We start from the raw sequence: 144,179 nt of genomic DNA, 5'->3' as shown, positions 1-144,179 counted from the left end.
ATGTTTTTAAAAAGAGCCAGAGAAAGTCATGGAGAGATTTTTGCTCTTCCTTAACCTCCAACACACCCAAGAAGAAAGTGTGGAGGGTTTTAAAAAGAATTAAGGGCAAAAACATATGCACAACCTTTCATCATCTTAAACTTTCAGACGCTCTGGTCACAGAGAAGAAAGCAGTTGCCAATTTGCTTGCCTCCACAATTGAACAGAACTCGAGATCTGCTAACAGATCTGCTCGGTTTCTTAAAACCAAAAACCTGTCAGAAAAAACACCCTGTAACTTCTCTTCCGACAACACAGAGAATTACAACCTTCCTTTCACAATGAATGAACTTAAATCTGCCCTTCAGACCTGTACGGATTCCTGTCCAGGAATGGACGAGGTCCATTATAAACTCTTAAAGCACCTTCCCAAAACCTGTCTGGACACCCTGCTCAAAGTTTATAACCACATCTGGATCACAGGCTTTTTTCCATCCTCCTGGCGGAAAGCCCTCATAATCCTGCTGCCGAAACCGGGAAAAGACCCCTTGAACCCCTCCAACTACCGCCCAATAGCACTGACCAGCTGCATCTGCAAACTGATGGAGAAGATGGTCAACGGTAGACTGATGTGGAAACTAGAGACCGACGGCCTTCTGGCGAAAGAACAGTGCGGTTTCCACAAGCATCGCTCTACCGTTGACCATCTGGTTCGTCTGTAAACCACTGTAAGAAATGCCTTTGTAAACAAACAGCATGTGGTGGCCATATTTTTTGACTTGGAGAAAGCTTACGATACCACCTGGAAATTTGGAATCCTCTTGGACCTGCACGAGCTCGGCTTCCGAGGACACCTGCCCCAGTTCATCCACAATTTTTTACAAGACAGAGAGTTCCAGGTGAGAGTCGGCACCACCCTGTCTGACATTCACGAGCAGGAGCTGGGTGTCCCGCAAGGGAGCATTCTGTCGCCGGCTCTCTTCAGCATCAAAATTAATGACATCGTTCAATCCGTTCAGAAGGGATCGGACAGCTCGCTGTTCGTAGACGATTTCGCCTTGTGTGCAACTGGCAGCACGTATGCCAGCATCCAGCAATGGCTTCAGCTCTGCGTCAGCAAAATCCGGCGTTGGGCAGAGGAGAATGGCTTCACATTTTCGTCCTCCAAAACTGAATGTATTCATTTCATAATTTTCGCCAGTTCTATCCGGACCCTGAAATCCGTCTGGGAAAATCCACCATCCCGGCGGTCAAGGAAGCCAAAATTTTAGGGGTCGTCTTTGATCAGAAGCTGAACTTCCTCAGCCATATCAAACAGCTGAAAATATCTTGTCAAAAAGCCCTGAACATCATTCGAGTTGTGGCACACACAGACTGGGGTGCTGATCAGAGAACTCTCTTGCACCTCTACAGAGCCTTGGTCCGGTCCAAACTGGATTACGGAAGTGTAGTATACGGCTCGACCAGACCGTCTTACCTGAAACTGTTGGACCCTATACACCATCAAGGGCTCCGTCTCAGCTTAGGTGCTTTCTGCACCACCCCTGTGGACAGCCTGTACGCAGAGGCGGGGGAACCGCCTCTCTCCAACCGCAGACTGAAGCTGACCCAAAACTATTATTTGAAATTGTTTTCTGAACCTACAAACCCTGCTTACGACGCTGTATTCAACAACCCTTTCGATAAGAAATTTAAAGACAACCCAAACTGCATACCTCCTCTCGGACTCCGCATTCAGCCGCACTTAGAAAATGCCGATCTGGATGTCGGTGGCATCTCAGATTTCTCTAAGTTCCCTGACAGCCCTCCGTGGACCTTTAGAACACCTGAGGTCCGATTCGATCTGGCCTCGTACCGTAAAGACTCCACCAGTTCTCTGGCCTACAGAACTTACTTTTCGGAACTCTGCCACAAATTCCCCACTTTTCAAAGTATCTTCACTGACGGTTCCAAGTCAGAGGACGGAGTCGCTGCATCTGCGTTCTGTCCCGACTTCCCTGACTGGCCCTCAACGGAACACATCCTGTCTGACAGCTCAGTGTACACTGCGGAACTGACCGCACTGGTTCTGGCGGTAAAAATGGTTCTCTCTTCGAAACAAAAAAGATTCATGACTCCTTGTCAGCCCTGGAGGCGATTGCCTGCAGGAATATCACTCATCCCAAACTGCTGGAATTTTATGAAGCTTTTACTCTCGCAACGAAGAAAGGATACGAGGTTGTGTTGGCCTGGGTTCCCGGACATGTTGGCATTCGTGGTAACGAAAGGGCGGACCTGCTGGCCAGGAACGCTGTAAAGAAAGAATTATCCAGATCCTTTGTACCATACACAGACATGAAGCGGAAGGTGAACACTTACGTTAAGGATCTTTGGCAAGAGGAGTGAAACACCCAGACGGACAACATGCTCTTCCAGATCCGTCCAGACCTAAAAGAGACCCTCCCTTCTGGGGTGAGGAACAGAAAGGAGGAGTCTGTGCTGTGCAGACTGCATACGGGGCACACTTTTTTTTTAACTCATTCTTACTTGTTGAAGAGGGAAGAGGCCCCTCGATGCATTCCCTGTGATGAGCCTCTCACCGTGAAACACGTGCTCCTTGACTGTTGGGATCTGCATGACGTTAGACGCAGACATTACACGGCGGTTTCTTTGAAGACTTTGTTTCGCGATGTCCCTTCGTGGGCGCTGATGGACTTCTTAAAAGAAGTGAACATTTTAAACCAGATTTGAAGGTTTTAAACTATGGAAGTTTTTTTTTTTAACTTTGGAGTGGAAAGTTTGAAGTGGTGACTCGTTTTAATTGGTTGTTTTTGTTTTTTTTTATCCTTGTAGTAGTTATTGACGCGGCGATAGCTTTGAGATGGCCTTAGTGGTTGGCGAGGCTCTAAGCACCATAATTTCATTTCATTTCATTTCTTCCTTGCTGATTCTGCTTTACTGAGGGCACTGTGCTTTGCTTTCAGGTCCTTCCAAAGTTTCTGTAGGCCTTGCTTCTCAAATTCTGAAGCAGTCTTCATCCTTTTCTTGAGCTTTATTTTTGCATTTCGGATGTTGTCCATTTCACGCTGTTGCCTGGATTTTTTTTAAGGTGTTCTTGTCTTTGGTTCTTTCACTTCATAGGTTTCCCGACAGGTTGTGTACACGATATCTCCGTAGGTGGCTAACTTGTGCTCCAAGGTGCTCTTTCCTATCAGCGCATCAAGTTTTCGGACTATTTTCTGGTCCAGCTCTTCCCATCCTGATTTTGCACTTGCAGGTGGCAAGTTTAGTTTCTGGTGTTTGGCTTCAAAATCTTGCACAATTGATTGATCTGAATTATCAGCGTGGATGTCCTTGGCACTGTGGTTTGAGTCCTGGCCTTGTTTTTCCAACGTCTTATCTGTTGGTGCAGTGTGCTGCTGAGTACAACCCTTTTGTTACTGTGGATCTTGCTGCCATGCTCAGTGGAGAATTTCCGCCCACAGCCACATGGGAATTCCATTGGTTCTGAAATCGTTGTCTGTTTACCATTTCCAGTCGTTATTCGGTTGGCGCCGATGGATTCATCATTCTCTGCCCCTTTCGGTGAATCCTGGGCCGAACCAATGGCAGCATAGCTGAGGCCAAGCTGCCGTCATATCAATGCTCCTGTGCCGTGCACACTGACAGTACAGCAGACGTGTGTGTGTGCGCGCGTGCGCACGTGTGTGTGTGTTTCTTGTGTGTGTGCGCGCCAGTTTTATGACTTCCCTTATCTCACAGTTTTTTTTATCATGGTGGCGTCAAAGCTGCCTGTGTATGTGTGTGTGTGCGTGTGTGTGTGTGTGACCACGTAACAGGCCTGTTCATGACCTCCCTTATTTCATTCTTTGATCATGGTGGTGTCAAAGCTGCCCCACCTCTCTAAGTGTATGTGTGTGTGTGTGTGTGTGTGTGTGTGTGTGTGCGCATTGTCTCTCTGCATCTTCACAAGCCACTGTTTCAATCGTTCGGGCTGTTTATTGGGAAATCTCAAAGTAGTAGGCAATGAGGAAGAAAAAAAATCAGCTCAAATTGTAAGTGCTTCCCTACATTTGTTTGTACATAGAGCACAGTCAGACAAATACGCACAGGAACACAGTCATGGCATTCATGAAGACACAGGCTCACCCCCGAAAACGGAGTATGGCTGCCTATATGGTAGAGTAAAAACGGTCATATACGTTAAAGCCCACTCATGTACTACATACAAGTGAACGTGGGAGTTGCAGCCCACAAACGAAGAAGACAGACAGACATGCACAATAACACAGACACACATATGCGCGTGCAAATGAGCATGTTTAGTGTAAATATGTTTTTCTTGCAGTGCACAATGTATTTTAGTTTATAGGATATGCGATCTCTTTTTTTCTTTTCTAATCACTTTTAAAAACTTTTCCCTCGTCTCAGACTTATATTTGTATATTTATGTGAACAGAAAAGTGCACCCATGAGGGGGGTTGGTGGATGAGACTGCAGGGGCGGATGCCGGCTCGTGGCTTTGTCGCTTTTCCTGGCCTGTCTGCGTTGCTCTGCTGCAGCGATTCTGTTGGCCTCACAGGATTTGGCGCCTTTGTGGACAGCTGAACGCCACTTTGGTCTGTCCATTGCATTCAGCTCTCATGTGTCGTGGCTGATGTTGAAGGCCTTCAGAGAAGCTTTCAGAGTGTCTTTGAAGCACTTCTTTTGGCCTCCATGGGAGCGCTTGCCATGTTGGAGTTCGCCGTACAGTAGTTTCTTGGGGAGCCGGTGGTCTGGCATGCGAACTACATGGCCTGCCCAGCGCAGCTGGGCCTGCATCAAGATGGTGTAGATGCTGGGCAAGTTTGCACGAGTGAGCACCTCTGTGTCAGGGATCTTCTCTTGCCACTTTATGCCGAGAAGTCTTCTGAGGCTGGTGGTGTGGAAGTGGTTTAGCTTTTTGGCGTGGCGTTTGTAGACCGTCCATGATTCACATCCATTGAGCAGTGTGGTGAGAACTATGGCCTTGTATACTTTGAGCTTTGTCTCCAGGGTGATGCCTCTCCTGTTCCAAACGTTCTTATGGAGTCTGCCGAAGGCAGTGCTGGCTTTGGCGAGTCTGGCATTCACCTCATCGTCGATGACAACTGTGCGAGAGAGTGTACTGCCCAGGTATGTGAACTTGTCCACCGCGTTCAGTCGTTGCCCGTTGATGAAGATGTTTGGTTCAACGTAAGGCTTTCCTGGAGCTGGCTGGTGCATCACCTCAGTCTTCTTTGTGCTGATTGTCAGGCCAAAGTTGTCACAGGCAGCAGAGAACTTGTCGACGCTGTGTTGCATGTCAGCTTCGGAGGCAGCGTTGAGAGTGCAGTCATCAGCAAACAGGAAGTCATTGACGGTGTCTGTCCTCACTTGGTTTTTGCTTGAAGCCTCCTGAGGTTGAAGAGTGAGCCATCTGTGTGGAATCTGATGCCAATGCCTACGTCAGCGTCTCTGAAGGCATCTGTCAGCATGGCTGAAAACATGAGACTGAACAGGGCGGGGGCAAGAACACACCCTTGCTTGACTCTGTTGGAGACAGGGAATAGTTCTGAAGTCTCTCCGTTGTCTTGGACTCGGGCCATCATCCCATCGTGTAGTTGCCGTATGATGGTGATGAACTTTCTGGGACATCCATACTTCGCCATGATTCTCCAAAGGCCATCTCTGCTAACAGTATCGAAGTAAAGGTCGGCGTTCTGTTCCTGACACTTCTCCTGGAGCTGCCTGGCAGCAAACACCATGTCGATAGTCCCGCGTTCTTTCAGGAAGCCACACTGGCTCTCTGGTAGGAGACCTTGCTCAAGGTGCGCTATGAGACGGTTGAGTAGCACTCTGGCCAGTCTTGCCTGCGACGGACAGCAGGGATATTCCACGATGGTTGTCACAGGCCTGACGATTTCCTTTGCGCTTGTACAGGTGCGAAACCAATATAGTATACATCTCGCGGCAGAGTTTATAAACAAAGAGTATCTTCCAAGTTCGCCGTATACCTTATCATTAGGAGTGAAATGAGGGATGTTTAGTAGTAATCTGCAAGCTTGCAAATGGATCCTTTCTATGGATTCTCGTGGTTTGAAACCCTATAGCTCCGAGCCATACAAAAGCGAGAGAACGACCTGAGCATCAGAGAGCTTGAAAAACAGTTTAGGAGAATAATGTCTAAGTTTTCTTAAAGTTTTCAAAATTACGAAGGTAGCTTTCTTTGCACGAATAACATGTTCAAATCCAGTAGCAACTTCAAAACTAAGTTTAGCTGAAAATAGGACACCTAAATATTTGTAAGAGTTAACTATTTCTAATCAATCTTGACCAATGTTCTTTCTTTCCTAAGTATCCACCTTTACGAAAAACTATAACTTTACTTTTATTTAGGTTCACTTTCAAGCGTAATCTTTGTGCACACTCATGTAGAACATTCAGCTGATTTTGTAAACCTGAAATGGTGGAAGACATAAGAGCAATATCATCAGGAAATAGTAAAATAAAGATTTCAATATCGTTTGGTTGGAACTGTATTCCATGCTTACCCCGCGTTAACATTTCATGTGCAAGCTCATTAATAAAGAGCGAGAATAGAGTTGGGTTTAATGAGCATCCTTGTTTCAGACCTTGCATGCACTTAAAATATTTGGTGCACGAATTACCACATCTAACACAAAATTGTATCGTAGTATACATACTCCTCAAAATATTGAACATTCTACCTTTAACCCCATTTCTAAGCAGTACACCGAACAATAGGCTATGCTGTACTCTGTCGATGGCTTTACTGAAATCTATAAATGCTGGATAGAATTTCTTATTTCTTGACAGATGTTTATCGATGCAGGCATGCAGAGTGAAAATGTGGTCAGTGGTAGAATATGATTTTTCTAAATCCTGCTTGTGCTTCTGGAATAATCAAGAAACGAGTCGATTATTTAAAATGCTTGTGAAAACTTTACTTAAGTTATTGATCAGAGAAATACCCCAATGATGATTAGTATCATTAGCATCCCCATTTTTAAATATAGGGATAGTGATAGATTTCGTCCATTCCTCTGGAAAATTACTATCTCTAAAAAGTTTGTTGAAGTATACCTGTTAGACAGACTCCAAAGAATTCAGAATAACGCTGCCAGACTCATTTGCAGAGCTTCTAAATTTGACCATGTTTCTCCTCTCCTTCAGTCTCTCCACTGGTTGCCTGTTTCTGATCGAATAGACTATAAGCTATCCACTCTGACCTTTTCTGCAGTCAACGGATCTGGCCCCAAATATCTTTCTGAACTCATCCATATCTATACCCCGTCTCGCCAGCTCCGTTCTTCCTCTGATACTCGACTTCTCAGGATACCTCACGTCAGAAGTAAGACCTATGGACACAGATCGTTTTCTTTTCAATCGCCAAAGACGTGGAACAAGCTCCCTGATAACCTCCGTCATTCTGATTCCCTCGCATCTTTTAAATCTCGTCTCAAAACTCACCTTTTCCCTCAGCAATAAGTTCAATTGTGGCAGGTCCACAACTACATGCATGTATATGAATGTGTATTGTGTGTGCGTGTGTATATGTAAGTTTGTGCCTACCTATGTGTGCGTATGTGTTAGGGTAGCTGTTAGATACACATGTATGTTAAAATGTATGTATGCAGTGTGTGTGTGTGTGTGTGCGTGCGTGCGTGTGTGTGTGTGTGTGTGGTCACATTTTGGTGTGTGTATGTAACATAGATATAATGTTTTATGTTATCAAAAGCGTTTTTGTAAAGCACCTAGAGCAGATTTCTGGATAGTGTGCTATATAAGTATCCATTATTATTATTATTATTATGTAACTAGGAAAGGGAGTATTGGGTCTACTGAAGCTTTCAAGCCAGCAGCTTTGCCATTTTTAAGACTTTGAATGGCTTGCTTCATTTCTTCTGCTGTGATGTCTGAATCCAGAATATGATCGAATACCATATCCGAGACGTTAAGTGCAGGTTGGTCCTGATTCTCATCATAGCCAGAATTCAGCAGATGGTCAAAGTGGACCAGCTACTCGTCCTGAGAAATGTTAGCTAAGTGGGCTCTACTGCGATACTTACTGATCTCTGACCAGAAAGCCTGAGAATCGTTTGCAACACTCATCAGAGAATCGATGCGCCCTGGATTAAAGTTACGCCTTTTCACGCCCTTTTGATTGTTATATTTCCTTCTTAGCTGTAAATAGGTGTTTAGCTCATTTATGTCCCCAGATCTTTTAAAAATTGTCAACACTGATATAACTGATCTTTTGTTTTCCTGGCATTCTTTATCAAACCATATTTTTCTTTTGACAATGCTTCTAGCAGGACGTTTTGTGCGTACACAAGCACTAGCATTCATCAGACGGCTCGTAAGTTCCTGAAGAGCTGTGTTGATATTTATATCAATCAAAGAGGATGCATAATCTATGTTATGAAAAAACAAATTGCTATTAGATATTTTTGTACATTCTCTCATCCTTTCCTTTCTCCAGACAATTCTTTCTGTTTCATAATGTAGCGAACATGGCACTGGTGATTCCCCTTTGATTTCAAATAAAACTGGCATATGTTCTGAATCAACTCTGCTGCAAACTGAAAAACTTGCAATACTGTCAATGAAATGGCTGGAAACAAGGCAGTAATCGATAACGCTACATCCATGTGCTGATATAAAAGTGTAGTCAGGACTAAAGTTACTAAGTTTATAACTGTTCATGATACATAAATCATTGCATCCACAGAAATTTAACATAGTTTCACCGAAAATATTCAAGGTGTCATCTTTTGTCAGCCTTGACTCTTTGAAAAAAGGAGTTAAATGGATGGGTCTGGAAGTCAGATTGGTGTGTGACCACGTTACATGGACATTGGCTGTCCTTGCATTTAAGTCCCCACTACATATCAAATGTGCCTGTGGGTAACGACTGATTAAGTCCAGAATACGATGATCAAGGGCATCTATATGGCAAGTAAAATTTGATGTTTTATAGTGTACTGAACCAGATGATGGGATATAAACAAATACCATAAGCAGATCTTTGTCCCACTGTAGCAATTATTTAGAAATTTTAATGCAAACCACATGCTCGGTATTGGTGTTATGAATTTGCTCAGGTCTTTATGGACAAGCAGCAGTAACCCAACGCTTCTACGACACATATATGAGTGTCACTGCTGCTGTTCTTAACATAGTGTGATTACTGAAAACACCCTCCAAACCAAACATACCATCTATATAAGTTTCAATTAGGCACGCAATGTCAAACATTTGTACAAAGATAGGAAAATCAGAGTCAGCAAGTTTGCTTGCAAGTCCATCAATATTCCACGTCATACAAGACAGGTTCTGAAGAGAACGCGCAACGGGCCGGTCGAATCCCTATTTGTCTGAATTTGTGGGTGGTGCGAGACACACACACACACACACACACACACAGAGGGAGGGAGAATCTGAGACAGAGACAGAGAGAGAGAGAGAGAATCTGAGAGACAGAGAGTGAGAGAGAATCTGAGGCAGAGAGAGACAGAGAGAGAAAGAATCTGAGAGACAGAGAGAGACAGAGAGAGAGAGAGAGAATCATTGAAACTGAAGACATTGTTTTTCAGAATGTGATCAATTACTCTCGGGATCACTCCAATCGATGGGCAGTCTGGTGCAAGATCGGCAGAAAAAGTGTCTGACAATGACACAGAGACTTCATCGTGAGGAATGTTACTGTAGAGCCCGACAACATCTGTTGTGACGATCAGTGCTTCAGGTGGCAGTGGTTGGTACTTCTCCCTCCAGTTCTCCACTGTTTGAAAAAAATGGGTGGTATCTTTCAGATAGGATGGAAGGCTTTGTACCAATGGTTGCAACCAAAAGTCCACTAATTTAGACAGCTTCTCAGTGGGTCCTCCACACCCTGACACGATGGGCCTCCCTGGTGTTTTCTCTTTACATTTGTGGACCTTTGGCAAGTGATAGAAAATGCTCGTTCTCATTTCATCTTTAATGAGTAGGGCCCATCTATAATGAGCCCCCTGTTGTGGAGCTCCTCCACTCGCGTGCAATGGACGCTGTAGGATCATGAGAGAGGCGTTGGTAGTTGTCTGTGTTGTTCAGTTGTCTGAGTGCTTCTGCTTCGTAGTCACTGCAGTCTTGCACTACTGTAGTCCCTCCTTTGTCTGCTTTAGAGATTCTGATCTGACGATTCTGCACCATGTCTCGAAGCTCAGACAATGCATGTCGACAGTTCCTGTTCAAATTATGTTTCACCACTCAGGGAGCAATGTGTCCTGCTACTGTGGAAGTGATGGTATCACAATAGGCATCTAAGCCCTTATCACGTCCCTCCGGTGGGCACCACATTTTCTTCTTGTAGAATTTGAATGCCTTGGGGATTTGTGCAGGTACGTCATCACGATGGAAGAACTCTCTGAGACGTAACCTTCTCTCCCCTTCTTTTATGTCCCAGAGCAATTCTGCTTCATTGACAGAAGTTGGTGTGGGGCAAAACTTAGAACCCAGAGACAGCACATAACTTTGTTCTGCAGAGAGTTGTACTGATGATAAATTTATCACCTGGTGGGGTTCAGGCTCTAACACAGTGTTACACCTTCCAACTCTGGTAACAATCCTACAATGAAAACTGTGCGTTTTGAACTATGTTAACCATCATACAATGAAAATTGTGTGTTTCCAACTCTGTTATCCATCATAAAATTAAAAATGCGTGTTTTTAACTCTGTTAACCATCCTGCAATGACAACTGTGTGTTTCCAATTCTGTTAACCATCCTACCATGAAAACTGTGCATTTCCAACTATGATAACCACAATACGATAAAAACTGCGTGTTTCCAACTCTGTTAATCAGCAAATAATCAAACTTGTGTGTTTCCATCGCTATAAATCACCATACAATGAAAACAGTGTGTTTCCAATACTGTTAACCACCATACACTGAAAACTACGTGTTTTCATTGTAGAATGGTTAACAGAGTTGGAAACACACAGTTTTCTTTGTAGGATGGTTAACAGAGTTGTAAACACAGTTTTCATTTTAGGATAGATAACAAAGTTGGAAAGACGCAGTTTTCATTGTAAGGTGCTTAACAGAATTGGAAACGCAGAGTTTTCATTGTAGGATGGATAACAGTTGGAAACACAGTTTTCAATGTAGGATGAGTAACAGATTTGGAAACACGTAGTTTTCACTGTAGGATGGTTTTCAGAGTTTGAACACACAGTTTTCATTGTATGGTGGTCAACAGTGTTGTGAATACACAGTTTTCATTGTATGGTGGTTACGAGAGTTAGAAATACAGTTTTCATTGCATGGTGGTTAACAGATTTGGTAACACACGATTTTCATTGCATGGTGGTTAACAGTTGGAAAGACGCAGTTTTCATTGTATGGTGCTTAAACCCTGAACATGAGCACAATCAAAGTGTCCTACAATGTCCATATAGCGATTGAAAGCATTGGTCACTCGCGTAATTGTGCGAATTGCTGTCATTTGATCCACATTTTCCTGAAGCGTAAAATCGTGTCAGGCAAATTTGCAAAACGGGGGTGAGCGATTCTCTCGGTCCTTCATACTTCGATGTTGTTTCCTGCTTTCTCGCGCTTACCAAAAAATACATGCCTTGGAAATCGAAAATTCGTGTAGATTTGTGAGTTGTTTAACATTTTTATTGGATATGCATGGTCCGTTGGTACGCGTTCTCTTCGGATTGCGCGCATGTTTTGTCGTTTCAACACGAACACGCCATCTTGTTTAGCCGGATAGTTGGCAACTAAAGGATTTCGACCACCTCCGAAGGTGGTGTAAATTTAGGAGCCAACTTCGATCGAAGCAACCCGAAGTAAGGTTTCATGCATTCGTTACTTTGAGATTTAGTTGTCAACTTTCGTTTAGTTGGCAACTATGCGTTTAGTACGGTTTCATGCATAAGACCCCTGACCACTACGTAAAAATCTTCAGACTGCGTTGTTTTGTCACAGTTTGTTTTTGTTTTTATTAACTGCAAACTAACCACTGCTGACCACTGACCACCACTGACCACCACTGACCGTTGACCATTGCTGACCACTGCTGATCACTGACATCCACTACTCAGTGACCACCACTTACCACTACTGACCACTACAGTCCACTGACTACTACTGCCCGCTGACCGTTGCTGACCGCTACCTACTGCTGGCCACCACTGACTGCTGACTACTGCTGATCACCGCTAACCACTGACCATAACTGACCACTACTGACCATTGCTGGCCACCATATACTGACCACTAACCATTATTGACCACGGACAACTATTGACCACTCATGACCACTGACTAATGCTGACCACCACTGAACACTGCTGGGCACCACTGACCACTACTGACAGCTGAGCACCACTTACCACTAGCACTACTGATCACTTACAACCACTAACCACTGACCGACCAGAACCAACCACTGACCACTATATACTGACCACTTATAACCATTGACCACTGACCACCGCTGCCCAGCACTGACACTGCTGACCACCACTGACCACTTACTTCTGCTAACCACTGACACCACTGTCCACTACTAACCACCGTTGCCCAGCACTGACCACTGCTGACAGCTGACTAGCATTGACTACTGCTGACCACCGCTGACCACAATCACGGAGCACCATTGACCACCACTTACCACCGCTGAGAACCACTGACCACTATATACGGACCACTACTGACCACCATTGACCACCATGAACCATGACGGACAACTTCTGACCACTGCTGACCACCACTGACCACTTCAGATCACTGACCACTGTTGACGACCACTGACCACTACATACCACTGACTATCACTGAGCATGACTGACCACTACTGACCGCTGACCGCCACAGACCACCAATGTCCACCACTGACTGGTGACCACCGCCTATCACTATGGGCCACTACTGACCACCGCTGACCACTGACCATTGACTACTGCTGACCACTGCTGACAAGCACCCAAAAGTGTATGTATGATAAAACAAACATATGTTTTGGGGAACATAGACATGGGGGGATACAGACCTGAGGGAACATAGACCTGGAGAAATATAGACCTGGGGGAACATAGACCTACCAAAACCGTTTTTGGGAAACATAGACCTGGGGGAATATAGACTGGGAGAACAAAGATCTGGGGGAACAAAGACCCAGAAAACGTAGATTAAGGGGAACATAGACCCGTGGGAACATAGACCTGGGGGAATATAGTCCTGTAAGAATTTGTAGCTGGCTGAAGGAAAATTTTGGGAACACACACCTGGGGGAACAGAGAGCTGACCCCCCGAATTATCTGCAAAATAAACCGCCAAACCATCATTTCATGGAGATGGAGTGTGTGTGTGTGTGTGTGTGTGTGTGTGTGTGTGTGTGTAAATCAGAATCAGAATCAGATTCATATTCATTTGTCATGAAAACCGTGAATGAAAGGTTTATAGACACAACAATAAAGGGAGTTTGTGTGTGTGTGTGTGTGTGTGTGTGTGTGTGTGTGTGTGTGTGTGTGTTCTTTGTCTCTTTTCTTGCTATTTGATTTTTTTAGATACCTTTCTTCAATACACCCTTTTTCTTTCTGTTTCTCTTCTTAGTTTCTTCTTTCTTCCATGTTTATTGCCTATGAGATTATAGTTTAAAGTTTTATTCATCCTTTCACTCCAATTACTTATAGAGGACTGCTATCAAATGATACTTCTACGCCCCAAAGAAGACATTTAAATACTCAACACTATAACTTAATAAGAAAACGCGAATATGTTTCAAACAATAATTAGCATGTGAATAAACCACTTGTGGAAATCTTATAAACGTACCTATTACTAACAAATTTTATCTGCCTCCAAGTGAACAACAACAACAAAAACAAACAAAAAACCAAAAAAAACAAGAAAAAAAAGGACAGAAAAAGAGAGAGATGAAAACCGACTTCGGAGACAAATATTTATCATGCACACGCTTGTTTCGGAAGTCCTCATACTTTGTGCATTCCATTATAAAATAGAACTCATACCCAATCGCAGCCATTTTACAAACCTTGCATAACCGCATCTCTCGTGGTCCTCTAAAAAAAACGGCCCAGAGGATATAAACTGGCCTAGGCCAAACTGTACCCCGGGTAAGTTTATACGGGGGCACATTCTGGCCTAGGCCAGTTTATACGGGGGTAAACTCTGGACAGGATAAGATCTGGCCTGTTACACTGGTGTCGACGGGGAAAAAAGACTGCAGGCAAGTATACCAAAGAATTAATAACATCATCGGTAGGAAACGCAGGCAGAAATAAATCACTCCACAAAGTCACGCAGTTGTGTGTGTGTGTGTGTGTGTGTTGGTACTTTGAACATCAGAATTTGACGGTGTTTCATGCACTACATAAAAAGTGACATCGGGATTGTTTTCTTTTCCTTCTACACACGCAACGAGTTTTTGCAGCATACGTGTTTAGCCCGGCCGTTGAGTGACGTAGTTCACGGCTCCAAAACAATACACAACACCATTCATCTGAAGGCTTACACCAACTTGACGTTTTATAAACCCTGTTATCCTTTTAGATTCGGGAGCCGGCGATTAACAGGCTGTCACTCTCTGCCGGGCAGGGGAAGACAGCTCGGAACTGAGCGTTCAAAATGTTGGTGTCGACTTATCGGGGTAAAAGCTAAATGGGGACCAAAAGTTTGTTTGTTTGTTGTTTTTTTGTTTTGTTTTGTTTTGTTTTTTGTTTTGCTGCCCCATCATCTGCACCATTTCAGTGGCATTACTCCCACGCCGCTCCTTTAGATTCCCCCATACACGGCCACACCCGGGTTCGTCCGTCACAGTTCCAGCGTCAGCAGTCCGCAGGGAGTTTGATCCATGTTACGTCACCAGAAGGCCACACACCAGAGGAGACCCTGCACTGCTGCTGAGTCACTTCGGTGGTGTTCAGTGGTGCCTGTTCTGATTCAACGTACTTAGGACACCACCTACTAAGCCCCCTATTAACGACAATAATGGCTTAGTCGCGGAGCGTCCCTCCCACCAGCAAAAGTTTAGTCGACGGATGCGATGTGTCCACTTACAGGGGGTCGAGTTAAGCGGGGGGAAATTACTCAGTGAAATAAAGAAGGCTACTGACTGGGCCAGAAGAAAGTGTCGACTTCAGTAGCCGATGAGTCAGCCTAAGTGGTGTCGAGTTAAGCGGGGACAACTGTACAGATCACAGACTGTCACTAAGTCATAACGTTAGTACAAGGGATTAGATGCGATGTGGTCCACGCACACCATTGCAAGACAAACGTATTATGTACATGTACACAGTTATCAGTCAAACCACAGTCATAAACAACACATTAAAATGCAGATCGACTTCTTCATGACTGACCACAAGGCGCGTTAAGACGCAAGATACCCAGCAGAAACAGGACAAAACGTACTTCACTGAGTAAGAATTCATCGGTCTTATGCCCAATGCAGTGAGGTCTCAGTAGATATTCATCGACTTGTGCCCATATCAGTCATCAGTCATGCACACACGCTGCCTCTCTCGCACTGGTTTCCCAAGCGTTTGTTGTTGTTTTTTAATAAAATGAAAACCCAACGTCTTCTTTTATTATTATCATCATTTATATAGATTCACTTAGGTCATTTTTATTATCAATAATAATAATAATAACGAAGTGCTCATCTATAGCGCTGCTCCATCAGAGAGAGGCTAACGGCGCTTCCCAAATCAAATTTACTGAACATCAGTTAACAAGAAAGAAACGATTCTCAATAAGATTCAAATAACAATCACTCATGGCGCTCTAGAAATTACGTGACATGTTACAAAAGATGGGAAGCAACAACCATCAAGAAAAAGAAGAAACAGTCACAATCCTGGCATAATAAACAGCGCGCACACACATACACACACACGCTCGCATGCACACGCGCACACACAGCACCTCCACTCACACATACACACACAACAATGGAAAAAGTAGTATACCTACATCCTTCATAGAACAGCATATTAGACTAAACAGTCATTGAAATGCAAGACAAAAAAAGATAAGCTTTCAACTGGGACTTGTAGGGAGTCCAGGAAGGGGCCTTTCGCAGGTCTGCATGCTGTGAGTTCCACTTGGGATGAGGCACTGAATTATCGTTGACCGAAGGTTTTCAGATCAGTGTTCGGCACACGAAGTGACCGCGGGGAGACTGAGAAGTTGTGAGTGAAGAAGAGAGATACTGAGGAGTGTACCATCAAAAAAGCGGTACGCAGGCGTGGCAGTTTTGAACTGAATACGGAATTTAAATGGAAGCCAATGCAGCTCTTTGAAAAAAGGTGTCACGCTTAGATTTCCGCGCAATAAGTTCAGCTGTACTGTTCTTAACTTTTTGCAGATGACGGATCTGATCAGCTGGAAGACCTACCAGTATATACGGTACTGAATTGCAGTAATCCGACAGACGTGAGGTAACAGTAAGTGGAGCAGAGCCAAATCGTCTAACCGTGGCAGTCTTCAAAAGATATGAACGAATACTAGCAATTTTTCGATTTACCAGAAAAGCTGCATGGCGGAAGGAGCTAATACATTGCTATATGGACATTGTTTCGTCAAGATTTACACTGACATAAGTACTTGACAACAGGTTTGAAAAGGCTGTACCCCCCGCCCCCATCTCCTCACCCCCCGCCGCCAATGTTTGCAAACTCACTGTCCACTTTACAACTGAGGTGTGATGCTGAGCCCACTGGCATGATCTGTCTTGTCTGCGTTCAGTTTCAACTCCAGTGTTACTGCTCATCCAGGCCAGCCCGTGATCAATACAATTTTGAATATAAAATTATTCTATCTATTCATCAGTAACTTGATGAATTTGATGACCTTTCCATTAGTTTATGTAGGTAGGTCCGGGCAAATTTTCAGATTCATTGTAGAAGACTTATATTTGCAAGAATGAAAGAATGCAATAAAATAAGGAGCCACACCAAATTTCAAAGCAATATCTCAAATAGGTTTTAAGATATAGAGTTTTGAATTTTCAAAAAAACCCGCGATTTCAGCCAATCTCACAGAATGACATTTTAGAACCCGTGTAGAATTGCCACTAATGCATTCTCATAGTCAAAACTCTTCACAAATGATTTATATAGTAAACAGGAGACCTCAGACTTTTTTTTAGTTGGCTGTTATTGGCTGAATGCCAGTGTCATACATTCTGAGGAAAATGCTCATTTTCTGCATGTCCGATCCTGCAGTTTTGATGGTAGCGTTACTAAAATGACTGGAACTCAAAAACTATTGCATCTACATAAACATTTAAGATATTTTCTAGCTTAGGAAAGACTGTAGACTTACAAGACAGGAAATGTTAATAATAGATCTTGATAAATGAAAGCTTTTGATAAGATTATATGAAAAATTAGGCTTTATTCAAGACGATCAGGGATAATGTGCTCCACTAACGTTAAAATGATTCTCCTTTTAGATATTTTTCAGGATTTGTGTGTGTGTGTGTGTGTGTGTGTGTGTGTGTGTGTGTGTGTGTGTGTGTGTGTGTGTGTGTGTGTTTGTTTCAAAATCAATATGTATGCATCACTTGCGCTGTTTTCTTGTTTATACATTATTATTAAATATTAATCAGCACAGCTGATCGTACCAGTTCTCAAGTACAGACATCCAGCTGAACTAATGCATGCTCCGTATCAGTGCTGAAGTATGAAAAGGTTGAAAGGAAACAACAGTCATACAATACAGCATCAAATGTACCCCTGGTAGTGTTATTTGGATTATTTTTTCTTCTGTGTGTGTGTGTGTGTGTGTGTGTGTGTGTGTCTGGTCTGTGTGTGATGTTTTATCTCTCTCTGATATATATATATATATATATATATATATATATATATATATATATATATACGCACACACACAGAGATCACTCTCTCTCTCTCTCTCCACATTAATTCTCAACAGCTCATCCGTTTCCAGTATGAACTAAAATGACGATTGGGGAGTGAGTTTTTATACTTTCTGGATTTGTTGGTGGTATTTTTGACTGTGTACTTGTGACCAAGCGCGCTATTCACGCACAAGCCAGAGCAGACGACGTTTTCCCTACTAACCCTTGCACAGAATATGTGACGTCACTCTGCTTACATCATTTTGTCCTGGCCAGACCACAGCTCGCCCAATGTCGCGTCGCAGTACGTCATTGGCTGAGAAGAAACTTGTGTTTCTGTTCCACAGTATTTAATTAATAACTCTTTTGTCAGATCAGTAAACTACTAGTATTATATACTGGCAGAATCGTCTTAATTCCATCTTTAAATCTATTCCATTTATGTTCGGCTACGTGAAACTGATTTAACGCAGTTTGTAATTTTCAGCGACGAGCTCGTTAAAACTGACCCTGTTCAGGTGACTTAAATTAAGATTATAAATTCACCTTAAATAATCAACACTTCATTTTACACTCATTATAAAGTAGGCGTTGAGCTCTTTCTTTTGCAACTTATCCGATGCAAATCGGTTCAGTAATCATCTAGAACTCTGTCACTGAACACCTTGTAACAAGCACAGTTCTCATCAGATTTCTTCAGATTAGTGACGATCTGGTTTGCAGCCCACGTGATTGTCTTTGTAGTTCGCCTAATTTGTATAAATTGGCCGAGCGGGTGATGAGTGGAAATCAACTCCAACCGAACAAACTTGACCTTAAGGGTGTAGACGCCAATAGGTCGTTAAACTCCAATAGTAGGCGATGAGTGGACACTTCCACACCCGAGCCAGCCGCAGCCAGCACCTGCTCTCTTTGTCTCTTGCTGTGTCGCGGGCAGTGGTCAGTGTCGTTCCAACAGCAACATCTCGCTACGTATGGCTGTAAGTACTATTGTGTAGAAGGGGTCGGCCCGCTATTGCGCGGCCCGCTATTGCGCGGGCCCGATATTGCGGGGGCCCGCTATTGCGCGGGCCCGCTATTGCGGGCAAGGACTTACCTCTTTTGCGTCTGCCCTCGATCAAACGTGCTACCATGTTGAATGAAAAAGTGCAAGTACAACATAAAGTAGATTTTCCAAGAGAAAGTGCAAGTACAACAAAGTAAATTTTCCAAGAAATCATACCCCCCCCTACCCCCCACGGAACGGCTGGTAGGCCCAGAGAGCTTACAGTGAGACGTGTGCAAGTTATGCAAGTTCAAACCCCGCTGCCGCCCTAAATCAAACTGCCCTTTTGCTTCCCACCGAACTCGGACCCACGGGATTTTTAATTGGCAGGCGAACGTCTAACTCATCCTGCCACCTTCCTCCTTGCATCACCTTGGCAACTTTTCCGCTTCTTCGTTCGCGCAATAGCGGGCCCCCGCAATATCGGGCCCGCGCAATAGCGGGCCCCCGCAATATCGGGCCCGCGCAATAGCGGGCCCGCCCCGTGTAGAATGTGTTGACTTGTGAAAGGTATTCGACACAGTACTTGTGTTCATATAAGTATGTTCAGTTGTTGCTTTGTTCAGTTAATTCTTTGTTTAGTTATTGCTTTGACATGTTACTCACAGCTCGGCTATGATTGATCTAGAAATTGCCATGTCGTCATATGCTCGGAGCAGTGTTCCATTTGATTCTTAACGTCAGTCAGTGACGTCTCTCGACACAGATAGTTTGTTCCAGAATGTTCTAGTGAGTGCGTAAAGTTCATTCACCACTTAATGGTTAAGCCATGATGGTGCTTCACTTACTATCTGGTCTATCAGTTTGCCAGTATTATATCTAAGCCACTGATTCTCTATCTTGTTTGTTATTCAGGTATTATCTTTCACACTAATATCAGTTGTACTGCTACAGTGTGCTCAGTACTCTAAGATGTGTGTAGTATTCTGCTGTTGTGATTACAAGATAGTGTTGGATAAATTGTTTCAATCACTTTAACTGAGCTATTCAAATGTATTAGGAATGTCATTTGATGTCAGCGTTTGGTCTTCACACATTTGCATTATGTTGTTGCGTATCCCAAACCCGAGTGAATAGTCTTTCCATGTGATATGTATACATGCGCTTTATTATTCACTTGTGCCGACATGTTGTGCTTATGACATTTGTTTGTGTCATTCCAGGCACTGTCTTCTCTTAGACTAGTTCTCTTCTAGTCTTCTTCTCTTTTTGTCTTCTTCTTTTAGTTGTCTTCTCCTAGTTGTCTTCTTCTTAGTTCTCCTAGATATCTTCTTCTCTTAGGTCTTCTCTTTTTATGTAAATAAAACAATAGAAAACCCATTTGTGACTGGCCTCTATATGTCCCTGGCCTGTGCGTGGGATCTTGTCTATCCTTTCATTCAATCAATCAATTAGTTAAGTCTTTTGTGCCGTACCCTATTAGAACCACTCGGAGCACGGCTACATACTATTTACGATTGTGTGCCATGACTTGTGTGCGCGCGTGCGCGTGTGCTTGTGTGTATTGTGTGGGGGGTGGGGGTGGATGTATAGTTTTCAATGATGTTTGGTATCTTGTGTGGGGGATGGGGGTGGGGGAGTTGGGTTGGATGTATAGTTTTCAATGATGTTTGGTTTCTTGTGTGAGGGATGGGGGTGGGGGTGTGGGGGATGGGGTGGATGTACAGTTTTCCATGATGTTTGGTATCTTGTGTACAATTTTTCCTTTTTGCTATCTACATATGTATTCTATTTGTAAACGCCTAAGGCTTATTTTCAAGATTAGGCGTAAATGCTAATATATATATATATATATATATATATATATATATATATATATATATATATATATATCTGTGTGTGTGTGTGTGTGTGTGTGTGAAATAAAACAGAAGTAAGAAAATACAGTAAGTATGTTGTGCGATCACAAAACTGAACAAGAACCCCCGGGGGATGAGGGGGAGGGGGAAGGGTTGCAGGGAGGTGTATTCTAGAGGGCGACATGGGTCGGTCGGTGTTTGTTCAAAAGTGGAGGTGCTGAACACAAATGATATATTCTGGCAGTTGAATATCTTCATCGGTCTTTTTTTCTTTCTTTTTTTCTCCTTTCCTTCTCCCTTGTTTTTTTAAACTGTGGATTTTCCCCCCATTTACTAATGTATAGTGTGTGTGTGTGTGTGTGTGTGTGTGTGTGTGTGTGTTGTGGGTTCAAGAGTCAAATGTTCTTTGGTTAAGTTCCCTCTCAAAAATCGATACTAAAGATATGAATTAGTTTTCTTAAAAATACTGATACACATTTTTTTTCCAATCAGAGTCATGTAGTTAATATAATCTGACGTTTCCTTTCGCATACTGAGGTTCCTTCACTCCAAACAGAATGTCGGTAACTGACAATTTTAACGTAACATTTGTTTCCAGTTTAATTTTCTGCTGAATATAGTTCCATAGGTTTCGGACCAAAGGGCACTCACAGAAAAAGTGCTCAATATTGTTTTCTTTAACTTGCATTTTATTTAAGAGAATATATGTGGGGTATATATTGTGTAGTATTTTCCAGTGAAGTACTCTTAATCTGGTTTCTGTTTTAGTTTTTACAGCTCTTGACCAGGCAGATTTAGCCAGATTATAATTAAATTTTCTGATCCAAAAGTTACAAGCTGTTGGAGTAATCGTTTGCTTATTTTTGTTTAACATTTCGTTTATAGTCTTTGGCTTTGACTTATATAAACGTGCGCAGCAGTTTTTTGCTTTGTTTTCCTTTTCCGCCCTCTGTATCCACTGAATCCAGTGTTTGGGAATGAGTTAACTACGGCATTATATTAAAAAAAAAATGGTGCCAGCCATGTTTTTACCTATTAGGTTATGTATTTCAGTCAATGACAAAAGTCGTTTTTCATCATGATGTATTAATCTCAAAATTGTTCAAAACCGTTTTTGTGCCCGGCAATTTTCAAAGTACAGAATTTTGTTTTTGTAAGTAATAAGAGTATTGTTGAACAGCAACTGGTGCTGAAAATTATTACAGTTTACTTCATTTTGTGTCATTACGGTTTTGTTGACCTCCTTCCAGAACTCATTATCGATTTTTTCTGGACCAGTTAAATTTTTTGTCCTACAATTCATATGGAACACTTTATCACGGTTTGCTATCTTGCCCAAGTGCCAGTACCGTATCAGTGTCCAGTTTTGTTGTTCTGTTGACATGAGACAGTCTTCCTGAACATTGTAAATATAAACAAATTTTGTAATTGAATCAAGTTAATCATTTTGAGGCCACCATCCTCGTAATCGGTCTCTAGCACTTTTCGTTTTACTTTTTCGAAAGCTCTCTTATTGCTGTGCTTTTTCTGCCATAAATATTTGAACAGAGCTGTATTTATTTTGTTCAGTACATTGTGTGGAAGGCCGATGGACTGCATTATATAACTGATTTGACTGATTAAAAAGGCTTTTAGTACAACTATTTTACCTTGAATGCTAAGGTCTCGTTTGCTCCAATGTTTTATTAAAGTATTTATTCGCGCGGTTTTGGTCGTCCTGCAGTTATCTTCAGTATTCTTGGCCATGATTTTGTTTCTTTCAAAATAAATGCCAAGGATTTTCATTCGCTCTACGGTCTACCTCTGTGAATGGAAGGTTTTGTTTTTGTTGTTTGCCTATAGTCTTAAAGCTTTTATTTTTTCAACATTCAGTATTAGGCCAGAGAACTGTTCAAACGTATTCAATATTTCTACTGACTGACCTGATCACGTCTCTGAGAACTTCTCACTGAAAAATTCGTCTGCTATTTTGACAGAGTTCTTGGCTGGCTTTCATTGTCAGAAAGAAAATTGTTTCACAACAGAAAACATGATATTTACTAAAATTATAGTGAAACCTATAATTAAAATGCTTACAAAAATAACTGAGTAATGTAAAGCCGTTGGTTTCCATTTTTTTTCTATCCCCCCCCCACCCCCCTATTTGAATCAAAACCTCATATTTAAATCAAAACCTCAAGACAAGTGACAAGACTTCCACGATGCCGGGCATTGAAACCTCAGATCTAAACTTAAAATAGATCTAGTTGATCAGTGGCATAAAAAATACGGTCTCCACTTTTTCGTTAAACGGACGATGCTCCTTGAAAGCTTTCAGGTCACTCTGAAAAGCATTTTAAATATTTTTTCAGTGGTGGGTTTGACGAGAAGATTTATTTTGTCTGGAAGCGCAGCGTCAATAAAAATAGGTAAATTTTGGGCCACCTTTTTTGTCACGTGTAATTGGAGTAAAATATATCGACTGGAAACTTAGCCCACATAAAGTAGAGAACGTGATCTTTTAGGCTATTTGATTGGTCTCTTAAGTCGATTGGTTGTAAGGAACAATGTCCGTAATCTATTTTTGTCACCAACCCTCTCAGACCAGAAGCAGACGTCGGCGGCAAACTTGTTTACTGCGCGGCTGCGGCCGGGTTTGAAGAGCGAAGGATACTTCAGTTCGGGCGATCACTGAGTTTCACTCACACTGTCTTGCACACAAAAAAAGAAACAATTAACAGGAACAAACAAAGGCGGTTTTATTTTTGATATATCTTTCAACTCGATGTACTGATGCAGTATTGCGCTTGCTAGGAAGAAGTGAAACATTTTATAAAAATACGATCCGTCAGCCATAGTTACCGACAGCAGTTACATAGCGGCCGGACCTACCTAGTTTATGCATCCCTTTGCCCCCAAGTGCGTTGGGTAATGCTGCTGGTCTGACATCTTCTTAGCAGACGTGGGGTAGCGTATATGGATTTGTCCGAACGCTGTGATGTCTCATTGAGTAACTGAACTGAACACACACACACATTCTTACGTATATATCGCAGCTCCCAACACACGCACACACCCACAGCCACAGTCACCACCCACCACCCTCCTACACACACACACCCTCCTACACACACCCACGGACGTACGTCCGTGACACACACCTGGCAGCAAACGGCATTGGCTCCCTTGGCAAAAACACCTTTCAATTCTTAACATGGCGGCGGCAGTGCGGACGCGAAGCTCCTACGCTCCGGTGCCTGCAGAAGACACGGGCTCTGACAGACTTTTACGAGTCGAATCAACGGTTTCTGTTACTAAACCACGTCGTGGGTTGAGTGTTTGGATGATCGTATTGTTGCTGATTGGTTTGTGTGTGATTTTTCTATTGGGATTCTGTTTGGGATTTTACGTGCGCGAGAGCCAGACTGAAGACACTGTGAGTGACATACTGGCGAACTGCGGGGGACGACAAAATGAAAGAAACGCCGTCAAACTCACAGAGATTCACGACGATATTATGTATCGAATCCGGGGGGAATACATTCGGCAATTTATGCAGTAAGTGTTGCTGTTTTTTTTTTTTTTTCCCCCAATATCACTATTTCATATAATATGCATGATCTGCGAAACAAACACAAACTGTAGGACACTTGTAACACCAACTGTGACAAAGTAACACAGAGATCATAAACGGACCGAGGTGTCGTGTGACTTGCTCTTTGAGGCACATACATACAGTGTAAAGCGTGCATAGTGACAGTGCAAAACGCCTTCAGCACATTGTCACCCAGATCACTTCAGTCATTCATCTTATGATTATGCTCGTCAGGGACAACAAGCACCAGCCGACAGAAAGTTTTCTGTTTCTCTGTTACCATTGACCGCAAGATTTACTATTCTTGTTCACCTGGCTCTTATAATAATATACATAGAAAGGGAGGCGAAAAACAAATAAATGATAAACTATTACAATTCTCTTTTGTTTAACACTCATATAAAGTTTAGAAAGATAAACCCAGAACCAAATGCAATGTGACATGATAAAAGCTTTAAACATTTTATCATTGCATTAGTTGGTGTTTATGACATTGCAAAATTTCAGAAATGTATGTATGTGACACTGTCAGTGTGTGTACATACACCACATAGTGACATACTTATTATGTGTAATTAAATGTGTGTGAAATGTTCCAAAGGATTATATGTGAAGTGTTGTTTGACCTTATTTCTCTGTAGAGATTTGGAGTGCATATTGAGCAAATGTACAGTATCTGTTTCCTCTCAAAAAAAGGAAAATCTTTGATTCAGAGTTGCTACTTTTTTAATGTTATTAATTGAAAAAAATGATAATTTATTCTCCTTAACATTCAAATAGAAGTTGATATTGTTAAAAAAAAATCACAAATTGAATTATAAACTGTGGAGTGAGTCATGAATATAACATGTTCTGAAGTCAGAAAGAGAGAGAGAGAGAGAGAGAGAGAGAGAGAGAGAAAGAAAATGAAATAAAACAAATTTTATAACAATTTAAGCATCACTACTTGTTTGTTTCATCCAGCCTAGCCCATGGGCAACAACAAACATACAAAAAACAATAAACAAGCAAAAACACAACAACAAAAATAAGAAAAAAATACATGAAAATAGTCATCCACAGGGCTATGGAGAGGGAGACAGAAATGGGAGGAAAGAGAGCATACTGAATGATCATCAGTACATCTTTGGATATAGTTCCAGTATCAAATTTGAAAGATTCATAAGAAGATAATGAAAATTCGCTTTAATTTTTTTTTCTAAAGTACAGTTCACTTTTAAAATTTTTGGTAATATGATCCCATAAACAACCCCCCGAGAGAGAGAGAGAGAGAGAGAGAGAGAGGGTTGAAATTTGAATAGAAAAAAAAAATTATCTTTAGTGTTTTAGCAGCATTTTTCATTTTTGTTTCTCTGCTAGCTCTCTCTCTTTCTTCTCTGTGTGTGACTGTGAGTGAGTGTATGTATATTATATATAATATATATAATAAATATTATATATAATATATAAATTATACATACATGTGCATGCGCGCATGTGTGTGTGTCTGTGTGTGTGTGCATTCAAAAATGTACATTATTTTTTAAAATAACATTTACAGCCTTATAACTTATGAGATTTGTTTTATAAACATATTATGTACATGAAATTGAAAATTTTAACTTGGTTCTCTCAATGCCAAAAGCACACACACTATAAACTATTTAAATATAATCTGTACAATGTATACGGGTATAGGATATGTTAAATGGGGTAAGGGACAAGTTTAGAACTGTTCTGTTATGTAATCACAGGTCATAATTTAAACTTTAGAAACAATGCTACTTAGTAGAAGAATGTCTATTTTGAAATGTTCTTAGGGTTTATTATCATAGGACAGCTGTCAAGAACTGTGCACTTAACACCAACACATTAACACTAATAACAGGAATCAACATTTTCATGAGTTGCTTGACGATTCTATAGAGATGGGGGAAGATTCACTTCAGATCTCAGTGGTTGAGAGAATTGGGCATGTTTAAAACTTACAAAATTTAGTTCACACATTAAGAAAAACCAAACCAACCAATAACAAAAAACAAACAAACAACAGCAAAAACTCAACCCTGTAAAGGGGTCTGTATCCAGTTTTTTTTGTTTGCATCTGTGATTACTCAGACATGGTTTGACTTCATTGGCACTCACAACACATAAGGTCTCAGTGTTTGGGATAACTAAGGCAAACTAACTGAAGGCCATGAAATGACAAATTCTGAACAGTGAAGCAGAAATAGTCCAGGAAGTCCAGTTCATTGTTCAAACTTAGTATTGAGGGTTGTTCTTTGGGATTAGGCAAATCTGCTTACACTGCGTTGGTCACCAGTTCTTGGGGCTACTGGTTTGATAGATTTGAATCTTTATCCTCTGTTAATGGAGCACAAGTGTCTACATCTCACTGATTTTACCACACAATATTATAATGCAGTTCTTTATAAATTTATGCATTGAAATTTTGAATTTGAAATTTCTAGAACTAGTAGAAGCTGTAGAACTTCCAAGTTCTTAGCAGTTTACAAAATCCAGCGACTCAACAATAACAATAAATTTGATAATAATGATACAAAGTATATGAAATGTTCCATTTCTGTTTTGGAAATCTTCTGAGTTCAGACAACTTAGAAAACAATTTGCCAGTTAAAGATCAGAATAAACCTCAGCATACAGAAGCACCATAAACACACACGGTTTGAGTTTAACTTGTTGAATTTATACTAAACTAATTCAATTAAGTCAGTTACATCATGTGAAAAGTTCAACTGGCATTTGACACACACACACACACACACACACACACACACACACACACACACACACACACACATATATATAAACTGAAAACAGCATATAGTACACCAGTGTTTATATATATATATGTATATTTTATATATTCCGAAAAAAAAGAGAGAGAAATGAAAAGTATCATATGATCACCTGTTTGTATTCAAAGAAGTAAGAATCTTAATAAAAAGATTAAAGTTTTTGCTTTTGCGAGCAGGCAATCAGCCACAATGCCTGCACTGACACAGACAGTCAGACAGACACACAGACACACACACATGTACATAGTATACACACACACACACACACACACACACGTGTGCATGCACACACACACACACAACACACACACACACACACACACACACACACACAGGGGTAAATTTTATGTGTCACAAAATGAACAGGTGAGAGAGAAAAAATAAGTGACGAAGTTGAATTTAAAACATTGATTTTATCTGAGAGAGACACAGAGAGAGAGACTTGGCATTGAAGTAAACCCATTCTATAATCCCAAAGTGATTTTACCAGGTAAAACTCTGAACACATTAAGTGTACTGTAGTATACCCACTGGAGACTTTCAGTATTTAAACCAAGCAGTTGCTGTGTATACTCATGAGCAAAACATTTTCATTCAGCCCTCACTTGATGGCCAGTGGTCAGATGGTCAAAACGTGTGCCTAACAAAGGGCTTGGATCAGATCAAAGAGGTTGGTAAGCACTGACCACAGTGGTGACCCAAACAAAAACCACCTTTCACACTCAGGTGATAAAGAATAACATCAGTTGTCCACTGGTTTAAGTTAAATGCCAGTGCTAGGGAGCGCTGTTTCCCTTCTGCAAAGTTGTTGTTTACAAGTAGACTGTACATGTATGCATCACACATACATGTGCAGATGATGTAACATTGTTTTAGACTGAACACACATATAAATGAAATATAATAATGATATGTTACAATATGTATACAAATTACAATGTACATGTATACATGTATACTGCACAAGTTTTGTATCATTTTAAAATGAAGATGAATTAGATGTGTATGTGTTGAGTGTCTAGATGACTTAGACTAGCTGTGAAAAGTTCTTTGCACTTTGTTTTTATGCAGTTTTGAAGATTTTTTATGCAACTGCAGCAGAAAATCTGTAGCTCTAGCTAGCTGTCCCTGTCTTCCTCTGTGTCTCTCTCATAAAATGGGCATGATAAACTATCACTGAGTGTCCTTATTCAGTCTGACTCTGAGTGGAATTGTTTCAAACTCTGGCTATACCTTGTGTATTAAACATATATATATATATTTGTTGAAAATCGGAAGGGTTCGTATTTCATCAAAGTGAAAACTTGTAGATCTTTGCATGTACCTGTACGTATGTTAGAATTAGATCCTCTTCTATTTTTACTTGAAACTTGCAGTGGATCTATATGTAACTTACAGTTTAGTGTCATATAATATATACAATATATGATATATATATATATATGTGTGTGTGTGTGTGTGTGTGTGTGTGTGGGTATTATCTCTGTATACTCTCTCTGAGAGTGGAGTGATGGCCTTGAGGTAACGCGTCCGCCTAGGAAGCAAGAGAATCTGAGCACACTGGTTCGAATCATGGCTCAGCCGCCGATATTTTCTCCCCTTCCACTAGACCTTGAGTGGTGGTCTGGACGCTAGTCATTCGGATGAGACGATAAATTGAGGTCCTGTGTGCAGCATGCACTTACTTAGTGCACATAAAAGAACCCACAGCAATAAAAGGGTTGTTCATGGCAAAATTCTGTAGAAAAATCCACTTCGATAGGAAAAACAAATAAAACTGCATGCAGGAAAATTTTTTTAAAAAAAGGGTGGCGCTGTAGTGTAGCGACGCACTCTCCCTGGGGAGAGCAGCCTGAATTTCACACAGAGAAATCTGTTGTGATAAAAGGAAATACAAATGCAAATATATATATATATATATATATATATATATATTATATGTTATATGATATAATAATTATATATGTATAAAAAAATTATACAGTAAATTCCAGCACCAGACATATATATATATATATATGTATCATGTATACATGTGATATATATATATATATATATATATATATATATAGTGTTTAGTGTCAAACTAATGCAAACAGTTAGGTAAATTTTGTAGCCGAGTACCAAAATGCCAGGACCATTGTCTGCTCAGCCAATCAGTCAAATCAAGCCCTAGTCATTCCTTTGGCAAGCAGTTGATTCAATAAACTGATAAATCTGCCAGGGTTTAGAGCTATCTCAGTATCTGTCTCACCAGTCTCCACAAACTTTTCACAAGTTTGAATTTAAGCATTATTTGTTGCATGCTTGCTTTCATGTTGCTTTCTTCTATGTTATTTGTTTCACTCAGTACTGATGTATTTTACATTGCCTCAGTCCTGATGTTTGATTAAATCTTTAAAAAAAAATTGAATCTTTATTATTCTTACTCCTTGTTGGTGACATTGTTTTCCTCAAGTTTTTGTTTTGGGGAACGAAGTGTGAAAATATATGACATGCTTGACCTGGTCATTTTCCCTCACACTCCAACCTATGATGGCTGAATCCAAGAGACCTTGTTGGTTTCACCTTGTGATACTGACCCAAACCCAGAGTATCTAGGTTCTCCCATTTACAACCTGGACAATAATTTTAATGTGTCTTGACTGACTTGAGACGATTCATGGTGGGAGGGCTCAGCCTTAAAAAACAACAACAACAACAAAAAAAACAACAGAAAAGGGATGGAAGAGAAACAAGGTTAAGTGTCTTCCCAGTTGGAGGGTGGTTTAGGGTGTTAAGCTTGAACAGAACATACAAAGTCTGTCTGAGCTGAACAGGGAGTCCTTTGCTTGATTCAGTGTTCAAATGAGTTTTTGATGTTACAATATATTATATATAATATATATACATGTATATTTATTGTAATTTGATATGTATTGTATTTGTGTGGTATATTATAAAGGGGTTACAAAAGAACTACTGAATTACTGAATAGAAACTGAAAAGATAGAAAAGATTCGCACACAGGCCAGAAACATAGATATGTATATATTGAGGCCAGTCACAAAGGGTTTTTCTGTTGAGAAGACAGTGCAGTAGAATGTGAGGCAGGTGACTGTGTGTCTGATAAATGAGCATGTGGACGCAAGAACAACACCGGTGAATCTGAGCGGTGGGATGCCTAACATCTTTCATTTCAAATTCGAATTTGAATAGTGTATGCCATGAGAGTTCCTCCACATGTCAGTGGTTGGACACCGTCTCTGCAGTGAAACTGTCATCCGTTTTGTATAGATCTCTGAAGTTCCTGATCTATTCTCATTTACCTATTTCCCAACATTTCGCATAAAGTGTATGAGGAAGCTTGCACCATTCTTTAGGAAGATGACTGATCATGGTGTACGAAATACCATCATAACCTACAGCTACTTTTTGTTATTTCCAAATGATGCAATTGCATCTTCAACTTCTTTAGAAGTGAGTGGAGCATTTATAAATATGTCATTATTAGGAGCTGGTTTCTTATATTGTTCATTTGATTCACTGTTAATTCTAATAGCCAGCTGTTCGGGTGTTAATCCATCATCATTGCATGTTTTGGCAAACATATCTGCAAAAGTTTCTGCTTTTTCTAAAGAGGTGGGGAAACATTTCCAATTAACTTTTATAGGATATTCTTGAAAAGATATCCCATTTTTCATATCCTTAATTTTCTTCCATACCGTCCTTGTATTTTTGTAATCTGAAACTTCTTGAATACAATAATTAGACCAATATTGTCTTTTGACTTGAGCAACAACTCTGTTGCAATGATTTTTGGCTTTCCTCATTTCTTCATGGGATTGCTCCACCCTGTCCTTTAGTCTTTGCTTGTCAATCTCCGTGTTCTTATCATTTTTTAATTCCTTACTATGCTTTAACCATTGTTTAAAAGTCTTCTATTTAAGTTCAACAGCCTGTGCACTCGCTTGACTCCACCAGATATTACCACTATGCTTTCTTTTTCTGGCGGGTGTTCTTTTTGGAAATGATAATTCAGCTGCTTCGATGATTGTTTTAGTAAATCTTTCATAAAATATATCATATCAACATCTAAATCCTCAATTTTATCCAAGTTTTGGCTTGAAAGAAAGGATTGATATTTTTTCCCCAATCAGCCTGTTCATAGTAGAACTTTGGTATTGCATCATTGCTTACATCGTTAGATTTAGATTCTTTATGAAGTTTAAGAATAATTGGTAAATGATCACTGCCTAGTGCATCATCTTCTACAACCCAGGTACTAACTGTTGCTAAGTCTGACGTAACAAGTGTCAAATCAATTGATCTAGCCTTGTGGCTTGATACATCAGGAAATCTTGTTATACTGCCATCATTTAAAAGATATAGAGAGGACTCTACTAGATTTTCAATGAGATGAGAATTAGTGATCGACTGACAATTTTTTTCCCAAAAGGGAGCATGGGCGTTAAAGTCTCCACCAACAACCCATTGTTCATTTTCTTTTACTAAATTCAGAAGCCAGTTTGTGTTTGAATCAGAAGGACCATTTTAAAAATAAACAGAAAGGAAATTTATGACGAAATCATTTATCTTAATTTTGGCACCTGTAGCTGAAACATCAATAATATCTTTGGGGACAGGGGAGGCAATGAACTCATTAAGACCACACGGGACATACAGTGCCGTGGTAACCCTTTCAGAACGGTCTGTGTGATACAAAGGAGGAAAATAGTATCCTTTTAAAGAAGGTAATTTACCTTTAGTTACATTTAAGGACTGTAAAAGTAAAACTTGATGGTTATTTTAACCAAGATATTCACGTAAATAATCTAGATTGGAAGCAATGGATCTGCAATTCCACATTTATTATTTTTCTTATTTGTTTTCACCATAAATCACATTTTGATTTGAATACAAAAGGTCATTAGCTTTTGCTTACAAACTAAACAGTTAATATGTTAGGATATGGTTGCCACGCTGACCACCAGCTGCCTGCACTGATGCAGTCTACCTCCAGCTGACTGCTCCAACGATGTTGATGAATTGTTGTCATGCCTACCACCAGTTGACGATGTTGACTGCCTGCCGACTGAACTGACGATGTTGGCGGGTGGTCGCCCCGTAGACCACCAGACGACTGCAACAATGTTGGCAGGTGGTCGCCACGTAGACCACCAGACGACTGAAACGACAATATGGACAGGTGGTCGCCACGTTGACCACCAGACGACTGCAACGACAATGTGGATGGGTGGTTGCCACGTTGACCACCAGACGACCGCAACGACAACGTTGGTTGGTGGTCACCACATTGACCACCAGCTGACCGCAACGATGATGTGGACGGGTGGTCGCCACGTTGACCACCAGACGACTGCAATGACGATGTGGATGGGTGGTCGCAACGTTGACCAACAGATGACCGAAATGACGATGTTGACTGGTGGTCGCCACGTTGACCACCAGCCGACCGCAATGACGATGTGGATGGGTGGTCGCCATGTTGACCACCAGATGACCAAAACTATATGGACGGGTTGTCGCCACGTTGACCACCAGCTGACCGCAACGATGATGTGGACGGGTGGTCGCCACGTTGATCACAAGACAACCGTAAAATGTTGTGTCAGAAGCAGCTCTGACCGCTATTGACATACGGACAGGAGGTATTTTTCCCTGCTCCGAATACTTTCCTTAAAAAAAATGCAAAGCCTAGATAGCAAAGCCATAAAGTTGGCCCTATGTGTTCCGTTTCATACGAACACATTACAGTCATATAGAGATGCAAGAATACTACCTCTTAATGAATTAAGAAAGCTAGCATCGGCAAAATATGTAATTAGAGCAAATGCTACAGAAAATTCTGTCAAAACTGAGATTAATATATGGTCTGACAGACTTTTTTCGAAACAAGCGAAACAGAACAGAAATCTAGAAACTATTTCTACATACGTGTCAGATACTATTAATCAATCAAATGTTGATACACAAAATGTTGCTGATTATGAGCACATCACCAGTTCCATTATGGGAATTAACAAGAACAGCTTTATTAAAAGAAAATGAACATTCAACATTGTGACATTAAGAAAGATGAAAATCCCAATATACTAGCTTCTTGAGTCAAATCACACTAGTCTGAAACATACCCCCACCACTTAAAATATATACAGACGGTTCTGTTCTCGAAAATCAGTTTGCTGGTTCTGGATATGCAATTCCTGCTTTGAAAATTGAAAAGTCATATATTGGAAAGGGCTTCTCAATTTTTACAGATGAATTAATTGCCGTCCATATGGCATTAACATATCTAATTGATCTGCCCCTAAACTTGATTAATGTTTTATTTTGTGTCGATTCAGAATCAGTTCTGCAATCTATCAAATCAGGTTGTACGAACATTAATTATAACATCATTTTTTAAATAAGATTTTTGATTCACTGTATTCAGATGAGAGGAAGTAATATTGAAATGTGCTGGATTCCCTCACACTGTGGGCTTTTTTCTAATGAACGTGCAGATGATCTTGCAAAGCTTGGAGCTAAAAATGCTTTAAATGCAATTGAACTTCCTCATCGCTTATCATCATCTGAAATGTGTAATATTGTTGAAAGAAATATGCAAAATTCCTTTCTGTCTTTAGAAGTTAACACTTCTGCCTTATTAAATGCTAAAAGAACTGGCAGGGCTGTTAAGTGCATGGCATTTAGGTTATTCCTAAGGGACGTTTAACGGTAGAGCACGTTTTAACCCGCTGTTTAGTAATGAAACCTTTTTTGCCTCCAGAAATTACGGAACACTTGTTACCAGTTTCAAATGTTAACATTTTTTGGAAAAATTTATATATTTCAAACTATTCTTTATTAAATTTAGCTAGTTATGTGTTAAATAGTCCAGTTGGTTGTTTATTGTAGGTCCCCATATGAACCTCTTTTCAAATAATAATCTACAGAAGTAGTGCATACAATATTTGAATATTGATTTTTTTTTCCTAATCCTGCTTCCCCCGTCCTGCCTCTCACACACACCCTCCCAATATTATATTTTTTCTTTCTCCAATCACTGACACTCACCCTCTCCATTTTAGATTTTGTACTCTCTCTTCCACATTCTGTTCTCTCTCTATCTCTTCCACATTCTGTTCTCTCTCTATCTCTTCCACATTCTGTTCTCTCTCTCTCTCTTCCTTTCTTAGTCCCCTCCCCCTTGTCGATGTCGATTTCTAATTAATAATAACAATTATGATAAAATGATAATAATCCAAATAATAATAATAATAATAATAATAATTTATTTTCAGTCTAACATCATCATTTTAGAGGAACAGACTATAAATAAATAAACGAACGAAGCATTCACTGTCTATCATGACCTGTGTTCCATGACCCCTAAGGCGGTCTTGAGTTGTAACCAACTCCTTTCCAGCAGCTCCTGCGTCGTCTCTGGTGCCAGGTGTATTGGCTTCTGCTTTTCTCCTGGAGTTGAGGAGAGGGTGGACTTGCTACATCACTACATGGGCAACAGCTTGTCCTCCATATCAATCTTCCCAGGCCTGCACCTGGAGAGGTCACTCCAGCTTCACAATGTCAGCATCGACACAACACAGAGAGCAGCAGTTACTGGTTATAAGCCTTGGCTTGTTTGGTGTAAAGCCGGGCGCCAGGGGTTGTTCTTGTCAGTGGGTGGAATTCTTGGATTCCATTGGGTAGTCATCACCTGCCTCAAGCTGTGCATCTCCCAGCCAATAAGGTGCTACCCCACCACAACCTGTTTGCTTCATTTGGTGCTTGGAGCTTAGAGGAATCAACAGGCAGGTTGTAAAAAAAAAAAGAAAAAGAAAAAAAAAGTGGGTAGGGGTAGAAGGAGAAGAAGGAAGGGGTAGTATAACATGCAGAGGATAGGTGCACAATCCGCTCTCTCCTCGTACCACAGCAGGGTCTTTTAGTAAGATGAATTGAGGTGTTTATTTCTCTAACTTAACAGCACACCTGGAACACATACAGTACCAAACCCCAGGTCAAAACATTACCAAAACATATGCTACACATCATTGCCATGAAAGGCTAGAATAACATGCAAACATCAATATGTTGTTGGACCGATTCAGACACACACACAAAAGTATAACCTTTCACCACATACCCAGATGTATACACTCTCCTCAAAGAAATCCATGTAGAATACAGAAGCTTCATTTACTTTAGCTTATCCTCAACCAACAGTTAGTGACATAAAATACTCTACCAAATATATGACTGACTAATACAAACTGTGCACCAAACAGGTCACTGACTAAAATAAAAACTCTCAGTCTTAATAGCCACAGTTAAACCACCGTACAATAATAACTGTTTACAAATTACCGAACATATCTTCCCTCTGCCTCTACAAAGTATCTCACTGGTAATCATAGCACCAAGTAAACTGTCTCTGGTAAATATTTAGCAAACTATGTGCACCAACATAGGACTGACTCTCAGTGGTCTCAAATCTTTTAAACACATTACAGTTATGTGTTGTCCCACTGGCATTTAACACATGACTACAGCACATGGGAATCACAACTACCAACTAGTCAAACATGTCTCCCATAACAGTTTGCTGTATCATCCCAATGCATACACACACACGGAATATCCTCCACACACAGTAAGCCGGTATATTTGTTTGCCTTGGATACAACCGTCACCACCTAACATACAAGTAGGAAGGTAACATCTCTAACTCCATGAGTAGCTTAACAAAACGTTCTATTCTACACACAGATACCCTCCCGAAACCTGGAGGGGGTCAGGCTGGTGTTCTCTTGACCCCCTCCCGGGAGGGTCACTACCTTGCCGTGGTCGGGAGGCTTAGTGGCCAGTGATCGAGCGAGCTATGTCGGCGGGGGCATCAGTGCTTCTTGGGGTTTGCTGCTCTGGTCCTAGGTCTTAATTGACAGCCTACATAGCCATCGTGGCTGTTCGGGCTGAATAAGTGGTGGTTTTTGTACTGATGCCCCTGATAGGGCTTCCCATGCCGAACAGGTCGTGAGTGAGGCCCAAACTAAAAGTGACCCACTGTCCCTTTCGCTATTCTCTATTCTTCTTTTTACCGCCTCTTTTCTGTCCTCAGCTCCCCATCAAGCCTTCTTTTCCACATTCTTTTTTCTCTGCGGCCTTCTTCAGGCCCGCCGTGTTTGCCGTGCGGCGCGACCTGTGATGGAGGGGAATGAGATCCTGGGGATTGAGAGAGCACGCTGCTCTCAACACATCCCTTTGGCTCGGACCTCTCCTAAGACAGGCGGCACACATTGGCTCATGTGTGTCAATCGGCTACCCCTTCGTGGGGCTGGGTCAAGACTGGCAGTTTAGAGGCTAACGAAGATAACCCCCATAGTGCTTTGTTCTCTGTCCCTGGGAGCTGGGCATGATCGGGGGGGAACACGTTGGAGCTAGGCTGTTGGTCGTATATCCCTCCCGAAAACTGGAAGGGGTCAAGCTGGTGTTCCCTTGACCCTGGCCCCTAAGTTGGACCCCATGGTGGGTGGGTAAGGGAGGGATGAATATACAATTATTTAAACATGAATTCCAAACAACTACACCCCCCTAAACTCGGAAAAAGAAGAAGACAAGGAACAGACGATTCGGACTCAGATTCAGAGGTCGTTGAGACCTCTGGATTTTGGCCGTCGTGGCTTGTGATGGAGGGCGCTGATGACGACAAGCCCTTGTCGGCTCTCAGCCCCTTCGCTGTCCAGAAGGGTTTCCAGTGTCTGGCGGGATCGCTGAAATCCATCAAGAGGCTGAGGAGCGGAGCGTTTTTGGTGGAGACAGAGTCTAAAAGGCAGACACAGCTTCTGCTCAAGGCGACCACTTTTGTGGATAGGGCGGTGAGGGTTTCCCCTCACAAAGGTCTCAACTGCTCAAAGGGGGTCATCAGATGCCCGGAGTTGAGAGGAGTATCTGAAGCTGAGATCAAGAGCGAGCTGGCCTCTCAGGGAGTGAATGTGAAAGGACTGAGGAAAAATGAATTTTTTTCTGTGTTGAAGCCAGTGTTAATTCAACAAAGTCAAAGGGACAATAATGTGATGGTTAATTCAGGACCGTTTTCAGAGACCGATCAATGGTCCAACACCATCACATAGCAGTCATACGATATAATTATAGTCTATTTCCTGGGCAACTGATTGAAAATTATACCACCACCTGATAGCGTTTGAACTTGTGGATGATCTAGATTCATTCTGTTTCATCCGACAAGTACGCAACCATTGAAACTGTCTTGCGACTCTTGTTTCAGAGGTGTTCATCAATGACCATTCTCACCTTCAGTTTTCTTGTTGTGGCCATATTAACAGCTTAAATTCCACACAAATTCAGTTTTATCATACCGCATTTTTGCCAGGGGTAAAATTGTAAGAGCCAACACAACTGAAAGAATATCGTGTAACCGGCCTAGACTGCATTTCAACATAATTTATCATTGGTACTGAACCAGACCGGAAACCAAGGTTGACCGGGTTTCTTTGTGCTTTCTGAGTATCAGTTTCTGAGTAAGATGTCACATTGTGCTGTTATAGCAGTACTCGAGTTGATCAGAATGCTTACCCCTTAAACCGTGTCAGTCTTTGTTGGTTAACTTTACTGAAAACTTGTCAGAGGCAAGGAATGAGCTGGCTATTCACCATACGTAATGTATATTTCAAAATTTTGGCAATGACACCCAGTCGGTGATTGAATATTAAAATAAGATAAAATGTTGCCAAATTATGTCCACACTTTCGTACACTAGTACATAAAGCGGATCATTTTCTATGTTTGATCTTCTTGTGGACATTTGCAATAAGCAAAACTTCCATGCTTAGCAAAAGAAGTTCCTGTTTGAACAAAAAATGATAATAATGACAGATCTTTTGTTGGGTCGAATATCAGATCAAAGTGCCAAGTTTAGAGAATACAAAAAATATAAATATAACAGTAAATGCATTATACAAGGGTATCACTAACGCGTGCGATCGTGCGGCATGCACGTGGTTGACAAACTCCAACGCTGTCGCTGTTACATTTTGAAGCACCAGTGTGTGTGTGTGTGTGTGTGTGTGTGTGTTCGTTCTTTAGTTTGAGTTCTTTAATGTCTTTTCACTGAAAGTGATATTAGACGAGGGTAGGAAAAAAATCGAGGGGGGAAAAGAAATTACTGTGTATGCATGGAGTAAGTGAAAGTGTGTGTGCGTGTGTGCGCCCGTGTGTGCGTCTGTGCGTGTATTTGTGTGTGTGTGTGTGTGTTACATATTTATAGAAAATGATTGATTTAAGTGTTCTTTAAAAATATTAAAAAAGAAAAAAAGAAAGACAAGCATAACAATATAACATCTTTCTAATGAAAAACGCGCGCGCGTTCATGTGTGTGTGTGTGTGTGTGTGTAATCATAATCTGTATGTATGATGTTTCTTTTTGTTGTATTTTAATGAAAGCCACAATAGAAATAAAGTGTTGTTATTATCATTCATCATCATCATCATTATTCTACACTTCCAGAAGGTTGCATTCTTAACAAAAATGAATGTGCTGTTTGTCTTTAACAAAGTCTGTGTGTACGAAGTGTAGTCTAGCAAAATCACTGGACTAAATTTCAGCTGTTTTAGTCTGTGTTTAGAGGAATTTGCACTTCGTCAAACTCTTCCGCCACGAATACCAACTTTTGATGGATTGTCTCGGACAACACATTTAGTTTGGATGTTTCCGTTTACACCCACCCCATGAATATGACCGTAGGAAATCATGTGTCCATGCTGACAAAGGGCTACTGTTGACCAACAGGTCAGTTTACATCCATCATGGTTGTTGGGGATTGTAGAGGGCAGCTATAGACCTTATCATGTCACAGTTAACAGTGGGGTCATACTTCTGTGTGTGTGTGTGTGTGTGTGTGTGTGTACAACTACATATGATTTTGAGAGTGCTATGGCTGCTGGTCTTTGCTTTGAGCTACTCAACAATATGAATAGGTAACCCAGTGTCAAATGTCAGTTAACTTGCCCACTCATTGACTCGGGAAAGCAACCCGACCTGTTTTTAGCTGCTGTTTACCATCCTTTATTGTTACTTTCTTCTTCTTCTGAGAGCAGCAAATTGAATGGCCTTCGTGTATGGTGTGTGTGTGTGTGTGTGTGTGTGTGTGTGTGTGGTTGCACACAATCTATGTAAAGAAAAGAAGTAAAACAGAGAAAGAAGAAACCAATGATAAACAAAGAGAAAAACCCTTTGGTGTGCAGAAATTTCAGTGGGGGTCAGCAGGACCCGGTGACGGGCAGTGTGGAGGAGCGGAGACTGGCTCAGAGTGTTCGGCAACTGCTGCAGGACTTCACGCTGGACGACCTGCATGTGGAGGAGTATGACGTGGCCGTCACCTTCTGCGACCCCTCCCACCCTAACCTGCTGCAGGTGAGCCGTGATATGTGCAGCACTTGTGAAGCCAGCAGCTGAAGAATCATCTGTTGAGTTGGGTTACAAAGCTGATGAGGTTGTCTAAATGTCCATGTGTCAAGTTGTGGGTCATTGCTACTTCATGCTTAAAAAATGATAAAAAAAGAGAAGAAACAAACAAGCACCATTCAAAACGCCACAACAAACAAAACAACACACCTTCCTATTCACATAATAATTACTGCTTCTCTTTACATCCAGTCCTCTGTGAAAAAAACAACAAAAAAAAACAAACAAACTCAATACCAGCAAACAAACAAAAACAAAAACAAAAAAATCAGAAAAAATACATGAAAATAGTCATCCACAGGTCAAATCCCATACACAGGAATCAGAGAGAGAGATAGAGAGAGATGGGAGGAGAGAGAGCTTTATGAATGATCATCAGTATGATATATCTTTGGATAGTGGTTTAAAATCTGAAAGATTCATAAGAGATAAATGAAAGTTCACTTTAAATTTCTTTAAATTCAGTTCCCTTTTTGAATTTTTGGGAATATGATTCCATAACCAACCCCCAAAATTATGTAAGACTAGACAGGCGCAATAGCCAAGTGGTTAAAGCATTGGACTTTCAATCTGAGGGTCCTGGGTTCGAATCTCGTAACGGCGCCTGGTGGGTAAAGGGTGGAGATTTTTCCGATCTTGCAGGTCAACATATGTGCAGACCTGCTAGTGCCTGAGCCCCTTTTGTGTGTATACACAAGCAAAGATCAAATATATGTTTGTTAAAGATCTTGTAATCCTTGCCAGCGTTCGATGGGTTATGGAAGCAAGAACATTCCCAGCATGCATACCACCGAAAACAGAGTATGGCTGCCTAAGTGGCGGGGTATAAAGGGTGATACATTTAAAAGCCCATTAGTGCACATATGAGTGAACATGGGAGTTGCAGCCTATGAAGGTAGAAGAAGAAGAAGAATGTAAGACTTGATTTTCATAAATGGTTGTGAAGGGGAGATTAATTTTATGGGAGTGTTGATAAGACACAGGGTGTGTTTGTGTTTGCTTTTGTATGTGTCAGAGAGAGAGAGAGAGCGATTGTGTGTGTGGTGTGATGGGGGTGTGTGGGTGTGTGCGCACATGTGCACATACTAGTAGGCCTCCTTCGGTCATGGCTGACCATGGATAGAGTATATCCGACCTATTGTCTAATTGGGCTCTCTACTTGGACCAAGCAGCGTCGCCTGTGACTGTAGAGACCGATGCAAAAGAGACAGTCTCTGTCGCAGCGATCACATGTGTAAGCTGATGCTGGTCTGTCGGCTGCCGTCCCTTTTGTGCGAGCTCGCTTTTCTGCTGCAGCAGCTGACAGTTTGTCCTAACCAATCCGTAGCTGATATTTGAGAGTGCTTCTCCATCCGTTGTGGTCATCTGCAAGGCCCTCCCAGGACTCAGTGTTGATCTCAAGTGCTTTCATGTCACGTTTGCAAACGTCTTTGTATCTCAGCTGTGGGCGGCCGATGCTTCTCTGCCCCGTGGCGAGCTCTCCATAAAGGATGTCTTTAAGGATGCGACCATCTTCCATGCGGCGAACGTGGCCCAGCCAGCGCAGCTGACGCTGTCTCAGCATGGTATACATGGTCAGGAGGCCAGCGTGAGTCAGGACTTCGGTGTTTGTCAGCTTGTCTTGCCAGGAGATGCCGAGTATGCTTCTCAGGTGGAAGGTATTGAGCCTTTTCTCCTGACGAGCTTGTGTGGTCCACGCCTGACTGCCATACAGCAAGGTGCGGAGGACGCAGGCGTTGTATACAGCCATCCTTGTCTTCGTGGTCAGCTTGGGATTTGTCCACACTCTTTGTGTGAGATGGGCTAGCGTTGTGGCTGCCTTCCTGATCCTCTTGTCGATCTCGGTGTCAAGGGAGAGGTTGTCGGTGATGGTGGACCCAAGGCAAGTGGGTTGATGGATGGCCTCAAGCTTGTAGTCATCAATGGTGATGGCTGGTGGAGATGGCGTGTCTTGGCCTAGGACATTTGTCTTCTTGAGACTGATGGTCAGACCAAAATCTTTACAGGCCTGGGAGAAGCGGTCCATTAGTGACTGCAAGTCCTGCTGGGTGTGGGTCACAACTGCGACATCGTCAGCAAAGAGCATGTCTCTGATGAGGGCTTTGCGGACTTTTGTCCTTGCTCTGAGGCGGGCGAGATTGAAGAGCCTGCCATCTGATCTGGTCCGCAGGTAGATCCCTTCTTGCGCTGTGCTGAACGCATGTCTCATGAGAAGAGCAAAGAAGATTCCAAATAGGGTGGGGGCGAGGGCACAGCCTTTTTTGTCACCGCTGCGTATGTCAAAGGGTTTGGAGAGGTTACCATTAAACTGCACCATCCCTTTCATGTTGAGTGGAAGGACTCAATCAAGCTGTGCAGTTTTGGGGGGCAGCCAATCTTTCAAAGAGCCCTGAAAAGGCCATCTCTGCTGACTAGGTCAAAGGCCTTGGTGAAGTCAATGAATGCGACATACAGGGGCATCCTCTGCTCTCTGCACTTCTCCTGGATTTGGCAAAGGGAGAAGATCATGTCTACCGTTGATCTCTCTGCTTGAAAACCGCACTGTGATTCCGGGTAAACGTGTTTGGCCAGTTTCTGCAGGCGAATTAGGAGGACCCGAGCTTAGGCTTAGTGAGATGCCTCTCAGTTGTTGCAGTCAATTATCATTTTATTAGTATTACTAATATTATAACTACTACCTTTTTCTATATTATAATTATTTATTTATTTATTTATTTATTTATGCAAGCTTATCTATTATTTATTCCCCCGTTTTTATTTTTATTATTATTTTTTTTTTCTGAAGGCCTGACTAAGCGCGTTGGGTTACGCTGCTGGTCAGGCATCTGCTTGGCAGATGTGGTGTAGCGTATATGGTTTTGTCCGAACGCAGTGACGCCTCCTTGAGCTACTGAAACTGAAACTGAAACTGCAGTCACTCCTTTCACCCTTGTTTTTGTAGAGGGTGATAATCTTGGCGTCCCTCATGTCCTGCGGTACAGCTCCCTCATTCCAGCACTGACAGAGGACTGTATGCAGAGGATGCAGAAGAGTAGTCTTGCAGTGTTTAATGAGGTCTGGGGGAATTCCGTCACTGCTAGGTGCCTTGCCTGATGTCAGGCTGTTAATGGCCTTGCTGAGTTTGTCCTCAGTTGGCTCTGCGTCAAGTTCTTCCATGACCGGCATGCACTTGATGGCATCGAGGGCTGAGTTGGACACCATGTTTTCTGTGGAGTAGAGGTCGGAGTAGTGTTCTGCCCATCTCTCCATCTGCTGGCTAGGATCGTTGATTACTTCTCCAGTGGAGGATTTGAGGGGGGCAGTCTTGCTCTGTGTTGGTCCCAGTGCCTTCTTGATACCGTCATACATCCCTAGGATGTTGCCTCTTTCAGCAGCATTCTGTATCTCTTCGCTGAGCTCTGTCCAGCACTCATTTGCACATCGCCTGGCGTTAAACTGAACCTTACTCCTGGCGGCCCTGAGGATTTGCAGGTTCTTCTCACTGGGTGACCGTTTGTACTCGGTGAGTGCAGCGCGCTTGGCCTCAATACTGGGAGTCATCTCTGATGATTTGGCCTCAAACCAAAGGTGGCCATAGCAATGCGGTGCATGGTGTCTCATAGCGTTTCCCATCTTTCTGTGGCAGAGTCTCTGGGCTGCAATGCATCAGATTCTCTCTCAAAGGCCATTGCGAACAGTTCTACAAGGTCTGGCTGAGATATCTTGCTGACTTCAGTGCGAGAGTTCCCTTGTTTCTTTGAGCAGTGGAACTTCTTTGGTTGCAGTCTGATCTTGCAGCATACCAGAGAGTGGTCCGTGTCGCAGTCTGCGCTGTGGTAAGGGCGAGTGTGGAGAAGGTTTTTGATGGCAGCTCGTTTTACTAGGATCAGATCCAGTTGGTGCCAATGTTTTGAGCAAGGGTGCCTCCAGGAGACTTTGTGTTGGGGCTTCGTCTTGAAGAAGGAGTTGGCGATGCACAGTTCATGGCAGGTACAAAACTCAAGAAGTCACTGTCCATTCTCATTCATTTTCCTCACTCCAAAGGAACTGAGACAGGAGGTCCACGAATCGTTGTCTGCACCCACTCTGGCATTGAAGTCGCCCAGGAGAACAAGTTGTTCTGTCCTGGGAATGTTCCTTATGGTTGATGCAAGATTTTCGTAGAACTCATCCTTGGTGTCTGGAGAGGTGGACAGTGTTGGAGCATATGTGCTGACGAGAGTGACATAGCCTTCGGAGGTGTTGAGGCGGAGAGTCAATAGTCGTTCTGAACCGCCGCAACCTGGTTCGATCATGTTCAGCATAAGTGTCCTCTCCAGGTTTTAGGTGCAAGGTGTTTGTCGATGGATGGACGGATATAAGCCTGGGCAATGTAATTTGGAAGACAGGCTGTTGCCCATGCAGCTTGTCCCCCCTCTCCACCTCACTGATAGATCCAAAGGAACAGCAAGGCTGTTACGTTTTGGTGCCAACATGGCCGCAGGAGCTGCCGGAAAGTGACAAAGTTTGCCATCCAACCACCTTAGGGGCCCAACACTGGATTTTTTGTCAGGGTTTACTCCCTTAGCTAGGTGGCCGCAGGTAGCTCTCCAGAGCTGGTGCCCTTTGATGGGTCATTTAATTCCACCAGGGTGTCTAGCCACTCTCCTCACCATCCTCCTGAGAGAACTGGTGGGGGTGCTGGTTTAGTCGCCAGCAATTCGACCCTGTGACAGGTAGTACTAGGGTCCAGGTTACCAGTAGCAGATATATCTGTCTGACCTGACCTGTGCACATATGTATTTCATATTTAAATAATGAATTCAATTCTTTGAGAGTGAGCACTCATGTGTTTGTGTATGCGTGCGCATGTGTGTGTGTGTATGTGTGTGTGTGTGACCTGTTGCTTTCATGCCGCATTTTCACAGAACGTAACTCATGTATATATATATATATATCTGAATAGAGTTTTCACTTTTATGACGTGATTACGGTTAGAAATACAAATGACCCAAATCACAGAGAGACACCACATACAAAAATGGATTTTTGACATTCCGCATGTTCCGAGTTACCAAAGAAGACATTCATAATGTACCTCAGTGTCTGAGACCACAAAATGATTCATTGTACCTCAAACAGGCAAACATACTCAGTGTTCCTTGGAACAGGATAGTTGTAGTAGAAATAGCTATGGGGGAGTGCAAAGTGCGTGTGAATGTCAAAACTGTATGTGAATGTGACTCGGAGTCATTGGAATTCGTTTTAGGTTTTCTTTAAGAAATGTTATGCCGAAAATAAGAATACAAAAGTTGAGACGTTATTGTCATTTCTTCTCTGTTGAGGAAATATGCTGTAACATTTTGATTCTCAGATTTTCACAGAATCTGCACATCCTCTTGAAAACAACAACAAGAGTATTGTTGAAGTTATTATGAAACCTTTGGACTGGGACGGATGAACCCGCAGTAATGTGATCACCACTGACAGGGAAAGAGCTGTGTACCGTGTTTTTTCACAACACAGATACTTGTTCAAGTTGTTGAACATTTAGACTCTGTCTGCCTGTTTGTTTCAGTCTGTCTGTCTAGTGTCTTTCTCTTTGTTTTGCTACCTCTCTCACTCCCACTGTCTCACTGTTTCTGTTTCTGTCTCTCTCTGTATCTCTTGTGAATGGATGTATAAAATATGTTGAGAAAAGAATGTTCGCTTTCCAGTCTGAATAGCACATGGTTTTTGTACCTCTTCAATGATCAATTTTCATTATTATTAGTCGAGTAATTGTGATCATGTTTGGATGAATAGTTATGATCTAAAAGTGACTGTGTCTTATAGTTTTAAGTTTAAAGGTACATACATGTACTCAAACGAAAGACAAATTTCAGTAAGTTTAAATTGTGTGTGTGTGCATGTACGTGCATGCACGCGCGCGCGCGCGCGCGCGTGTGTGTGTGCGCGCGCGAGTAAACCATGTTTCCTTATTGTTATATATTGTGTATATTATACTTTAGTCCTTTATGTTTAATTATATAGACTGACAGACCTGTCCATCATTTATTGTTTATAAAATTCTTCTCATCATTTTTAATGACACATGTGCCTTACCTTGTCACATGTGCAGATCATACAAAAGGATACCAACGACGTTGTCAATGTGACTTTGCGGAATGATGTGCAGCCGGCAAGCGATACGTCGCACTTTGTCACCAAAGACTTTAAGTTTCCTTATGTCGTTCATTCACCTGCAGGCGTGGTGGAGGTAACTTCAGATATATATATATATATATTGAGAGAGAGAGAGAGAGAGAGAGAGAGAGAGAGAGAGAGAGAGAGAGAGAATGAATGTGTGTGTGTGTGTGCGTGTTTGTGTGTGTGTGTGTGTGAGACTGTATATCACACTGTGTATTGTCTGTGCGTGAGTGTGCATGTGCATGTGTGTGCGTGAGTGTGTGTGTGTGTGTGTGTGTGTGTGTGACTGTTTTTCTGTGTCACTGTGTGTGTGTGTGTGTGTGTGTGTGTGTGTGTGTGTGTGTTGTTGTTGTTGTTGTTGTTGTGTGTGTGCATGTGTTCATGTGCTTGTGCGTGCCTATGCTTAAGGTTGGTATGAATCCAGTTAACGTTTTCCGGCAGGTAGCAAGGGAACAGGTAGTATAACGGTCAGTCTCTCTTTTCTGTGCATATTTGTCCATTTGTGACATTACATGTTCTATATTGTAGTTATATATGGCTCTGTTGTTTCTAGTGTTTTGTTTTATGGTTCAGTGTGTTGGGGCGGTAACGTGACCAAACAAGACAAAGACTGATTCGACAAACTTATCAGAAAAGCAGGTGGGGTGGTGGGTAGGAAACAGAATAATTTGGACGACATTTACTGGAAAAAGATGGCAGATAGATTTTACACAGTTTTAAATGACGAAACTCACCCTCTTTTCTTGGACTTCAACAGCCAACGGGTAGACAGAAGTGATAGGTTTCGAGCACCCAATGCAAGAACAACATGCTACAACTGTTGTTTTATCCCAACAGCAGTCTCAACACACAACCTTGAAAGGCAGCACACACATTGACATAACCACTGGTGCCATTTATTTGCTGTTGTGCATGCACAGTGTGTGTGTGTGTGTGAGAGAGAGAGAGAGAGGGAGAGAACGAACGAACGAACGAAATTTGATTTCACGAGGGTAGGGGAATAAGCACAACTTCTTTTTTACATCCGGCCCTCTGGGGGAAAAAAAAAAAGATAAACGCATGCACAAAAGCAAATTCTTCACACACAAACAAGAAGGAAAAAAAAATCCCCTGCTCCCTCATCTACCCACCCTTCCAACAAAAACAACAACAAAAAGGTAAGCATGAACATCACATAATTCAATACACCAACAGCATATGTGAATGGTACAAAGACATGTACAAATAATACATTTATGGAGGAGATAGAGAGTAAGGAGGAAGGAAGGAAGGAAGGAAGGAAGAAAGAAAGAAAGAAAGAAAGAAAGAAAGAAGAAGAAGAAGCAGCAGAAAAAGAAGAAGAAGAAGAAGAAGAAAGACTGGGTGAAGAAAATAGAGACAGGTAGACCTGACAGAAGCAGAGACAGATAGACAAAGAGGCATAAACGCTTTGATTATTAATAATCAATGAAATTGTGGTTTATGTTACCATAATAGCGTGGAGCATGTTTATAGATTTTTCATGAGATATGCATGATAAGCGTTTTTAAATACTGAGATGCTTTGAACTGTGTTCACTTTTATACATGTTAACATAAACATGTCATTCCATAAGCAACCCCCTGAGTAAGAGAGACTGGACTTAAATAGATCAATTCTAGGCAGCGGTACATAAATCTTGTGTATATGACGTTGAGTATTAATAACAAAGCTATTTTGAAGAGAAGGGGGAGTAAAACCAGACATAATTTTAAACATAAATAGAGCCTTATTATATTTAAGTTTAGTTGTTAGTGGAAGAATATCCAGAGCTCTGTAATCAGAAGGACTTAGTGAAGAGGATTTTAACAGAACTAATTTTAGTGCTCGCCTGTGGAGACTCAAAGAGGTTTTAGGGTATTTTCACTAGCTGAATCCCATAATGTTGATGCGTAATTAATGTGGGATTCGACATAAGCATTAAAGGATAACTTGTGACAATGATGATTCAAAAAATGTTTTATTTCAGATAGTTGATAGATACTTTTTGATACTTTTTTGCACAGTAACGAGATGTGGTGTGACCATGACAGTTTATTATCAACTGTAATTCCAAGAATTTTATGGTGCTCTACTTCAGTCATTTCACTATTGATATAGATAGGTGAGTAGTCTACAGGTGAATTCTGACGCTTTGTCTTGTTGTAATTATCAAGTATTTTGTTTTTTTCGGATGGAGACACATGTGATTAAGTTCCGACCATTCAGTCAGTTCATCAATACTTTCCTGAAGAGAAGAGTATACATTACTTAATATAGAATTACTAACATGTACAGTGGTATCATCAGCAAACAATTCACACAGTGCTTGTATAGATAAGGGTAAATCGTTTACATATGCAGAAAATAAAATTGGTCCCAGAACAGAACCTTGGGGTACACCGTAATCAATGGACAATAATGCAGATTCAGATATGTCAGCTGATACAAGTTGTTTTCTGTCAGAGAGAAAGGATGAAATGAGTTCTAAAGTGTTGAGAGATAAACCATATATATATATATATATATATATATATATATATATATATATATATATATATATATATATATATATATATATATCTTTAATTTACGTAAAAGCAGAGAATGATCAGTAACATCAAAAGCCTTAGCAAAATCAACTAAAGAGCTCCAGTAATTTCATTATTATTTTTGTTGGTGAGCCATTGATCTACTAAATTTGTTAATGTGGTGTGGCATGAGTGATAAGCTCTAAATCCAGACTGGTTTGAATGAAACAGCCTAAAATAATTAAAATGATGCAGAATGTGTTTATTAATGTGGTATTCCAAAGGCTTTGGTGGTCAGGTCAGGTCATTAGATCTGCTACTGGTAACCTGTAATCCAGTACAACCTGTTCAGGGTCGGGTTGCCGGCGACTAAACCAGCACTCCCACCGCTCCCTTCCGGGACTGGTGAGGCGGGTGGCTAGACACCCTTATGGAGATCCATAAAAGGGCGTTGGCTCAGGAGAGCCACCGATGGCCATCTAGCTCCACCGTGCTGTGTGCATGCCACACACAGTTGGCCCCCGGGGTGTGTCTACCCATGCATGCGAAGTCTGGATCCAGGCAGAATCTGCGGAAGAAACTTATTGGTTCAATGGAGAGGAAGGCGGTTACAGCAACGCACTGTGGAGTGCAGAGAGCAAGATGAGACACCGAAAGGATATCTTGGTCATCCACTGCATCCGTGCTCATCCTCCAGTCGTCTCGACTTAGTCTTGCCACTGGAAATTGGTGGACCTGGACGAGAGAGTGAGGTCGACGTTGCGCAACTCCTCTTCACTTTAAACAAACTCATCGTGCAAGTCATCAGTCATCCAAAATGACCTTTCATCCTTCATCATTTCATCAACCCCAAGTCCTGTGGCAACAGGCGAGCGACGAAATGACAGGTGTGGGTACACTGGCAGCCGCAGCCGCAGACCTGCACGCAGGCAGCTCAGGCCATAGGGTCGTTCTTTGTCGACAGGAGCAGCGATGGAGCTCGGCAGCCATCTGAGCGTCTGAGCAGCCCTCTTTAGGAATGCACTGCTCACCTCCCTGGCATGAGGAAGGGGCTAGAAAAGGTGCCCTAAAAATTGCCTGCTCTATATCACCCTGGCCAGCATACCGCGGCTGGCAGGGACCCTACATCAGCGGTCGAAACAACAAGAAAGAAAAGAAAAAAACAAGGATCGTTCCTCTCACCATTGGTGCTTGGAACATAAGGACTCTCCTGGACAGAGATAACGTAGACAGGCCCCAAAGGAGAACAGCACTAGTTGCATCCGAACTCGCCAGATACAACATTGACATCGCAGCCTTGAGTGAGACTCGGCTTGCAGGCGAAGGCGAGCTCTGTGAACAGGGATCTGGTTACACCTTCTGGAGTGGACGAGGAAGCGAAGAGTGACGTGAGGCTGGCGTTGGTTTTGCAGTAAAAACCGCACTTGTCAGCAAGCTAGCTGGAATCCCAAAGGGAGTCAACGATAGGCTTATGACCATGAAACTCCCACTGGCATCTGGCCACAAGCACCTCACCATTGTCAGTGCCTACGCCCCAACCATGACCAACCCGGATGAAGTGAAGGCGAAGTTCTACGAGGACCTTCACTCTGTCATTGCTGCTATCCCTAAAGCAGACAAGCTCATCATTCTTGGGGACTTCAGTGCTAGAGTTGGCTCTGACTTCATCTCCTGGGATGGAGTGATTGGAAAGCACGGTGTGGGCCACTGCAACCCAAATGGATTGCTTTTGCTTCAGACCTGTGCAGAGCACGAACTGCTGATAACCAACACAGTTTTCTGCCTCCCTACCCGTAACAGGACGTCATGGATGCACCCTCGCTCAAAGCATTGGCATCTCATCGATTACGTCATCGTCAGGAAAAGGGATAGGCAAGATGTACGTGTAACAAAGACCATGTGCGGCGCCGAGTGTTGGACAGACCATCGCCTTGTAGTCTCGAAGCTGAGATCGATCCCCCAAGAGACGCCCCAAGGCAAAGGCTCCAAAACGGCTCAACATCGCTAAGCTGAAAAACATCACCATCAAACAGTCCTTTGTGGAGCTGCTGGAAGATCGTCTGGAATCCGCCTCTCTGGACAACCAGAATGTGGAGTCTGACTGGAGGACTCTGCGTGAGCTGATCTATAGTACAGCTTCAGAGACCCTGGGACCCATGACCAGAAAGCACAAAGACTGGTTTGATGAAAACTGTGATGAAATCAAGCAGCTTCTGGATGAGAAACGCCGTCTGCATCAAGCCTACCTGAGCAGCCCAAAGTCCACATCAAAAAAGGATGCGTACGAGGCCATCCGCAGGACTGTTCAGCAAAAGTTACGCCAGATGCAGGATAAGTGGCTGAGTGACAAAGCTGATGAGATCCAGGGATATGCTGACAGGCACGATATGAAGAGGTTCTATGATGCCTTAAAAGAAGTCTACGGCCCCACATCCTCAGGATCATCCCCCCTCCTCAGTGCAGATGGGAATACCTTGATCACCGAGAAGGAGAAAATTCTCGAACGCTGGGCTGAGCACTTCAACAGTGTCTTAAATCGCCCTTCCTCCATAAATGATGAAGCCATAGACCGTCTCCCACAAGTCCCAATCAACGAAGCACTGGACGATCCGCCAACACCTCTTGAGACCCAGAAAGCAATCCGTCTGCTATCCAGTGGCAAAGCACCTGGCTCAGACTCCATACCAGCAGAGGTCTGCAAGGATGGAGGCACTGTGCTGACTGAGAAGGTCCATCAGCTGAACTCACTCATGTGGAAAGAAGAGACGATCCCCCAGGATTTCAAAGATGCATCTATCGTTCACATGTACAAGCGAAAGGGGAACCGGCAAGCCTGTGATAACCATCGGGGCATTTCCTTGCTGTCCATCGCAGGCAAGATACTTGCCAGGATCCTACTAAACCGCCTCACAGCACACCTTGACCAAGGTCATTTGCCTGAGAGCCAGTGTGGATTCCGGAAAGAGTGCGGAACCACCGACATGGTGTTTGCTGCAAGGCAGCTGCAAGAGAAATGCCAGGAGCAAAATGCTGATCTGTTCTCCACCTATGTTGACCTCACTAAGGCCTTCGACACCGTGAGTAGAGAGGGACTGTGGAAGACCATGGCCAAGTACGGATGCCCTCGGAAATTTATTTCCTTGGTCAGCCAATTCCATGAAGGCATGCAGGCTTGAGTCCAGGACAAAGGCGAAACATCTGCTCCTTTTGCTGTCACAAATGGTGTCAAGCAAGGCTGTGTCCTGGCTCCAACGCTGTTCAGCCTCATGTTCTCTGCAATGCTTACTGATGCCTTCAGAGATGGCGATGTTGGATCAGCCTAAAGTACCTGAACAGATGGCAAGTTGTTTAACCTCAGAAGGCTTCAAGCAAAAACGAAGGTCATGACAGACATCATCAGAGACTTTTTGTTTGCTGAGATTGTGCCCTCAACGCTGGATCTGAAGCTGACATGCAACTCAGTGTCGACAAATTTGCCACTGCCAGCAGGAACTTCGGCCTTACCATCAGCACGAGGAAAACTGAAGTTCTCCATCAGCCAGCCCCAGGGAAACCCTACGTTGAGCCCAACATCACAGTCAACGGTCAGAGACTCAGTGCAGTGGAGCGGTTCACATACCTTGGCAGCACACTGTCACGAAATGTGACCATCGACGATGAAGTGAACGTCAGGATTGCAAGAGCAAGCGCAACTTTTGGTAGACTCAATGCAAACGTCTGGAACAGAAGAGGCATTAGTCTGAGACCAAGCTAAAGGTCTACAGAGCAGTAGTTCTCCCCACACTACTGTACGCCTGCGAAACTTGGACAGTGTACCAACGACATGCCAAGAAGCTGAACCACTTCCACACAACATGCCTCAGGAAGCTACTGAACATCAAGTGGCAAGACAAGACCCCTGACACAGGTGCTCGCAAAAGCCACCCTTCCCAGCATCTTCACCATCCTGATGCAGTCCCAGCTTCGCTGGGCTGGACACGTGGCGCGCATGCCAGACCATCGGCTGCCCAAAAGGGCTCTTCTATGGCGAGCTGCAACAAGGGAAGAGATCACACGGAGGTCAGAAGAAGCGCTTCAGAGATACTCTGAAAGTCTCTCTGAAAGCGTTTGATATCAACCCTGACTCCTGGGAGGAATCTGCAGTGGACCATGACAAATGGCGCGCTGCTGTGCACAAAGGCGCCAAGTTGTGTGAGGCCAACAGGGACTGCTGCAGCTGTTCAGAAGAGGCAGGCCAGAAAGTCACGGGCAAACAAGCTCCCTGACAATGGTACGCCTGTCTTTGTCTGCCCCAACTGTCAGCGAACATTTCTTGCGCAGATTGGACTATTCAGCCATCTGCGCATTCACAGATAGATTCATGAGCATCCTCCCCCCATCCCCAGCTGGATGGACAACGATGGTCATCATCGATCTTGATGGACACACACACCAACCATTCCAAAGGCTTAGATAGAACTGACAAAAATAGAGATTGGTCGATAGCTTGAAGTTCATAACGAGTGCCATTCTTGAAAATAGGAGTAACTTTTAGCAATTTTAAGCGATTTGGGAAATTTGATTTTTTGTAATACATAAATTAATATATGTATGTAAGGGATTCTGCAGTAACAGGGGCTGAAAGTGTAATATTTTCCCGTCCATGCCATCTAGACCTCTGGTATACTTTTATATGGATGAGAGCATTATAGACTTCATGGACACACATTAAGGGATATCTAACTTAGGTGGATGAAATATGTTTAGATTTGCAAAATGCAGTCAGAGGTTCTAGGGTGTTTAAGTTTGATTTGTCTGATTTAATTGTAGAAGTTACTACATTGCAGAAGGTGTGTGTTGAGGTTATCTGTAGATATGTCTGAAAGTGATGTATCTTGTGTGGTTATATGTTTATTATTTAGCTGGTTTATGGCTTTCCAAATAGATTTGCTGTCAGAATTGGATTTGATTAACTGTTGGAAATATTTTTTCTTCTGTGAACGTTTTAGGTTGTTTACTATATTTCTTTGTTTTTGGGAAATCTTCCCTAGTTCAGATTTCAGAAGAGAATCTCTGAGTTTTATTGCATATCTTTGTCTTTGTCCCCCAAGGCTTTTAGGGATGCTTTTTTACTCCTTTAGTTTTAAATGGAGCAGGGTTGTTTTTAAAAAAAGAAAAAATGTGATCCCATATTTCAAAGGCTTCATCGGTTTTTAAAACGGGTAAACAAAAAAATGGGGGTTCACGGGCTGATAAAAGATCTAGACTTATGACAATTTTGGGGGATTTTAATTCCCTTTTTTTTACCTTTAAAAACAAACGGGAAAAGATCACTACGGCGAAACGTTGGCAGCTTTTTTTCAGTTATAGTCTTAGCAGAAGTTGTATATTGTGATCTATGAGTGTCTTTGAATTGGTGATTCAGTGGGTTTATAAATTAACGATAAGATAAAGGATTCGTAAGTTTTTTCCAATTTAGTTTAGGTTTCTTTAAAGTCAATGTTGAAAACCCCACCCAAAAAAAATAATTTCACTGGGGGGCAGTGAAGCTCTTTCATCATAGAGGTAATTTATCAAACCAGCCGGGGGTGTTTCTGAGGATTTCTGTAAAAAAAGCCAATGAGAACGGTTTAGATGTTTAAATGTAATTAAACCCATATTGATTCAACCAATGGTTTCAAGTGATTCGATTTTTTTGAAACTGATTTTTTCATGAATAAAATAAGTGGGCTTTTTTCTTTGGATTGGGGGATTTTTTTAAAATGATTTTTAAGTTGACATTAAAAATCAGAGCAGACATATACTATAATAATCTGACTTTGGAAAATCCAAAATAGAAAGTTTTTCCTGGAATTGGTAATACATTAAAACATCGAAACTTATTAATAAGGTTAACATTAAGAAAACCAATTCTCATGCCACAGCTGACGGCCATATATCCCATGTTCAACATTTTTTAAATTCATAATCTTTTAAACTATAACATGAGAAAATGAGCAATTGGAATAATTTAAAGACAAATGTGTGTGTGTTTTTTTTAGATAAAACGATGCACTTATATGTGGGGAACCCTAGTGTTGTATACCTTTTCAAAGGGCAGTTGCGGCCACATATACAATATTGATTTTTTTAGTATTTTACATTTTTTGTTCAACCACAATTTAACTATCATGTGTGCAATACAGTTTTTGATTAAATATTATTTGTGGCAGATTTTTTTATTTAGACCCCCAAACTGAGGGGTCAGGGTGGGTTCTCTTGACCCACTCCCGGAGGGTCACACTTGTCGTGGGCGGGAGCTTAGTGGCCCGTGATCGAGCGAGCTAGTCGTGGGGGGATCAGTCTTCTTGGGTTTTGTGCTCTGGTCCCCGTCTTATTGACACCTACAAGCCTCAAGCGTTTTGGGGTAAAAGTGGTGGTTTGTACTATCCCCCGATAGGGCTTTTCCTGCCGAACATCGTGAGTGAGGGCCCAAACTAAAATGACCCCGCCCTTTTTTTCTGTTCTCTTCTTCTTTTTACCGCCTCTTTTCTTTCAGCTCCCCATCAAGCCTTTTTTTCCCCCTTCTTTTTTCTCTTCGGGCCTTTTTCGGCCCCCCGTGTTTTTCCCTGCGGGGCGACTTGAGGAGGGAATGAATCCTGGGGGGTTGGAGAGCACCTGCTCTCAAAACATCCCTTTTTCTCGGACCTCTCCTAAGACAGGCGGCACCATTGGGGCCCTGTGTGCAAACGGGTACCCCCTTTGGGGGCTGGGGCAAGATGGGGTTTAAAGGGCCCAGCAAGATAAACCCCCGTAGTGCTCGGTTCTCGTCCGGGAGCGGGCATGATAGGGGGGGAAAACGTTGGGCTAGACTTTTTGGGTTTTATATCCCCCCCGAAACCTGAAGGGGTCAAACTGTGTTCCCTTGACCCTGGCCCCCAAGTTGGGCCCCATGGGGGTGGGGAAGGGGGGATGAAAAACAAAATTTAAACATGAATCCCAAACAAACACCCCCCCCAAACCGGAAAAAGGGGGAAAACCGGGGGCGGACGACTCAGACTCAGCTCGGGGGCGTTGAGACCCTCTGGGGGTTTGGGCCACGTGGCTGTTGGGGGGGCTGATGCGACAACCCTTGTCCGCTCTCAGCCCCCTTTGCTACCAGAAGGGGTTTCAGTGGCGGGAGGATCGCGAAATCCATCAAGAGGCTGAGGGGCGGGCATTTTTGTGCAAGTCCAAAAGGGAGACACGCTCCTTCTCAAGTCGACCACTTCGTGGGGTAGGGGGGTGAAGGTTTCCCCTCACTTGTCCAACTGCTCAAAGGGGTCCAGATGCCCCGGGGTTTTAAAAGGGGTTTCCTGGGCGGGAAACAAAAGCGAGTGCCTCTCAGGGATGACCCACTGTACAGGGTGACGGTGAGAAGGGGGCGGGCAGAGTCCCGACAAAACTTTTTTTCCTCACCTTTTGCTGCCCATGTCCCCCAGGGCTTTGGTCGATACCTGAAGGGTTTGTGAAGCCTGACCCGCCCCCCCCTAAAATGTTTTAAATGTCAAAATTTGACACTGAAGCCGATCAAGAAGGGGAGGCGTGTGGCACCGTCGAAGGGGGCCCCACCCCGGGCGATTGCGTCGTGCAGCCCCGTGTGCGAAATGCGGGGGTGGCCACCCGCCTCACGAAAGACTGGCCCGCCTGAAAAAAAAAAACAAATCCGAATAAAACAGAAAAGAAATATCCTTTCTTTGGGCAAAAGGGAAAAAAGGTGGAGGCCGGGGTCGCCAACGTCATCCTCTGCCCTCAGACCCGGGTGGTGGACTCCGGTCCGACACTCCACCGGAAAGCAGACGACGACTTAACCGCCTTTTTAGAACCTGCCTTGGTGGGGACCCGATCCACCCCTTCCCCTCCTGTGCGGCGGGCCCCCAGGGGCTGCGGGCGGGAGAAAAACCTCGGGGCGGGCACGTTGTCCCCCCCGCCTCCCCCCCCCCTCCGGCACCCCTTTCCCCGCCCTTTGTCTGCCTGCCCCCGGGGGTGGCGGGAAAGGGCCGGAAACCCCCCATACCTCCAAACTCAAGGGGAGGGTTTTCGGGCCCCGGCGGGGGTCGGGAAGGGGCCGGGGGGGATATTCCGACTCGGTCGGGAAACCGAAAAAAATTTAATTTCTAAAAATAAATATCCACCGGCCGACCTTGAGCCCCGCAAGCAAGGGCGGGGTAGCGATGGAATAGGCTGGCTTTTTTTTAACCTTTGGCAGTGATCCATGGAACATCCAGGGGTTCTACGCCAATTTTCAGGAACTCCCTGCTTTGTCGTCTTGAAACCTTCAGTGTTGGCCTGCAGGAGACTCGCAAAGAATGGGAAGGTTTTTTCTCTCTCTGGTTTTAAACTCGGTTTTTAAACCCCGCTCAACGGGAACAAGAGGGATTGACGGAGGGGTCCTTTTTTTTTTTATTGACAAGTCCCCTTTTTTTCAGTACAGTTCTTTTAAGCACCCCTTTTTCACGGTGCAGTCAAATCCACTTTAGAAAAAACCCAAAGTCTGCCTCTCTACCTTCCTCCTCCTCCTGTTCTGGGGCAGGACCCCTGAACCTGGTCGACCAGCTTCCACGTCCCTTTTTTACTGTTGGGCGACTTCAATGGACACTCCCCCTTGGGAAGGAGATACATCACCCCAGGTCTTCTCTTGGAAAAAACCTTTTTCCCCACTGGAATTTTGCTGTCTTAACGACAATCTCCCACACCCTTTTCTGTCCCCCTGAAAGCTCCGTGTTTAGATCTGTCGGGCTGCGATCCCTCGTTGGGCTGGACTACGGTGAAATGCACACGATCTGCACGGGGGTGACCCTTTTCCCGTCGTCCTCGCCCCACAATGGAAAGGGGGACTCCTGCCCGACCCCGAAAATGACAAAGCAGACGATTTTTTTTACCAAGAAGATAAATGGGGCTGCGGAAAAACATATTGAAAAGCAAGGGCCCTCTGACCCCGACCGGGTCGTTTAGATTGCCCAAAACAGCAGTCCCCATCGCTACCCCCAAGCCTCAGGGCCCAGAACGCCCTGGTTCAACGCGGGAAAGTCGGGAGGCCCTAAGTTTTCGAAAAAGAGCGCAGCGACGCTCTTTTTGAGACCGGGGACCGATAGCGGGTTTGAACCCCTCAAAACGAGGGGAAAACCAGGGATGTTTTTAAAAAAGAGGGAAGTCAGGGTAGAGTTTTGCTCTTCCCTTAACCTCCCAACACACCCAAGAAGAAGTGTGGAGGGGTTTTTTAAAAAATTAAGGGAAAAACGTAAGCCCAAACCTTTCATCTTAACTTTTAGACGCTCTGGTCACAGAGAAAAAGCGTTGCCAATTTGCTTCCCCCACAAATTGAACAAACTCGAGATCTGCTAACAAATCGCTTGTTTCTTAAAAAACCAAAAAAACCCGTCGAAAAAACCCAGTAACTCTTTTTCCGACAACACAGAGAATTACAACCTTCTTTCACAAAGATTGAACTTAAATCTGCCCCCTTTAACCTTACATTCCCGTCCAGGAAAGCAGGGGCCCTTATAAACTCTTAAGCACCTTCCCCAAACCTTCTGGACACCCTGCTTAAAGTTTATAACCCCATCTGGGGCACAGGTTTTTTTTTTTACCCCCCTGGGGGAAACCCCCATAATCCCCTGCCCAAACGGGGAAAAAACCCCTCAAAACCCCTCCAACTACCGCCCAATTTCACGACCCCTGCACGCAAAATGAAGGGGAAAATGGTCACGGTAGACTGTGGGAAACAAGACCGACGCCTTCTGGTGAAAGAACAGGCGGTTTCCGCAAACATCGCTCAAACCCTTGACCTCGGTTTGTTTGAAACCACTGTAAGAAAGCCTTTTTAAACAAACAAATGTGGTGGCCAATTTTTTTTTACTTGGAGAAAGCTTACGAAAAAACCCCTGAAATTTGGGATTTTTTTTCGACTTGCACAAGCTTTGGGTTCCGAGGACACCCGCCTCATTCATCCACAATTTTTTACAAGACAAAATTCCAGGGGAGACTCGCGCCACCCTGTCCCACTTCACGAGAGGGCTGGGTTTCCCGCAAGGGCTCCGTCGCCGGGGCCCTTTTTCAGCTTTAAAATTAAGACAACGTTCAATCCTTCAGGGGCGACAGTCGCTTTCTGGGCGGGTTTTTCCTGCAACTGGCACACGTATGCCGCACCAGCGACGGCTTAGGGTCTGCGTCAACAAAATCCCGTGTTGGGCAGAGGAAAGGGGTTCACATTTTCTCCTCCAAAACTAATCATCCAATTTTTATAATTTTCCCATTTTTATCCGACCCTGAATCCGTCGGAAAATCACCATCCCGGCGGGCAAGGGAAACCAGATTTTAGGGTCGTCTTTGAAGGGAAACAACTTTCCCCAGCCATATTAAAAACTGAAAAAATCTTGCCCAAAAAACCCTGAAAATCTCCCGTTGGGCACCACAACTGGGTCTGAAAGAGAACTCTCTGCACCTCTACAGACCCGGTCCGGTCCAAACTGATTTGGGAAAGGGAATACGTCGCCAGACCTCCACCCAAACTGTTTTACCTGTACACCCCAAGGGCTCCGTCTCAGCTTAGGGGCTTTCGCACCCCCCCTGTGGACAGCCCGTACCAAGCGGGGAACCACCTCTCCCAACCCCAACTGAAGCTGACCCAATATTTTTGAAATTGTTTCTGAACCTACAAACCCCGCTTAGACCTGATTCAAAAACCCTTTTTTTTAAAAAAAAACAGACAACCCAAACTGCATCCTCCCCGGACCACCATTTTTTCGGGCCCACAGAACTTACTTTTTTGGAACTCTGCACAAAATCCCCACTTTTTAAACATCTTCACTGACATTTCCAAGTCAAGGACGGATCGCTGCATCTTTTTTTTTTGTCCCCCTTTCCTACCCCCCTCAACGGAACACATCCGTCACAGCTCGGGGTACACGCGGAAATGACCGCCTGTTCTGGCAGAAAAATGGTTTTTCCCCTTTGAAAAAAAAGAGATCTACTTTTCCCACTCCTGTCAGCCCTGGGGGCGTCGCCTGCAAGGAATATCACTCATCCCAAACTGCTGGGAATTTTTGAAGATTTTTCTCTCGCAAAAGAAAAAGGGTACAGGTTGTGTTGGCCTGGGGTTTCCCGACATGTTGGCATTCGGAAACGAAAGGGGGGACCTGCGGCCAGGAACGCTGTAAAGAAAGAAATATCCCAAACCTTTTTACCCTATCAGACAGAAGGGAAGGGGAACACTTTCGTTAAAGGGTCTTTGGGAAAGGGGTGGAACACCCCAAAGGACAACAAGCCTTCCCGATCCGTCCGGACCAAAAGAAACCCCCCCTTCTGGTGAAGACGAAAAGGAGGATCTGGCTGTGCAACTGCGTACGGGCCACTTTTTTTTTTTTTCCATTCTTACTTTTTGAAGGGGGGGGAGGCCCCCCGATGCTTTCCCCGTGATGACCTCTCACCCTGAAACATGGCTCCTTGACTGTTGGGATCCAGACGTTAACCAGACATTACACGGGGGGGTTTTTGAAAATTTTTTTCTGATGTCCCTCCGGGGCGCTGATGGACTTCTAAAAGAAGTGAACTTTTTAACCAATTTGAAGGTTTTAAAAATATGGGAAATTTTTTTTAAATTTTTAGTGGAAAATTGAAGGGGACTCTTTTAAATTTGGGTTTTTTTTTATCCTTTTATATTTTTTGACGCGGCGATAGCCTTGAGAGGCCTTAGGGGTCAGCAAAGGGTTCTAAAGCCCATAACTTCATTTCATTTCTTATTTAGATCTTTTTTTTTTAATGTACCAGTTACCTTTGAACATAACACTTTTACTCGTATATATATAAATTTTCCTTTTTTTCTTTTCTTTTTTAAAAAGTCACCCGTTTTGATAATTTTTTTTAATGATTTTTTAGAAGCATTTTTTATTCTAAATTGATTTTCAAAATTTTCCCGTATTTTGCACTGTGTGTGTGTGTGTGTGGTGTGTGTGGTGTGTTGTGGTGTGTGTGTGTGGTTTAAAAAAATCGGGTATTTGATCTTTTTAAATGTTTAATTGTCTGTTTCACTCAAGTTATGTTTAAGCAGTTTGTTCTGTACTATATTTTTCTTTCATTGTGCAGCATGATATCTTTAAGATTTATAACACTTAATTTATGGCAGGGCGTCTTATTCAGGAATCTTTATTTTAATATACCAGTTACTTTAGAACCTATCTCTTTTACCGCATATTGCATTTATTTAAGTACTAAACCTTCCACATACTATAGCAATTTTAAAATGGTTTTATTGAAGCATTTATTGTTCTGATATTGTCAGTTGTGTTTCTTAATATTCATGTTATTCTACAAAGTGAGTGAGTGTGTGTGTGTGTGTTTCTGTATGTGTGTGTGTGTGTGTTGTGTGTGTTTGTGTGTGTGTGTGCGTGTATGAGTGTGTGTGTGTGTGTGTGTGTGTAGGGTAAATGGGACTTGGGTATGTGTATGGGAATGTACCTGCTGTGTTGTGTTACTTGCTTGTGTGTATTTAGCTTTATGCATTGCTTTTTTAATTTTGTTTTTTTATCTTTTGTCCAACATTTGTCTTGTTGGACTTAATTGTTGACTTGAGATATTGTGAAGGGTGAGTGACAAGCCTGTGGATGAACAATTTGATTTCCAAATGGATGAATAAAGATGTATTGTATATTTTCTTGAATGTACATGCCCAGATTTGCCTCTAAACCAGATAATTTCTATGGCAATAAACTGAGTTTTAGCAGACCAGTGATCACTGTTTCTGAACATCACTATAGTTTGCTTTCCCTGTGGATAGCAGGCTAAATTCCATGGAAAGAAATCTGCTGTTAGTACAGTAGGCAGTATAGTACAACACAGTACAATACAAAACAGTGAAATACAAATCAGTCAAATATAGCACAGTACAGTATGAGATATCAAAAGTAGAAACTTTGAATCCGTCCCAAACCATCTGTTTTAACAATCAGATTTTCTCATTTAGTTCACCGTACTAAACAAAAGCCATAACATGTTTGTTATGCGTTAGTTGGGCAAGGTTCTTGCGAGACCCAGGGAAGGTGTGTTTCTTTCTTATACCTGGCAGCAAGTCTTTTTCTTCTTCCACATGACGACCAATACCAGTATGCATGTGCACATAACTACATGCATGTATATGAATGTGTACTGTGTGTGCGTGTGTTTATGTAAGTTTGTGCCTGCCTATGTGTGCGTATGTGTTAGGGTAGCTGTTAGATACACATCTATGTTAAAATGTATGTATGCAGCGTGTGTGTGTGTGTGTGTGTGTGTGTAGTCACATTTTGGTGTGTGTATGTAACATAGATATAATGTTTTATGTTAACAAAAGTGTTTTTGTAAAGCACCTAGAGCAGATTTCTGGATGGTGTGCTATATAAGTATCCATTATTATTATTATTATTAATATGTTGATGAAACTGTAGTTTTGTGGGAGGTTACTGTTGGGCTGCCAAGAGATGTACTATTAGTTGATAGAGGAGATGGGGCTCAATCCACTGGTGTGTTTCACTGTTTGCGTCTCCAGCTAGGCCAGTCTGACAACCAACTGGCACAGCCTTAGCTTTCTACAAACTACTTATAGTCTAAGAAAAATTTCAAAAAACCTCAAAAAAATTGCAAGAAAAGGTTTTTTTGGCTCTGTTTGGGGTTTAGGGTTTTTCACACTACACCTGTAAAAAATCGAAGAAAATCGAATTCAGATAAGACAGAAAATTTAAAATAAAAAAAAAAAACACAAGGGGGGGCGCGAACGGAACACCATTTTGATCGAAACTCTCAAGGGGTCAGTCACGACCCTTTAAAGGGATCCCAAGGGGGAGGGGCCTGTTAAGTATACCTTCTCCGGCATTTCGTCCGCGCAGTGAACCTGCCCCCACTTATCTTTGCTTCTGTTAGCGTATGAATATATACTTTTTTACATGTTTCAGTGTTAAGAATGTTTCCGAAAAGCAATGTATTTACAACAGCAATTGACTGTTACAAAAAATGTAACACAGTTATCTTTATCTTAAAGTGTGCTCCAACTGCATGGTAGGGTTGGGGGTAGAAGGTTCGCGCGATTCCTCCGTTTCGCATTGTGAATTTGGAGATGGTAAACCATGCGCCAATAAAGTTTTTTCGCTAAAAATTTAAAGTTTTTTTTTTTTGAGTTTCTTTGAAAAATGGAAGGGATAACCAAACACTTGTGATTTGCAAACCCCCTCAGTTTTGACAAAAATTTTCCGACTAGGGAAAAGGGTGCAAGGTGAAAAACATTTTTTTTTAGCGTTTGTAGGGCTTTCGTTCCCTTTCATTGTTTTTTTCATATGTATTCGTTGTTTTTTTCCCTTAACACGTCTTAAAGGGCTTGTTTTATTGTTTTCTTTTGTTTTTTTTGGTGTTTTTTTGTTTGGTTGTTTTTTATCTCCATTTTAAATGTGTGAAATGTGTGTGTATGACTGTGGTTGTGGTGTGTGGTGCGCGCGCGCGGGGCTAGGAAGGCGGAAGGGCGAGGGGGGTTAGGAAGGAGAGGACGGAGCTGAGAAAAAGAAGAGAAAAGAAAGAGAGAAGAGAGAGAGAGAGAAGAAGAGAGGAGAGAGAGAGAAACAACAAAAGGGAAAATTTTGTTTATGAAGGAAAAGAAAAAGCACGGATAATTTTCTTACTACTAACCCCCTTTTTATGAAAAAAAAAAAACTTCAAAAAGGAATAAGAAAAAAAGGTATTAATAAATTTATATGCCAGAAACAAACGTTTTTCATAAACGACAGGACAGAAAACTATATATGTTTTTTAAGCACGAGCATTTTGGGAAAAAAAAGAATGTTGAAAAGAAAGAGACAGAAGACGCAAGAAGGGGGCCTGGTTGGTCATATGAGCGCGTTCACATGGCAGTCACTGTGGTCTCTGGCCCCCTCCCCAAAAACGATTAGTCCAAGGATATGGTGTCATACTCTACCATGCATTTACCCAAAAGGGGTCCACGCCAAATAACATTTCCCTGGATAAACCACTCGGGGGAAAACCAAAGGGACATCTGAATGAGTTCCCTGCCAGTTATTAAGTCGAGGGGTGCGCGCTTGGTTTTTTTCCATGTAAAATGGCTTCGGGCCCGCATTGGAGGTTAGGGAGGGCTGGGTGCAATTATTTTAAAGGGTTTCGGAACCCCCTTCTCTCCAAACGTGTAGACAAAACGAAGGAAAAGCAGTGACAGAGCAGGAAGGGACATTTTAGTGGACTCTTTGTTAAACCCCCTGGACTGTAAGCATTGGAGTCAAGCGCCAAATAACAGAACCTAGATTTGACCGAAGCCCTTCTTTTGGAAAATGACAACAATTTCAAAATAAATTAAAAAATTAAACTGACATTTAAAATCAAATACTACGATCAACGGATTCCCGAAGTAAAACCAATGTTGATGAAGATTTTGATATGGATGGTTTGAAAATTTCTTCAGGGAGGCAAACTTGTGCCCCGACCTTGACAAAAGATTTATCTCCAAATTTTTGCAAGGGTGAAAAGGGGAAGCTAAAAAAACCCCAAGGCCTAGGGTTGCAATACTGCATCTCAAGGTATTTTACATGTTTTCGAAGGCAGAGAGGAGGGGGAAACGGGCATCTTCCCTGAGATTTTCGGAGATACCTTTTCTTGTTTCCCGCGGCACAGTTTAAAAAATCTCCAGCTGTCCTACAAGATTGGTGCAATTGAAAAACCAAACCTGATGTGTAAAAAAAATTTTTAAGAAGGTCATCAGTTTTCCGCAGAAGTATCGCTATTGGGGGTTTTTCTTCGATCTTTTATGAGCAAGTTTATAAGAAGCATCAAATAACGGGATACACGTGATCGGGAATGTCAAACCCCCAACGTGCAGCATTTTTCTTAAATCCCATTGTGCTGCATCAATACGCCTTCAAACATCACCAGGTTGTCTTTTCCAAGTAAACACAAAAGAATCAGTTTGCCGAAAGAGGCGGTGGTACAAATTTGGGTATCCTTGCTTTTGGGAAGAGAGAGATCCCTTCATTGGGGCCCCTTTCTGAAAAATACCCCCCCGGGGTATTTGCAAACCCCAAAGGTGTGCCAAAAAAACTAAGTGGGAAATAAAATCTTGAAGATGGAAAACCACAAAGCCACGGAATACACCTTTAGGTCAGAACAGGCTGTTACGATGGGCCTCCATAAACACTGTCAAGATCGACGCAGAAAGTGGTTGGCTATCGAACCTCAACTTATGTTATCAGCGCCTGGGTTTCAGCCGCAGGCAGTAAATACGAGGACAAGTGGTGAGGTGTTCAGATATGAGCTGGTCGAGTCACCCATCATCTCTTCCAAAGTCTTCTATTTTCTTCGTCAAGGAAAATAAAACCCTCTTGCTGATGAATCTGGAAGAGAGTTTTCAAAACCCATGCCAGAGAGTGCCTTCTTGGTGACGTGCGTTTGTTCTGCATGGAGAGGCACTTCTCAAAAAAAACCCTGGTCTCAGTGCTCAACTTACATTTCCATCATTGAACTTAGTGAGACATGTGGCGACAGAAGTACAAGAAGCCTGTGATGGCTATACAAGTGGCCCAAGCACAAAAGACGTCACATGTAAAGCAGAACTGGAGGGAAAGTCGTCCACTGAGGTTCAGTTTACACCAGACATGACCCTGCATATCGGGAAAGACCTGTTTCTGGCCAATCATAAAAACAAGCAATGTTTTATTGATTTGCTTTCTTGTAAGCTGCGGAACAACGGATGCGTGACTTTCTGTTCTGAAGGAGATGCTGACTGCATGATTGTTGCTGGGTTCAGGAAGTGCAAAAGGCAAGAGACAGTGGTTGTTGACGATGACACAGATCTTTAGTCCTTTTGGTCTGTCATTTCAAAAGTGATTCAAGGAAGTCTTTCTCAAGAAAAGCGAGAAAGCCTTCAGGTGCTGGAACATCAAGCAGTTTCAGAGTTCACTTAGCAGCTTATGTCATAACTTGCCTGTCATCCATGCAGCCATAGGTTGTGACACAACGTCCCGAGCTTTTGGAACTGGGCAAACGGACAGGGTTTCCAGAAATTCCTGAGCTCAGACGACTTTGTGAACTGGCGAGACATTCCTGAAGACTTAGAGAAAAATGAGATTGTTGGTTTGCTGCTGAGCAGATGCTCTTGTCTTTGTATGATAGGAAGACAGCGTCCACCCTTGGCAAGATTAGATACATGATGTTCTGTTCAAAGGTAGCGTCTGGGACAACATTCATACAAGTTCACTCCCTGCGCCCAACGTCCTCTGCTACCACATACCCAGTTTGAGGGACATATCTGCAAGTCCAACAGTGAAAGACACACTTGTGCTGGGACAATTGGGCTGAAGATTGTTGACAACCAGATGGTGCAGCCTTGCACAGCAGACTTGCCTCCTGCTCCTTCTCAAGCTTCTGTGCATTATCCGCTGTGATTTCGAGTGTGACTGTGACAAAAAGGTGTACCTGCAGAAAACAAGGTTTGATGGCTCGCCAGCATGTGGAGAGTGTCATGGGAATACATTATTCGAACTCAGCACAGGTGACAACCGCTGAAGAACAACACTGAGAGGAAGCCTTTGTGAGGATGGCCATATTATGAATTAGTCCAGTAATTCTATGATAAAAAGTGGTCTATATCCCAAAATAATCGCAATATGTTGGGTTTTTTTCAGACTTGCATCTATACTTATTGGTAAAGAATGTCTGCAAAATGTAAGTGTATATTTTAAAAATGCAACCTTAAGACGTATAAAGACAGCTTTGAGTGGAATAAGTCGCTCTGCTTATACATTGCCTTTCACGTTAACAATGTGCACATACTGTCAGGATCTGACATAGATGATCCATTACATACATCTCATGTATGAATTCACGCTTCCAGTCACAGTGGACAAAAACTTCTACATGAATGACACATTTTGCGCGCGCAGTTGTGTGAGTGTGCGCATATCCACATTTGGTGATATTTTGCTTTCAAATTCAAAATAATGTTTTGCCTCTCTCTTTCTTACACACACACACACACACACACACACACACACACACACACGCACACCACACACACACACACACACTCACACAGTTGTTTGAAATACCCCCACGACAGAAGATAATAATAATAAATAAAATGAAACAAACAAGACAGTTCATAATTAGATAAATAAATGAATTAACAAAAATAACATGAATGATAAATGTGTAACTAACAAACTAAAGATAAAACAAATAGATGACTAAGTAAATTGATAAATACATAAATAGAAAAAACAAACAAACAAACAAAATAAATCAAGTTTTAGAACCCAGACAATGGCTTGTCGTCCACTTCAGATCACACAAGTGCCTTGATGACCCAACGTTTCCATTTTACATACAATTACTTAATAAAGTTGAATATTGTAATTTCTTCAGTAATTTTTTTTTTTTTTAAGGCGCATGGTTCACCATACTTCAACATCACATTTTGCGAAGGCAACATGTGAACCTTTCTTCAACGCCACTTTCGTGCTGTCTGTCTAAATGCAAATTAGGGAACAAGATAACTGTTATATCAGTTCAGTAACTGATTCAATTGACAGTTATAAGTATGTTTTATTATTCCGGAATCACTAATTGCCAACAAATCAACGTAAAACTTTCACTACGGTCAGGGCAGTACGAAACAGGTTTCACTGCACGGAGTGAGACAGCGCGGGGGAGGAACCAGGCTGCCCGCAGAGTCCGACTTGACAAGGCGCGAATGACAAGTTGCGGCAGCAAAAAAGTATGGTGTGCTTTTTCTTCCATCTCGGCCTATTTATTTTTCTTATTTAATTTCCTGAATCTTATCTGACGTTCGATTATCTTCGATTTTTTATGGGTGATAGAGCGAAAAATTCTGAACACGTAGAGCAAAAAAAACGTTTTCTTGCAATTATTTTGAGGTTTCGGCACTTTTTCTCACAGAATTACTAGACTATTACAGTGGGGTTGAAAAAAAAGAAAAGAGGGGAGTGGGGGGACATGTGCTTACTGGAATAGGCGGCATGGGGGCAACTAAACACCAGGGTTGGGTGGTAGGGGGAGAGGGTAAATTTACACAGGCAGAAAACCAGTCTGGCCTTGAAGCAGTCCATCTGCTCGGCTTGGCAACCTCCTGGGGCAGTGTGTTCCATTCCGGGATGGTGCTGGGGAAGAAGGACATTTGCCTGCTCTGCGTCCTGCAGGCAGAGATGTCATAGTTGCATGTGTTGTTTTTTGTGGAGCTCAGCCTGCTGTCTAATGGTTGTAGGCAGACTGAGTTTTTAGAGATGAGACCATGATGGGATTCATAAAATGTCTCCAGTCGAGCTTTTTTCTGTCGGTCTTGTTGGGGGTACCAGTTGAGGGAGCTAAGGGATGGAGTTGACACAGGGTCTGTTGATCTTGGTTAGTGACCATTCTTGCTGCTCGGCGCTGGACCTTTTCAATGGCCTGGATGTCCACTGGCTATATAGGATCCACACAGAGGCTGTGTACTCAAGGATGGTTCAAACAAGGGGCTTTGTGCACAGTTTCCTTTGTCTTGTTGACTCACTTGTGGTAAACAGAGTTAGTCTATGTTTTAACCTGGTGTTCGGTTGTGTGTGTGTGAGTGTGTGTGTGTCTGTGTGTGGTCTGTGTGTCTGTGTGTCTGTCTGTCCGTGGTAAACTTTAACATTGACATTTTCTCTGCAAATACTTTGTTAGTTGACATCAATTAGGTATAAAAATAGGAAAATTCAGTTCTTTCCAGTCATCTTGTTTAAAACAATATTGCACCTCGGGATGGGCACAAAAAAAAAGAAGAAAAAAAGAAGAAGCCTAATTATATGCAAACTGCCATTTACTGTTGTATTTATATTTTTTTGTATTCTCTAAACTTGGCACTTTGATCTGAATCCTGACACAACAAGAGCAGTCATTATTATCATTTTTTGTTCAGACAGGAACTTCTTTTGCTAAGCATGGAAGTTTTATTTATTTGGAAAAGTTTTGGTGCAGATAGTAAAAAAAGGGAAATTACTCTGTAATTAATGCTGGGGGACTTAATTTGCTTTAAACTGATCTTCTCAATCTTAAACATTACATTTTGAAATTATACTCAATACATAAAAAGCTTGTGTTTTACTCTCAGTGTACAGGGCTTTCACTATGTTCATTCGCCCAAGTGGTCTTTTTCGGAAAATACTAAAATCAATACGACAAGTGGACTTTACAGATCCGTTGGCTGAGCCCTGAAGGTCATGGGCAAAAATCAGTTGCGTACACATATTTATACACATTCAAAGTGCGTGCTCATATTCTTCGCGAACGTGAACAACGCCATTTGTTTCAAGTTGTTGACCTGCCCGTTCAATCCTATATTCAATGGACAATACACAATAATATATGTGATGGAAAGTTGGAGAAGGAGACCGTTAAATATTTATTCAGAGAAAGATTTGTGAATGCCTCATTACTTACTGGATTATGCCCCAAAACTGCCATAAAAATATCCACAGAATCAGTCAGAATTCACAGTTAAAATTTGTAAACCATGCGAGTTAATACCCTTGAACTGATCACAATGAAACGAAAAAATTTCCAGTCTTGATTTTTCTCAAAATGAAGTCCTTTTCACTTCTTACGACATTTAGAAGTACTTGTACTTGGCTCTACATGTTATTTGTTTAACAAAATACTAAATTTTCATATCAGCTTTAGAACTATAAAACTAGAATGAACATAAAAGAGAAATTGAATCGACCGTGTCGTACTACATTCCCGGCGGGTGTAACTAAACTTGTACATCTATTTAGAGCTAGTGAAAACGGCTAATGTTGCAGTGTCATTGCGGTGATAGCCATTACAAAGAATTTTTTTTATTGCCTTTAAGATTTTTTGAATGCCCAAGATACACAGAATAATATGATTTAAACAGCGTTCTCACTGCGAATACTGCAAATGATTTATTGCCCTTTAAAAAGTATGTTCAAATGTTAAATTTAGAACGTCAGATAGTGTAATGGATAAGGCAGTTTCATCTTACCCGAACATGCGGGTTCAAATCTGGTTAGGACTTTTTTTTTTTTTTCTTTTTTTTTTAAACGCGAAGCTTTATAATAACAAATACAGAACACATTTTAACAATTATATATATATTTTTTTAAAGTGTATCACAAGTGAGTCTTGAAGGCCTTGCCTCTCTTGTTTTCTGTCTTGAGGTTGTGCCAGAGAAAACCAAGGATTTTGTTGGTTTTGTTGGTTGTAGAGTTGATATGGGGTCCCCAGCACAGGTCATCTTGGAAGTTCACACCAAGATATTTTGTAGTGTTGACATTTTCCAGTGGATGGCCGTAGAGTTGGTAGTCTGGTACAATCTTTTTCCTCTTTCAACTGACACACAAAATGGAGCACTTTTGTGGATGGAACTGCATGGCCTACTGTTTCTTCCCAATGGTAAGGGAAACAAGGTCTTCGTGGAGTATGTGCTGGTCAGCTTCCTTTTTGAATATTTGTTGCACATGGTGTTGTCTGCATATAATCTGGCCTTAGATTTGATGGACTTTGGGAGGTCATTGAGTGGTTAGGTTCTCGCGAGTCAAGGCTAGGTAGCCTTCACATCAACTTTGTCATTAACATTTGAAGTTAACTTGATTGCTTATTCAATAAAATGCTTATTGTGGTCTGATCTGTCTCTCTTTCTCTCTCTCTGCCTCTCTGTCTCCGTCTCTGTCTGTCTCTTCCTCCCGATTAGGGCTATAAAAATGTGGCAGCACACCCACCCACATGAAGACAAGTGGAGTCCTTGCCATAGATGTGCAGCAGGTGCAGGCATATTGCTGGAGAAACAGGACATGAATGGCTTGGCGCTAGGAAACAGCAGAGGTGGGGCCGGTTTTGACATGGTGCTAATGCTGCCTGATAGACAAGTTTTCTTCTCTCCTGTTAGTTTGGTTTTCAGTGTGTATGGAAGAGATTTCTCTGGGTGTATATCAGTGCTGTTGTCTCAATGTCTGTGTTTCTCTCAATCTGTCTTCATGTCTTCCTGGCTGCCTATGAAATGATCTGTATACATGTGTTTCTCACTCTCTCTCTTTTTCTTTCTGTCTTTGTATCTGTGTCACTGGCAGTCTCTCTGTCATGCTATCTCGGTCTCTCTGACTCTGAGTTTTTACCTTCTTTGTATAGAACTTTCAAAACCTTGGGTGGGGTTTTGTGTTCCATCGTCACTTTCATCCACAAACAGATATCATCAGCGAACTGGGATTACAATTATCTTTTGATAATTCATTCTGAAGAATTCATTGAAGAAGTGTATTGTTGACTGGCTCTGATCCTGTGTGGGTTTTATGTAACTGACTCAGAATATCAGAAACTTAAAAGAATCTGAAGATTAAGAATATAACTTTTAAGTATTCATATGCGTTTGCATTCAGCATGAGGATGGAGTGTTTTCTTGATGGAGATGATGGGAGGTGTTCAGGTGTGGTGGGTCGTGAGAGAAAGAGGGGTGGGTGTTCTGTGGTTATGGTAGAGAAAAGTTGTTTGGCCTGAGTCAAGAGTCATTTCACATGGGGGATGTGTGGGTCGTGTTGTTTCTTAATGATGTTCTGAACTTAAGGTTCATGGGTGATGGGTCATATCATTCATAGCTGATGCTCTGGACGACTTTTTCATGGGGTTGTTTTGTACCATGGTGATGTCCTGGTCACCGTTATACATACAGGAGACATCTGCTTGTGCACACACACACACTCATACACACACACTCATATTTATATTTTCTAAACATTTATATTTATATCTTTATGCAAGTTCACTTTTGTTTTTGCCAGTTTGCTATCAAACAGTTTATGACAAAAAGTCAGTTTGTAATCCCTGTAATGGGACAGAGCATTGGAGTGAGATTGCGTTGTGAAGATGCACAGGTTTATTAAATGTAAGCGTGGCTTGAATGTTTCATCTGTCTCATTGTGTCTGTCACTTTGCAGCTTTGTATGCCAGTATGTTTGTGTGTCTGCCCACTCTCTGTAGGTCTCTGTGTCTCTTCCTCCCTCCCCCACCTCCCTGTCCCCCGCCCGCCCATCTCTGTGTGTGTCTCTCTTTGTCTTTCTCTATCTCTGTCTCTATCTCTCACGTAACAGTCATCACTGAGTCATGCTGCACAGCCACTGTGATAAATAGATATTTAAGCATGTAACATTGACACACATGATATCAATACAAACACATACCAAAAAACATGAATTATATAATAATTTTTTAATCCTGAACATCGAAACCCATCATATCAATATGAACACATGATATAAAATTTTACATTGTTGAGATTGACCATCCAAATGTAGCTGTTCTTTTTTATTAATGCTTTTTTCCTCATAGAACCCATACTAATTTTTAATTGATTAATGAGTGGAAAACAGAGAGACAGACATAATAGAAGAGAGAGAAAGGTAGGTGGGATCTGCCACCTTATCACCTGTGTCTCCCTCTCCTTCTCACTCCCCCAGTCACTCTTCCCTCCTCCCTACCCCCTCCTGCCCAGTCCTCATCCCTGTTTCCCTGCATTCCCATGTTAACTCATCTTTGCTGTCGGTTACCCAGATTTTCTCACCAGCAGTTGTGAATCAACAGACCTGTGTTGTTCTTAACAGTCACTGCCCTTAGGAACAGAGGGTCGCAGATTACGTGAATGTGTGACTGAATTGAAAATAGCTCAGTGGTGTTGCTCTTACTTCTTCACACGTTGTATTTTGCTGGCACAGGAACAGGCAGCCCACGTGGCATTGTAACAAGGCAAAGAGAGAGAGAGAAAGAGAGAGAGAGAGCATCATAAAAATTTTACGTGTCAGGGTCGATTGCATGGCACAGTGCTTGTTGGACTGGTTTGAGGTACAGCTTCAACAGTGGAGGAAGAGGGGTGGGGAGGTTATGTATAATACGCACATGCATGAATTACACACGTGTACATGTACACATGCATGTGTACACAGACGCAGGCAGACAGACATAATCAAGCATGCACATGCACAAACTTCATTCACATAGATACGTGCACGCAGGCTCGCTCACACACACACACACACACATGCATGTGCATGCGCGCGCACACACACACACACACAGACCTCTGGAATGCCCTTTGAGGAAAAACGTTTGGGGAGAACACCCCCTCTTTTATGAGAATGATTCATTTAGGATTTGGGGGAAAAAATCAAACAAACACTGATAAATATTGGGTATCAGCGAATTTTGTCTGAAAGAGGCTGTAATTTATTGCACTAAACTTTCAACTATCTTGTGAATAATGTTTGCATATGTGCAAATGTATCTAAAATATTCAGTGTTACACGCATCGTGTGTGTGTGTGTGTGTGTGTGTGTGTGTGAGTGAGTGAGTGAGTGAGTGTGTGAGTGTGTGTGTGTGTGTGTGTGTGCGTGCGTATGTGCGTGTTCGTGAATAGACATGAGTATGTCTCACGGTGGTAGTGCCATATCGTTTAACGTTTACGTATTTACTCTTCATTTGCTTATTTTTATTTGTATTTAATAATTTACCTGTTAGTATATTTATTTATCAAAGCTAGCAGCAGCTATAGTTTTGCTTCACATTCTGCGTCAACATATCCAGAGGTGTGACTCCTCAGTGTGTGCCAAACTTCTTAACAGGAACACGATACCCATCATGCGTGGTACCATCTAGACAACAGTGAAAGGCGGTCTGCAGCCACTAACTACATTACACAACAAGGGACAGACAAGGAGGTAGTTACAGGCTACCTTGGATGTAAAGCAGGTGGATTGATACCCGATCTATTCGTTTGGAGAGGGATAGTTTTCACTGTGTGTGAAAGAGAGGTTGCATGCTTGCTTTCTTTGCACTGCTGGGCAGTGGCACAGAGTGCTGCTTGGTGCAAGGTATGTTACATGGTGTTCGAGTTGGTGTGTGAGTCTTGAGAAACATGCTTTTCTTCCTTTCGTTTTTTCCCCCTGTCTTCTCTCCTTTCTTTTCTCTGCGGAAAGGAAAGTGATGCTGCCTACTGCAAGATCTATAGTGTTATGCAAGTTTTTCTGCTTTGTATTTGTGGTACAAGTTAGATTTTCTCTCATTGTCATTTGGATGAAATGATAACATAAGTGCCATGTGCAGCATGCAGTTAGCGCACAAAAACAAAACAAAACAAAACAAACCAAAAAAAAAAAAAACAACAAAAAAAAACAACACCAACACCACCACCAACAACAACAACAAAAAAAAACCGTGGCAAAATTCTATAGAAAAAATCCACTTATATAGGAAAACAATTTAAACTGCAGGCAGAACACACAAAGAAGAGCAGCCCGAATTTCACACATAATTTGTTGTGACATAAAGAGTAATACAGCACAATACAATACTACTAGTTTCAATCCTCTTTTTTCTGTTTTTTTAAAGATTCCTCCTAGCATTCCGGGTTGCATCATTCCCCACCCACCCCAACTTTCTCTGTGCTGTCCTTTCCGATATATTTCCTTTTTCCTTCTTTTAGTTCTTCCTTCTGTTCTTTCTTATTGTAGAAGAGGTGTGTTGGTCATGGATACCCCTGCTAACTGTCCTCAAAGTGATCTGAAGCTATACTCTTAAAGTCTTGCTGGCAGCAAACACCCCCAGTACCAGTTCTTACCTGCTTTTCTTCCTCATATGGTTCTATAAATCATAGAACAGAAAGAACCTGCACATGACTATAAACACACACAGTCAGCACTTCAAAGGAAAATGGTCCCAATATATAATAATAATGGATATTTATATAGCACACTATCCAGAAATCTGCTTTAGGTGCTTTACAAAAACACTTTTGTTAACATAACATATTACATCAATGTTACATACACACACCAAAATGTGACTGCACACACACACACACAAACACACACACACACACACACACAATGTATACATACATTTTAACATACATGTGTATCTAACAGCTACCCTCAACACATATGCACAAATAGGCAGACACACACTTACATAAAGACACGTGCGCACGCATGCGCGCGCGCACACACACACACAATACACATTCATATACATGCATGTTGTTATGTACACATACATATGTATACACACATAGTCAAGCACAGCTAATGCAAAGGAAGTGGACCTGCCACAATTGAACTTATTGCTGAGGGAAAAGGTGAGTTTTGAGATGAGATTTAAAAGATGCGAGGGAATCAGAATGATGGAGGTTATCGGAGAACTTGTTCCGTGTCTTTGGCGATTGAAAAGAAAACAATCTGTGTCCTTAGGTCATACTTCTGACGTGAGGTATCCTGAGAAGTCAAGTATCAGAGGAAGAACGGAGCTGGCAAGACGGAGTATAGATAAGGAGGAGTTCAGAAAGGTACTTGGGGCCAGATCCATTGACTGCAGAAAAGGTCAGAGTGGATAGCTTTAGTCTTTTCGATCAGAAACAGGCAACCAGTGGAGAGACTGAAGGAGGGGAGAAACATGGTCAAATTTAAAAGCTCTGCAAATGAGTCTGGCAGCATTGTTCTGAATTCGTTTGAGTCTGTCTAATAGGTATTTGGGAAGGCCGGCCAAAAGAGAGTTGCAGTAATCCAGTCTTGAGAGAACCAGAGAGCATACAAGTGTTTTGGTTGCATCGGTTGAGAGATAGTGGCGGATAGAACTGATTCTACGCAGTTCCAAACAGGCACTTTACATATATTCGAAATGTGCTGTTGGAAGGAAAGAGATTGGTCTAGGATTACACCAAGACTGCGAACAGAAGGAGAAAGTGAAACAGGTGTGCTATTGATCAGAACAGAGTCAGTAAAGGAAGGATGTTGCCAAAACTTCTTCGGACAGGCTATCATAAACTCAGTCTTATCATCATTTAGTTGCAGCTTGTTGACAGTCATCCAGTCCTTTAGGCCAGCAATGCACTCCTGTGTTTGAGTCACCACTGCATCAAATTCAGCTATGGAAACCAACTGATAAAATTGAGTGTCATCAGCAAAGCTCTGAAGAGAGGGAGCTTCATACACCAGAGCAGGATCCTAGAACAGCAACATCAGGATATCCTTGACCATGCCCCCAAAGTGATACCTCGGTGTCTCGCCGTCCCTGCCTGGAGTGAAGGAACCTCTCCCCTCATCCAGTGCAGCATCCCTGGTGTTGGCCCCAAAGGTTCCCAAAGCGGCCCTGAAAGAAAGTCACTCACCCTTGAACACCTCCACACCCAGTTCCCCAAGAGTTCTGGACTTATGTCTACACTGACGGCTCTGCGACAGATGCCATTCGGATCAGAGGGGCAGGAGTCTATGTTCAGTATCCAGGAAGCAGAGAAGAAAAGATCTGCCTTGCTACTGGCCTGTACTCCACCAATTACAGAGCTGAAGCAGAAGCCTTGAAAACAGCAGCAGCCCACATCAAGGTCAGCCCCTATGCTAGCCACAATGTTGTCTTCCTGACCGACGCCTTGTCCATCTTGCAGACCCTTTGGTCCAACAGAGATCCAGAACTCAACGATCTGTCCTCCTCTCTTGCCTCCCTCTGCAAAAGTCACACAGTTACCCTGCAGTGGATTCCCTCCCACTGCAATGTGCTTGGCAATGAGACTGCTGACTCCCTGGCAAAGGAAGGCACTACGAAAGAGCAGATGGACAGGTCTACCAGCTACTCTGAATCTAGGACCATCATTAAGGCCACGCTGCAGAACAAGTGGAAGCAACAGCATCCATGCCACAACAGAGCAGACCCGTACTACCTGCTGACTCATTGAGAGCAGGTAGCCATTTTCAGGCTCAGGACAGGCCACAACCGCCTGAAACACCACCCATACACGAAACTCTGTATCGACGACACAGAGCAGTGCCTCTGCAGAACAGGCAGCCAGACAACAGAACATCTGCTGCAGTCCTGCCTGTTCCACCAGGCGCTGTGAGAGAAAACCTGGCCCGACCCAATCCCAGCAGCCCAGAAGCTCAACGGAGGACTGGAAGACATGCAACGTACTGCCACCTTCATCGAGGAGATGGGGGAATCCATCTGATAAATGACAAATGAGACAACAGCAGTTATTATGTATTTATTGTTATTATTTTAAAAAAAAAAAAATTGTTAAAAAAAAAAAAATTCTCAGGGCCTGACTAAGCTTGTTGGGTTACGCTGCTGGTCAGGCATCTGCTTGGCAGATGTGGTGTAGGGATTTGACCGAACGCAGTGACGCCTCCTTGAGCTACTGATACTGATACTGATACTGATACTGTATTAAAATATTTATCAAGGTTAGTGAGGAAGAAAACACCACCAGCTACTAAGAACCATGGACGATTTTACACCCAGCTATGTGACCAAAGAAGAGAAGAAGAAAAATCAGAATAAATCCTGGAAGAAATTTTTGGGTGTATTAGACTATTACTCACCATCTATATTAGGCTGACTGTGTCAGAAGAAACAGATGTCTGTTACTAACCATCTTTATCCTGTGTGCTATCTTAATCAGAGGCGTATCTTTCTTGGAATACTATTTAATTATTTCAAAGAAAAAAAAACGTGGTCCCTGTGTATATGTGTGAGGGGGCTTGGGTGGGGTGGGGTGGGTTGGGTGCGCAAGGTGTATGCATGTGCGTGTTTGATGCGTGTGTGTGTGTGTGTGTTTGTGTGTGTGTGTGTGATGTTTGTCGTACATTTGCGTGGGTGCATAGAAAAGGCAGCGACATTTTGAACTTCCCACTCCCTCCCCCTCTACCTCCCATTTAACAGCAGACTTAAGTGTGTGTATACAGACTGCATGTCTTCTGAAAGCAGTGACACCGCCAGGTAATGGACACAGGTGACCGCCCTTATAATACTTAGACAGCAAAACAGGGAGACAGAATACATTGCTTCCTCTATGTCTGTCTCTCTCAGTAAATAATGGGATGTGGGTTTAAAAACAATTTTTTGTTTGTTTTTTAATGTTGTTTGTTTTAGATTTAGATGAGGGCACTATTTCCATAATCACAGTCACATATGTGAAACAAAGATGATATACATCAGAACTGAAAATAAATGATCAAAGACCCAGGCACGGAGTTCTCCCTAGCTACAGTGACGGCGGGCAGGGGTCAGAGGAGAAGAGAGTACAACACGGAAATGTTGAATGTGGACCCCACTGTCACAACTACAGCACCATCACAACCACAGGTCACAACCACAGCACCGTCACAACCACAGGTCACAACCACAGCACCATCACAACCACAGGTCACAACCACAGCACCGTCACAACCAAGGCAATGTCACAACCACAGCACTGTCACAGGTCACAACCACAGCACTGTCACAACCACAGGTCACAACCACAGCACCGTCACAGGTCACAACCACAGCACCGTCACAACCACAGGTCACAACCACAGCACCGTCACAACCACAGGTCACAACCACAGCACCGTCACAACCACAGGTCACAACCACAGCACAGTCACAACCACAGCACCGTCACAACCACAGGTCACAACCACAGCACCGTCACAACCACAGCACCGTCACAACCACAGGTCACAACCACAGCACTGTCACAACCACAGGTCACAACCACAGCACCGTCACAACCACAGGTCACAACCACAGCACCGTCACAGGTCACAACCACAGCACAGTCACAACCACAGCACCGTCACAACCACAGGTCACAACCACAGCACAGTCACAACCACAGCACCGTCACAACCACAGGTCACAACCACAGCACCGTCACAACCACAGCACTGTCACAACCACACGTCACAACCACAGCACAGTCACAACCACAGGTCACAACAACAGCACCGTCACAACCACAGCACCGTCACAACCACAGGTCACAACCACAGCACCGTCACAACCACAGCACTGTCACAACCACAGGTCACAACCACAGCACCGTCACAACCACAGCACCGTCACAACCACAGGTCACAACCACAGCACCGTCACAACCACAGGTCACAACCACAACACTGTCACAACCACAGCACTGTCACAACCACACGTCACAACCACAGCACTGTCATAACCACAGCACCGTCACAACCACAGGTCACAACCACAGCACAGTCACAACCACAGGTCACAACCACAGGTCACAACCACAGCACCGTCACAACCACAGCACTGTCACAACCACAACACCGTCACAACCACAGCACAGTCACAACCACAGGTCACAACCACAGCACCGTCACAACCACAGGTCACAAACACAACACCGTCATAGGTCACAACCACAGCACCGTCACAACCACAGGTCACAACCACAGCACTGTCACAACCACAGGTCACAACCACAGCACCGTCACACTGTTACAACCACAGCACTCTCAAATCACAGCACTGTCACAACCACAGCACTGTCAACCATAGCACCGTCACAACCACAGCACCATCACAACCACAGCACTGTCACAACCACACGTCACAACCACAGGACTGTCACAACCACAGCACAGTCACAACCACAGGTCACAACCACAGCACAGTCACAACCACAGGTCACAACCACAACACCGTCATAGGTCACAACCACAGCACCGTCACAACCATAGCACCGTCACACTGTTACAACCACAGCACTGTCAAATCACAGCACTGTCACAACTACAGCACCGTCACAACCACAGCACTGTCAACCATAGCACCGTCACAACCACAGCACCATCACAACCACAGCACTGTCACAACCACAGGTCACAACCACAGCACCGTCACAACAGCTTTGTCACAACCACAGCACTGTCACAACCACAGCACCTTCACACCCACAGCACTGTCACAACCATAGCACCCTCACAACAACAGCTTTGTCACAACTACAGCACTGACACAACCACAGCACTGTCACAACCACATCACCATCAGGTGGCAGTGATAATTTCAAAGACAGTTTTTACTCGGGGTGCTAGAGATTTGAAAGTCAGCTGGACAATGCACTCAGGTGCAAAGCTCTGAATCCCGACATGCAGCATTTTGCTACATGTAACTAGCGTTAGTACTGTCCTACCAGAGGGGAAGAAACACCCGGAAATCATCAGTAAGAGCGGCATGAGACCTGACATAGCACTCCACTCCAAGGCAATGAAACAAGCGATTCTGATTGAGCTCACTGTGCCATACGAAAGCAGAATGGAGGAAGCCCACATCTACAAGACCAAGAGGTATGCTAGTCTAGCCAGCAGCCTGAGAGAATCTGGCTTCCAAGCCAAAGTCCTCGCCATAGAGATTGGTGCAAGAGGGTTTGTTGGCGCATCTGCCTACAGCCTCATGAAACAACTGTTGATTTCTGGCAGAGAGAGGACAAGGGGTCTCAAGGCAATGGCAGAAGCAGCAGAAAAGAGTTCCAGTTGGATCTGGTCGAAGAGGAATTAAATTTCCCTACTGAAACTAGGCATAAGATAGCTCAGTGGTTAAAACATCTGCCAGAAAAGGTGACTCAGTCCTGAAGTGGTGACCACGCTGGAGGCACAGGTTCGAACCTGCTGAGGACCAGGGGGAAAAACAAACAAACAAACAAACAAAAAAGACGGCAATACAAGGGCATCCAGGAGTCATGACCTGGGTGCGGCCTGGCCCCCTTACAGTGTAAGGAGTTAAGGGCCGAAACACTTGACTGAGGGGGGCTACTTCTCTGAAGACCTTGTACTGTCCAGCTCTCCCTAGAGTTTCTTAACCCCATTACAGCCATCTTCACTTGAATAATCTTCCACAACAGTTGGTGTTGACTGAATTGTGCTGGACCAATCTCAGCCATTCATGGACTGGAGAAGACGACATAAACAGACATGGCAGCTGGAGAGCCAGAGAGCACCACTTCAGGCAGCAGTTGAAAATTTTAACAACCAATTGGCAGACGCCCAAAGGAGAAAGTTGTTCAGAGCTGAGCTTGAAAAAGGGGTGGACATGTTTTTTATTCAGCTAGGCGTCCTTGTTTTCGAGTGGATTGCCCTCGCAGGGCTCCTGTGTGTGTGCGTGTGTGTGTGTGTGTGTGCGTGTGTGTGCGCGCGTGTGTGTGTGTGTGCATGTGCGCATGCGCGCGCATGTGTCTATCACTCTGTGTTTCTGTTTTTGTCTGTCTCTGTTGGTGTCTCTTTTATTTTTTGTCTGTTTCTCTCTGAGTTTCCCTTTTTCCCAGAACTAATGTTACACTTTTGTGTATCCATTGTATTGTCCACTTGTGTGAGGGCAAGATGAGAACAAGCTGTTATTCCCACATTGTAAAAATCATTCGTTCTCTCTCTCCCTCTCCTCTCTTCCTGTCTCTCTCTCTCTCCCCTCCTCTTTCCCTCCCACCACCCGATCCCCTGGGGCTACCTATACTCTAGCCAGTGAAGAGGACGGAACTGTGTGGAACAGAACCAAGGACTGGCTTGTTGTGGAGGTATTGACTGTTCAAAATGCTGTCAGCTGTGTGCCTGCCAGGTGACAGTTCTCTTTCTCCTGCACTGTTCATAGTCTGTCATGTCCCCACCCTTACCTCCCACCCGTTCCATTCTTTCCAGGTTCTTGATACCACCTGGGCTGGTGTACCTTCCCTGTTATCAGCAGTGTGTGTGTGTGTGTGTGTGTGTGTGTGCAGAGCGGGAGGGGAAGGGATGGGTACATGTGTGGGGTGTGAGGGGATGGGGTACACTTACAGGTTGTTGTCAGACTGTTTCTTGTCAGTGGGACACCCTGATTCTGCAGTTCTCAAACATATAAGGGGACACCCCCTCTTTTTTTTCTCTCTCACTCACAGATACACAGATATAGACTCTCTCTCTCTCTGTGTCCAGGGAAGACCAGGTGCCAGATTTATAGTAGATTTTACAGAACTGTTTATATTATTACTTGCTGATGATACTGTTTTGCTTTCAGAGACAGCTTTTGGTTTACAGACACAACTTGATTACTTTAATAAAATCAGCTACTAAATTGCAGTTAAAGGTTAATTAATCTGGATAAATAGGGTCAGGTCAGGGGCATAGTCCTTGCTACTGGTACCATGTAACCCAGTACTACCTGCTGCATGTGAAGTCTCCAAATGATGGACCAGGCGGAGGAGGAAGCCTTTCCCAACGGCTGTGAAGGCGGAAGAGGATGACTCTGGAATCTCCAAGCTCCTGAACACACTGCATATACAGCATCAGGATCACATTTCCAATAAAGACTGCCAGAGGAAGAAGAACCAGTATGTGCAAACCAAGCAACTTGTACAGAAGAGGCTGCATGAGATGAAGAACACCTGGTGGGAGAGAAAGTCTGAAGAGCTTCAGTCCGCTACTGATGCTCACGACATGAAGACCTTCCATTATGGTCTCCGAGCTGTGTATGGGCTGAGAGTCACAGAATCAACCCCTGTCTGAGCCTTGGACCAGACCACCCTCCTGACAGACAAGAAAGACATCCTTGCCTGCTGGGCAGAGCACTTCAACACCTTCCTCAACAGGGACTCGTCCGTATCTTATGAGGTAATTGCAGCCCTCCCACAGCTACCAGTCAGTGACTTGCTAGCTGCCCCTCCCACCAAGGCCGAGACCCGGAAGGCCCTGAAGCTGACAATGTCAGGAAAAGCACCAGGAGCAGATGGAATCCAGGCTGACATCTACAAATATGGAGCGGAGGTGCTGACAGCACTCTGGGAGAGAGCGGAGGTCCCCCAGGATTTCAAGGATGCTTCAATTGTCCACATTTACAAACGGAAGGGAGACAAAACCACCGTGGAATGTGTCTCCTCTGCATCGCCGGCAAGATCTTCACCCGCATCATACTGAACAGACTGGTTGACCATGTCTCCAACACAGTCATCCCTGAAGCACAGTGCAGCTTCCACTCAGGCAGGGGAACATGTGACATGGTGTTTGCTGTACGCCAGATGTAAGAGAAGTGCCATAAGCAGAACAAGGAGCTCCACATGGTCTTTGCAGACTTGACCAAGGCCTTCGACATGGTGAACCGTCGTGGTCTGTGGATGATCCTCCTAAAGTTCGGCTGCCCAGAGAGCCTAATCCAGCTGATTGCGTCATTCCATGATGGCATGCAGGTGAGAGTACAGGAAAATACTGACATGTTGGATCCATTCCCTGTGGTAAATGGAGTGAAGCAGGGCTGCGTCCTGGCACCCACACTGTTTTCCATTCTCTTCTCTGCCATGCTGATTGACGCCTTCCAAGACTGACTGGGGCATCTACATTCAGTTTTGCACAGATGGCAAACTTTTCAACTTGCGGTGACTCCACGCCAGGTCCAGGGTGTTTGAGGCACTGTTGAGAGAGTTCCTCTTTGCTGATGACTGCGCGCTTGCTGCACGCACCCATGAGGACATGCAGTTCATTATGGACAGGTTCTCAACCTCCTGCAGGCGCTTTGGACTCACCATCAGCCTCAGGAAGTCTATGTACCAACCAGCTAGCTCACAGAATGCCAGTGCCTCCCCCCCCCCCCGCACCCCCCCTCACCTGCAATCAAGATCGATGACACAGAGATCGTCAGTCGACAAGTTTTGCTACCTGGGCAGCACCCTATGCAGCAACGGAGCCCTTGATGCAGAAGTGACGCTGCGCATTGCCAAGGCCAGCTCTGCCTTTAGCAGACTCAACAACAGGCTGTGGAACAACAAAGGCATCAGGCTCAGCACCAAAATCAAAACCTACAGAGCTGTTGTGCTGACCACCTTGTTGTACTGCTGTGAAATATAGACGACGTATCACCATCGCATTCAACAACTTGAGCAGTTTCACCAGAGATGCCTATGAAAGATCCTCGGCATTAAGTGGCAAGACAGGGTCTCCAACCTCCATGTCCTAGAGAGGAGCAGCCTGCCCAGCATAGAAAGCCTGCTGATCCAGTGCCAGCTATGCTGGACAGGGCACGTTGTCCGCATGACAGACAGCAAGATCCAGAAGATGCTTTTGTATGGCCAGCTGAAGGAAGGCCACCGTGAACTTGGAAGGCCCTGCAAGCGCTTCAAGGACACTTTGAAGACAAACCTCAAAGCCTGTGACATAGACATCACTTCCTGGGAAACTGATGCCCTTGACCGCTCTCGCTGGAGGATGCTGTGGTCTAGTGGCATAAAGACATTTGAAAACAAGAGAATGCTGGCCATTAAGGAGAAGCCTGAATGAAGGAAGCAGGGCTCAGCTTCTGGAGACGTTTTCCCTTGCAACACCTGTGGGAAGTGCTGCACATACAGAATCGGCCTCTTCTCCCATATTAGGACACACACCGACAGATAAGCCTGCCTGCCTACTCATCCGTCGGACTGACGGGAGACTCCATACTAACTAGGTGCATGAACATGCTATATTGAAGGTGATATTGCTGGATATTTTAGTACCAGTCAAAGCAACTGACCTGATGATACTGGGACCTCTTCCAAACCACACTGACCTGCCCATTAATTTCAAGGTTGTATGTGTGCAGGGAAGTTTGGTGTATGGCCATTATGGCAGTGAAACTGATCTCCTTGTCCTCCAAGCCAAGAGAGTGTCCCTCAAGAACCGCATTGTTCTGATGCGGCTGGGCACAGTATCGCTGGCTGAAAAGGTTTGTGCCTGCATCTTATGAGATAAGGTTTAAGTGTGACCAAGCTGAAATTGGATGAGATTGATGATACTGATGTTTTGATAAAAAAGCTTGACAATGTGTGTATACATATGTGTGTGTACATAACTACATGCATGTATATGAATGTGTATTGTGTGTGCGTGTGTTTATATAAGTTTGTGCCTGCCTATGTGTGTGTATGTGTTAGGGTAGCTGTTAGATACACATGTATGCTAAAATGTATGTATGCAGTGTGTGTGTGTGTGTGTGTGTGTGTGTGTGTAGTCACATTTTGGTGTGTGTATGTAACATTGATGTAATGTTTTATGTTAACAAAAGCGTTTTTGTAAAGCACCTAGAGCAGAATTCTGGGTAATGTGCTATATAAGCATCCATTATTATTATTATTATTATTATTAAAAAAGTATTCAAAACTTGTTCAAGATTATAAACTTCTGCCAATAAACTGTTGTATGCCACATGTGTTTTTCATCGATTTTACATTTGTTCACTGAGAGGAGAGGTTGGAAGTTTGAAGGGTGGTGGTGGTATGTATATCTGTGTGTATGTGTGTGTGTGTGTGTGTGTGTGCTTGTGCGTGCATGTCTTATTCATGCACATCATGTGTATGCATATGTACATATGTTTATGTGTGTGCACATACGACACGTACTGTTAAAAGAAGGTAGTATAAGCTGAGTACTCCAGGTTCAAGAACACAGTCAAGACTGTAAGTGAACATGTATTTTACACATAAGCAGGATTCAGTGAGCATGTACATGTGTCAGTCTGTAAATGGTTCACTACCTCTGTAAGCCAGGTATGATGATAGGATCATGGATTGAAGCCAGTAGTTCATTGTGGAAAGCAAAGTGTGCCTTCAGGTGCAGGCATGGCTATGGTTGAATACACCTGGGGGTAAAATAGTGTGTGGTGTTGATGACTTGCCACATCCATAAAATGAAGACATTTTGGATGTCAATTTTGATGTCATTTTTTGTGTGTGTTTTGTTTTGAAAAAGGTAGCCAGAGTATACTGTTCAAATTAAAAACTGAATTACTGTCGTCATCATCATCATCATCATCATCATCATCCTCATCATCTTAATCTTCACCATTACCACCTCCACCACCATTATCATCATCATCAAACGAGAAGAGGAAGGAATTTAATCCTTTTTCCCCTTTTGGGGTATGGAAGATTGGGGTGTGGATCATCCTTATCATCACCATCATTATCATACTCATTGTGACCACTACTGTCATCACCACTACCACCACTATTATCATCATGTTGAACAGTCATAATCTATTATTATCATCATAGTTAAAATCATCACCACTGTCATCACCTCTGTCACTGTCATCAAGATCATTACTTTTGTGTTGTTGTTTATTTAGATTCTTGCTCAAATTGTCAACATCAGCTTGAGACGACCTTAATTTGAGCATTTTGACTCATTATTAGTGTACCAGTTTCTAAGACAATTATTACCCAGAAGCCCTCGGTGTCAGTATAGGAAGTTCATCCAGACTGGATTGATGTCAGTTTATGATTTGTTAACAAAGTTTATCTTTATTCTACAATTACTGTCATCATCATCATCATCATCATCATCAACATTGTTGTTGTTGTCATAGCAGTACTCCTACTACTGACAATAATGTAAATTAATATAGTGCACATTCTGTAAATTGGGCTCTAAGTGCTTTACAAAAGACAGGTAATACACACACACACACACACACACACACACACACACACACACACACACACACACATGAGAAGAACACAATGAGAACTATGGGGTTGGGTAGTGGTTTTTATGTTAGTTCAGTTCAGTTACTCAAGGAGGCGTCACTGTATTCGGACAAATTCATCATCATCATCATCAACATTGTTGTTGTTGTCATAGCAGTGGATGGTGTGTAGGTGCAGAATGTGGCTCTGAAAGGAGCGCTGGGAGTGCTGGTGTACTGGGATCTGGGGGATGCGGAGGACAATCCTTCCTTCCCTTCCAATACCTCCCACATTCCCTATGCCTCTGCTGCTGTCTTTTCCTCTGGTGGGTTCACTCTCTGTGTGTGCATGCATGCATGCATGTTTGCATGTGTGTCTACATGTGTGTGTGTGTGTGTGTTTGTGAATTAATATAAAAAAAACAATGAATTTCATATTTTTCTCTTTAACAGTTTAAAAATTGGTAATGCCTGTAATCCTATTTCTCATCTTCCTTGAACTGTTGTTCGTGTATTTTGTGATCAACTGATTGCAGATGCCAATTGTTGCTGTTTCAGAATCATTCCATCCATTAGTGCCTACCATTCCAGTGCAGACCATCTCCACAGACACAGCATCCCTGTTGCTGCAGCGACTGCACAGAGAGCAGGGAGCTGTGTCAGCTTCCCCTATGTGGTCAGGGGGCTTGAGGGTGGAGTACACCATTGGGCGAAGAAACAACAGTGAGCTGGACATCAGATTGCTTTTTTTGAAATGTTTTGTTGGTGCTTGTGGTCACTGAATGAGAGTTGTGGTTGTCATATGGAGTGGTGGCCTGACTAGAATGCTGCACCAGACCAGGAGTCTTGATTCCCCCTCCAACAGTTCTTGAGTGGTACTGGAAGGCTGGTTACTTGCCTTTCGGATGAGATGATGATTCTTCTTCTGTAGTCGTGGGCTGCAACTTCCATGTTCACTATATGTATGAGTGGGCTTTTACGTGTGTGACTATTTTTATCCTGCCATGTTGGCAGTTATACTTCATTTTCAGGGGTGGAATGAGATGATAAACTAAGGCCTCACATGCAGCGTGCAGATGGCACATAAAAGAACCCACAGGAACAGGAATTAATCCTGGCAAAATTCTAAAGATCAGAAAAACAGATGCACTCTGAAACCGGTAAACAAACAAACAAAAATTGGGTGGCATTGCACTGTGGCAGCACACCTGAATTTCACACAGAGATATCTGCTGTGACAAAAAGAAGTAGTGCAACAGAAAGTCATTATCAAGCACCTGAAAACATTATTGAAAATTTACCATCAGATACGAAGTTAGTGTAAACATTATTAAAAAGTGACCATCACTGATCAAATAAATATGTTTCCTTTCTTGAGCAGTGAAGGTTGACACACAATATCAAAGTATGTAGGAGTGCAAATCTCCCAGATTAAGCTGGATTGTGGATCTGAACATCTAAAAAAATATTATTTCAGTTCAACTGGTAAGGTTCTTTGAGATGGAAATGGTACCTGCAAAAAGAAAAAAAAAAAAGCATCATCATCAAAGATGCATTACCCATACATTTTTATGACTCAGTGTCCTGATCTTGGATTCCAAGAACAGTCAAAGTATTTAGATTTGTGTTGAGTTTCAAGAACAGACTGCACTTATTAAATGTGTAAGTCAAGTTTGAACTGGTATGATTTTTAATGATACTACTAGTACTACTCCTACTCCTACTACTGACAATAATGTAAATTAATATAGTGCACATTCTGTAAATTGGGCTCTAAGTGCTTTACAAAAAACAGGAAACACACACACACACACACACACACACACACACACACACACATGAGAAGAACACAATGAGAACTATGGGGTTGGGTAGTGGTTTTTATGTTAGTTCAGTTCAGTTACTCAAGGAGGCGTCACTGTATTCGGACAAATTCATATACGCTACATCTACTAAGCAGATGCTTGACCAGCAGTTTAACCCAATGCATTTAGTCAGGCCTTGAGGGGGGAAAAAAGCATGAACAAATAGATGGATATATCATTAGATTAAAAAAAAGTTAGCAGATAGATAATGAAACAAAATAAGATGCAGGGAAAAAAAGACAATAATGATAATGAATAAATAAACAAATAAGCAAATAAATGTAAACAAATATACAGACACGCACACACACACACACACACACACACACACATGCACAACAGATATGCAAAAAACATGCATTTTCACAGATATGAAAGCACAAACAAAAGTGCACAGGCCCAACACTCCACATAAAAGCAGACAAGCCCTGACACACACGCACGCATGCATGCACACACCTTCTCCCATGTAACCCTGCACCTCCCCCTCCATGCCCCTGGCCCCACATGCACACACATGCACATTCCTATGTTTCGCAGCTTCCACGGCACACACGCACACGCACACGCACACACACACACACACACACTCACACTCACACCCACACACGCCCATACTCCCCCCCACCCACCACCACCCACATACACATATACACTCGCGCACATTCCAATATTCCATAGCTCCCACAATATGGACATGCTTACACACATATCCGCATGCACACACACACACACACATTCACATACATTCACATAAATAACACACACACACACACACACACACACACACACACACACACATTACACACTTTCATACACAACCTTGTATGCAAGAGAAAAAAAGCACACACGCATACACGCACGCATGCATGCATGCACATGCCCACACTGTCATGTGAAAAATGCATAAATCATGGACACACATGATTATAACCAGTGCAGCATCAATACAGTTCATACAATCGGTTAGTTTGTCTTTAATTCTCATAGCGAAGCTCTTGCTCGTGTAGAAGCAGAAACTGGGCCAGTCTGCTAGATCCAGCATGTGATGTGTCGAAGCAGAATTATATGTTTATATGTTACTGACTGTCAAATGATCAAAAAGACACATAAAAAATAAGCCGAAAAATAATTTCCAGTGACCAGTTTTCATCATTTGTGTATCACAATAATATTATTAGTTTACTGAGATCGACTGATGAAAACGAAACACTCACGCATGGTGTCGTCTGCTATGTCTGGAATTGACAAAGGGAGATAGGGTCTTCATCTGTATCACTGTCAGACATGGTATCCTATAGCTCCCAGGTCTCTTAATAGGAGCTATTGAAGGCTTGGTTTTCTGAGAAAGAGTCGTTCGAAGTCATATTGCAGGAATAATTGGTGAGCACTTGCTGTGTCAGATGTAAAAATTCAAGATGGTGTCGGAAGCAAAAGTATGTGGCGATCTTCTCCTTTCGCATAGATTCATGACAACATTTTTTAGAAATAATACTTTTTAGTCATGAATGTGTCTGTTTATGTTTAGCGTCTGTTTAGGTTATTTTAGTGAACGATTACTTTTATTAACAAAAAGGTGTTTCTGTTTATGATAATTTACAAAAATTCTCCATCGATCACTGATGATAGAAAATCAAGGGAAAAAACTGCACGGAGTTAAGTGTTCAGGTAGTAATGGTTTTAAAGAGTGTTCAGGTATTTATGGTTTAAGTGTTCAGATATAATGGTTTTACAGAGTGTTAAAATAGTGTCAAAATATAGGGAAGAAGTACTGGAACTTGTCAGCTGGTGTGATCAAAACAACTTAGAACTCAATGTATCAAAAACCAAAGAATTAGTTTTAGATTTCAGGAAGACCAGTTATGGCCCCTTACCACTTGTCATTAAAGACAAGCAAGTAGAGATCATCAGCAACTTTAAATTTCATGGACTGATCATTTCCAACAATTTGAAATGGGAGAAAAATACGGAAAAAATTGTTAAGAAAACACAACAGCGCCTTTACTTTCTTTGGCGCCTCAAAAAGTTAGGAATTAAAAAAAGAAATCATGGTTGATTTCTACCGAGCAGTCATTGAAAGTGTGCTAACCTTCGCTATTACTGTTCGATACAGAAACATTTCCAAGGCAGGAGTTGCAGCCCTTTACAGAATCGTAAAAACTGCCACCAAGATTACCGGGGATGATCTACCTTCTCTAGAAGACATATATTATAAGCGGCTACTCAAAAAAGCAAAATCAACCAGCCAGGATGAATCACATCCAGCTTTTGGGATTTTCGAGATGCTCCCCTCTGGTCGATGGTACAGAAGTATAAGGATGAAAACTAATCGCTTCGCCAATAGTTTTTTTTCCCAAAGCAGTCATTGCCCTGTCAAACAAATCCAGTATGATAAATAGAATTGTGCAGTCAACAACCATCTACCTGAAGATCTAGTCATCAGCCCCTTCCATATGTAATATGCAGCTTCTGTTCAAACGTGTGTGTGTGTGTGTATGTGTGTGTGTGTGTGTGTGTGTGTGTGTGTGTGTGTACATGTGTGTGTACATGTGTGAGTATGCACAAGTTTTTATATTGATATGCACTTGTATGTATCCCAATTTCTACTGTATCTGTGTTTGTGTATGATTTTCAATTTATGTTCGTATCTTGTTATGTACTATCCCCCCCCCCCCCCCCACGCCCCCCAAATATTCCTTGTGACCCCGGTACACTTGGTGATAAAGACATATTCTATTCCATTCTATTCTAATGTATTTATGGTTTTACAGTGTTCACAAATTTATGGTTTTACAACTTTTATTGGAATTAGGTGTTTATTGTTTTAAAGAGTGTTCAGGTATATGTGGTTTTATAGGCTGTTCAGGTATTTATGGTTTTATAGAGTGTTCGGGTATTTATGGTTTTATAGAGTGTTCATGTATTTGTCGTTTTATTGGAATTAAGGTATTTTTGGTTTCATAGTGTTCAGGTATTTATTGTTTTAGAGTGTTCAGGTATATGGTTTATAGAGTGTTCAGGTATTTATGGTTTATAGAGTGTTTATGTATTTGTCATTTTATTGGAATTAAGGTATTTTTGGTTTTATAGAGTGTTCAGGTATTTATGGTTTTATAGAGTGTTCATGTATTTGTCGTTTTATTGGAATTTGGTATTTTTGGTTTTATTGAATGTTCAGGTATTTATTGTTTTTTAGAGTGTTCACGTATATGTGGTTTTATAGAGTGTTCAGGTATATGTGGTTTTATATAGTGTTCAGGAGTGTTCAGGTACTTGTGGTTTTATAGAGTGTTCAGGTATTTATGATTTTGTAGAGCGTTCAGGTGTATATGTTTTTTTTAGGATGTTCAGGTATTTGTGGTTTTTATAGAGGTTTAAGATATTTGGGGTTTTATTGAGTGTTCAGGTATTATGGTTTTATTGAGTCTAGCTCCGTTCTTCTGATACTTGACTTCTCAGGATACCTCATGTCAGAAGTAAGACCTACAGACACAGATTATTTTCTTTTTTTTTGATTGATTGATTGATATGGATACTTATATAGCGCCTATCCTCAGTTGGAGACCAAACTCAATGCACTTTACAAACACAGGGTCATTTGCACAACAGGCTGTCTACCTGGGTAGAGCCGACTGACGGCTGCCACTGGGATCTCATCATTCGTTTCCTGTGTCATTACATTCCCACTCTCTTTTCAGTTGCCAAAGACATGGAACAAGCTCCCTGATAATCTCTGTCATTCTTACTCCCTTATCTCTTTCTGATCTGGTATCAAAACTCACCTCTTTCCTCAGCAGTAAGTTTAGTTGTGGCAAGTTCACTTCTTTGCGTGTGGTGTGCTTGACTATGTATACATATGTATGTGTACACATGCACATACATGTGTATGAATGTGTATTTGTGTGTGTTCGTATATTTGATTACACACGCACTCACATTTTTGTATGGAGTGTATGTGTGTGTGTGTGTGTGTGTGCGTGTGTGTGTAGTTTGTCACATTTTGGTGTGTGTACATAAAATTGACGTAATGTGTTATGTAAACAAAAGTGTTTTGAAAAGCACCTAGAGCAGATTTCTAGATAATGCTCTGTATAGGTATCCATTATTATTATTATTATTATTATTATTTATGTTCAGATTAGATCTTTGAAAATTTAGACAGATGTTCCCTTCATTTGGACTTATATATCAGTGTCATAATTTAAAAGAAAGACAAAGGGAAGAGTTTTAATGGGATTGTGAAAAGCATGTTTCTGATGAGGACTTTATGTTTTGTGTGTCTGTGGCAAAACATGACTTTTTTGGCATTTGTGGAACAGATGGGGGAAATCTGACAGTCCGTCTGTCTGTCTTCAACAAGAAGCAACGGCACATCGTGAAAAATATCATCAGTGATATTCATGGGACTGAAGAAAAAGGTGAGAGAACATAGAAGAAACACTTTCTGGTGATATTAAATTCCATGAAACAGTTTTCATATTAGTGTATTGTCTAGAGTGAAACAGTGAAACAGTTTAAATACCTTGGCACCATCATCAAGAGCAACAGCACTGGCAAGACTGAAGCCCAAATGGAGAGACAAGAACATCAGACTTAGAGCAAAGCTGAAGCCTTTGCACTGGTTCTTTTATTTTCTTGTAGCAAGCAAGTCCAGGACTCTTAGTGCAGTGGATTAAGTCAGGAAAACCACCAGACAGCAGTCAGTATGAGGATCTTCTGAACACAGTGAAAAAAGGGGAAATGAGATGGTGACAAGATCTGACAGGCTCTCCAAGACCATCCTTCAGCAAGCAGTGCAGGGGAAAAAGAGACAAGGCAGACAGTGAAACAAGTGGGCAGGCAACATCACAGAGTGTACAGAGAGGAGCTTTGCAGGCCCTGTCCCACGACCACCAGAAATGGAGACAGTTATTGATGCGTTCAGCAGTGCAGAACCCACCCCACAGCCAAGCCAGGTTTTGGCTCCAGTGACACTGACATTCAGTCTGAAGTTGAAATAGTGGCAGTTACTTTTTATTTTTATTTATTTATTTATTTATTTTTTTAACATTTTACAGTCCATGTTCCTTGGTTGTTGTTTTTCTGTGCATTGTGGGAACATGTAGAGTAGGTTTTTGGTTCACAATATCTATATCACATTATGGTAATAAATTGTGGGAACATGTAGAGTAGGTTTTTGGTTCACAATATCTATATCACATTATGGTAATAAATTGTGGGAACATGTAGAGTAGGTTTTTGGTTCACAATATCTATATCACATTATGGTAATAAATTGTGGGAACATGTAGAGTAGGTTTTTGGTTCACAATATCTATATCACATTATGGTAATAAATTGTGGGAACATGTAGAGTAGGTTTTTGGTTCACAATATCTATATCACATTATGGTAATAAATTGTGGGAACATGTAGAGTAGGTTTTTGGTTCACAATATCTATATCACATTATGGTAATAAATTGTGGGAACATGTAGAGTAGGTTTTTGGTTCACAATATCTACATCAGATTATGGTAATGTACTGTGGGAACATGTAGAGTAGGTTTTTGGTTCACAATATCTACATCAGATTATGGTAATGTATTGTGGGAACATGTAGAGTAGGTTTTTGGTTCACAATATCTACATCAGATTATGGTAATGTATTGTGGGAACATGTAGAGTAGGTTTTTGGTTCACAATATCTACATCAGATTATGGTAATGTATTGTGGGAACATGTAGAGTAGGTTTTTGGTTCACAATATCTACATCAGATTATGGTAATGTATTGTGCATTTGTGGTTTTATCTGATGTTTGACAAGAAAGGTTTTTGTAAAAATACAGAACATGGACTCATTGCGACAGTATGTATGAATATATGATTGTCAGTCATGTGGAGTGTTGGCCTGGAGGTGGTGGTGGTGGTGGTGTGTCCATCGAGATCGATGATGACCATCGTTGTCATCCAGCTGGGGGAAGGGGGGAGGGTGGTGGTGGGGTGGGGGGGAGGATGCTCATGAATCTATCTGTGAATGCGCAGATGGCTGAATAGTCCAATCTGCGCACGAAATGTTCGCTGACAGTTGTGGCAGACAAAGACAGGCATACCATTGTCAGGGAGCTTGTTTGCCCGTGACTTTCTGGCCTGCCTCTTCTGAACAGCTGCAGCAGTCCTGTTGGCCTCGCACAACTTGGCGCCTTTGTGCACAGCAGCGCGCCATTTGTCACGGTCCACTGCAGATTCCTCCCAGGAGTCAGGGTTGATATCAAACGCTTTCAGAGAGACTTTCAGAGTATCTCTGAAGCGCTTCTTCTGACCTCCGTGTGATCTCTTCCCTTGTTGCAGCTTGCCATAGAAGAGCCTTTTGGGCAGCCGATGGTCTGGCATGCACGCCACGTGTCCAGCCCAGCGAAGCTGGGACTGCATCAGGATGGTGAAGATGCTGGGAAGGGTGGCTTTTGCGAGCACCTCTGTGTCAGGGGTCCTGTCTTGCCACTTGATGTTCAGTAGCTTCCTGAGGCATGTTGTGTGGAAGTGGTTCAGCTTCTTGGCATGTCGTTGGTGCACTGTCCAAGTTTCGCAAGTGTACAGTAGTGTGGGGAGAACTACTGCTCTGTAGACCTTTAGCTTGGTCTCAAGACTAATGCCTCTTCTGTTCCAGACATTTGCATTGAGTCTACCAAAAGTTGCGCTTGCTCTTGCAATCCTGACGTTCACTTCATCGTCGATGGTCGCATTTCGTGACAGTGTGCTGCCAAGGTATGTGAACCGCTCCACCGCACTGAGTCTCTGACTGTTGACTGTGATGTTGGGCTCAACGTAGGGTTTCCCTGGGGCTGGCTGATGGAGAACTTCAGTTTTCCTCGTGCTGATGGTAAGGCCGAAGTTCCTGCTGGCAGTGGCAAACTTGTCGACGCTGAGTTGCATGTCAGCTTCAGATCCAGTGTTGAGGGCACAATCATCAGCAAACAAAAAGTCTCTGATGATGTCTGTCATGACCTTCGTTTTTGCTTGAAGCCTTCTGAGGTTAAACAGCTTGCCATCTGTTCGGTACTTTAGGCTGATTCCAACATCGCCATCTCTGAAGGCATCAGTAAGCATTGCAGAGAACATGAGGCTGAACAGCGTTGGAGCCAGGACGCAGCCTTGCTTGACACCATTTGTGACAGCAAAAGGAGCAGATGTTTCGCCATTGTCCTGGCCTCGAGCCTGCATGCCTTCATGGAATTGGCTGACCAAGGAAATAAATTTCCGAGGGCATCTGTACTTGGCCATGATCTTCCACAGTCCCTCTCTACTCACGGTGTCGAAGGCCTTAGTGAGGTCGACATAGGTGGAGAACAGATCAGCATTTTGCTCCTGACATTTCTCTTGCAGCTGCCTTGCAGCAAACACCATGTCGGTGGTTCCGCACTCTTTCCGGAATCCACATTGGCTCTCAGGCAAGTGACCTTGGTCAAGGTGTGCTGTGAGGCGGTTTAGTAGGATCCTGGCAAGTATCTTGCCTGCGATGGAGAGCAAGGAAATGCCCCGATGGTTATCACAGGCTTGCCGGTTCCCCTTTCACTTGTACAAGTGAATGATAGATGCGTCTTTGAAATCCTGGGGGATCGTCTCTTCTTTCCACATGAGTGAGTTCAGCTGATGGACCTTCTCAGTCAGCACAGTGCCTCCATTCTTGTAGACCTCTGCTGGTATGGAGTCTGAGCCAGGTGCTTTGCCACTGGATAGCAGACGGATTGCTTTCTGGGTCTCAAGAGGTGTTGGCGGATCGTCCAGTGCTTCGTTGATTGGGACTTGTGGGAGACGGTCTATGGCTTCATCATTTATGGAGGAAGGGCGATTTAAGACACTGTTGAAGTGCTCAGCCCAGCGTTCGAGAATTTTCTCCTTCTCGGTGATCAAGGTATTCCCATCTGCACTGAGGAGGGGGGATGATCCTGAGGATGTGGGGCCGTAGACTTCTTTTAAGGCATCATAGAACCTCTTCATATTGTGCCTGTCAGCATATCCCTGGATCTCATCAGCTTTGTCACTCAGCCACTTATCCTGCATCTGGCGTAACTTTTGCTGAACAGTCCTGCGGATGGCATCGTACGCATCCTTTTTTGATGTGGACTTTGGGCTGCTCAGGTAGGCTTGATGCAGACGGCGTTTCTCATCCAGAAGCTGCTTGATTTCATCACAGTTTTCATCAAACCAGTCTTTGTGCTTTCTGGTCATGGGTCCCAGGGTCTCTGAAGCTGTACTATAGATCAGCTGGCGCAGGGTCCTCCAGTCAGACTCCATATTCTGGTTGTCCAGAGAGGCAGATTCCAGACGATCTTCCAGCAGCTCCACAAAGGACTGTTTGATGGTGATGTTTTTCAGCTTAGCGATGTTGAGCCGTTTTGGAGCCTTCTGGCCTTGGGGGCGTCTCTTGGGCTGGATTCGAATATTCAGCTTCGAGACTACAAGGCGATGGTCTGTCCAACACTCGGCGCCGCACATGGTCTTTGTTACACGTACATCTTGCCTATCCCTTTTCCTGACGATGACATAATCGATGAGATGCCAATGCTTTGAACGGGGGTGCATCCATGACGTCCTGTTACGGGTAGGGAGGCAGAAAACTGTGTTGGTTATCAGCAGTTCGTGCTCTGCACAGGTCTGAAGCAAAAGCAATCCATTTGGGTTGCAGTGGCCCACACCGTGCTTTCCAATCACTCCATCCCAGGAGATGTAGTCAGAGCCAACTCTAGCATTGAAGTCCCCAAGAATGATGAGCTTGTCTGCTTTAGGGATAGCAGCAATGACAGAGTGAAGGTCCTCGTAGAACTTCGCCTTCACTTCATCCGGGTTGGTCATGGTTGGGGCGTAGGCACTGACAATGGTGAGGTGCTTGTGGCCAGATGCCAGTGGGAGTTTCATGGTCATAAGCCTATCGTTGACTCCCTTTGGGATTCCAGCTAGCTTGCTGACAAGTGCTGTTTTTACTGCAAAACCAACGCCAGCCTCACGTCGCTCTTCGCTTCCTCGTCCACTCCAGAAGAAGGTGTAACCAGATCCCTGTTCACAGAGCTCGCCTTCGCCTGCAAGCCGAGTCTCACTCAAGGCTGCGATGTCGATGTTGTATCTGGCGAGTTCGGATGCAACTAGTGCTGTTCTCCTTTGGGGTCTGTCCGCGTTATCTCTGTCCAGGAGAGTCCTTATGTTCCAAGCACCAATGGTGAGAGGAACGATCCTTGTTTTTTTCTTTTCTTTCTTGTTTCGATCGCTGATGTAGGGTCCCCGCCAGCCGCGGTATGCTGGCCAGGGTGATATGGAGCAGGCAATTTTTAGGGCACCTTTTCTAGCCCCTTCCTCATGCCAGGGAGGTGAGCAGTGCATTCCTAAAGAGGGCTGCTCAGACGCTCAGACAGCTGCCGAGCTCCATCGCTGCTCCTGTCGATGAAGAACGACCCTATGGCCTGAGCCGCCTGCGTGCAGGTCTGCGGCTGCGACTGCCAGTGTACCCACACCTGTTGTTTCGTCGCTCGCCTGTCACCACAGGACTTGGGGGTGATGAAATGATGAAGGATGAAAGGTCATTTTGGATGACTGATGACTTGCGCGATGAGTTTGTTTAAAGTGAAGAGGAGTTGCGCAACGTCGACCTCACTCTCTCGTCCGGGTCCACCAATTTCCAGTGGCAAGACTAAGTCGAGACGACTGGAGGATGAGCACGGATGCAGTGGATGACCAAGATATCCTTTCGGTGTCTCATCTTGCTCTCTGCACTCCACCGTGCGTTGCTGTAACCGCCTTCCTTTCCGTTGAACCGATAGGTTTCTTCCGCGGATTCTGCTGGATCCATACTTCGCATGCATGGGTAGACACACCCCGGGGGCCAACTGCGTGTGGCATGCACACAGCACAGTGGAGCTAGATGGCCGTCGGTGGCTCTCCTGAGCCAACGCCCTTTTATGGATCTCCATAAGGGTGTCTAGCCACCCGCCTCACCAGTCCCGGAAGGGAGCGGTGGGAGTGCCGGTTTAGTCGCCGGCAACCCGACCCTGAACAGGTTGTACTGGATTACAGGTTACCAGTAGCAGATCTAATGACCTGACCTGGAGGTAACGCATCCGTCTAGGAAGTGAGAGAATCTGAGCGCACTGGTTCGAATTACACCAGCAGTCACCAGTATTTTCTCCCCTCCACTAGACCTTGAGTGGTGGTCTGGGCGCTAGTCATTCGCGTGAGACGATAAACTGAGGTCCTGTATGCAGCATGCATTTAGTGCACGTAAAAGAACCCACAGGAACAAAAGCATTGGCCCTGGCAAAATTCTGTAGGAAAATCCACCTTGATAGGAAAACAAATAAAAATGCAGGCAGAAAAAAAAGGGGGTGTCGCTGTTAGTGTAGCAACATGCACTCCCTGTGGAGAGCAGTGCACATTTCACACAGAGAAATCTGTTGTAACAAAAAGAGTAATACAAATGTCCGACTAAGACAGTTAGGACAGCAGAGGAGGCAGCTGCTGTCCTGTCTATTTGGGCTAGAATTTGGTTATAGTGGAGAGTGTCTTGCCCAAGTTACATTCCCACTCTTTCGGCCAAGGGGGCTTAGGAAAGTCCGCATTGCGACGGTCCCAAGGCTGCAGCACCAAGATCCAGTGCAGTCTCACCTCCCAGCATGAGAGTCATAGTCTCTCACAAAAGACCAAGCTGTAAATGAATTCCCACTGCAGTGAAGAAACCATCGATCACACAGCCCCACCCCACTGTGGCAATCTGTGATATAAGCTGAGACAGTTTTATAAGCTGATTCAGTTCAAAGTTACAGCAAAAAACAACAACAAAAAACATGTATTTTTAAAGTCCAGTATTTCAGCTGTTGAAGCTGATCTATACAGCCGGTGGACAGTCATGGGATCTTTACAGCTCATAGACAGTTTTGGGATCCTGGGATCTTTACAGCTTATGGACCGTTGTGGAATCGTCATGGAATCTTTACTGCTTATGGACAGTCGTGGAATCGTCATGGAATCTTTACAGCTTATGGAAAGCCGTGGAATCGTCATGGAATCTTTATAGCTTATGGACTGTCGTGGAATCATCATGGATTCTTTACAGCTAATGGACAGCTGTGGAATCGTCATGGAATCTTTACAGCTTATGGACAGTTGTGGGATCCTGGGATCTTTACAGCTTATGGACAGTTGTGGAATTGTTATGAAATCTTTACAGCTTATGGACAGTCATGGAATCGTCATGAAATCTTAACAGGTTATGGACAGTTGTGGGATCCTAGGATCTTTACAGCTTATGGACAGTTATGGAATCGTCATGGAATCTTTACAGCTTATGGACAGTTGTGGAATCGTCATGGAATCTTTACAGTTTATGGACAGTCGTAGAATCATCATGGAATCTTAACAGTTTATGGACAGTTGTGGAATTGTCATAGAATCTTAACAGCTTATGGACAGTCGTGGAATTGTCACGGAATCTTTACAGTTTATGGACAGTTATGGAATCGTCATAGAATCTAAACAGCTTATGGACAGTCGTGGAATCGCCATGGAATCTTTACAGCCTGTGGACAGTCATGTAGTCTTTCATTTTCAACTAGGTGTCAACTTCACATTTTCTGTCTGAATCATGAATATTTTCAGTTATTCCTTCTATTCTGAAGGGAAGGTTTAGGGGACAGATGTGCTTTTATAATCCAAGTACTAAAGTTCTGCAGTTGTGTAAACAAATTGTTTTGTTGTGATTTCTTTTTCTTGTGTTCTGTGTGTTGGTCTGCCTGTTTTCCAGAAATGTGACTCTTCCTCCTACAGAGTTCACAGATACTGAGAACAAAGAATCAAGAAAATAGTCATTGATCTGTAAGCTAGAAATCGCACAGTTTTATTTAATATTATAGAAAGTAATAGAATCAGTTTGCTAATTTTTTTCCACAGGTGCTATTTTCTTTTTGTTTTTGAAATTAGCAAATATATATATATATATATATATATATATATATATATATGATAGTCAGTCGTGTCCGACTATGACCATCAGAACAGCAGAGGAGGCAACTGCTGTTCCGACTATTTGGGCTAGAATTTGATTATAGTGGAGAGTGTCTTGCCCAAGTTACATCCCCACTCTCTCGGCCAAGAGGGTTTTAGGACAGTCAGCGTTGGGATGGTTCCCAAAGGCCAACTAGCCCACAAGGCTGCAGCACTAAGAGCCAGTGCAATTTTGCCTCCTAGTTTGAGAGTCATAGTCCTTCACAAAAGACTAAGCTGTAAATGATTTCCCATTGACTGGAGAAACCTTTGATAATACAGCTCTCACTTTGCTGTTGGCCCAAATGTAAACTTATGTCAATCTGTGATATAAGCCAAGTGTTGGGCCTGATATATATATATATATATATATATATATATATATATATATATATATATATATACAGTTTTGTCAGTATTTTGCACAGTCAGTATAGAGATGATACCAGATGTGTTTTGAAATCAAACACATGAAAAATTGACTACTGAAAAAACCCAACACAATTGAGTTTTACATTTTTTATAAAGCACCAAACTCACAAGAGTACATTGCCAAAACATGATCCATTGGTAAAGATTTCACTTGTGATACATGGCCAAATAGTAGGCTTAAACGATAGACGTTTCATTTCAGATCGTTACGTTGTGATTGGAGCGCCCCGAGCTTCGTTGCCAGGCATGTCACAGGATGCTGTGACCAGCTCAGCACTGCTGATACAGGTGGCAAGGGCCTTGAACTCAGCACACCAGCTGAACAAGTGGAAGCCTGTGCGTGGCATTAAGATAGTGTCCTGGGGTGGGGCGGATCTTGGCAACTTGGGGATGCTACAGTACTTGAAGGTGAGAGGACATTGCAGGTGTGAACCTGATCATACTCAGCACAGATAGCTCAGCACTGCTCTGTACTGCCCTCTATAGCAGCACATCAGCACAGCGAAACACAGGTTATGGAACACAGCACAGCACAGCGAAACAGTTGTGGAACATACAGCACAGCAGAGCACAGTGAAACACAGTTATTGAACACAGCAGAGCACAGTGAAACACAGTTATTGAACACAGCAGAGCACAGTGAAACACAGTTATTGAACACAGTACAGCACAGTGAAACACAGTTATTGAACACAGTACAGCACAGCGAAACGTTTATGGAACACACAGCACAGTGAAACACAGTTATTAAAAACAGCACAGCACAGTGAAACACAGTTATTGAACACAGTACAGCACAGTGAAACACAGTTATTGAACACAGTACAGCACAGCGAAACACAGTTATTGAACACAGCAGAGCACAGTGAAACACAGTTATTGAACACAGTACAGCACAGCGAAACGGTTATGGAACACACAGCACAGTGAAACACAGTTATTAAAAACAGCACAGCACAGTGAAACACAGTTATTGAACTCAGCAGAGCACAGTGAAACACAGTTATTGAACAGTGAAACACAGTTATTGAACACAGAAGAGCACAGTGAAACACAGTTATTGAACACAGTACAGCACAGCGAAACAGCTATGGAACACACAGCACAGTGAAACACAGTTATTAAATACAGCACAGCACAGTGAAACAGGTTATGGAACACAGCACAGAGAAACACAGTTATGGAACACAGCACAGTACAGTGAAACACGGTTACTAAATACAGCACAGCACAGTAAAACACAGTTATGGAACACAGCACAGCACAGTGAAACACAGTTATTAAATACAGCACAGCACAGTGAAACACAGTTATGGAACACAGCACAGCACAGTGAAACACAGTTATGGAACACAGCACAGTACAGTGAAACACAGTTATTAAATACAGCACAGCACAGTGAAACACAGTTATGGAACACAGCACAGAGAAACACAGTTATGGAACACAGCACAGCACAGTGAAACACAGTTATGGAACACAGCACAGTACAGTGAAACACAGTTATTAAATACAGCACAGCACAGTGAAACATAGTTATGGAACACAGCACAGCACAGAGAAACACAGTTATGGAACACAGCACAGTGAAACATAGTTATGGAACACAGCACAGCACAGAGAAACACAGTTATGGAACACAGCACAGTACAGTGAAACACAGTTATTAAATACAGCACAGCACAGTGAAACACAGTTATGGAACACAGCACAGAGAAGCACAGTTATGGCACACAGCACAATGAAACACAGTTATGGCACACAGCACAGTGAAACACAGTTATGGTACACAGCACAGTGAAACACAGTTATGGCACACAGCACTGTGAAACACAGTTATGGCACACAGCACAGTGAAACACAGTTATTAAATACAGCACAGAGAAACACAGTTATGGAACACAGCACAGTACAGTGAAATACAGTTATTAAATACAGCACAGCACAGTGAAACACAGTTCTGAAACACAGCACAGAGAAACACAGTTATGGCACACAGCACAATGAAATAAAGTTATGGCACACAGCACAATGAAATACAGTTATGGCACACAGCACAGTGAAACACAGTTATTAAATACAGCACAGCACAGTGAAACACAGTTATGGAACACAGCACAGAGAAACACAGTTATGGCACACAGCACAATGAAATACAGTTATGGAACACAGCACAGTGAGACAGTTATTGAACACAGCACAGTGAAACAGGTTATTGAACACAGCACAGCACCGTGAAACAGGTTATTGAACACAGCACAGCACCGTGAAACAGGTTATTGAACACAGCACAGCACAGTGAAGCACAGTTATGGCACACAGCACAGTGAAACAGTTAGTGAACACAGCACAGTGAAACAGGTTATTGAACACAGCACAGCACCGTGAAACAGGTTATTGAACACAGCACAGCACAGTGAAGCACAGTTATGGCACACAGCACAGTGAAACACAGTTATGGCACACAGCACTATGGAATACAGCACAGCACAGTTATTAAATACAGCACAGCACAGTGAAACACAGTTATTAAATACAGCACAGCACAGTGAAACACAGTTATGGAACACAGCACAGTGAAGCACAGTTATTAAATACAGCACAGCATAGTGAAACACAGTTATGGCACACAGCACAATGAAACACAGTTATGGAACACAGCACAGCACAGTGAAGCACAGTTATTAAATACAGCACAGCACAGTGAAGCACAGTTATTAAACACAGCACAGCACAGTGAAGCACAGTTATTAAATACAGCACAGCACAGTGAAACACAGTTATGGAACACAGCACAGCACAGTGAAGCACGGTTATTAAATACAGCACAACATAGTGAAACACAGTTATGGCACACAGCACAATGAAACACAGTTATGGAACACAGCACAGCACAGTGAAGCACAGTTATTAAATACAGCACAGCACAGTGAAACACAGTTATGGAACACAGCACAGCACAGTGAAGCACAGTTATTAAACACAGCACAGCACAGTGAAGCACAGTTATTAAATACAGCACAGCACAGTGAAACACAGTTATGGAACACAGTGAAGCACAGTTATTAAACACATCACAGCACAGTGAAGCACAGTTGTTAAATACAGCACAGCACAGTGAAACACAGTTATGGAGCACAACATAGCACATCGCAGCATAGCAAAACACAGGTTATGTGGAACACATCATAGTACACTAAAACAAAGCATAGTAAAACACTGATATGGAACACACATCACAGCATAGTAAAACACGGGTATGGAACACATCACAGTGCAGTAAAACACAGGTATGGAACACATCACAATGCAGTAAAACACAGGTATGGAACACATCACAGTACTGTAAAACACAGGTATGGAACACATCACAGTGCAGTAAACACAGGTATGGAACACATCACAGTACTGTAAAACACAGGTATGGAACACATCACAGTACAGTAAAGCACAGGTATGGAACACATCACAGTGCAGCAAAACAGGCATGGAACACATCACAATGCAGAAAAACACATGTATGGAACACATCACAGTACAGTAAAACAGGTATGGAACACATCACAATGCAGTAAAACAGGTATGGAACACATCACAGTACAGTAAAACAGGTATGGAACACATCACAGTGCAGTAAAACAGGTATGGAACACATCACAATGCAGTAAAACAGGTATGGAACACATCACAATGCAGTATGCAGTAAACAGGTATGGAACACATCACAGTGCAGTAAAACCAGGTATCAGGTAGTTGGAACACATCACAGTGCAGTAAAACAGGTATGGGAACACATCACAATGCAGTAAAACACAGGTATGGAACACATCACAATGCAGTATAACAGGTATGGAACACATCACAATGCAGTAAAACACAGGTATGGAACACATCACAGTGCAGTAAAACAGGTATGGAACACTCACAATGCAGTAAAACAGGTATGGAACACATCACAATGCAGTAAAACACAGGTATGGAACACATCAAAGTGCAGTAAAACACAGGTATGGAACACATCACAGTGCAGTAAAACACAGGTATGGAACACATCAAAGTGCAGTAAAAGACAGGTATGGAACACATCACAGTGCAGTAAAACACAGGTATGGAACACATCAAAGTGCAGTAAAACACAGGTATGGAACACATCAAAGTGCAGTAAAACACAGGTATGGAACACATCAAATTGCAGTAAAACAGGTATGGAACACATCACAATGCAGTAAAGCACAGGTATGGAATACATCACAGTACAGTTAAACACAGGTATGGAACACTTCACAGTGCAGTAAAACACAGGTATGGAACACATCACAGTGCAGTAAAACACAGGTATGGAACACATCACAGTGCAGTAAAACACAGGTATGGAACACATCAAAGTGCAGTAAAACAGGTATGGAACACATCACAGTGCAGTAAAGCAGGTATGGAACACATCAAAACACAGGTATAGAACTCATCACAGCACTGTAAAACAAGTAATAAGCACACATAACAGCACAGTACAGGACAGTTTAGGTGTCTTCAGCATAGTTCAAAACCAATCACCTTTGTTCTGACTGACTGTTGGTTTCAGACCCATCATCACCTGCTATCGCAGCGAGCAGTGGGGTATTTTGATGTCAGTCAGCTGGTGTTGGGAACAGATGTGGTTACGGCACGTGTGTCACCTGGCCTCTACCAGGTCATCAATGAAGTAACCTCGGCGGTGAGACAATGGTGGTTTCCTATTGATACGCTACACAACAGCTTTATTTATTTAATTCATTCTACCCCACATCTACATGCCTGATACAACTCTCATAGATGAGAACTACGTGAAACCACTGCAGTAAAAGTTAGGGTGGTTCACTAAAAGTGTGAAAATCGATGGAGAATTTTTTTATTTGACGGGTTGATCAAAGCTTCATTTTGGTGTCATATACTGTACCATGTCAAACTGATGCAAACTAGGCCTATGGTTTGCTCTGTTTGGCCAAATTTCGCGCGGCTAACAGTGAAAAGACGCCCCTCTTAGTCTGGCCCGCTCTTAGCCAATCAAACGCCTCTAACAGCTATAAGCGCTGAATCATTCCTTTGGCCAAGGCTCTCCACGCCATCTTGTCAGGTTTTCGCTCTGTCTCGTCTAACGCTTTTTTTGGCTATTAAGCGTTTTCATTTGGCCTTATTTTGTTGTATGCGGCTTGCATGTGTATTGTGCTTACATTCTGTGTACTCGTTTCGACTCAGCCCCCTCGATTTCTTCGTATTTTTCTGCCTCTGAGTCGATCCTGTCTTTCCTTTCTCTGTTGGGGATCGTATTGTTCGCTGGGTGCTTACGCGCGGTACCATGCCTCGTTTGCCATCCTACGAAGGCAGGGATCATGATGCTGGCAGAGATACTCGCCAAGAGACTCTCCCAGGCCCGGAGCTCATGATTTCTCCCGATAGGGACCGCGGCGATGCGTCTGCAGACGTTGATCGCGGAGGGGACGCTCGTCCCGATAAAACGGTCATGAAGGGGACCGGGGGGAAAGGGATTCGAGCGTCACCTCCCGAAGTGTCCCAGCGCGAGGCGGGTGGAAGGGGGAGTAGCACGTCCTCTCTTGGTGGTGGGAACTCGCGACTGGGTGCGGACTCCCAAGGGGAGGCCGCCCCCCGCCGTTACCCGGGTCCCCACACGGAGACGGCCCTCAGGGGCCCCAGTGCTGTTTCCCCTCCTCCCTTCTTGGTCGACCCCCCTCCCCCACCTCCTCCTATGGGAGAAAAACAGTTGGTTCCGGGGGGGGACCTCCACTTAGCCCACCCCGGGCCAAGCCACCCCAGTCTCCCCACGGGAGGGGATTCTGGGCGCGTGGCAACCTGCTCTGCAGGTCTCCCCGCTATCCGGCCGGTCTCCCCTGCTGGGGGAGTCCCGCGCGTGTCAGGCGGTTCCGGGCAGTCAGACCGCCGGCCTTTCGGCCTGTCTGACACCCAAGTCGGACCTGACCTCCCTCCGACTTGGCCAGGTTTTTCCCTTCAACAAGGTCAAGGCACCAGTGACCCTTGGGGCTGGGGTCATGGGATGGCTGGTGCCCACGGGTGGTATCCCCCATTCTACCCGTACTGGGGTGCACCTATGGTGCATGCTGGGTTCCCGGGAGGACCAGGGACTAACCCCTGGTCCGCTCCCCACCGGACCCAACCCAGCACAGACCACAGAGTGACACACACAGCCCCGACAAGAGGGATTGACTCTTCGTTGGGCAGGTCGAGCTCCTCGACCAGTGTTAACACTACAGCCTCGAATCGGTCCTCTGTCAGCACGCAGGTGACCGCCACGGTCACTACGGCTTCCTTTTCAGGACCGACGGCAGCTGAGGGACCCCGCTCAGCCCGTGGGAGCCTGCTGGTCCCACCTACCCAGCCCTCGGTCCTAAAAGGAGATGAGTGGGTGTTCGTCCCCTCACAGCACTCGTGGGTCCCTCTGGCGTCCAGGGACACTCTCTCTGAGAAGGTGTGGCACCCACCATCCCAAGCATGGTTGGACCTACGGTCCACACACTCCCCACCCTCTTCAGGTGTCAAGGACATAACAGAGGAGACCAGGGTCCCTGCTCGGGATCGCCCCAGCTCATCCCGCTGGGCTGACCACAGCCCACAGGACGCCCCCGTGGGTACATCCACTTGGGATGGCACCCAGCAGGGGATGGACTGTGAACAAGAAGGACAGCCCCTGTCTTCGGATGAGGACGAACAAGCAGATGAGCACTCTTCGCCCCCATCCCAGTGCGACAGATGGAGCCCACGCCTCCCTAGGGACCAGCCTGAACCAAACTCGGACTTTGCCGAACTCGAACTGACCCTCCCCAATAGGGTCACACATGCTGAATCAGTCCCTCAGGCAACTTTGTCACCCTTAACCCTCCTACGGTCAGGTGACTCTAACTCCAGAACCACAAGGCGACTCAGAGTGCCAGAAATGGCTCAGGAGTGGCTTAATAAGCCAGCCCGCACCGTCAGGGGTGCTGCTTCCATCCCTCCTCCAGGCAGGGAGTCACTCTCTGCCCCGGGCGCTTTTGCCCCAGGCAAGTTCCTTAAAGATCCCTCCAAGGGAGGAGTGTGGTCCTGGTACACACAGGACCACCCTGCCTACAGGGAAGCAGAGCCCTCCGCGCAGGACAGGATGTTGGTCTCACAGCGCACCACCTTCCCCACCTCAGCTACTCTTCCCTTTAAGACATTTGCAGAGTGGGACAAACTGGCCCGCCGCTGCCTCCTCGAGGTGTCCACGGCTTATACCTTCTTTGACGCGTTCCTCCACAGAGCCAATGAGCTGTGGGAACGACGTCCAGTTCAGCAGGACACGGAGTCTCCTTCCTCTGGCCTGCCTGGCCTCTTCTCAGACCCGAGGTTAAACACTTTTGGCAATCGAGTAGCGTCTGGTCTCACGGTAGCTGCAGACGCAGCTACCAGCCTTCACTTCAATACGGTGCTAGCGCGGCGGGATGCTGTTCTCCGCCTCTCTAACATTCCAGTAGAGGAGAGGGCTGCTCTGCGGTCCATCCCAGCACAGCAGCACTCCCTCTTCGGCCAGTATGCGCCGCATTTTGTCAGCCACAGGGCAGAGACAAACCGGGAGGTGGCCTCATATTTGGCCCAATCCTCCCAGGGGCGCCAGGGTTCTATGCCTTTGAAGAGACCCGCCACCAGGGCTCCTCCATATACCTCGCCTCCTAAGCCAAAGCGGCGTGCTCAGAATCAGCGGCAGAGGAACAAACCACCTCATGGCCGTCCAAGCCGTCCGGCCATGCCCAAGGCCAGAAGGCAGCACCCCCAATGACTGGGCCCCGATTCAGCACTGCCAGTCGTTCAGCCCCTCCAAGTAGGAAACTTGTCCCGGCACGCGCATCAGTGGCGTGCTCTGGGACTCAACGACTGGATTGTGTCGGTGCTAGAGTCGGGGTACATGCTCCCTTGGGTGGGGGACCGCCCCCCTCTAAGATCCACTCCTCCTCCTTATGTGCCCAGCTCGATGGAGCAGGAGAGCGTCTTAGAGAAATAGATATCGCACCTACTCCTCATAGGGGCGATATCTCAACTCTCGGACCCGGGCCCCGGTTTTTACGGCCGGTTGTTCGTGATTCCAAAAGTCTCCGGAGGGTGGAGACCAGTCCTGGACTTGTCCCCCCTCAACAGATTCCTCCCCAAGATGAAATTCAAGATGGACACACAGGCACAGATTCGGGAGACCATGCAACAGGGAGATTGGGCGACGTCCATCGATCTGAAAGATGCTTATTTCCATATCCTCATCCACCCGGCATCCCGCCGGTACCTGAGGTTCGTGTGGAGGGACAGAGTGTTCCAGTTCTCTGCCCTCCCATTTGGTCTGTCCCTTGCCCCTTTCCTGTTTACCAAGGTGGTGCGGGAATTGGTGTCAATCGTCCGGTCGGAGTCCATTCGGCTCTGTGTGTACCTGGACGACTGGCTTATTCTGGCCCAGTCACAGGCTCTGTGCCAGAGTCATACAGCCAGACTTCTAGACCTGCGCTCCCAACTGGGCTTCATCACGAACCAGGAGAAATGCGATCTGTCCCCGAGCCAGTCCTTCGACTTCTTAGGGATGAGATTCGACACGCGGTCCATGATAGTCTCTCCGACGCCAGATCGGTGGGACCGTCTGGCAGGCCTCCTCAACCACTTGCGCCATTCCTCCCAAGCAACGGCGCGGACACTTTCTTCCCTCCTGGGCATGATGGAGTCCATGGCACCTCTCATCCCTCTGGGCAGGGTTCTCAAGCGCCCTCTTCAGAGGGCACTCAGGCTACGGTGGTCCCAGAGCACTCAGCCATGGGATACCCGGATATGTCTGGGCGAGTGGTTCCTCGAGGTGACATCAGAGTGGTTAACCACCCCTCTTCTGACACAGGGGGTGCCCATAGCCCCACCTACTCTTCAGGTGGCACTATTCACAGACGCCTCCTCCATGGGCTGGGGAGCCCACATGGACTCACTCCATGCAGCAGGGACTTGGTCCCCGGAGGAGCGCCTATGCCACATCAATGTTCTGGAACTGGAGGCAGTTCGCAGGGCTGTCCAGCACTTCATAGCGGAGGCCAAAGGCAAGACCATTCGCTTGTTCACGGACAATACAACAGTCGCTTATTACGTGAACAAAGGGGGCGGAGCGCACTCGGCAGACCTCTCTCTGCGGACCGAGGCTCTCCTCCGTTGGTGCCACAGCAGGGGCATTGCACTTTCAGCGAGACACATAGCAGGGAAAGACAACATTTTGGCAGATGCTCTCAGCAGGTCCAAGAGTGTCATACACACAGAGTGGACCCTGGACAAGGACACCCTGCAAGGAGTGTGGGAACAGTGGTTCCGGCCGATGGTGGACCTCTTTGCGACAAGGTTCAGCAAGAGACTTCCCACTTACGTCTCTCCAGTCGCCGACCCAGAAGCATGGGCAGTGGACGCTCTCTCTCTAGACTGGAGCAGTCTGATTGCCTACGCGTTTCCTCCCTTTCCAATCCTGTCCAAGGTGATACGGAAAGCCAGGTTGGAACGCCCGCAGATGATCCTCATTGCGCCGAAATGGCCAGCCCAGCCCTGGTTTCCGGTCCTTCAGTCCCTGACACATGTTCCACCACTGGAACTGGAAACCAAACCTCATCTGCTGAGGCAGCCTCGTTCGGGCATTCCTCACTCCAATCCTCAGATGCTCCACCTGCACGCATGGCTGCTGTGCGGGCGGATCTGTCAGCATCACCATTGAAGTCTTCCACCCCTCGGTCAGCCTCTGTGTCCGCCGCGCTGACCAAGGGGGGTGCCTCCTCCGACCTCCTCTCCAGTCTCCAAAGCCAGGAGGGAGGGAACAGAGACTTTGTATGACTTTCGATGGAAGAAATGGCTGAGTTGGTGTACAGCTCAGAACATTCCCCCTACTAACCCTACGAGCATGCAGCTGGCCAACTTTTTGGCTCACTGCTCCTCGGTTCTCAACCTGTCTGCTAGTTCTGTGAGAGGGTACAGGTCTGCCATTTGTACCACTATCAAACAGCTAGGTGGTCCCGCTTTTGAAGCTGATTTCCTGCTCAGAGAAGTGGCTAGGGGCGCCTCTCTGAAGGAAGCTAGGAATCCCAGAAGAGTGCCCCTCTGGGACTTGTTCCTGGTGCTGGATTTCATTCGAAAACAGCCCTTTGAGCCATTGGGGACTATTCCTTTTGACCTGCTCACTCTCAAGACCACTTTCCTTCTGTTGCTGGCCACGGGCCGTCGTAGAAGTGAGATTCATGGTCTTAGTGGTATGCCACAAGATCTAGCATTCCACAGAGATGGTTCCATCACTCTTCGTTTCCTTCCAGAGTTTCTGGCTAAGAACCAAGACCCCGAGGTCCCTTCCCCCTCTCTGAGGGTCAGACCTTTGTCGGATATTCTGGCACAAGATGATGAAGATAGGCATCTCTGCCCCGTTCGGTGCCTCAAATACTATTGCAATAGGTCTCGCCATAGGCGTTCTTCTCAGAGGCGCCTTCTCATCTCCCTCAATGAGAATTACAAGAAAGATATCGCTGCAGGCACCATTTCCCGCTGGGTTTCCCAAGTCATTCGTAGAGCCTACTCTCATGCACACAAGGATCTCAGTTGTCTTAATCCCAGAACACACGAAGTGCGGGCCATAGCTACTTCGGCTGCTTTCCAGCACTCGGTACCACTGCAGCATGTCTTGGAGGCAGCCTTCTGGCGGTCGGAGAATCCCTTCATCAACTTCTACCTCCGGGATTTCCGTATGACCAGGGCTGACGGTTCCAAGGGGATTTCCTTTGTCGCGGCTAACACTGCCGTCTCAGTTTCAAGGGCTCCCCATACGAACCAGTAGGCGTTGCCCTCCTCCATTTGCTTTAAATTCTGCATCAGTTTGACATGGTACAGTATATGACACCAAAAGGAGGAGTTTGTATTATACTCCATGTTTGGTGTTTACATGTACTTACCATGTCAAACTCGAATGCCCGCCCGTCCGTCCCCGCGTCTCCGCCGTGGTTCTCATGGGGCATTTTCATTCATGGCCACGGAATGATTCAGCGCTTATAGCTGTTAGAGGCGTTTGATTGGCTAAGAGCGGGCCAGACTAAGAGGGGCGTCTTTTCACTGTTAGCCGCGCGAAATTTGGCCAAACAGAGCAAACCATAGGCCTAGTTTGCATCAGTTTGACATGGTAAGTATATGTAAACACCAAACATGGAGTATAATACAAACTCCTCCTTTTCATGCTTCTAGAATCTGCAAACAGTTCAGATCAGAGTGCCAACTGTACCAAGCAATAATAAACTAAATTAGAATAGTGTGTTGGTCTGAGAAGACTCGTACACAGTCCACAGGGGAAGTAATCATGGTATGAAAAAACTCGTATCTTGAGTACAGTGAGTCCCAAGATGCAAAGATGCTGGAATTCTTTTCATTGTTCCACTATTCCTGGTTATTGTGTCAGTGATACAGTTAATAACAAATAAAGTCATTGTGCTGCCACACTATCAGTTTGACACTGTTCAAATTGAAATCTTCTTTCATGATTCAGAATGTCTTGGGGAACAGTGTAAACTAGGTATTTTCAGTGTTGAATGTTGGTGCAGAGAGAGTGAAAATAATATCAAACCTGTAGTAAGGATGCCTACCATACACCAGTTTTCCTTCTTTGTGGTGACATGAAAGGCTGAAAGAGTTAAGATGGCTTTAAACCTTTTTTTCTTTGTGACATGAAGTTGGGAGAGAGTTGACATAGCTTTAAACCTTTTTTTCTTTGTGACATGAAGGGTGGAGAGAGTTGACATAGCTTTAAACCTTTTTTCTTTGTGACATGAAGGGTGGAGAGAGTTGACATAGCTTTAAACCTTTTTTCTTTGTGATATGAAGTTGGGAGAGAGTTGACATAGCTTTAAACCTTTTTTCTTTGTGATATGAAGTTGGGAGAGAGTTGACATAGCTTTAAACCTTTTTTTCTTTGTGACATGAAGGGTGGAGAGAGTTGACATAGCTTTAAACCTTTTTTTCTTTGTGACATGAAGTTGGGAGAGAGTTGACATAGCTTTAAACCTTTTTTTCTTTGTGATATGAAGTTGGGAGAGAGTTGACATAGCTTTAAACCTTTTTTCTTTGTGATATGAAGTTGGGAGAGAGTTGACATAGCTTTAAACCTTTTTTCTTTGTGACATGAAGGGTGGAGAGAGTTGACATAGCTTTAAACCTTTTTTTCTTTGTGACATGAAGGGTGGAGAGAGTTGACACAGCTTTAAACCTTTTTTCTTTGTGACATGAAGGGTGGAGAGAGTTGACATAGCTTTAAACCTTTTTTCTTTGTGACATGAAGTTGGGAGAGAGTTGACATAGCTTTAAACCTTTTTCTTTGTGACATGAAGGTTGGAGAAAGAGAGTTAACATAACCTTAAACATTTTTTACAATGAAATGAAGGAGGAGAGAGAGTGGATATTAAACATTTTTCTTGGTGACATAAAGGGTGGAGAGAGTTAACGTAACATTAAACATTTTTAAGGGGATGTGAAGCTTGGAGAGACATTAATGACATAAAACCTTTTTCTGAGTTTTCTCTGCGGAATGTCCTTGTCATGGTGACATGAAGCATGGTATGTTATGTATGTGAACCCCAGGTCCCAGACCCCAAACGCCCAGAACAATCAATCCAGTCATCATGGCAGGAACGGTACAAGGCGGGTGAGGTATTGGACCCAGTCACGGTGCCCCTCAGTAGCTACCACAGTGACCACTCGGCCACCCCCTTCCTGCATGCTCTAGGGGTCACCTCTGTCAGTCTACAGTATCACTCCAGTGACAGTGTGGTGAGATGTGAACCTGTGCACTGAATTTATCGTCAGTCGTCAGTCACTGCGTGTGCATGGCGAATGGTTTCATTTCACTCTTGTCTCTTTACTGCATGACGCACTCTCTCTCTCTCTTTCTCTCCCTCTCTCTCTTTGTATTGTCAACAATATCACCTTATCTTTGACCAAGGATTAAATATACTAAATTTATTGAATAAGTTTGAAAACAGCTCAGCAGGATTATTCTTTTTGTTGTTTGATGTGCAAGTCCAGCCTGTAGTGCGATGTGGGGCTGAGATTTGGGCTTTTGAAACAGGAAGTGAAATAGAAAAGTTACATTTGTTAGCCATAAAATGGTTATCTGTTGATCAGCAAACTGCTAATGATCTGGTTTATGATGAATTGGGAAGATTTCTGATGTCTTAATTCATATATTAAATGTATTAAGTACTGGTTAAAACTTGTCCAGATGTATAGATATAGACTTTCTGCCCCAGTTTGTAAAAAAAAAAAAAAAAAAAAAAGAGCATAATTTAAATAGTAGAGGGAAAACTACTTGGGCATCAAATATTCGAAAGTGTCTGGGTGGTTTTGGTTTTTCGGTTAAATCAAGGCATTGGATGTGTTTTTAGTTTGTTACAAAGAATGACTGATGGACTGTAGGTGGCAAAAATGGAATAGTCATATTGAAAATAGTGATAGATTTTCTTTGTATAGACTACTAAAAATGTACAATTTATCAGAACATTATATTGTAATGGATATGAATAGGACTATGAGATGTATGCTAAGTTTGGAATAGGTGTTTCTGTTCTGTGCATAATCAAAGGGACAAAAAAGATGAAAGATACACATGTCCAAAGTGCAGATCCGAGAGAGAGGATGAAGTTCCTTTCACTTTTTGCTGTCTTGCATTAGATTATCTTAGAAGAACAGTGATCCCTCCCAAGTATTACAGTACATCAACCTTGTTTAGGCTAACACTACTCTTGTCTTGCAGAAATGAATGTGTCATTAAAAACTTTTCAGTTTTTCTAGAGTATAAGTCATTTCAAGGGAGAAGCATTATGAAATGATACTATGATAGATGATACTAATATGATATTGTTCAAATATACAGTATTCATAAATAAGGTGTATGATGTTTAATATTTATGTGCACATTATTATCTAAAATGTGTCTTATTAAGTCTACCCCCTTCAAATGGGGCCATGGCCTTTTTTGAAATAAAACATTGTGATCGTTATCGTTCTTTCTCTTTCTCTCTGCTTTATTTATGTGTACCCCCTTCAAATGGGGCCATGGCCTTTCTTGAACAAACATCGTTATTGTTATCTTTCTTTCTCTCCCTCTGTCTCCCACTTAGACTCAGATTATAAACAAGTGAATATTCTCCCACTAATTAAATAACAAAGGAATAACAGTGCACAAGATTATGACAGGAAATGCACCACCAACATTAATAAAACAATTTTCTGTAAATTCGTATAGGAATCCCCCAAAAGTCCATATCCTAATCCCAAGAATTGGTCTGTACAAATCCAGTTTGGTTTACTCAGGCACCACTCTATGGAACTCACTCCCAGAAACAATTAAACAACACCACCGCCCAAGTACCTTAAAAAACCATTACCTTTCCCACCTCATGCCAGGATAATGTTCTGCCCACCTTTTTGATACTGATCTACACTTGCTGTGTATGGTTGCCTAAGACACCCCCCCCCCCCACATCCCCCACCCCCCAACAGCCACCCTCTGTCCCCCAACCTCCTGTTCTGTCTATATGTGTATATATCTATCTTATATGTGCCATTTCTTATATGTGTATCATATTGCTCTCCTGTTAACTCTGTGTGAAGGACTGTTTTATATTTTGTTCTATTCGTTTGTAATGTTGTTACTTCTGTTTGCTTTTATCTTCGTTTCTTTTCTTTCTATTCTATCAAAAGTGGTTTTATATTCATGTAGTAATTACCATTTGCTTCTTTGTTAATTCAATGTGTGTGTGCCATTATGCACATCGTCCTCATATATATATATATATATATATATATATATCCGTTGATTGTAATGCATGTTACTGTTTTTTCCTTGACTTGACCTACTGTTCTCCCTAATATGAGGTTATCTATCCATTAGCTGATATTTTTTTCTCATATTTCAGATCTCTCTCTCTCTTTCTTTTTCCTCCCTCCCTCCCTCTTTCATTCTTCTGTAACTTTTTAAAAATTTGTATACTGTTTTAGACGCACATAGAAATATGCACCATTAATCAGTTCAGTGCCAGAGAATTTTGTAAAAAAAAAAAAAAGTGCTCTCCCCTTGCCAGGGGATTTTGAGGATTTGGGCGTAATAATTCACAAAAAAATCTAGCACAAAAACTATGGGTGATACAGAAAGAAAGTAAACGTTTTTGTGAAGAAAAATGAGGGTAGATTCTGCTTCTGGGCTCCATTACCCAATGAAGTTGATTGTAGATAACTGTTCAGGCATGTAAAGTCAAGATAATGATTTTCGTGCAACAAAAAAGTCTATTTCCACCTCTACATAATAACATCAATAAAGAAAAGAAACAAAATACAGCAAGAAATAGCATGCCTATTGTCAGATTATACCTGTAGAAGAAATTAAAACAGGCTATAAGTTTATAAAAACAAATCACAGCTTGTGCAGACATGTAAGTAAATCACTGTCCCAACAATGACAAAGGTGGGTAAAGTCAACGTAAAAGGTCAATCATGGTCTCAGAAACTGAGCTGGCAAGCTTTTTGACAGCTAAGAGTGTTTGGGAGTGAGAGGGTGATGTTCTTTGATGACATTCACTCCTTTCAAGTTGCATGTGGGCTGATTAAAGTGTCTGCTGTGCATCCAGCTTGCCACCTCTTCAAACAAGTCAACCATCTGATTCAGCGAAAAAAAGCGTGAAAAACAAAAAGCACGTGTTCACAACCAGTGCAGGTTGCACCCTGCATTTTGTGAAAATCGTGGAACATTGGCGGTTGCCGATCCTACAGTCTGCATTGAAATGTGAGCACACTCATTCCTAAAAGCCACGCCCCCTTCATGAACTCTGGCGGACATTCGACCTATCATCTTACATCACTCCTCTCCTCTCTTCCCCTTCTTCCAATGCTCGCTGCTCATATTCTGTCTGTCTTAGCCACTTGTTAAAAAAAAAGCTGTCTGATTGGATAGATGGACTGAATTACCATAAAATGGGGCTGTCAGTTTCGTCACTGTCATTGTCAATCACCTTCATTTTCAAACCAGTCATCAGACAAGAGATATCCTCCATCGTGAAATCTGTCCACAGCCACAAGCAGAGGTTTCAGAATTGGGTAAATCTGCTGACTGAGACAATTTGCTTTACTGGACAGTTTTCAACGCATTGTTTTGCACATGATGCAATCCCCTTTTCCACGTGTATCACGTGGTCAGTTAGCAAATTATCATCCAGTAGAAAGGGGTCTTCTACCTGATGAATGTTCATTTAAATAGTATTTCTATAATCCAGACACATCAAACTAAGTGTTCAGAGTCTGTTTATATGAAATGAACCAAACTCCAATGAAGGAAAAATCAGAACATACGCAGGACATCAGTAGACGTATTAAAGGTACCATGGCAGTACTTTTTGTAGGACGTCAGCTGACGTCTTATAGGCACTCTACTGGTTAATTAAAATGCAATCTCCGCATTATTGTTATGTGTATCTCTGTTAGAATTACTGTTTCATATTTACAGTAGTATAGTATTTGATAACATCTATGCATGTATGTGTGTGTGTGTATGTATGTGTGTGCGTGTGTATTTTTCGTGACTTTTTATGTTCATTTTATTATGTATTTTATTAATACCATGTGTGTGCCTCTGTGTGTGTGTGTGTGTGTGTGCCTCAGTGTGTGTGTGTATGTGGGTGTGTTCTTTATGTTTCCTTTAAGGAGGAAGGTGGCAGAATGGTTAAGATGTTCAACTGCCAATACAGAGAGTCCGTGAGGGTGTGGGTTTGAATCCCGCTCTTGCCCTTTCTCCCAAGTTTGACTTGAAAATCAAACTGAGCGTCTAGTCTTTCGGATGAGACGATAAACCGAGGTCCCGTGTGCAGCAAGCGCATGGCACACTGAAAAAGAACCCATGGCAACGAAAGTGTTGTCCTCTGGCAAAATCATGTAAAAAGAAATCAACTCTGATAGGAACACAAATATATAAGCATGCACTCATGGCCTGACAAGCGCGTTTGTCTAACAGATGTGGTGTAGCGTATATGGATTTGTCTGAACGCAGTGACACCTCCTTGAGAAACTGAAGCTCTTTATGTTTTTTTTCCTGTGTATTTTATTAACACCAAGCTTGTGCCTCTGTGTGCCTGTGTATATGTGTGTGTGTGTGTGTGTGTGCATGTTTTTTTGTGTTTTTTTTAATGTATCTTTTCATTACCATGCTTATGACTTTATGTAGTATTGTGCAGCATAGACCCTGTTCAGGGCGGTGACTGGTTGTAAAAAAGCACGCAAGTGCATATCTGTTTTCCTTGAAAATAAAGAACTTTGTCTTGTCTTGTCTTGTCTTGTCTCCCACTCTTTCTTTCTATGTCTGTCTCCCTCTCTCTCTCTCTTTCTCTTTGGTAGGAGGTGACAGAATGGTTAAGAAGCTTATCTGCCAATGCAGTGTCCAGGAGGATCTGAGTTTGCACCCAGGTCTTGCCGTTACTCCCATTCTCATTCAGACGAGATAACAAACCAAAGAAAAAGAACCCATGACAACGTAAGTGTTGTCCTCTGGCAATTTTCTGTATAAAAAACCAGTCTGAAAGGTACACAAATATATATATATATATATATATATATATATATATATATATATATATATATATACACATATATATATATATATATATATATATATATATATATATAATATATGTATGTATGTATGCTCTCAAGGCTTGGCTGGCGCGTTGGGTTATGCTGCTGGTCAAAGATCTGCCTAGCAGATGTTGTGTAGCATATATGGGGGGGTTAGGGGGTGCACGGGAGGGGTACTACCTCTAGAGGGGGGCTTGTCACGCTCTTCCGGGAGTGGTTCATCCTCTGTTGGTTCCCACCAGCACCCAGCTCTCACTTATGGGTCCAAGAAGCTGCTAGCATGCGGCAGTGCCCAACCTCTGGGCAACGGCTTTGACAGGCTGGCTAAACTAGGTGAGGGTAGCCGACGGGTTTCAAACCCTTGGTGAGTTAGGGCTTGTCTACCTAAGCATGTGAAGACTGGATCCGGTGGACTCTGTGGAAGAAACCTTCATGGTTCAACGGAGAGGAAGGCGGTTGCAGCAGAGCACTATGGAGTGCTGAGGGCAGGATGAGGCACATAGGACATCCTGGTCATCCACTGCATCCGTTTCCATCTCCAGTCGTCTTGACCTCGTCTTGCCACTGGATACAGACGGTCTCGGACAAGAGAGTGAGGTTGATGGTGCGCAACTCCTCCTCACTATAAACAAAGTCATCGCGCAAGTCATCAGTCATCCTTCATCCCATACCATCATTTTCTCCAAGCCCTGTGGCGACAGGCGAGCGACGAAGCAACAGGTGTGGGTACGCTGGCAGTCGTAGCCGTGGACCTGCACACAGGCGGCTCAGGCCATAGGGTCATTTTTCAGCGACTGGAGCAGCGGTGGAGATCGGCAGCCCCCTGAGCGACTGAGCAGCCCTCTTCAGGACAGCACTGCTCACCTCCATGGCATGAGGAAGGGGCTAGAAAAGGTGCCCTAAACATTGCCTGCTCCACACCACCCTAGTCAGCATTCCGCGGCTGACGGGGACCCTACTCAAGCGGTCGACACACAAAGGAAAGAAAGAAGAAAACAAGGAGCACCCCATTGACCATTGCCACATGGAACGTGCGTATGCTTCTGGACAGAGGCAACTCAGACAGACCACAGAGACGCACAGCACTCATTGCAAGTGAACTAGCCAGGTACAACATCGACATCGCTGCCTTAAGTGAGACCAGACTGGCAGAAGAAGGTGAACTCTGTGAGCGAGGCGCAGGCTACACCTTCTTTTGGAGTGGTCGCAGACCCGAAGAGAGACGTGAGGCTGGAGTTGGCTTTGCAGTGAAGACAACCCTTGTTGGCAAGCTGGCTGGCTCCCCGAAAGGAGTGAACGATCGCCTGATGACGATGAAACTCCCTATATACAACGGGAAGAAGTTAACCACCATTGTCAACGCCTACGCGCCCACCATGACCAACCCGGATGAGATCAAGGACAAGTTCTACGAGGACCTGAACGCTGTCATCACCACTGTTCCCAACACAGACAAGCTCATCATTCTTGGTGACTTTAACGCTAGAGTTAGCCGTGACAGCACCTCCTGGGAAGGCGTGATTGGGAAGCATGGGGTTGGCAACTGTAACAGCAATGGTCAACTACTTCTCCAGACATGTGCCGAGCACGACCTTCTTATCACAAACACCGTCTTCTGCCTCCCTACCCGTAACAGGATGTCATGGATGCATCCTCGCTCTGGGCATTGGCATCTCATCGACTTCGTCATCGTCAGGAAGAGGGACAGGCAGGACGTACGAGTCACGAGGGCCATGTGCTGGACAGACCACCGCCTTATCGTCTCCAAACTCAACCACCGCGTCCAGCCCAAGAGATGGCCTCAGGGCATGAAAGCACCCAAACGCCTGAATGTCAACAATCTGGAGCTAGGCAACGTCAAGCAGAGCTTTGCTGACACCCTGGAGGAATGCCTTGAGTCCACCGTGCTGGACAACCAGAATGTGGAGGCAGCATGGGGCGCACTGCATGAGACGGTGTACAACACTGCCATGGAGTGCCTGGGGCCTTCTGCCAGGAAGCACAAAGACTGGTTTGATGAGAACTGCACTGAGATCAAGCAGCTGCTGGAAGACAAACGCCAAGCCTACAGAGCCCACATTGAAGATCCCAAGTCACAGTCAAAGAAAGACATAATGAAGAGCGCACGCAGCACCATCCAGCTGAAGCTGCGGCAGATGCAGGATTCCTGGTTGAGCAGCAAAGCTGATGAGATCCAGGGCTTTGCAGACAGGAACAACATGAAGAACTTCTATAACGGCCTGTGTCACGGCTCGTTGGCGATCTGCGTGCATGCATGCCTGCATTTTTTTCCCCCTTCCCTTTTCCCCCTTTCTCTCTCCCTTCTTTCCCTCCTCTCTCTCTCCCTTCTCCTCCTCTCTCCCCCTTCTTCTCCTCTCTCTCCCTTCTCCCCCTCTTTCCATCCCTCTCCTTCACCTCCCTCTCTCCTTCATGCTTTTGCACGTGTGGCATGTCCCTTCTCCTGAACGTTTTTTTTTAATTTTTAACTCTGAGCGAGTTCAGGAGTCGATCTGGTTAGGAAAGATAGATTTCTCTGGGCTGTTGAGGCCAAGCTTTGCAGAGAGACGGGTCGCCATTCCAGCGTGCGTGCTGTAGGGCGCCGTCGGTGAAGTAGTGGGGGCGTTTCCCTTTGTCACCCCTTCTTCTGTATTAGTCTGTTTCACTCTGGGCCAGTGACGTGCCTGGTGACAGATTTTCTGATGTTTCCTTTCCCTTCCGTGCCGCTGCCTTCGATGGGTCCCCAGAACACAAGCCTGGAAACTTCCTCACTCCCGTTCCCCCTCCCGCTCCCGCTCCATACTTCCATCTACCCCTTTCCCACCTTCCCACTGTCCCACATGCGACCAGCTTCAGCCATCAAGCTACAAGTGTCCGTTTTCAGCTGTCAGCGCAAGTTTGAACTCTGGCGGCGGGGTTGAGCAGCACTGGCGCTGCAGTTGACTGTGAATGGCATAAATTGTGCGGTGGTTAGACAGAGGTTATTATTATTTTTTTTTTTTTTTGGGGGGGGGGGTGTTGTAATGCCTTGTTTTGTGGCGTGTATTTATTTATGTATTTTTGCATCACCTCAGTAAAGCAACGAGCTGAACTCTTCTGTGTCTCTGTGTTTGTGTTGTCGGGACGTTAGCTAGTCTGGGAAGGGGTGGGGGTTCATGGGCATCCCCTTAGGGGTTGTGACAGCCTAAAAGAAGTCTATGGTCCCACCACCTCCGGATCTGCTCCACTCCTCAGCGCTGATGGTTCTACCCTAATCACTGACAAGGATGGGATCCTTGAGAGATGGGCTGAACACTTTGACAGCGTACTGAACCGCCCTTCCACCATCAATGATTAAGCCATCGACTGACTCCCCCAGGTGCCAGTCAGTGAGTCGCTGGATGCCATTCCAACTTTGGAGGAGACCCAGAAAGCTATCTGTCTGCTATCCAATGGCAAAGCCCCTGGCTCAGACTCCATTCCAGCTGAGGTCTACAAAGAAGGTGGTATGGCGCTGACTGAGAAGCTCCATCAGCTATTCCAGCTCATCTGGCAGCATGAGGCAGTTCCACAGGACTTCAAAGACGCTTCCATCATACACCTGTACAAGCACAAAGGAAATCATCAGGCCTGTGACAACCATCGTGGAATATCCCTGCTGTCCGTCGCAGGCAAGACTCTGGCCAGAGTGCTACTCAACTGTCTCTTAGCACGCATTGAGCAAGGTCTCCTACCAGAGAGCCAGTGTGGCTTCCGGAAAGAACGTGGGACTATCAACATGGTGTTTGCTGCCAGGCAGCTTCAGGAGAAGTGTCAGGAACAGAACGCCGACCTTTACTCCACCTATGTCGATCTGACCAAGGCCTTCGATACTGTTAGCAGAGATGGCCTTTGGAGAATCATGGCGAAGTACGGATGTCCCAGAAAGTTCATCACCATCATACGGCAACTACACGATGGGATGCTGGCCCGAGTCCAAGACAATGGAGAGACTTCAGAACCATTCCCTGTCTCCAACGGAGTCAAGCAAGGGTGTGTTCTTGCCCCCCCCCCCCCCCCCCCCTGTTCAGTCTCATGTTTTCAGCCATGCTGACAGATGCCTTCAGAGACGCTGATGTAGGCATTGGCCTCAGGTACCGCACAGATGGCTCACTTTTCAACCTCAGGAGGCTTCAAGAAAAAACGAAGGTGAGGGCAGACACCGTCAACAACTTCCTGTTTGCTGATGACTGCGCTCTCAATGCTGCCTCCAAAGCTGACATGCAACACAGCGTTGACAAGTTCTCTGCTGCCTGTGACAACTTTGGCCTGACAATCAGCACAAAGAAGACTGAGGTTATGCACCAGTCAGCTCCAGGAAAGCCTTACGTTGAACCAAACATCTTCATCAATGGGCAACGACTGAATGCGGTGGACAAGTTCACATACCTTGGCAGTACACTCTCTCGCACAGTTGTCATCGACGACGAGGTGAATGCCAGACTCGCCAAAGCCAGCGCTGCCTTCAGCAGACTCCATAAGAATGTTTGGAACAGGAGAGGCATCACCCTGGAGATGAAGCTCAAAGTATACAAGGCCATAGTTCTCACCACACTGCTCTATGGATGTGAATCATGGACGGTCTACAAACGCCACGCCAAAAAGCTGAACCACTTCCACACCACCAGCCTCAGAAAACTTCTCGGCATAAAGTGGCAAGAGAAGATCTCTGACACAGAGGTGCTCACTTGTGCAAACTTGCCCAGCATCTACACCATCCTGATGCAGGCCCAGCTGCGCTGGGTAGGCCATGTAGTTCGCATGCCAGACCACCGGCTCCCCAAGAAACTGCTGTATGGCGAACTCCATCATGGCAAGCGCTCCCATAGAGGCCAAAAGAAGTGCTTCAAAGACACTCTGAAAGCTTCTCTGAAGGCCTTCAACATCAGCCACGACACATGGGAGCTGTTCACAAAGGCGCCAAATCCTGTGAGGCCAACAGAATCGCTGCAGCAGAGCAACGCAGACAGGCCAGGAAAAGCAGTGCCAGCAAGTCCCTGACAGCCGCCACCATCCCCTGTCCACACTGCGTCAGAACCTTCCGGGCGCGGATTGGCCTGACCAGTCATCTGCGCACCCACAGAGCCCAACCCACCCACCCCCAGGATGACTAGATGGTCCTTGTTGATCCCGATGGACGAACCACACAGCATATATGGATTTGTCCAAATGCAGCAAAGCCATCTTGAAAAACTGAAACTGAAACGTATCAAGCTGTGATCCTTTTTTTTCTTCTAATCTACTATTTCATGTTATACTTGTGTGACTTTGACATGTAACGAAGAATGTGTAGATGTTCACACAAAGTGTTTGAAGTGTTCTCCTTGAGTTAAACAACCCAATGGTGGTCTACATTCTATGTTCACATAAAGTATTTGGTGTGTTCTTCTTGAGGTCAACAATCTGGCATGTTCACACAAACCAGTTGATGTGTTCTCTTTGAGGTCAAGGACCTAACATGTTCACACAAAGCATTTGATGTGTCCTCCTTGTGATACATAACATAACATGTTTACACAAAGCTTTTCACGTGTTCTCCTTGAGGTCAGCGACCTAACATGTGTCCTCCTCAGGTGTCCTTCTTGAGGGAAATAACATAACATGTTCACACAAAGTATTGATGTGTCCTTGAGGGAAATAACATAACATGTTCACACAAAGCATTTGATATGTCCTCCTTGAGGGAAATAACATAACATGATCACACAAAGCATTTGATATGTCCTCCTTGAGGTAAATAACATGACATGTTCACACAAAGCATTTGATGTGTACTCCTTGAGGGAAATAACATAACATGTTCACACAAGGCATTTGATGTGTCCTCCTTGAGGGAAATATCATAACATGTTCACACAAGGCATTTGATATGTCCTCCTTGAGGGAAATAACATGACATGTTCACACAAGGCATTTGATATGTCCTTCTTGAGGGAAATAACATGACATGTTCACACAAAGCATTTGATGTGTCCTCCTTGAGGGAAATAACATGACATGTTCACACAAGGCATTTGATGTGTCCTCCTTGAGGGAAATAATGTGACATGTTCACACAAGGCATTTGATGTGTTTGAGGGAAATAATGTGACATGTTCACACAAGGCATTTGATATGTCCTCCTTGAGGGAAATAATGTGACATGTTCACACAAGGCATTTGATGTGTTCTCTTTGAGGGAAATAATGTGACATGTTCACACAAGGCATTTGATATGTCCTCCTTGAGGGAAATAATGTGACATGTTCACACAAGGCATTTGATGTGTTCTCTTTGAGGTCAATGACCTGACGGTGTCCAGCGTCAACAGCTATGAGAACGGCCATCACTATAAGTACCACACAGCAGTGCTGCGCGTCATGATGCAGGTGGTGCTCAGCATGGTGGACGATGACATCATCCCCTACTCCCTGACCATGGCCACCACAGAGCTCACCAACCTGCTGTGGGAGACCTCAGACACACTGCAGACCTGCTCCAAGTCCATGCAGGATTTAGGTGGGACATCACTTTGATGGTATTCATTTTGTGCGAGTGGGTGTGTCTCTGGTGATTTGCGTGTTTTTGTTTGTATGTTTTTGTTTGTTTATGAAGTGTTGTGTGTGTGCATGTATGCATATGTGTGTGTGTGTGTGTGTGTGTGTGTGTGTGTGAAGTGGTGTGTGTGCTGTATGAATAAAACATGTGCATGTGCTATGCAGATATTACTTACAGTAAGTATTACTTAACCTTTGGGGAAAAAAACCCTGAAGAGGGAGGGAGAAAACTTTTTTTTTTATCATCAGTTTATGCTACCTGAATATTTTTTGTTTTGTTTTTTGTTTCCTTTTAATTTATAAACAGTCTGTATGAATATTAAAAATTAATTCTGCTCAGAAGGTTTTTCCCAAGTGTGTTCAAAGTTGTGACATTTAGGCTGCATGGCATCACCCCGACTATTGTGATTTCACAGACAGTGTGCTGACCCTGTCCAGAGGGCTTCAGCACACAGCGGAGGTGTTTGAGGAGCTGATAGAGATGTACAGACAGAAGCGCTACACCCAGGGCTACAGGATGATCAATGATGTCAAGCTGCTCTTTGAACGCATCTTCATCACACACTCTAAAGGGTCAGTCACACTAACATAGTGCAGAAGAAATTGCTCAGTTCCCTGTTTTGGCTTATGCACATGTGTGTGTGTGTGTGTGCATGAACACATTTTTAAAAAAAAGACTTTATTCATTTTTCAGCATACATTAAGAAAAGAAAAACAAAACATTAAAAGAGACACATACACATAGCGAAAACAAAAGTGGAGATTTTGGGGAAAAAAACAACAAAAAAACAAACAACACAAACTACCCTAAAACTTTGAATGATTTAAAAAACAAAACAAAAACATACCCCAAAACATAGACTTTGACTCATAACATCAAATAGTTTAATTTAAAAAAAAGAATAGATAAACAAAATGCTTGTCATTATGAGGTAACCCAGTCATCATAACCATTGTCTGCAACAAAACGTCTACATTTAATCAGCTTTTTCTGCAACAAAAGACAAGACTAACAGAGCTGACAGGAAGGAGAAAAGCTGCATGCGCAATTAGAATGGTCTATCTTTGGTTGATTTTTTAAAGTGTTTTCTGAAAATTATGCTATTTCTTTTAATATTGGGAGATGATAACAGTGGATTATGGTGCTTTGTTACCATGTGTAGCAGGGTGATAAGGAATACTGGGAAGGTGGGAGATAGCACAATAAGTACAAGTCAAGGGTTGCCTGCCAGGTCTGACCATCTGGCTTTAGGGAAGTTTTGAGAAGAATGCACTGGAAGTTTGTTTGTTTTAAAAACATTGTATGAGGTGCTTAGCAAATATATCTGTATCAAATATTCTAAGCCATGAAAAACCAAGCAGTTGTTCATCTAATTGTAAATGATTTAACATGAGTGTCAACAACCTGGTAAGATATGGCATTCCCAAAAAGTGTTAGTCTGATAAAAAAAACAACAACCAAAAAACAAACCAGCCTTGAGCCAAGATTCCTATTTTCATCTGAATGGTTATGGCAGACTGAAAGCAAGGGGAAACTGAACAAGGTGTGTTGGTTGTAACTGGCCACAGTTGTTACAGGCAGCCTGGGCCATGAGCAGTAAGGCACACTGCCTGTCTGTCTTGTACAGCTGGTGATACACAGTTCAGTCAGACAGCACACATATCACTGACTGCTGGAAATGTCTGGTCCACACAGCTCCTCACAGATTTTTGTCGACAGCAAAGGGAAAATGGAGAGACATAATTGGCCTCGTGAAATTGGTTTGCAAGGCAGCGAAGAAGGCAGCAACAATCATGAACTGAGCTGAATGACGGTTTTTTGTTGGCAGTAAGTTTGGGATCAAATGTATATACTAATAAATAATGTACATTTTTTAGCACCCTTTCTTTCTAACAGCTCAAGGTGAATCATTCATGACCACTCTTTCTCAAAACCCCTCTCTCCCCTGCCCTGTCCCCCCAATCTCCCTCTGTCATTCGTCATGCATTCAAAGTCATATCAGTATAGTCCTTTTGAGCACAAGCACACTGATGTCTGAATCCGAATGGGAGACTTCCACAGTGGCTGCATGGGAATGCCTGGTCTGTGGTGGGTTCTGTTTGTCCCTGTTTTCTTCTGCCTTGTCCTCTTCTTCTCCAGACTGGCTTGACGTCTTGCCTCAGAGGTGCTGGCTACTTGGTGGGTGGTGGGGTGCCAGGCAGTTTGGTCAGCAGTTTGGTAGTCCACTGGCAGAGGTTAATGTCACAGGTTGTGAGGGCCATCTTCGCATTTTTTTCACTGCTTCCGGATGCTTTTATGTTGCGGTGACCAGATGACAGTTCATCGCATAGAACAATCTTGGGTAGGTGGTGGTCTTTCATTCTGGAGACGTGTCCTAGCCAGCACAGCTGGGTCTTCAGCATTATGGTCTCAAAGCTGGTGATTTTGGCTTTCCTGAGCACCTGTAATTTCTGACTCTGATGTAGCAGGCTCCAACGCAAGCTCTGTGACATCCAAAGGAAATAGGGGGACAGACTTTGCACAAACAACGCAGATTTGTGCGGACACTGAGAACTACAGACTGTTTTACCAGGCCATGAGAGTAGTGCATGGCTCCACCTTCCAAATGTTGAGTCTCCTTCTAAGCTCAGATGAAAAGAAACTATTGACAAACTAGGACTCCATCTTAGATCTGTGGTCAGAACATTTCCAAAGCCTCTACAGTGCTAGTTGTGTAGGACATGACAGCTATCAGTCTCATTCCACAGCAGGCAATGAAGCACAAACTCAGTGAGCTCCTGATGCTCCAAGAAACCATAGAAGCCATCAGGCTACAGAAAAATGGCTAAATTGCAAGAGTTGACGGTATCCTTCAAGAAATTTGGATCAGTGGCGGCCCATCACCCCACTCCGCCTTTGTTGATCTGATAAAAGCTTTTGACACTGAGTTGAATAATAAATAAACATATTTTTTAAAAAAGCTAAATGAATAAACAACACATTCTCACACGTATGAGCCAGACTTTAATGGGAAAGATGGGAGAGAAGATGATAAAATTGGAGGTGTGTGTTGTGTGACAGGGTTCCTCACCATGTGTTGTACCCCACAGACAGTGACAACACCCTGTCTGTCATCAGCCAGCTGTGTCGGGTAGGTGACCTGGCCCAGGTGTGGGACGCCACCGACAGGTTGACAGAGAGATTGCACCTGGTGCTGACTGAAGCTGTCTCTGCTCTTCGCACCACCAACTGACTGTGGCACCCTCTCACTGCTTTTTGCAGAGAAATGGGCAGGTGGTGAGAGTGAACTCCTCTGGTAATCCTTAGTTTGAGATTTCAGGCTTTTAGTTATTTATTTTTAACACACAAGAGTGGCAAAAGGATACCAGCATCAGTGTTATCACCTCCTCCAGTACACATTTCTTCAGGATCTAAATGCATTATTTTATCACCAGCATTGTAAGATAGAGGAAGCCCTGTTTTATGAGTGCATCCAGATGATGGATAAGTATGAGTCATTTCTTGTCCTCTGCAGTTCTGTGGAAAGTGGGAGAGGTGAGCTGGAGCACTGTTGAAGATTAAGACGTGTCTGTAATATGCTGTCAGCCAGACAGAAAACCTGAAAGGCGTTCTGATGTTTACTTAATCATAATGTCTCTTGGTTGTGTTCTGTGTTCAGAGATGTTCTGAGTGAGCACTCAGAAATATTTTTGATTCTGCAGAAGTTACTTGTTTTACTTTTGTGCTCACTTGGTTGGCTAGGGCTGTTGAACGTTCATGAAATGTTGGACTTATGTCACACAATGCTGAGGTGATGTGTTGGGTTGTCATGTGTTTGGCATTGCCAGTTCAGTGTCTCTGACAGTGCCTTGATACAGGAGGGTGGTGTGTTCTTAGGACTGTGGTTTGGAGGACTGGTTTTTGAAGTGAAGGTTACATGTGGGTGTCAGTTATCATAATTCTTCTAATTCATTGTCATTTTTTGAATGGTGGAAAAGGTGCACAGTGTTTGATTTTTTTTTTATTTTGGAGTGACATTACTGATAGTTCCCATGTCCTATGTTTTGACAAGTTTCATAGGTTTATCATTTAGATTATTTACAGACTTGTGATTGTTTAAATTATTTCAGATCAGAGGCAGAATTAAAAATGTACAGTTGTTTTTTTCAGCAATTGACACACTGGACTTCATGAATGATTTGTATCCTAGTGTTATCTTTGATTCTCTAAACCAGGAGCCTGCTCATGCCATGGCACACTTGAATTGATGGCCTTTGTTGACTACACTGTCAAACAGCCAGCCAGGTAACTGTCTTCAGATCTTCAGTTGAAGGAAACGGAACAAAGTGCCACAGAGGTCAGATGTTTTGAACAGTGTGCTTCACAGATTGTCAGTGTCAACTTATGAACTTTCCAAAGGTCTAGTTTTTTTTTGGAAGATTGTGAACCATGAACATATTTTGAGATTCCCAAAGATCTGTTTTATTGTGGTTTATTTTATGGAACAAAGAAGTCCAAACTTAAAGGATGAGCGTGAAATGTGGTCAGTAAAGGACGTTTGTAGCCCTGAAAGAAATGGTGCAGCAATGATACATTACAAATGAGGTTTTTATGTTCTCTTTTTATTTTTGTTTTATAAGTAACAGATTTTTGTTGTTGTCTGTAACAGTCCTTTGTAACATCCACATTTCACTTTCCCATTTCTTCACTTTATGAGTGTCAGCTGACAGACGCATTTACAATGATGATCATGAATTCATGCAGTCCAGTACCATGTTTGAAAGAAGACCGTTGGTGCTTAATGTCTTGAAACAAAAGAAAGATGTTTTTCAGTTGGCATTGACAGCTAAACTTTGGGGAAAAAAAAGCACATGAGTATGGTGAAGATTGTGTGGTGGATCTCTACTTGATGGTGATGCCATGATCCAAGACATAGGGCACCGTGTTTGTCTTTTTCATGGTAAAATACATGTGTTCTGCCGCATTGTTCATAAAACAATGTCCATTCCTTTATCTCAGTCATCACAAACTTTGCCATTTCCAGCTTGCAACCACCACATAGTGTCAGACACAATGAAGTCCTGTCTCATGTTCCATGTCATTTCCCCTGAATTGTACTTGGCAAGCGGTGTACTGCTTCTAACATTGTTGATTTGGGAATTCTTACATCAGTGCCCCCTTACACACAAACTGCCCCAGTTTTACCACTTGGGTCATAAACACATCAGTTCACCTCCATGATTATCAGTCTAAGCAGCATGTTTCATAAATAAAGGTTTTAGGGAATCTGGGTTGGAGACACTAACTGTCAATTGATTATCAATGGCTCGTGCTCTTTCTTTGAGGTTAAACTTGTCACTGCTCCCTGTCTCTGTCATTCTTTCTTGTGTGATGACCTTTCACCTAGTTTTTGAGGTACTCTTCTACATTTCTTATGACTTCAGACCTTAAATGTAGGCTGCTTGCTGTTGTCCCATCAGCAAGTATGTCAGTTCACTCATTTTCTTCAACATTTGAATGCCCAGGGCAGTACATTCATGTAAATTCTTGCATCTGGATGTCACACATTACCTTATCCCATTCCATTTTCAACTTTTTATGGGACAGCTGTGGTTACAGAATCCAGGACAGTTACTGTCATAGACAGCTGTTGTTACAGACACCAGGACAGTTACTGTCATAGACAGCTGTGGTTACAGACACCAGGACAGTTACTGTCATAGACAGCTGTGGTTACAGACACCAGGACAGTTACTGTCATAGACAGCTGCGGTTACAGATACCAGGACAGTTACTGTCATAGACAGCTGTGGTTACAGATAACAGGACAGTTACTGTCATAGACAGCTGTTGTTACAGACACCAGGACAGTTACTGTCATAGACAGCTGTGGTTACAGACACCAGGACAGTTACTGTCATAGACAGCTGTGGTTACAGATAACAGGACAGTTACTGTCATAGACAGCTGTGGTTACAGAATCCAGGACAGTTACTGTCATAGACAGCTGTGGTTACAGATAACAGGACAGTTACTGTCATAGACAGCTGTTGTTACAGACACCAGGCCAGTTACTGTCATAGACAGCTGTTGTTACAGACACCAGGCCAGTTACTGTCATAGACAGCTGTTGTTACAGACACCAGGACAGTTACTGTCATAGACAGCTGTTGTTACAGACACCAGGACAGTTACTGTCATAGACAGCTGTGGTTACAGACACCAGGACAGTTACTGTCATAGACAGCTGTGGTTACAGATAACAGGACAGTTACTGTCATAGACAGCTGTGGTTACAGATAACAGGACAGTTACTGTCATAGACAGCTGTGGTTACAGACACCAGGACAGTTACTGTCATAGACAGCTGTTGTTACAGACACCAGGATAGTTACTGTCATAGACAGCTGTTGTTACAGACACCAGGACAGTTACTGTCATAGACAGCTGTGGTTACAGATAACAGGACAGTTACTGTCATAGACAGCTGTGGTTACAGAATCCAGGACAGTTACTGTCATAGACAGTGTAGTTACAGACACCAGGACAGTTACTGTCATAGACAGCTGTGGTTACAGACACCAGGACAGTTACTGTCATAGACAGCTGTGGTTACAGATAACAGGACAGTTACTGTCATGGACAGCTGTTGTTACAGACACCAGGACAGTTACTGTCATAGACAGCTGTTGTTACAGACATCAGGACAGTTACTGTCATAGACAGCTGTGGTTACAGATAACAGGACTGTTACTGTCATAGACAGCTGTGGTTACAGATAACAGGACAGTTACTGTCATAGACAGCTGTTGTTACAGACATCAGGACAGTTACTGTCATAGACAGCTGTGGTTACAGATAACAGGACTGTTACTGTCATAGACAGCTGTGGTTACAGATAACAGAACAGTTACTGTCATAGACAGCTGTGGTTACAGACACCAGGACAGTTACTGTCATAGACAGCTGTTGTTACAGACACCAGGATAGTTACTGTCATAGACAGCTGTTGTTACAGACACCAGGACAGTTACTGTCATAGACAGCTGTTGTTACAGATAACAGGACAGTTAGTCATAGACAGCTGTGGTTACAGACACCAGGACAGTTACTGTCATAGACAGCTGTTGTTACAGACACCAGGACAGTTACTGTCATAGACAGCTGTGGTTACAGAATCCAGGACAGTTACTGTCATAGACAGCTGTTGTTACAGACACCAGGACAGTTACTGTCATAGACAGCTGTTGTTACAGATAACAGGACAGTTACTGTCATAGACAGCTGTTGTTACAGACACCAGGACAGTTACTGTCATAGACAGCTGTTGTTACAGATAACAGGACAGTTACTGCTATGGATAGTTGTGGCTACAGATAACAGGACAGCAGAATTACTGCCATGGATAGTTGTGGCTACAGATAACAGGACAGCAGAGTTACTGCTATGGATAGTTGTGGCTACAGATAACAAGACAGCAGAGTTACTGCCATGGATAGTTGTGGCTACAGATAACAGGACAGCAGAGTTACTGCTATGGATAGTTGTGGCTACAGATAACAAGACAGCAGAGTTACTGCCATGGATAGTTGTGGCTACAGATAACAGGACAGCAGAGTTACTGCTATGGATAGTTATGGCTACAGATAACAGGACAGCAGAGTTACTGCTATGGATAGTTGTGGCTACAGATAACAGGACAGCAGAGTTACTGCTATGGATAGTTGTGGCTACAGATAACAAGACAGCAGAGTTACTGCCATGGATAGTTGTGGCTACAGATAACAGGACAGTAGAGTTACTGCCATGGACAGCTGTTGACTCAGATGGATTTTTGGTCCATGTTCATGATAAGATTATTTAAATTTATATTCTGCTTGTGTTGCCAGTTTGAATGCTGTTTCTGTTAAAAAAGAAAGAAAGAGCAAGTTTCATGGACAGTTTTGGAGAGATTTAGTGAAAGTGTTGGTGATGATGCAAAAAGATGAATGTTTATTATTTCAGCAAGTGCTGTGCTTGAAAATTAGTATATATATGAAAATGGCATAACATGGTCAATTCTTTTGAATGTTATAAATAAAAATGTATCCCTTGTATGGAAAGCAATTGTGTATGTATGGTCAAGCTTTTTTTTTCATATTACAATTCTGTAGTCAATAAGCAACAGGGAGTACTTATCTTAAATGTTGTTTTGGTATTGTTTAGTGCCAATAATACATCAGCTGATGTCCTACACAAAGTGTTGCCGTGATGCCTATAAGATGTCCACTTACGTCCTGCATCTATTCCGACATTTCATTTAATCAGATGTGGTTCAGTGAAAATAAACAGACTCTGAATGGTTAGTTTGATGTATCAGGATTATAAAAAAAATACTTTTTAAATGAGCATATGTCAGGTGGTAAACCACCTTCTTGTTAATGATTTGCTAACTGGACCACATAGAGCACCACATGGAAAGGAGCTTCCTTCATATGAAAAACAGACATTGAAAACTTTGTACAGCAAGAAATGTGGTCCCTCTCACTGTATTTACACAATTTTGCAAACTGTGCTTATGATTATGGATAGGTATAACGATGAAGGTAGAGCTCTCTTGTCTGGTGATTTGTTTGAACATGAAGGTGAATGACAATGATCTGTCATAATTATTTGATGATTTGTTTGAACATGCAGGTGAATGATAATGACAGTGACAGATAGTGTGTTTGATGCTAGTTCAGTCAGTCCAACTATCCAGACAGACAGCGTTTTATAGGAGGTGACTGTGACTGACAGAGTACATGCAGGGTAGAGTTGGAAGAGGGGGATGAGTGATGTAAGATAGGTTGAATGCCGGTCAGAGGGCATGGAAGGGGGTATGGCCATGGTCATCAGTGAACTACCCCTTCACTCACTACAGCTAAAAACAGACAACAGCCAATAATCCACAATTTACGTGAAACATAGGGTTGAAAGTGCACTGGACATGAAATACATGCTTTACTTTTTCATGCTTTTTGACTGAATCAGATGGCCGACCTGTTTGTAGAGGGGGCAAACTGGTTGCACAGCACACAGTTTAACTGGCCTAGCTGCGGTCTGGAAGGAGTGAGTATCATCAAAGAATTTCTCCCTCTAAAGGAAGCTGTCAGAAAGCTTGACTGTTCAGTTTCTGAGAACATGATCAACTTTTTGTGTTGACTGTACCCACCCACATTTGTCAATGTTGGGAAAATTATTCACTTACATGTCTACACAAGTTGTGATCTGTTTTCATAAACCTATACTTACTTTATTTTCTTCTACTGGTCTAATCTGACAACAAGCAATTTCAGGTTTATTTTGTTTGTTTTCTGTTTGGATGTGATTTTGTGGAGGTGTGCACTTTCAAATGCTTGAACAGATATCTACAATAAAAAAAAAGGGGGAGGAGGGTGGAGGGAGAAAGCCAAGTTTGAGAATCCACATTCATTTTCCTTCACAAAAGACATTACTTCTTGTTTGTATCTCCTATAGTTTTTGTGCTAGAATGAAAAAAAATATATTGCCCCTGAACCCTGACAAGGGAAGAGCACTTTTTTTTAATACAGAATTTTCTGGCACTTAATAGATTAAACCAAGCATATTTTAAGTTAAAAGTCATTGAGATAGCATATTACAGCCAAAGCCAGACAAATCTTGAGGTACCAAAGTGTAACAGAAAAAGAAAAAGCTATGAACTGCTTTTTCATCACCAGCAGCATCTTTTTGCTCAGAACTGACCCAGTGAAATAACTGTCAACTTAATTTTGATGCCACAGGTTGTCTGAAGAAAGAGTAGTGAGATGTGGTAGTGTAGTCTTGATCAAATTTGCTGATTACTTTGTTCTTATCCTGCCTGTTGGTTGAATCTTTCATGTTGTTTTATCTTCTTTGTCCTTTATCATCTTTGTTTGTCCTGTATCCACTTTATTTTTCCTTTCTTCCTGCAGAGGGAATGTGCAATGTAGGAGTTTTGTGAATACATGTTGGAATGTTGTAATGAATCACTATGTTCCGAGTTCTGTATGGCCATATTGCTTTATTGGTCATAACCCATGTCTCAGTTTTGTTGCAAGCAGTGTGGGGGTAATAGGCACTGTCACGATTTGTGTGTGTGTGTATGTGTGTGTGTGTGTGAGAGAGAGAGAGAGAGCGAGAGAGATGTATTCCTGGAGATTGATGAGTTATTGCTCTCCAGTAATGTGAAAAACTTTTTCTTTTATCAAAATTGTGCATTCCCATATGAATATGATTGACACAGTTGTAATGTGCATTATAATAAAAAAAAAAAAATTAAAAAAAAATTCAAATGTTTTTCAGTGTTCATCAGCTTGTTTGTTTGCTGTAAGTGTTGCATGTTCATAGAATAATGTGATAAATATAAACCCACCTTCTATTTTTGATTCTGAATCATTTTATAATTTGACAAGAATGAAGAACAATGTATGTTTTTTCTTCACAGGCATTGAAACAAAGATCTGTGATTGTTTCACCAGCAGTGTTTTTTTCAGATTGGTTTCGTAGAGAAATGAAGTGTGAAAGCCCTGTTTTGGAAAAGGTGCTGTGTGCTGTTGAAGATGTTTTGTGAAGAACGGGAAAGTGGATCCACATGTGAGAAAGGAAAGAATTGTTTGTATCTTAGCAGTTTCCACATGGTGCACTGTGCACATGGGTGCAGTGGTCAAATGGTTGGAGTTCTGGATTCTCGCCTGAGTTTCCCCCGAGTTCGATCCTCATCTCACCTGGTGGAATAGGGCTAGAGATTTTTCTGATCTCCCAGGTCAACATTTGTGCAGACCTATTAGTGCTTGAACCCCCTTTGTGTGTTTATGCATGCAGAGGATCAAATATGCACATTAAAGATACTGTAATCCATGTCAGCATATGGTGGGTTGTGGAAACAAGAACATATCCAGCATGCACACCACCAAAAACAGAGTATGGCTGTCTACAAGCAGGGTTAATAAACAAAAACAGTTATACAATTAAAATGTTATATGTCTGTATGAGTGTGTGTATGTGTGTGCGACTGAAGCCTGACACAGGAAACAAATAATGAGCACCCAATGGAAGCTGTTAGTCATCTCTACCCGGGTAGGCAGCCTGTTGTGCAAATGACTTCTTGTTTGTAAAGTGCTTAAACCATGGTCTCTGACCGAGAATAGGCGCAATATAAGTATCCATATCATATCATCATGCACTTCCGTCATGGAGGACCTAGGGTCACATAGTACAGCCTCTGAGATTATTCTTTAAAAAAAAAAAAAAAAAATTCTTCCCACCTTTCCTATAGGATTTCTGCATGAAAAAATACCTGGCAAAACTTTTCATTTCACTTCAGTTTTACATGGTCACTCCTTGGCGTGAGGTGAATGGAGACTTGAAGTGGAAATCTTTTCTTTTTTTTAACCAGGTAAGTTCCTTGATAGTACATTGTTTGTGCTGTCTAATGATGGTTTTATTGCACTTATGGTTCTGAGTGAAGTAAAGCTGTGAGAACTGCTTTGTTGGTATGACTGTGTGCATGTGCATGCATAATATATGTTTGCCTGCATTTTTTTTTACATGAATGCTTGCATGCTTTTTATCAAGAAAAATGTATGGACATGAACATGTGTCATGGGTGTATACCCATGCTTGTTTGATGTTTGGGAAAATATGAAACACATGTTCAAGTATTGATATTTCAGTATTTAAAACCATCTTTAGTATCTTGCCCAATTCAAAACAATACTTGTGATGTTTCCTAGTATGTATGCATGTTGGTTGTGTCTGACTTAATCACCAGAACAGCAGAGGAGACAACTGCTGTCCACACTGTCAGGCCTGGGATTGGAATTTGATTGTAGTGGAGAGTGTCTTTCCAAAGTTGCATCCCCATTTTTTCGGTCAGGAGGTCTTTAGGACAGTCAGCGTTGAGATGGTCCCCAAAGGCCAACTAGCCCCAAGACTGCAGAAGTGGTGCAGTTTTGCCTCCTAGTTTGAGAGTCATGGGTCTTTACAAAGGACTAAGCTGTAAATAAATTCCCATTGCAGTGGAAAAACCATTATCAATGAACTCTCACATTGCTGTTGGCCCAACGGATGCTTGTGTCATACTCTGATATGAGCTGAGTGTCGAGTACAACATGCAGCCAAAGGGTCTCTCTCTCTCACACACACACACACACACATGTATGAATAAATGTGTGTGTGTGTGTGTGTGTGATCAGTGGATATTCCAGCAGGAAATGTGCCTGTCTGGCCTGTTCCCTGATCACAGCCCTGAGGCATCACTCGGTTGGGTTGACTTTTCTTGCTGGTCAAGACTCAGTACATTCCAGAAGCACCCCCTATAGATTGAGGAACAATGTCTTACAATGAGAAATCACAAGAATACACATTCACTGCTTTTCTTCTTCACCACCATATATTATTACCTTATAATAAAATTTTAAAATGTATTTTCAATGGCTTGTGATTTTTCCAGCCTACTCAAAGTAATGTCTTTGTCTCTCTGTACCATGTATATCAGATTCACACAGAGGTGTCAAACTAGGAAGTTTGTGATACACACTTTTGCTGTCTTTTCCACAGTTTATTTGTCAATCTTGCCTGCATTTCTATACTGAATGCTGTAAAAAAAATTTTTTTTAATCAAATCAGGTGATGGTTGTGACTGTTGTTCTTATTAAAAAAGCTGACTTGTAGCTGGGTTATTTTTTAGGCTTCTCAGATTTGACACCTATTCCAGAGAAAGTGTACTGCTATTGTTTCATTGCCCTTGTTTGTCATGTTTGTGTGTATGAGTAGGGAGTGGGGATAGAGAAATTGTGTTCGTATTGTATTATGCTGTGTTGTGTTGTGTTGTATTACTCTTTGTCGCAACCGATTTCTTTTTTTCTTTTTCTTTTTTTTTAAACATTTTTTAAATTCCATTTTGGTAGGTTGACATTTTACAACAACAGCATCTTAATAGACATTTATAAAGAGGAAAAAAAACAAAGAACAAAAAAACCAACAAAAAACAAACAAACAAACAAACACCATAAATACTTTGATAGAAACAGCCAAGCAGCTGGATTACACACTGGTTGGTTATCATCATGGAGTATTATCATTCATTTCGTAAGATCTTGCACAAGCTGTCAAGGAATACAAACTGTCAAGTATCTTAGAACACGTTTACAGAAAGTGAACACCTCAATCATTTCTTATGAATATCAATAAAAAGAAAATAAATATGGGTGGTTAATTTTCGTTAATCATGAACAGGTTTGTGATTAATAATTTGTAAGGCGTCGCAACCGATTTCTGTGTGTGATTTGTTGGGTTGCTCTTCTCAGGGAGAGCAGATCCTAGAATGAGAGCGCCACCTTTTTTTCTTTTTTCTCTTTTTTTAATTTTATCCTGCCTGAAAGTGAATTTGTTTTCCTACTAAAGTGGATTTTTCTACTGAATTTTGCCAAGGACAATCCTTTTGTTGCCTTGGGTTGTTATATGTGTGCTAAATGCCGCACATGTTAGGACCATGGTTTGTTATCTCATCTTTTTACTATCATCATTTCATTCTCCTTGTCATGTTCATGCAAGTGTGGGTGGGGGAGGGGGTTTTGAGAGTGAATTGACCTTAGCAATTTTGTTAGTTTCATGAGTGTGTTGGGAGGAGAACATTTACATGCAGTGTCCTTGAATTGAGCAATGAATCATCCAGTACTAAGACAAAAAATCCAGAGAAGATTATGGATGTTAAGCTAAACAATGTGCAGGGTTCATTTCCCTATACAGTTTTGATGATGTCTGTCTGTACATAAAATCTGGTGCTGTTTTATGTGATTTTGGGATGTGTGAACACATATTATTGGTTAATGGACATCTCATTCATGCTGAATCATAACGGAGGGGCTGTCTTCTTTCACATGTCTTACATGCAATCTGTAGTATCAGTAAATTTGTATGAATGCCTTGAGTAAAGAATGTTTTTGTCATTTCTTATGTGCTATATATTCTTTGTTTCATCTTCTGTTTTGTCTTCTGGTTTATTTCCTGATGTTAAACACTGAAGAAATGTTTAAGATTTCTTTGACAAAATAAGTGTTGGCCTGAATACTTTTGGAATCGATATTGTAAAGTATGATTGTGCACATTGTACTGAATTAAAAAAAAAAAATCTGCATTTTGATGGTTCATATTTCCCCTGGAGGCTTTTCTCGGTGCTGGCGCCTCATATTTCCCAAACACCCTGAGATGCCCAGTGTATATTTTAACCCAGATCTGAAAAAAAAAAAAAAAAAAAAAAAAAAAATTAAAGAACTGTATAAAATTTTTTAAAGAACTGTTCTCTCAGCAAAACAAAACATTTTTTTTCATATGGAATTTTATTTTTGTACAGTTGTATTGCGATATGCGCACAATGTACTGCTCAAACTGGTCAAGATCTGTACACAGACACATAATCCACCACCACCACTGCACTAGAAAACAAAACTAATGCCTGTTTGAGAAAAAAAAACTTGTCAGTGCACATTGTATATGTATGTGCATGTGTGTGTGATTTGGTCTGCATTGTCAAAATCCAGTCATTTTGAGGATGCATCAAGCATGAAAATGCGATTGTTGCTGAAGTCCTCCTTGGCTTGCATTTCACAAGATAATGATAAAAGGAAAATAAAATACATTACAATTCATACCAAATGACATCCATGAGCAAGTGGCAGTTTCGGCAACATGGCTTACAAGGAAGAACTTTCATGTTCATCTGATCCTGTTCTGATTTATTATTCCGTCTGCAAAATCCTATTTCACATGTTCATTGGACTGCATGTAAACTGTTTATTCTGAAATGCATTTCACTTAGTCAAAACCATTTCAATCTTAAAAAAGTGCTGTTTTGACACTTTGTTTAATGTTATTGTTTAATGTTACTGAAAAATAGTGTGAAAATGTGATCCTGAACCAGACCCTCTGGAAGTGGTGGATTGTTGAAAGGCTTCTCCACCTGAATCGCAGCTCCCCTTAAGTGGTGAAAAACTTGTACCATATGCACTGCTGGATTTTATTAAATAAACATTAGAAAGGAAAAACCATGGGCAGAGAGATGTGGAAAGAGGAAGTGGACACTTGGTTGTGTTTTCAACAGAATGCAGAGGGGAAGAAACCATGTCAGTGAGGACTGCTGAGGAAACAATGCCAGTGTCAGCACAGGACATACTGTAAACTCACTAAAACATTTGATTTGGGACAATCATATTTGAATAATAATACGAGGCAAGGTCATTAAGACTAGCATTGTGATACACAGACATGGAACAAAGTCAGTAGAGAATGATTTAGCAGTCTTTCTGAAGATTCTTTCATGCCAGCCAGAAAAGAAAAGTGCTGAAGGAAAAAGTGCACCTCAGAACCCAGCCACCTGGAGACTTTTTCTGTAACACCAGGCTGAACAGACTGAGCAGAACTTTCCTGTAACACCAGGCTGGACAGACTGAGCAGAACTTTCCTGTAACACCAGGCTGAACAGACTGAGCAGAACTCTCCTGTAACACCAGGCTGGACAGACTGAGCAAAACTTTCCTGTAACACCAGGCTGAACAGACTGAGCAGAACTTTCCTGTAACACCAGGCTGAACAGACTGAACAGAACTTTCCTTAACACCAGGCTGAACAGACTGAGCAGAACTTTCCTGTAACTCCAGGCTGAACAGACTGAATAGAACTTTCCTGTAACACCAGACTGAACAGAACTTTCCTGTAACACCAGACTGAACAGACTGAACAGAACTTTCCTGTAACACCAGGCTGAACAGAACTTTCCTGTAACACCAGGCTGAACAGACTGGGGGGACCTTTCCTGTAACACCAGGCTGAACAGACTGAACAGAACTTTCCTGTAACACCAGGCTGAACAGACCTATCCTGTACCACCAGGCTGAACAGACCTATCCTGTACCACCAGGCTGAACAGACTGAGAGAACAGACTGAGTGGACCTTTCATGTAACACCAGGCTCAACAGACCTTTCCTGTAATACCAGGCTCAACAGACTGAGCAGACCTTTCATGTAACACCAGGCTCAACAGACCTTTCCTGTAACACCAGGCTCAACAGACAGAGAACAGATTGAGTGGACCTTTCATGTAACACCAGGCTCAACAGACCTTTCCTGTAACACCAGGCTCAACAGACTGAGCAGACCTTTCCTGTAATACCAGGCTGAACAGACTGAGAGGACCTTTCCTGTAACATCAGGCTGAACAGACCTTTCCTGTAACACCAGGGTGAACAGACTGAACAACCATTGTTCCAGCAGGGGTTCCTGTAGTACATACATGACAACCAGATGTTACCATACAACCAAGTGCCATACATGACAACCAAATGTTACCATACAACTAAGCGTCATATATGACAACACTGACACATCAATAGGATAAAACTGCATGCCTGAATTGAGCTGACTGGCCAGTCACCTTAACAGACTACATGGACTCACTTCATTTACTATGGAGTTTAATAACAGCCACAGACCTGAGAAACTATTTGCTGTAAGGATAGCCATCTTTAACAGAAATGCAGCAGTATTGAAACATTGTGAAACATACTCTTGGAAACAAACTGAGATAATAATAATAAATATATATAAGAACATATTCTGTTGAATCTTGTGACAGTGGAAAAAATCAAAATGCACATCAGTGCGTTTGTCCATCATCAACCATGTGGCGGCTTCAAATCAAATAACAAAACAATAACTTGCTTTTTTTTTGTTCAGAACAAACACACTCTAACAAACAATTAAGAATAACATTTACTTCCTAATCCCATTCCCGAGGACATATCAGTCATTAAAAATATGTGGCAGCATGTAAACCTCCAAACCACATATACAAACAGAAAATGTTATTTGAATATGAAATTTATTGAACATAATTTAACAAATTAAACAACACTACCTAAAAGCAAATGAGATTGATTTAAATTTAAAAGAAAAAGAAAGGGGCAACACAAGAATGCACAGAGTTAGCTCCAGTGAGAAGGAAAGTGATAAACGACTTGGTGGAGGAAGGACTCAACATCAGTCTGGCAACACACTACTCTCAGTTTTTTTACAAGCAAGTATATTTTTAATGTAATGAATGCTTCTCACATTTCATTTTTTTTATATTTTATATTTTATTTAATGACTGTCTCTATCTTCTTCCTTGAGAATGGACGAATGTAAAAATAAAAATAAAACTGCATTTAATTATAAGATTATCAATTCCAGACCTGGGTATCCTTGTTTACACTTAAAAAAACCAACCCCAACAAACAAAAAAACAACACGCATACAAAAACAAACTATACAGCCTTCTCCTCTAATGGGACAACTTGATAAATTATCACCTTACTATTTTAGTACTAGATAACATCCTGGAAACCTGAAGATTATATCCCTCTTCTCCCCACCCTCATAACACCCCCTTTTTACCCCCACCCCCCCACCCCCCACTGGCCCCCCACAAAAATAAGCCACACCATGACTTGTTAAGTGAGGTCAGCTGTGTGCAGTCATGGCCATGGATGAAGGAGCCAGTGGGTCAGTGTCATGGCCCAACATTCACTGTCACCATGCTGCTGTCATCACTAACCAAATGTCTCAGCCTTATGATTTAACTTATTGTTAAAAAGAAACACACACAACACACACATCTGCTCCATTCTATGTACATGGCTGGCTGTGTTTTAGATTTAAACTGTAAATGATGGCTGCTCATGTGCACCGGCAGCCTGTTTCTACTTGCCAAGACATGGAACTGTGAGTAACTCATAACCACAACTTCTGCAATGGATAAATTAAAATGACAATGTTGCATACCACTGTCTTTTTGATTTTACATGCATGCATTAAAAATACCACTTAAGAAAAGATGCATTCAAATTCAGAAAAAAAAAACAGCCTTAAAGCCACCAAAGTCTGTCATCTCTCATTTTTTGAATGATCTAAATGGTGGAAAACAATGACAATTAACATTTTATTATATTGTGATTTAAACATGCCATCAAACAACAACCAAAAAGAAAAAAAAAGAAAGAAACTAAACAGTTTATCTATAAAGCAAGCACCATAATTTTATTAAGAAAAAATCCATGAACTGTAAAAAAAAAAAAAATCATCCATGAACTGACAACAATCTGATTACACAAGTATTTGTTTTGAAAATTTCCATGCTAAAATCCCCTACAAAGGCAAGCATGTTGATTAACACTATACTGTGCAAATGGTACAGCAAAGAAAATGACACAGCGATAGAAAGCAATCAAAGAAAATCAATACAAGTCACACAATCCAAATAATGATGGAAAGCACAGCACAACTGATCAAAAGAAGCCTAGGGCTCAAAAGTGTTCTACAAAGTGAAGTGGCCAACAACAAAAAATAGGACACAATACAATGTGCTGGACTTGATTGTACTGATGAGTCAAAACTAAGCATGGGTTGGATAGAATGTCCACTCCAACTCCAAATTGCCTTGTTCATATGCTGAGGGTTCTGTACACTATTACATCAATCAGTGCTGTTTGGGGTGAACAAACATGGGTACTACCAAGTAAAAGAAGAAAAATGTGTCCTTACCAAGGGTCGCATGGACAGGATGATGGTTTATTACATTATCCTAACCAGGGGCTATATGGACAGGATGATGGTTTATTACATTATCCTAACCAGGGGCTATATGGACAGGATGATGGTTTATTACATTATCCTAACCAGGGGCTATATGGACAGGATGATGGTTTATTACATTATCCTAACCAGGGGCTATATGGACAGGATGATGGTTTATTACATTATCCTAACCAGGGGCTATATGGACAGGATGATGGTTTATTACATTATCCTAACCAGGGGCTATATGGACAGGATGATGGTTTATTACATTATCCTAACCAGGGGCTATATGGACAGGATGATGGTTTATTACATCATCCTAACCAGGGGCTATATGGACAGGATGATGGTTTATTACATCATCCTAACCAGGGGCTATATGGACAGGATGATGGTTTATTACATTACCCTAACCAGGGGCTATATGGACAGGATGATGGTTTATTACATTATCCTAACCAGGGGCTATATGAACAAGATGATGGTTTATTACATCATCCTGACCACGGGCTATATGGACAGGATGATGGTTTATTACATTATCCGAACCAGGGGCTATATGGACAGGATGATGGTTTATTACATTATCCTAACCAGGGGCTATATGGACAGGATGATGGTTTATTACATTATCCTAACCAGGGGCTATATGAACAGGATGGTGGTTTATTACATTATCCTAACCAGGGGCTATATGGACAGGATGATGGTTTATTACATTATCCTAACCAGGGGCTATATGAACAGGATGAGGGTTTATTACATTATCCTAACCAGGGGCTATATGGACAGGATGATGGTTTATTACATTATCCTAACCAGGGGCTATATGAACAAGATGATGGTTTATTACATCATCCTAACCAGGGGCTATATGGACAGGATGATGGTTTATTACATTATCCGAACCAGGGGCTATATGGACAGGATGATGGTTTATTACATTATCCTAACCAGGGGCTATATGGACAGGATGATGGTTTATTACATTATCCTAACCAGGGGCTATATGAACAGGATGATGGTTTATTACATTATCCTAACCAGGGGCTATATGGACAGGATGATGGTTTATTACATTATCCTAACCAGGGGCTATATGAACAAGATGATGGTTTATTACATCATCCTAACCACGGGCTATATGGACAGGATGATGGTTTATTACATTATCCGAACCAGGGGCTATATGGACAGGATGATGGTTTATTACATTATCCTAACCAGGGGCTATATGAACAAGATGATGGTTTATTACATCATCCTAACCAGGGGCTATATGGACAGGATGATGGTTTATTACATTATCCTAACCAGGGGCTATATGGACAGGATGATGGTTTATTACATTATCCGAACCAGGGGCTATATGGACAGGATGATGGTTTATTACTACCAAGTGTAATATGGACAGGACGATGGTTTATTACTACCAAGGGTAATATGGACAGGATAGCTTATTACAAAATCCTTACAAAGGGTTGGTTTGGAAGGGATGAACATTTGATTTAAAAAAAAAATATCTTAACCAAACCAATGGTTTTACTGAAAGGAAAGTGGTTTATCATAAATGGGGATAAAATGTTTTTTGTGGTTA

The 144,179-nt window shown here is 43.1% G+C and overlaps 1 protein-coding gene across 3 annotated transcripts; it reads left to right on the top strand.

Annotated features, from left to right (window-relative positions):
• The first annotated feature begins 23,907 nt into the window (after nucleotides 1-23,907).
• On the top strand, nucleotides 23,908-138,104 carry LOC143289047 (aminopeptidase NAALADL1-like). Of its 3 annotated transcripts, XR_013056178.1 has the most exons (14): nucleotides 23,908-24,241; nucleotides 39,320-39,488; nucleotides 45,619-45,756; nucleotides 83,579-83,701; nucleotides 85,635-85,767; nucleotides 86,000-86,164; nucleotides 91,626-91,724; nucleotides 99,947-100,152; nucleotides 104,327-104,458; nucleotides 112,381-112,569; nucleotides 123,711-123,930; nucleotides 124,385-124,541; nucleotides 127,030-127,264; nucleotides 128,184-138,104. XR_013056178.1 is itself a non-coding variant. In XM_076597855.1 (13 exons), exons 1-13 carry the CDS (start codon nucleotides 24,027-24,029, stop codon nucleotides 127,199-127,201), a joined length of 2,061 nt encoding a protein of 686 aa, XP_076453970.1. In that variant the 5' UTR covers nucleotides 23,908-24,026; the 3' UTR covers nucleotides 127,202-138,104. The 3 variants fall into 3 exon arrangements, 2 of the variants coding, with proteins under 2 accessions (XP_076453970.1, XP_076453969.1); XM_076597855.1 differs by having other exon boundaries at nucleotides 127,087-138,104; XM_076597854.1 differs by having other exon boundaries at nucleotides 127,030-138,104.
• Nucleotides 138,105-144,179: the final 6,075 nt, after the last annotated feature.

Source organism: Babylonia areolata, chromosome 13 (genome assembly GCF_041734735.1).
Source record: "Babylonia areolata isolate BAREFJ2019XMU chromosome 13, ASM4173473v1, whole genome shotgun sequence".
Lineage (NCBI taxonomy): Eukaryota > Metazoa > Mollusca > Gastropoda > Neogastropoda > Buccinidae > Babylonia > Babylonia areolata.
This window is presented reverse-complemented; position numbering and strand designations above follow the sequence as displayed.

Excerpts from the sequence above, each read along its gene's own strand:
- LOC143289047 (XM_076597854.1), top strand. The coding sequence starts at position 24,027 with ATGATCGTATTGTTGCTGATTGGTTTGTGTGTGATTTTTCTATTGGGA. Across the intron at positions 39,489-45,618 it reads CCCACCCTAACCTGCTGCAG|ATCATACAAAAGGATACCAA; the intron begins GTGAGCCGTGAT and ends TCACATGTGCAG. Across the intron at positions 124,542-127,029 it reads TTCATCACACACTCTAAAGG|GGTTCCTCACCATGTGTTGT; the intron begins GTCAGTCACACT and ends GTTGTGTGACAG.